The sequence below is a fragment of the Coccinella septempunctata genome, chromosome 1 (assembly GCF_907165205.1).
Source record: "Coccinella septempunctata chromosome 1, icCocSept1.1, whole genome shotgun sequence".
Classification (NCBI taxonomy): domain Eukaryota; kingdom Metazoa; phylum Arthropoda; class Insecta; order Coleoptera; family Coccinellidae; genus Coccinella; species Coccinella septempunctata.
In genome coordinates this window covers 34220892-34323100 of record NC_058189.1, presented here as the reverse complement: position 1 = coordinate 34323100, position 102209 = coordinate 34220892, and the positions used below count along the sequence as shown (strand labels likewise).

The 102209-nt window shown below is 35.7% G+C and overlaps 4 protein-coding genes across 5 annotated transcripts in view; 2 read left to right on the top strand and 2 right to left on the bottom strand.

Moving 5' to 3' along the window:
- Positions 1-16236: 16236 nt before the first annotated feature.
- Positions 16237-73572, bottom strand: LOC123310367 (carnitine O-palmitoyltransferase 1, liver isoform). 2 transcript variants are annotated; one of them, XM_044893837.1, is made up of 12 exons: positions 73276-73572; positions 46249-46403; positions 44053-44189; positions 43351-43621; positions 35706-36226; positions 32865-33069; positions 28334-28441; positions 24123-24148; positions 23523-23588; positions 19937-20369; positions 17434-17745; positions 16237-16909 (listed from the first exon to the last, which is right to left on the bottom strand). In XM_044893837.1, the coding sequence occupies exons 2-12, from the start codon at positions 46387-46389 to the stop codon at positions 16814-16816; spliced, it is 2316 nt and encodes a 771-aa protein (XP_044749772.1). In that variant the 5' UTR covers positions 46390-46403; positions 73276-73572; the 3' UTR covers positions 16237-16813. The 2 variants fall into 2 exon arrangements, with proteins under 2 accessions (XP_044749772.1, XP_044749779.1); XM_044893844.1 differs by lacking the exon at positions 23523-23588 and adding an exon at positions 23009-23071 and having other exon boundaries at positions 73276-73571.
- Positions 73573-76780: 3208 nt separating this feature from the next.
- On the bottom strand, positions 76781-78491 carry LOC123310741 (proteasome subunit alpha type-1-like). Its single transcript, XM_044894383.1, has 2 exons — positions 77710-78491; positions 76781-77106 (listed from the first exon to the last, which is right to left on the bottom strand). The coding sequence occupies exons 1-2, from the start codon at positions 78419-78421 to the stop codon at positions 76994-76996; spliced, it is 825 nt and encodes a 274-aa protein (XP_044750318.1). The 5' UTR covers positions 78422-78491; the 3' UTR covers positions 76781-76993.
- Positions 78492-78775: 284 nt separating this feature from the next.
- On the top strand, positions 78776-84570 carry LOC123319193 (protein lines). The gene is made up of 2 exons (XM_044906059.1): positions 78776-79221; positions 79305-84570. Exon 2 carries the CDS (start codon positions 79351-79353, stop codon positions 81568-81570), a length of 2220 nt encoding a protein of 739 aa, XP_044761994.1. The 5' UTR covers positions 78776-79221; positions 79305-79350; the 3' UTR covers positions 81571-84570.
- An 11873-nt stretch (positions 84571-96443) lies between these two features.
- The window catches only part of LOC123321852 (queuine tRNA-ribosyltransferase accessory subunit 2), an 11637-nt gene continuing 5871 nt past the window's right edge, over positions 96444-102209 (top strand). Inside the window, exons 1-5 of the mRNA XM_044909633.1 lie at positions 96444-96738; positions 96793-96934; positions 96987-97465; positions 97521-97720; positions 98750-98875. Coding sequence (XP_044765568.1) covers positions 96622-96738; positions 96793-96934; positions 96987-97465; positions 97521-97720; positions 98750-98875 — 1064 coding nt within the window. The 5' untranslated portion in view covers positions 96444-96621. The remainder of the gene's footprint in view (positions 96739-96792; positions 96935-96986; positions 97466-97520; positions 97721-98749; positions 98876-102209) is intronic.

Here is a 102209-nt window from a genome sequence, read left to right as displayed (position 1 = left end):
CTATAAGGGATGTGTTCCACTCTTATAAACATGTATTGTATAATATATATCATATATGTATATATCACAGTCGGTGGACTGGCAAAGCTCTAGTATACACCAAACATGTGGAGTTTAACAGGGTGACCCCTTGTCGCCTCTATTGTTCAACATCATCATCGACTGTATGCTTAGCCAGCTGAATTCGGGCATTGGGGTCGATATTAATGGCGCACACTTGAACGTTCTTGCCTTTGCAGATGCCGATCTCATCTTGTTGGCATCCACGAAGGAGGGGCTCCAGAGTCTGATATATAGGGTAACAGACTTTCTTGAGGACTGTGGTCTTGAGGCAAAAACCGAGAAATGCGCAACCTTGGCTATGAAGACCATCCCCAAACAAAATGGGACGGTATATAGACCCATCTTGTATCTTCAAAATCAAAAGATATCATGCCGACACTGGGCGCCACATCCACCTGAGTATACCTCGGGGTCTCCTTTGATGCTAAATGGGTCAAATGCTGCAATATAACATATAGAGAGCTTATCAAAGATTCCACTCAAGCCTCAGCAAAGGCTGTGGACAATGAGAACAGTAATTATACCAGGCATGACTTACCAACTCTCGTTAATGCCAGAGTGAAGCTGGGATTACTGGGAACTTTGGATAGAAAGATAAGGTTAGTTGTACGATGATGCTACACCTACCTAAGGACTGTCCGAATGCCTATTTCCATTCGAGCATTCAGGATGGCGGTAAACGACCAACTCGATCTTGATCTGGCCAACTTGAACAAGATCAAATACTAAAGAGATAACGCCTCTCTAGCTGATTGTATCAGGGCGGCCCATATTAGCCAGAACATCGTAATATTAGCAGTAACAATTTCTTGGCGTGGAATTTGGTCAAAGACATCAGCCGATGATCTCATGAGGCTGGGCGTCATACTGAAGAAGGACTCTCCAATCATTTCCACTAGGGCCCTCATTGGGTCCGTCGCACCGTGCAACATCTTTAATAAATCCACGTTTTACAGACGTGGACAGAATAGTGTCGGAATCGGCTTAACATTGGCGACGGAATATTAGGTATAATGTCATTATGTTATGATGTTTAAATAAAATATGTATTCAATATCATTTTCCATAATTTTTAAATGTTTCTAATGACATGTTTTTCACTTTGTTCAGGTTAAAATCTGTTAAAAGTTTTAAGTGAGAATAAAGAATATTATAAATCGGTTTTGAAAGTTAGAAACCCAAGTGGAATAAGATTAGCAATATAACAATATTCTCAATAACTTATTATGAATGATTATTATGAAAAACAAAACTTAAAACTAGAACCATGGTAACGATACTGCCTACTAGGAATTAATAACTATAAAATAAAAGTATTGGATTACTTTTACATATATTTCAAGCGCTTGTAGAAAAAATATTGTTCCTAACTCTTGCGGAAAGTGTCTTGCCCGCATGAAATTGCTGTTGAGGGTAAGCAGTTGAGTACACAGAAATCATATTATATATTTATTACTTGATAGGAAAATGACTATTTTTCATTAAAGAACAAATATTCATTCATGTTAACTTTTCTAGGTGAAATTTTATCTCTTCTATGAATTTCCACATAAAAAGTTCTATAAAAGTCTCTCCATTGGATACATTTCGTATCGTGGTGAAATTGAAAAAAGACGTTCGTTAAGTGCTGCCTTCTTTTTGACGAAAGTGGAAACTATAGTAATATTCGTAACTTCTACTTATCGTTCAAGTGTTCTCTGGCAACACCTCACATTCTGGTAGTATTTCCCCCTTTACGGATATATAGCGAGAAAGTCCCGTGTATGGAGGGTACAGGGTACCCTCCATAGTCCCGTGGTATAAACTCCTCTTAATAGTCAGATCTCAAGTTGTGAGAATATGTCTTGAGTAGCGTCTTGGTACACCAGTCTAATAAATAAATGACTTGACTCTGTCAAGATGACGTCTCAATCTGCGATCTCACTTTAGTAGGCACTCAAAGATGTTTTTAGACATCTTAGCACTCGTTAATTAATGTGACTGATGTCCTCGAATTATCTCAAGATTTGCTTTGGAAACGTCAAATTTTGAGTATGGTAATTTCTCTTTTGTGCCTCCAAAAATCAGCATCATCGAAGTAAAATATGGAATCCACGGAAGACGTGGTCAACTACTACCATGGAGGTAGTAGTTGACCACTACTACGATGAAATCGATCACATAGGGCCTGTTCCGATATTGCTGGTTTTACTGGCCCGCAATCGAATAACAATAGAACTCGAACGACTGGGCCAATAGGCATCGTTTCTAAAATACTGACAGTATTGTTCAGGAATATCGGAACAGACGGTTCGACGAACAAGAATGTGATGTCCGTTCATTCATACTTCGTTACACTAAACTAATAGCATGGGCAAACTACGGCCCGCGGGCCAGGTCCGGCCCACGTAAAAGTCTAATCCGGCCCGCGTCAAGATTTTGAAACAATCACCAGTATTTTTGTTTTCTAAGTTTGACCGCCTGATAAGGAAAAGCAATGTCACCTAATACCGAGTTGTCTCAAAGCGTAAGTTGCGTACTGTTTATTATCATCTTAAAATGTTGAAGATTATACATCTAAGACGACAAATTAGCTGGAAACGTATTAGGTGGAAGAAGGACTGATAAATGGGGGCTACATAGCTCAAAACTAGGCTGCATGGACTTGGTTCACTTCAGCCCTGAATCCCTCAAATAAAAGTCCACCAATTTGTTATTCAAATTGTATAGAGTTGTGCTCGAGGCTCAGCCTTAGTACTGCGTGTGCATCTGGCAGCGGCTGGCATTATTTCTTGTAATCCCCAGAAAAAGCAAAAGTCGCCAAATCTCCTTCGATGTTCCAACGACTGCATCACAGAACACAAAAGTGATGCATGGAATCCAAAACTTGCAACGAACGGTTTGTTGCTGAGCTCCAAACATGAAGGCAGTATTCAAGTGTGATTAATACATGAAAATTTATTCAATTATTCGATTCTGCGTAGTTTGAATCGATTAAGTAACGGTTTCCCTCTAAATGAAAATTTTTGAGCTTTAAGAACGGTATATTGGATCTAACATTAATTTTAGTTTAGCAAAGTTTGCGCGCAACTTAGCATAGGTGTAGTGTTCTAGTTCTCTCAATTCTAAACTAAATTATTTTGGATTTGCTTGGGAGTCTTGGGACCTCGAGTTATAGCAGTCAACAGCACGGTTACTAAGATGATGATATTATGCTCGTGGTGGTTAGTAACGAATCAAGCATTAAAATTTTCGTTTGGTTCGTTGTCAACGTCTGTGTAATTCGAAGTATTTTTGACCTTTTGATTTTCATTGATGAGAGCAACAAAAATATCATATATTTTTCAAAAATTTCAAGAAACAAACAATCACGTCCTTCAAAGTACCTTTGACTAATATTTACAACATTACTACTGGAGGGAGGAGCACCAAATATGACGGGCGGAATCTGGTATCGTGGGCATATTTAATGAATAATCATAATATCTCGGGAACAACTGCATATTGTTATGTGAACAGGTGTTTTCCACTATGAAACTATGAATAGCAGCGTAAGCAACCGGCTATCTTGCTCTAGTATCTTGACACGCGCGTTTCGAAACGCGCGTAGTGAATCGCGCGTTTCTCGCTGCATCTGGACAGGCTCTAAATGTGCCTACAGATTACTCTAACGTGACGTGGGCCCATGTCATAATGCGCATGATTCAAAAATCTAACATCGGATTTTGCGCGGAAGCGTTCAATGTGGGAACGCGGGAATCTACGTGACAACGTCACGTCTGACTAATTTAACGATTCCGCAAAAAATCCTATATTAAATTTTCGAATAATGCGCATTATGACTTGGGCCCACGTCACGTCAGAGTAATCTGTTGGCACCTTTAGTGACCAGCTTTTAACATCATCACGGCCAATTTCTACCAGAGTATGAACAATTCCTAGAAGCTCAATCACAGTTTCATTTTTCACATACTCTTTCGTATCCTACCGAACAATACTTAATTTTTGTCATTTTTTTTACTTTTCTAGGATGTTAGTCATGTTTGATATAAAAATCGAAAAAAAGTTAATCACTTGTAAAAATGTGTATTTTTTTTGGCCCGCCTAGGTAATTTTTCATTTTATCTGGCCCTCCCCTCAAAAAGTTTGCCCATGCCTACACTAAACTGTAAGCCACACTGAGGAAAAAATATTGAGCAAAAATAACAATAATAATTTCTCTTTTCGTTTTGTAATCTCAAGTCTATCTAAAGACCATTACTCGAGACATTCAGGGTAATGTCACACCATTGAACTCTAAAAGAACTGGAATGGCACCTCGATGCAGGCAAACTGAGGAAGACTGAAAGGGAAGATGTAGAGCAAAGATTATAGATCTATAATCTTTGATGTAGAGCAATCTATCTCTCTCTGCGCTCTGTCAATTGGTTTATAACGATGTAAACAAAAACGACCCAGGGCGTTGAAGTCAGACGACTGCTGCGTCCGACCTCTGCTCTGATGCGGATATTCGATTGGTTGCCGAACCATTAGAAAGAGATGGGTTGCTCTACATCCTGCATCTCAGTTGGACACACTTTTCGTCGTATTTCGGTACCTAAGAGGCCCTTCCAGTTCATTTAGAATTCAATGTGTCACACGCAGCGGTTTTGACAGAGACGTTTCCCGGCAGCGTTCCTCTGGTCGATGTCACACGCGTCGGTTCATATCCAAAATATTAGGTGGTGTGAGGTCGTGAATAGAAAGATAAAACCGCCGCGTCTGACATGCCACTGATGACTCTACGAAAGGCTCATAAGAACCGAGGCAGGTAGTGGTCCCGACGACCCTTCGAGCGGTTTTAAAAACGACTGGCGATTCATACCGCTACGTCTGACATGGTCCATTTGAAACCCATTGACGACTCTCCGATACGGTTCTACTCTCGAGAAACGTCTCGGACAAAACCGTCGCGTCTGACATTACCCTAAGTTGAGTTTCAAGACTCGCTTCTTGAGATAGTATCAAACTGGATGCGTTTTATAGCCTCTCCTCTCAAATGCCAACTTCACCTACTCGCGGTGCACCCTGTTCTTACGAACGAGGCTCTGGCGACCGAACATGAGCGGTATAACTCTGTTTCCCATAATTACCTAGCCTGAACATCGGCTTGCACAGGAAATGGCTCTCTGCGTTGCATAAGTTACGTCTTAGACATTGTCGTCTCAGGATACCTGTGCCACAAGATAATCTAGGCGAAACCGCCACCAAAGTTGGACTGACAGCGTTACTAGTGCAGCTTTTAAACACCTTCTAACGCAGCTCCTACAAGAAGATGGATCAGTCGAACAGGACAAAATTTGTATCCGAAGGTAAAATACCCTCCCATTCGGATCTCCGGGGGAGGGTGCCAGAGCGAGTGAATCATCGTACAACCACCAATGAAAAGCAGATAGCTTTTGCAGCATGGAACGTCAGAACCTTGCTAGACAACCCCAGGGCCGACCGACCAGAGAGACGTATTGCCCTAATGGATAAGGAACTGCAATAGTTGCCTTAAGCAAGACACGCTTTTCGGACGAAGGTAGCTTGGTAGAACAAGCGTATACTTTTTTCTGGAAAGGCTTGCCCGAAGACGAAATCAGACGACATGGCGTAGGCTTTGCCATTAGAAACGACCTGGCCGCCAAACTAACCGAAAAACCAGTTGGCATCTCAGAACGTTTGATGACCCTACGCTTTCCTGAAGCGAATAACAAGTTTGTGAACATCATTGCAGTATATACGCACCCACTTTGAACTCCTCTGACAACTTAAAGGACACCTCGTTGCTACATTAAGTAAAATCCCAAAACGGGAACGAATTATTCTCCTTGGAGACTTCAACGCCAGAGTGGGCAGATGTCAAGACTCAGAACTGTGGCCGGGAATAATAGGGAAACACGGCACAGACAGCATCAATTCGAACAGAGAACGTCTGCTGGCTCTTTGTGCAGAACACAATCTGTGTATAACGAACACCTATTTTATTACAAGACCCAATTCAAGGGGAACCTGGCTCAGGGCATTAGCATACTCTCGACTATGTGATCGTGAGAAGAAAAGATCTGAAAGAAGAGTTGGTCACTAAACCCAGAGCAGATCTGGAGTGTTGGACTGATCATAGGCTGGTAATCTCGAGAATGAAAATCTCAATGCTCCCAAAATACCAACGCAAGCCAAAGTATCTAAGAGAGCGCCTTCAAATCTCCAAACTACAAAACCCTTCTACAAAAGAAAGATTCACATCTGCCGTCAAAGATAGCCTAACACCACCGCATTATAATGACGACATTGAGAGTCACTGGCTCCGCTTCAAGACATCTCTTACAAATATAGCAAAAGAAATACGGGGCACAGATAACGCTCCCGAAAATACCCACACTGGTTGGCCGACAGCGAAACTCATCTCACACCTCTTTTGGAGGCAAAACACAAACGATGAAAACGGCAATTAACAAGCCTGGCGATGTTGCAGCCCAAAAGAGTCTTACAAACATAAACGCGCTGGTGGAAGGAAAAAGCTAGGGAAATACAAGCTAACGCGGATAACCATGATTACAGGCGTTTTTTCGAAGCTATTAATACTGTTTATGGTCCAAGCAGAAAAGCTAACTTTCCTATAAGAGATGCTCATGGAGCTATACTAACTGATAATAGAAAAATTCTCAAAAAATGGAAGGAGCATTATTCGCAGGTCTTGAATCAAAATAACGACTCGGATTTATCCATTTTAGACCTGCTCCCCGCGTATAGTCCGATGACATCGCTTGATGACGAAATCTCAATGTCGGAAATCATAAGTGCGATTAAAATTATGAAAAATGATAAGTCACCAGGTCTAGTGGTCTAGACGACATTTCAGCGGAGGTATTCAAAGCCCTGGGTGAAGACATTGTCAGTAGTCTCCTAGCACTATTCCGCAAGATCTGGGAACAAGGAGATGTGCCAAAAGACTTCAGAGCCGCTTTAGTTATCAACCTCTATAAGAACAAAGGCGATACGTCAAATTGCAACAATTACAGGGGCATATCGTTGCTTAGCGTGGCCGGCAAAATTCTCTCGAAGATTATGGCTAATCGTCTGATTCCACTCTTAGAAAAGATTTTACCTGAATCCCAGTGCGGCTTTCGACCAAATTGAGGTACGGTGGACCTAATTTTCACACTGCGACAGCTGCGAGAGAAGGCCCGTGAACAACAATCAAGGATCTATAGAGCCTACATCGATTCAAGTAGGCCTTCAACTCGGTGAATAGGAGAGCGCTATGGAAAATCATGGCCCGCCTCAGAGTCTCCGAAAAATTCCTTGCAGTGTGTAAAAGCCTTCATACCAACAACACCGCTAGAAAATATAGCATAATGGCTCTACAACCGAGCATTTCTTAACCAACTCTGGAATAAAACAAGGCTGCGTGTTAGCGCCTTTACTGTTCAATATTTTCGCCAGAGCTGTCTCGATAATTGCTGACCTGAGTATGCCTGTAAGAGGTGTTGGAATAATATTCAGATTTGATGGAGGCCTATTTAACCTGAAGCGCCTCAGAGCAAAAACCCGTTCAAAGTTTAACACGGAACTTCAATATGCAGACGACTCCGCACTTATCGCTAGCAGCACAGAGGATCTACAGATAATGCTGAACACCTATAAACATATATACGAAGCTTTAGGCCTTAGACTCAATATCGAAAAAACCAAAATCCTGGTAAGTCCCCCAGAAAGCCTTCAAACACATATCAGCCTGGAGAATGAAACCCTAGAACAGGTAGAGAAATTGAAATACTTGGGAAGCTTCATAAATACTAGGGCTAACCTAGACACGGAAATACACAACCGTATCAATTCGGCATCACGGGCATTCTGGAAGCTGAAGGTCAGAGTGTTTCAAAATCACGACTTCAATCTGAAGACCAAGACAGCTGTTTACAAAGTAGTCGTCCTCCCAACGCTTCTTTACGGAAGCGAAAGCTGGACGCCCTACAGGCGACATATTAAACAGTTTGAACATACGCAACAACGTCATCTAAGACAGATAATGCACATCAGATGGTTCCACAAAGTTTCGAATGCAGAAGTTTTGCAACACGCGAGTTGTACAACAATTGAGACTCAAGTAACGAGGGCCCGACTCAGATGGAGCGTCCACATTCTGAGGATGAAAGACACAAGACTCCCCAAAATAGCTCTGTATGGCGAATTGGCAGAGGGAGCCCGGAAACCAGGAGGCCAGTATAAGCGGTTTAAGGATGCACTACATCAATCCCTAAAATCAATTAATGCCAATCATAACTGGGAACAACTAGCGTTAGACAGGTCACAGTGGAGATCTATGGTGCACAGTTATAATGGAGACTCGAGAAGAATTCAGCGGCGGCCAGATCTGGTTGGTGACTATCCATGCCCGGCCGGGTTGCACGTACGAGTGTACGAATGTGTATGCTCGTATAGTGTGAGGGGTGAAGCACCAGCCCGGCGCGTCTCCAGGTGGCGGATAGGAGGACGGCCTCTAACGATGATTTCATATGAGGAGGAGGCCAGCAGGGAAATAAAATCGGCTCGTTGTGCCTAAAACCTCAACTGGCAGCCTTTTAAATACCTTGCCGCGGACCAACTTCTCCTGTCCCGGCTGTAGTGTCGTGGCCAAGGGATTGCACCAGGAATACGATGCCAGATGGGATCTCGAGCTAACCTCGGGACCATCCTGTTACACCAACGCTTCTTGGCTGTCTGTGGTCATGTCTCGCGGGCCAATGGAGTGGGGAGGGTCTTGGCAACCTCATCAAAAATTCTGATTCCAAGACGGGGAACCAGGTCGAAGGATGCGTGGCTAGATAGAAGACTAGTCCCAACTGGTTTCAACCTTGGAGCACCGGGGGGAACTCCATTTTATTAACCCCTTACCTCAGCAAGCGGGGCTCTGCAGAGGTGGACCGTTCTGACCCTAGCTTCTCGTGGGACCTATTATGGATGAAAAAACGAAAAACAAATAAACCACTGGAAAAGAGGTGGAGAAACCCTCCACCTCCAGGGGAAGGTCAAAAGACCAAATAAAAATCGGCTGCCATTTGAGTAGCCCAAGTTGGGAGAACCGGATGGCAGAGATGACCCACTGAGGAGAGGACTCAGTGGTGCAGGGGTGCGAAGGTACCTGCGACACCTCCATCAGGGCCTTGCACCTGAGGAGGCTAGGAAGCAAGCTCTTTCGCACCCAACCCCGAGGGTTACACCTACGGGCAAACAGAACAAAAGAGGTCCGGAGCTTATAACACCTCCGACGCGGCCTCTACCAAAGAGGCAGAAGACAGCTGTAGCTAAGACCGGGCAAGTCCCTGGCTATGCAGCAGCTGTCAAAGCTGAGAAAACCTCCAGGGTTGGAATCATACACAAGGACTACCCTAAGGCCACCCTGGAGGCAGAGCAACTTTCCTCCCTGGAAGATATCCTGGTGGAGGAGATGTGCCAAAGCCAGGAAAGGGGGGTCCACTTTACTTGCGTTCATTTCAGGAATGGAATGATGCTGGTCGATTGTGGATCCCAGGGATCTGCGGAATGGATCATAAAATCAGTTCCGCAGTTGAAATCTTGGAAGGGACCCGAGTTGGTGGTGCTAAGGGGAGACATCCCCAAGCCCACCAACATTACGGTATTCTTTCCAAGAAGCCAAGAAATGGAGCCTGAGAAGATCCTCAGACTCGTGGAAGTTCAGAACTCCAACCTCAATATTGGGGCATGGAGAATTCTGAACTCCAGGAAGGAGGGCAAGGGAACAGTCCTCACGATTGGGATTGATCCCCAAACAGAGGAAACCCTGAAGGCAGGGGGATGTTGCCTAAACTTCCGGTTTGGGCGCATCCCAGTCTCAGGGTTAAAGAGTAAGAATGTCCCTGTGGAGGGTTCGGTGGATGTGGAGATGCCCTCCACATCCCGGGAACCCGAGGTGCAGGGAGAAGGGGCAGACTCAAGTCTGGGGCAAACTGTTGGCTCTGCCGGGGCGCCTATGGCGGCGGAGATTCCCTCTGCCGCCCTGGCGGCTGGGCGCAGCTGTCAGCTGTCCGTGAGTGCCTTCTCGGATTCCGAAAGGGAAGAACACCGTAAGGAATCGGAGGAGGAACAGGAGAAGATGGAGGATGGGACGTAAAGGGACGGGGTAACCAACGTCCCTCACCCCAAAACAACCACTGCATCTTCTCGAAAGTAGTGCAAGTGAACCTGCATCACGCGAAGGGTTCTTCAGCAGTGGTTGCAAGGTTATTTGCGAGGTTGCAATTAGGCATTGCTCTGATCCAGGAACCCTGGATCAACAAAGAAGGCCAAATCTCAGGATTGGCATGCAAAGACTCAAAACTGATTTATGACCAGAGGCAGGTATCTCCACGTGCCTGTGTGCTCATAAGAAGCAACATTAAGTATATTTGTGTTTCAGAATACATGTCTCGGGACCTGATTCCAATCATGGTACACCTCAACGTTGGGGGCATTGACCGGGACATTGTCATAGCATCTGCATACTTCGCTGGAGATGGGCCAATTACACCGCCAGAGGAAGTACAGCGGCTAGTACGATACTGCAACAGCAGGAAGTTGCCAATTATAATTGGATGTGATGCCAACGCACATAACACCACTTGGGGAAGCACGAACAACAACGCTAGAGGTGAGTGCTTGCTTGAATATCTCTTAGCTAACAATCTCGAGACATTAAATGTGGGGACTACACCAACTTTTGTCACGAGAGCGAGAGAAGAGGTCCTGGACGTGACAATTGTTAATGTCGCTGTCAGGAAAAATGTCACTTCCTGGAGAGTGATGAACGAACCTTCACTCTCTGATCATAGAATTATCGAGTTCAAGGTGGAGGGAGAAATAACCTCGCCCCCCTTGATTCGGAATCCCAGAAAAACAGATTGGTTTCTTTACAAAAGCAATCTGAAGAATAATTTAGAACAAATCGGAATAGGGCGGGAAAAACACCGTCAATACGATTTTGAGCAACATGTAGAGCAGGTAAGTGAGGCAATGATGGAGGCAATGATGGAGGCATTTCACTCTAGCTGCCCATTGACCAAGGCTCGATCAAGTAAAGAAGCTCCTTGGTGGAATGACAACCTGTCAAACCTTCGAAAGGAAGTCCGTCGGCTCTTCAACAGAGCCAAACGAGACAGTAACTGGCAAGGGTATACTGAGAAACTCACTCAGTACAACAAGGAGATCAGGAAGGCCAAAAGACTTAATTTTCAAGCCTTTTGTGAAAATATCACTTCCACTCCCACAGCAGCCAGACTTCAGAAGGTCATGGCAAAAGGGGGAACGAACCCCATTATGTCGCTTAAGAAGCCAGATGGTTCTTACACTGAAGGAGAGAAGGAACGAGCCAGTCTTCTTCTCAAAACACACTTCCCAGGTAGTGAACCAATAGATAATACTGAAACAGCAATGAAGTACACCAAGAACTCCCGCAACGAGGACTGGGACATTGCTAAGAAAATATTCACAAGGCAACGACTTGAATGGGCCATAAGCACCTTTCAGCCGTATAAATCCCCAGGAGTGGATGGGGTGTTTCCGATACTCCTGCAGAAAGGAGTGGAGGAGATCCTCCCTCATCAATTAAATATCACAAGGACCGGCTTGGCATTGGGTCAAATACCTAGAAGATGGAGAAGGGCAAGAGTTACCTTCATTCCAAAAGTAGGGAAAAAGGACGGGACTGACCCTCGATCCTTTAGACCCATTTGCTTAACATCGTTTCTTCTAAAAACGATGGAGAAAGTAGTGGATAACTACATAAGAACGGAGTATCTGGAGAAAATACCACTTCACAATTGTCAGCATGCTTACAGGGCGGGACGTTCAACGGAAACCGTCCTGTATCAGTTGACTGAAGTCATCCACAGAACTCTGAACAACAAATAAATCGCCATGTGTGCCTTCCTGGATGTATCTGGGGCCTTTGACAACACAACACACGTGTCTGTCGGAGATGCACTTAAGAGGCGAGGAGTGAATGATACCATTTTAAAGTGGATGTATGAGGTGTTAACGACGAGAGTAGCTGAGACATCGATGGGCGATGAAACCGTCTTTGTCAAAGCTACTCGTGGAACACCTCATGGAGGGGTAATATCTCCCCTCTTATGGAGTCTAGTAGTAGATGAACTTCTACACAGGCTAACGGAGCTAGGCTTCGAATGTGTAGGCTATGCTGATGACATAGTCCTGATAATTAGAGGAAAATTCGAAGGCATTCTCTGCGACCTAATGCAGAAGGGCCTTAGAATTATTGAGCAGTGGTGCTTGTCTGTGGGGCTGAACGTTAACCCAACCAAGACCACAGTAGTTCCGTTCACGCGGAAGAGGAACCTTCCAGCCATGAAGACGTTAACATTAAACGGTAATATCTTGGAGTGGGGGTCTGAAGTCAAATACCTAGGAATAACCCTGGATAGCAAACTTCTGTGGAATAAGCATGCTGATAATGCTACTGTCAAAGCTACAAGGGCTCTGATGGCGTGCAGACGTCTATGCGGCAGGAATTGGGGTTGTAACCCAAAAATACTGCGATGGATGTACGTCATGATTGTAAGACCTATAATCACATATGGGGCAGTAGCCTGGTTTGCTAAGGCAGGTCAGGTAAGTACGAGGAGAATGCTCGACAGAGTACAAAGGCTCGCCTGTGTGTGCATCAAAGGAGCCATGAGGACGTGTCCAACTAGGGCGCTTGAGATCATCACAGACCTCACACCTCTACATCTAGTGATTGATAGGGTAGCTCATGAGGCCATCCTCAGATTATCTAAGGAAGGAACAGGTAACGAGAGAATCAAGAGTCAGAGAGTTTGGTCCTCCCTGAACGACTACATCTCATCTGCAAACCTTCCTAGTGACTTAATGATCAAGAAAGTAAGCATTGAGAAAAATTTCAGTACAATGCTAAGTAAAAGAAGAGATTGGGAACGGGAGTACACCGCCTACAATCTTAAAGAAAATACATTAAAATGGTATACAGATGGTTCTAAAACCGCTACAGGAGCTGGCGTTGGGATTTATGGGGCAAGTACCAAGTGTGCACTATCGTTAGGCTCCTGTACAAGCGTCCTTCAAACGGAAATACTAGCAATCGAAAGATGCCTAGATGTAAATCTAGAAAGAAACTATCAGAAGTGTGATATAGCTATTCATACAGATAGTCAAGCTGCCGTAAAGGCACTGAGCTCCTATGTCATCGATTCAAAGCTGATTTGGGAGTGCCGGAATAAACTCAATGATGTAGGCAAGAAGAATAAGGTCTCTTTAATCTGGGTTCCCGGTCACTCGGGAATCGTAGGAAACGAGAAGGCCAATAAACTTGCCAGAGAGAGCGCACAAACGCCACTCACTGGCCCAGAACCCTTCTGTGGTATAGGAAAATGCACCTACAAGAAGGAGTTTATGGAGAAGGAGAAAGCCGAAAGGGAAAAACTCTGGCGGAATCTCCCAGGAATGGATCACTCCAAAAAGTTCCTTCGGAACTTTGAAACTGCTAGATCCAAAAAATATCTGGATCTCAGTAAGAACCAACTACACCTACTCACTGGCTTTCTCACAGGACATTGTCGCCTAAAGAAGCGACAAGTTGAGAATGAGTTTGTCGGACACTGACGAGTGTAGATTGTGTGGGGAGGAGGAGGAAACTCCTACTCACCTGGTTACGGAATGCTTTGCCATTGCAAGCCAAAGAAAAGAGTGCTTTGGACGAGAAACTTGTAGGAGTGGGGAATTATCCTCGTTGAAGCCGTCCCAGATATTGGATTTCATCAGATCTCTGGATCTGGAAGGCGAGCTGTAAAGGGCGCGATGAAAACAGCTCTGTTAGGGGGCACAATAGACCTTAAGGTCGCAGTGAACTGTAACCCCTTCTCACTATACTATACTATACTATCCATGCCCGGAGTGTGGAAGGATCTGTAGGTCACGGTTGGGTCTCTTCAGTCACAGGAGGGTACACAGTCGCAATTAGCCCCAAGAAATTATAAGTCTTTTCTTTTTGTAGATTACTCCCCGGTAACGGGATACAGCAATGAATGAATGAATGGGTATCAAACTGATAACGACTTAATATGAGTTTATTATTAATAAGCCGTCATCTTGAGATCAGCGCTTGATTGACGGATAAATGCCATTTCGTTTTTAATCGATAATTCAGTCATAAGCATTCAGAATATCATTCCCCCAGAGTAATCTGTGATACCTACCTAGTGCTAATCGGCCAGCGAATTGCGTTTTGAACACTCCTGGTTAAAAATATGGTGCTATTCGGTTTGTTTATGCTTTCTTCCTTTTAGCTAGCGACGAATAGATATCTTAGAATAGATTTCTTCACGGACATTTACTCGTATTAAATAATAACATTGTAAGACAAGTCTTAATACAATGGTTATGCACTGTGGTCTTTATATAATGATTCAGGCATATAGCGATATACCTTTCAATTCTTCAATTGAAGCCAAAGTAAAAAATTGGTAAGACACTCCCGAATATTTAGTACCATTTTTCATCGCCGAACTCCAAATATCCTACATATCTTTTTTAATAATCCAATTCAAAATTAAAGAACTCGGGAAACAGATGTTGAGGAGTTTAAAGACTTATAAATATGTTGAGGTATCATCTTTTATTCTTATCGAGAAATTTTGTCACCAAATCTACATTGAAGTTTTCAGGTTGAGTTTCAAATCGTATGTCGGAAATTAGATGATTTTCAAGGTTTCCAAATTTAAATCAAATGCGTTGACAGTTCGGTTGGCATCTGTAATTCTGTTAGCAACGCTGCCAAAAACATGCGGGTGAAAGCAAGTAAATGTCGTTTTCAAGGAAACAATTTAGGACAGAGTTGCGCATCTATAGGTAATTCATAAAGTAAATCAAGGGTGTTTTCTGTAAGGTAATCTCATAGACATATTAAACACATGGACACGGCGTAGAGAGAGAGGGGGTGCGGCCGAAATAAGATAGAGCTAGTATGGGCAAAACATTCGTTTGAACTTTGTATTTATCGAAATTTTCAGAATTTTCTCATCAATTTTAGATCAACTTTGAATGTCGTATCCTTTTTCTATTATGAAAGTAATAATGGTGTCCTCGTAGAGTGCAATTAATAGTACAAAATGAGTTGAAAAGACAGATAAAGTGAAATTTCACAGGTATAGTAACTTCGAATGTATTAATCGATTTATTATATCATAGTTGAATTATTCATTTCAAATCAATAAATGTATGTCAATTCTTTTCTCATCTAGCTAAAATAATACTCAAGAAGCACTTGAGATTAGAAGAGAAAATTAGTATGCTGATTGTAATGTCTATTTTTCAACCTTTTGATCAATATTGATCAATGAAATATTTTTTTCAGATATTGAACAAGAAATCAGAATATTGTGTTGGCTAAAAATGTGCTCGATTGTTTTTATTCAAATCAATTTATTTACAAACTTTTCATGAACTTATCTGTTGTATTTTCCAAGGAATAGTTGCCGAAAGCAAAAATTGTGCTCTTTAGTTCTAATTGGATCATTAAACCCAATCTAAATGATACTAATATTCGTTCAATTTTTTATATTCGATTATAGGTACTTGTTTTTATCTCTAACGGGCGCCAATATACAAATATAGCTCGGAAATTAATACCATCTTGCCCATACTAGCTCCATCTCATGTTGGCCGCACTCGTGGATATTGAAACTCACTGAAAGGGCGCGTCCATGTGTTTTATAGGTCTATGGGTAATCTATAGTCTCGTCGACGGAGGGGTTATGTTGCTCTGGCTCTGACCACAGAAGTCTTGATTTACTTTATGGCTCTGACTAGGTCAAATGAGACCAAAGCCATGGTCAGCATCTATTCTTTCACGACGAGATGATATTTCTGTTGATACTTTGAGTGATGGTAGTTTGTTAGTTCGAATTAGATCGCAACATTTGTTGATTAGATTATCGGCGAGTGTTATTGTGTCTGAATTAATTTAGTTTATTATTCACCTGCCTTACTCTTGAAGGCGTGATTATCGTTGCCACGTCACGCTTGGAAATCACTGTTAATGAAAAACAGAATATAGACCATCAAAATTCCATAAACCACTTGACAACGAATTATTTCGAACACTCGATGAATGGTATGAGGATTGCATAAGAAAAGAACTTTTAGTTATCGAGTTTTTAATGTTTTCATCAAAATCGAATAAACAATATTACTAAACAACTAATTGAGATGAGAAAACAATATTTCTTATTATATTTATTGCATTGATTTTGCATAGTAGGCCAATTTTTAGTATTAAAAAAATATTAGTATTGCATGTTCAATGGGAACAATGAACAATAAAGAGAAAGATCAGAATTGCTCATGCATTTCAGTCAGACCAGTAAAGAGAACAGTCAGGAATATTCATAACTGTTTTCTATGATGAGGAAGAATTTACATTTACATGAAAGAATATATGTACCATAATTGGTGTTGAACAATTAGAAATTGTTCTACTACATATTTACAAAAATATTCTTCTAAGAACATATGTACAGATTTTATTCCAGTACAACTGGAAAAATAATGATACCCCATTCTTAATTGTTCCCGAAAAATATTCTTGTTTTATAACATACCACAAATATAAAGACTGAAATGAAGTAATGAAAATATTTTCTTAATAATTCCAGTAAAATTACCATATACCAAAAATGATTATCAGCTCCTTCGAAATCTAACCTAGTTTATAAAATTAATTCTTCTTTCCGTTAGACAACATCCTCGTCAAACACAATGTTCTCATATCATCTAGCGCCTTATTAATTCTTCTAGCGAATCCATGGCAATCCTGAAACAAAGTTTACAAATGAGGAATGACCCCTTAGGCAGATATGTCGACCTGACACAATTGAAATTAAATTTATCAGTCAATAAAGAAAAATATTGTATTTTAACAAGGACCTAACCCAGTTTCTGAGTTATTGAATTCCATTCGTAGTATAAGTCAAGTATTATACACGCATTCATGATTAAGGATTGATTATCAGTTATGTTTTGTTTTTTATTTAATTTAACAAAGCCAATGGTCACTGAGAGGTAGTATGAAAAATAAATAACAAAACTTTTCTATATAACTTCGATTTTCAATAATGATCATCATTTACGTCTAACATTTTCGCATAATTGTTTATTTCAGTTTTAATTACCTATATGAATTAAGATGTCTATGACTTGGTCTACCAATATCCGTAAGTAATCCCATTCATACTGACTAATAACACGTAATCATCATAATAGGAAGTATTTGTATTCTTTTTCACTAAGATATTTAGTTCTTATGACTTGATACTTGCGGTGTCATTTGATACTCACTGTGTATTTACTACTTTTTTTATTGGATATATGGAAGAAGATCCTATCCTCTCCTGCTATGATATAGGAAACACCATATCCATCATCAGCCACGGGACCAAAACCTCCTCCAGCTGACATACATTCGGGATTCTTGTTCAAGTCTATCCTACCAGTTTGACCATGGGGAGTTTGAGAAGTTGAAAGTTTCCAGGGTTCACTGAGAACCTCTTTAAGGAAGGGAGAATCAACTTCCAAATATTTTGATAATACATATAAACAAAAGAGGTGCCTGTCGATACCTTTTCCACACATGGCTTCTTGATACCCAAGCTGAAAATCAAGCATTATCGAATCACTCGCCAATATTTCAATTTCAAAACATAATCCATTATAACCTTTTATCAGGTACAGACGAACAGTTTCCTATACCAGTGGCGAAACTAAGCGGGAGCCAAAATTGAAAAATATCCTTTTAATGGTTCATTTAGAAATGAAATAAATGTTTCGTTTCAAATTATGTACATTAAGACATTATGAAATAAGGTAGTACATAAATACTAAACTCACTCCGTTGTCCTCCTTATCCCTTTCAGGCCCAAATTAAAAAATTTCATTCAAAATAAACTCATATTTTGAGGTCGAGAATCATGAACTGAAATATATTTCATTGAATATCTATTTGCAATTTTTTTAAATGGTGGTTTCTACATGTAACGACCAGGACTCAACTAATAATACAAGTTATATTATTATTTCTTGTGGATGGCAAGAAAACAGTTTTTTTGTCACCTAAGCAAAGACCAACTTTACACGCTGTACAGCGCCATTTTGCAGAACTATTGCAACCCAATCCGAGAGGAAGCCTTTGACTTACCACTGTTGCAGCTCTTTTGAGATGTAACCATAGGGACGCATGGAATATATATTTTTAGAGGTGGTTTCATAGTGACTGAAAGGGTTAAACAGGATGTCTTCGACTCGTACAAATATTTTAAGAGTAGATTTTTGAGATCAAAGTAACACTTTTTTCCTATACAATTTTTTCCGGTTCGGACCTGATGAAAAGATACAGCCATTTTAAGTTTTCATAATGAGCTATGCTAGCCCTGGAGAAACAAAATTCCCTTCAGATATCTTGTGTTCGAAAAAGATTAATCAAATAAATGAAAAACTATATTCCGATATTCATTTCATTCAATGAAACTGTTTGTGAGATATAACTAAAATTTTTTTTATGGTTTTTGCCTGTATCTTTTAAACCGAGTTCATTCGGAAAAAAATAGTTTTTCATTTATTCGATGAATCTTTTTCGAACACAAGATATCACTCACGTCTTCCAGTTTTCTCATTATGACCATTACGTAATATAAAAATACCAAAAATTAAAAAAATCCAATTCTAAAAACTAAGTTGGATCTAATGAATATTTGAACGTTTTGTAAAATCAAAGTATGTTTCATATTTTGTCGTATAAAGCCCGTTTGTAACAACCGAGAATTCTCTACCAAATTTTGCTAAGAAAACGGCAGAGATTATTTTGTATGCAACAGAACAATGAATCCTACCGAAAGTGCGTATGCAACGGTAAATAATTCACACGGCGCATGAATTTTCGAGCAAACGGTCTTAATGCACGTTTTCGAGTAATTTGATGTCCAAAAATGAAAAATTTCTGTGGAATTTGAAATATTGGGTATTTTGGATAAATATAAATCTGTTTAAAAGATCCACAGATGTGTAGTGTCACAGATTCAGCTAGTTATTCTGAAGGTTCTGTTTTTCCAGGGGTGGCATAGCCCATTATGAAAACTCAAAATGGCTATATCTTTTTATCTGGACCGAATAGGAAAAAAATTTTTCTTTCGACTTCAAGAATCTGCTATAAAAATATTTGTAGGAGTCAAAGATTCACCCTGTATATTGAATTAAAACTCTTGGGTATGTAGACTACTTCATTTTTCAGTAGATCTTGCCGACGTTTCGAATTATCTATAATTATTCATCAGGACTACAATTCAACATGTTACTAGTTTACAAAATGCCAGACGAAGCCCCTGATGCCTTTTCTGGAAAGTAAAGCAGAGCACAATGAGTTGATTTGTAGGATGTGTGTGAACACTGTGAACAGTCCGACAATATTAAGGAACTGGGTAATAATGTTCTGACGAATTCATTCTCAATAAAACCCCAAAGGCAAAGATTTCGAACACTTAAAAGAGGATATGTTTCAGTAAATAAATCATCATAATACAAATGCCTGACCTAAGCGACTCTGACGGTAAGCGTCCACAGTTCCGCATCCTACGCAACGCACGGATCGCATCGAAAGTATTTTAGAATGCTTTGTATAAAAGCTCATATAAGTGCGTCCACTGATACGTATCGTACTGCCCGAATGCATCGCTTGATTATTTTAATGCGATCCGTGCGTTGCGTACGATGCGGAACTGTGGACTCTTACCTTGATAGTTCACCACTGACCTTTTACCTGAATAAGTTATATTGATAATTGATAACTCACCTGGTGCCTCTCACAAGCTTTCGTGAGCAGTTTGAGCCTTTCTTCATCCGTACTCTCCTTATTTTCCATGGCCTTCACCCAATCTGACGATTCAATTGTACAGGGTCTGACAGTTTCGGTTCTTCCTTCTCTGAATAACCTCGTCATGCTGGCTTCGTAAGTGAGACAAAATTTACCGGCTTCGCGGTAGTACGCTAGCTGTAGGGCCATTTGGATGAAAGCGTCAGGACTGAGCTTGGCCTTTTTCATGAAACCTTTTCCGAAATTGTTGTGCATGAAAATAGTCAAATCAATGTCTCGAATCAAGGCTTCTGCTACAGTCATTGCTTTTTCGATAGCCGCTCTGCATTCGTGTTTGATTTCCCAGTTGAGTCGGACCGGAACTGGGGGTGTCAATTCTGGAAGGCCGGCTGCATTACCATTCTCGTCATATCTATGGAATTTAATAAATTTCTAATGTTAGACATGTCCTATTCATGGTTTAATGAAATGTTCTGATGGGGGATGAATAGATTGCTAGATTCGATAAGATTTAGGAACTCTAGGCAACTGAACGTTCAATTTGAAATAAACTAATAGTGACAACTTTTTTGTTTTTTTTTTGCCTTTTTATAACTATTGAATTAGCATTTCAGTACTTCATACAGTGTGTAAACCACTTAAGAAATAAAATTCTTTGTGTTCTTATGTTAGGAAATCATTAGACACTCTGGGACACGTCAACTTTGGTGCGCTTTTAAAGCATTAATTTATATATAGGGTGTCCCAAAACTAGTGAATCAAACGTCACACCACGATAGAGTAGACCAAATACTATTGAATGACACCAATATTAGTTCAGCGAAAATGTACCGTTTCCAAAATAATCAGAATTTTATGAAAATACCTAAAGTTGCCGATTTTCGAACTATTTTTTTCAATCACAGGGCCAGTTTGTGACAAAGGATATCGATTTTAAATCATATCAATCCTAGATTATTGTTTTATCACACCTAATTAAAATTATTCCAAGTAGTTAATCGAAAACCCAAGTAAATGTAAATTAAAACAATTGTTTTTTCTATATACTTTTTATTACTCAGAATAAACCCTATCTATAGGGGTGATAATGTGGGCGAAAAACGCTATCCTTAATCACAAATTGGCCCTGTGATTAGAAAAATAGACCGAAAATCGGCAATTTCAAGTTAAGATTTTTTGGAAACGGTACATTTTCGCTCAACTAATGTTTGTGTCATTCGATAGTATTCGATCTACTCTATCGTGATGTGACGTGTGATTCACTAGTTTTTGGACACCCTCTATATTTATATGTATATTTAAATATGATTTGTAATTCGCTGCTATTATTATGCTATATAAATCGTTGTATATTCAAATTTATAATCAAGATGTGTACCATTGAATTTGAAAGCTGACATGTCTCGGTGTTTTTTATAATTTTCTTCGGCAACATGAGGAATTTTGATCCATAAGTGGTTTCCACAATGTATATTTTCTTGTTCGGCAGTTGCCAGCAGATATCATAGAATTTGGCGAAGCTGCACAAAGAAATTTATAGAAAATAGGCAACAAAGAAAATTCGGACGTTTGAATCTTCCATTATTGTTGAAATGTATAGTTTTCAATCAAATCTGAAAGATTTCACTCAGAGCATTCGAAAGTATTGTTCTTTTTTGTTTCATTTGCTTGTAGTTCACAAAAACTTTACGTCAATGTCAACATGTAATAAATAGTATAAAAATAAATTGGAAACAGATTATAGGATTTTCAGAAAATGAGTTTTTGAACCACCACGCGTGTTTCGCTATCACAATAGCATCTTCAGGTGGGTGTCGGTAAACTCCCTACCATCACCCACCTATAGATGCTCTTGTGATAGCGAAACAAGTGTCGTGGTTTAAAAACCCATTTTGTGAAAATAGTATAATCTGTTTTGAGTTCAATCATGGATTTTCGTTAAGTATCGGCCACATCAATTCAATAATAGTATAAAAATACTCTATAAATAATCCGGCTTCAATTATGAATACAACATAAATTTTCAGGTGGAGCAATTAGTTCAAGCAGCTATATACAAAAGCAATTGCATGAAGGCAATGAAAAAGAATTAATTACATATTAAATTTAATCTGTAGCTCAACTGAAGCAGGACAATATGAAACTTATTTCTTTATAAGAATGAGCAAAAACGATCGTTTCATATATTTTTTTCCTTCCATAACTCCCGAACTTGAATTCAGATTTTACTATAGTTCACTTAAGCGTGAATTTATTCGAGAATGTTTTCGTATGAAATCATAAAAATAAAGAAAAGAGAGAAAAAAATTTCTCGTGAACAATTCTTGAATAGATTCATTTCTTGCAGTCTTGTATAACCAACGCTAAACAAACTATAAGACATAGAAAATGATCAATTACAATTTTGTAAAGATCCAAAAGTTCTATATGAAAGTTCGAGCATAATTTACAGTAACTAGTTTTAAAATTGTAAATGTAATTCGGAATAATGTTTCATTTAAAGAGTTAGTTTGACTGGCATGAAATCGATTATGAAGCTGATTATAAGTTATAAGGGTTTTTCTTACGATATATTAGAGTAGTTACAAACATACTTTGGTCAGTCGAGCCAAACGGAAAACCGCAGTGTGTTTGCAACTACTATAATAATATATCATAAAAAACTATCCTTAGTGCATTCAGAGATATTTTTTGGCATTGGATTTCCGACTATAATGCATATTCGTTGAAGAAGTCCAATGTTTTGACTACAAACTTGATATGATATTGATGTGATAATAAAAAAAATCCGAATTTTTTGTAAATAAAATTCACATAACAATGAAGGTGCAAGAAATTATCGTCAATGAATTTATTCATCTCGAATCTCAAAATTTTTAGAATATGTATCAACAAGCTAGAGCTAGAGCATACCGTAAATGGGCAATAAAAATATTGAATTGAAAGGGCAGCTATGAAAGATTTGAAATTCAAAATATACATTGTATGAATTAGGAAGTTATCAATTTAGGGAAGAAAATGAGTGTTAGTAGAGTTAATGAACCAAATTACCGTTGCCCTATCGCATCCAGTATAACATGTTCCCATAAATGGCCCATAACCGGTGCGTCTGCCCTGATAATGAAAAAGAAAAAAAAATGAACAAAAGTATATGTACAATATTTAAGGTGTACCAAAAAGAAGCTGAAAAATAAATACATAAAACATATTACTTGATATTCAATTAAAACTTTGACCATATATCATTAGTCCTATTAACTGCACAAGGAGCATTTGACATTAAACAAGGTTATATTGCGGCTTCCTACAGTCTTATTGCAGCTGATTAAATGCGTCATGTATAAAGCATGAAATTTTGCTATCTCAATATTTGGAAAGCAATCTAAGGAACTCTTGTCAGATTAGACTGCAGAAAGTTATGACAATATTTCAATATATCCATAATGTAGATTTCATTGAATATATCAAGCAACATGTTGCATACAATAAATAAACCAACGCCACCTACAAAAATGGAGACAAAGATATTATTGATCTGAATTATCAGTCGTTTCCAACTTATTACCGATGGTCGAATTTTTGTAGTCCAACGATCCATTCCCATACATGAGACATTACAGCTGCATCGGCCCTATAAAATAAAACGTTATGAAAACAATTTAAATGTGCTGAAGTAAAGATTATGCCCTGCGGAAAAAATCTGAAATGTTAAGTTCAGTATTGAAACCCAATTTTATTCCATGGCTAATGAAGAATTTAATATTTAGAACCCTCTCGGTATCCTCTATTCGCCTCTTGTTTTCCAATGAAACACCATGTATAAAGATCAAAACAAAATTTTGAATATTTTTCACAACTAAATATTCTTATAGGTATTCATAATCAGATTCTTCATGTGGTAATTCTTTTCCTTCCAAAAATGTAATCAATCTAATGAAAAATATTTTCGATATCTACATTTTGATTTTGAGCCAGAATTATGAAACTGAGGAATGACCTTTAGAAATCCATAAAAATACTTCTCAAGGGCTTCATATCCTGTATTATATTTATTAACAAAAGGGATTATTATTTCATTATAATCATGCTGAAATAACTAGAATATCTTCCAGATATACAGATCAAAGTAAGTTAGATACTTTTGAAACATGAATTTTTTTCTTACCAAGAATGTTCTGCATTGAATCCAACCTAAAACAATTGAAACTATTAATAATGTGTGATCTATGGTAAAGCGATGAAAGTTTGAAAATACATTGAGAATAAACACAATACATTCGAATTTCGTTATTGAATCAAACAATGAATTATTGTGAAACAAACAATTGATTGTATAAATATTCGAAATTAGTGGCTTTTTAGATATTATACCACCCATTTCGCCCACACTAGATCTTCAGGGAAATATCGATTGTTCATCGACAGGTTTTCAATCCGATCCAATATGACCCGAAGGAGCTGTACGTCGGCTGTACGTATGAATATATCCACCCTGAAGTAGTGCCGAAGAGTGACAACAACATCAAAACTACGACGAACAAAAAATTTTTTAAAAGGGACCCGGAATTCCGGTAAATTAAAAAAGCTTATTTTTTGAAAAAATTAAATAACCGAAAAACCGACTTTTGCATTTTCATCAAAATCAATAGGCCTGCTAGCATCGTGGAACCGTATGATCCTGCTGACATTGAGCTCGATAGCTTTAATTGCAACTTGTGTAGCGGGTCAATCGTACGTTCGTTTATCGAACGAAATATGTTTATTGCCTGATCTAAAATTCAATTGTCAAAAGATTTAGGAACTCTAGGCAACGTTGGATTTGAAATGAAGAGTGGTGACTCATGGTCATGATCCTTTGAAACTCGTAGGCTAATATTTTGAGGAGCATTGGAAATTGGAATCATATATCTATCATATTCTATATAATCTATATCGATAATGGGGTAGAGAAAACTAAAGCCTTCCGTGGCAGCAATCGACTTCTGCGCATGTGCAGGAATATTAAGAATAAAAATGCCTGATTAGATGTGTGTCATTCTGACCGAGAACAATGTTGAGAGAAAACCTGGAGGAAAAACAAGAAGAGAAAAATTGACCGAGAATGACCTGAATTGAAACGGAAAAAATCACTGGAAAACAAAGTAGAAGATAGCATCAAGAGAACAGTCTGCAAATACACAGACACAGGATGCAGAATGTGCGTCATTCTGAGACATGGTTTTATGAACTGATAGGAATTAAATTATTTGTCTTCACAGTCATTTGAATATTTTCGACCTCAACCTAATAATATGGTGGTATTGGTTTCAAACAAGTTCAAACTCAGATTAACATTACTTAGTATTTTGTATTTTATCCTTGATTTCTAATGATTAGAAGTCAAAATTCATGAAGCTTTATCATATTGCAGCACAAAACGCTCAGATTCATAACAAAAGTGAAATATTATTTGTTTTCAACAGAAAACCCGCGGATATTAACAGAATTGATGTAGAGTCAACAAAATAGTAGGTCTGTAAAAATATTTTTCTAGGTGTTGTTTACTGTCATATATTGTGTACATTATATCCTGATAAGTCTGTTATTCTTTTGAAATTCTATTGTCAGTGGAGGCTATAATTCTGATTCAATTTATAATAGTTTTTTTTCAACACTGAAATTGTAAAACATTTCCTACTTCAGTTACCAATATACAGCAGTTGCTTATCTTTAAATATTTTTGTTATTTCAAATTGATTATTGTATATTAGACATTGCTAAATGAATATAAATTTTTCTATGCAAGCGTTCTCTTTTAATGAGCCACTGCACTTGTTACTTTTATATAAGAATTATTACATTAAATTCTTCTTGTTCGAACCCTCCAACAATCTTACCCGACGCAAAGATGAGGTGAAGTAGGGGAGCAATAATAGAACTTTGTCAACACGAGCACTTTCAAAAGTGTCCCAATTTTCTACACTGTTTTTACCTCAAATCGCACGAAGCAACAATTTTTTCAATCAGATATATTTTTAGCTTTAGTTGTGAACTCCTTCATTAGTGTGATCATCGTTTACAAGGAAGGAAAACACACTAAACTATAATCATTATAATCTATTGGCGATCGATCTCGGCTACATCATCAGGCAAGCTGAAATACCAACAAACATGCAAATAGACAAAAACATTTTTTTACAACGAAAAAATAAGTAGTTAACTTAGTTACATTTTTTGGTGCCAACATGGGTATATTTCTATAAAAAATTAATTCTTACCATCAAACTATGAAACACCATCAATTATATACATTTCTAGAAGTCAAAACAGATAAAAAATACTATGATTCCAAGTGATTAAAACTTAACAACCTTGTTGGCTTCCTCTTGTGTCTTTTATTTGTTCTGATTCTTTCCGCTGACTTATTCCTTATGTTTATGGCCTATCAGAAAAAATAAGAAGAATCGGTTCGAAATTCAACATACGAACTGTTTTTAAAACGCAAAATGATTTAAGATCTATATTAACAAAAACTAGACCTTTGAACGAAAAACAAAAATCAAAAAATTGTATTTACAACATACCCTGTATTTGTGGTAAAACTTATACAGGTGAAACCTCCAGACCTCTAGAAATAAGAAAACGCGAACATAAAAATAATATTAAAAATAGAGAAATTAATCGATTGCAGATCGCAGATCATATTTGTTCTAATATGGGAGACCACATGATGGATTGAAACAACACTAAAATTTTAATGACGGATCCAGACCATTATAAACGAAAGATTATATAAATATAATATATAAATAAAGAGTCTACGTGTATTCTATTAGATCAAGATAATAATTTGGCAAATTGTTCGGTAGGAATAGATCATATTTGGATCAATCTACTGAAGAAGGAACTGTCGTCCGGTAATTTCAAAATTAAATGAATCAACGTTTCTATGCAGTCTCTGTTTCTATGTATTGACAATTAATGTCAAACAAAAGCCACAGAAGATTTTCGAAAATAGATTTTTCGTCTGATGAAGGAGTCTGATATAGACTCCGAAACGTTACCACTTAAAATTATAATTTCAACGTTATTTATTTTCAGTTCATTGTCAGGCAACAATTTTTTCTAGTTAATTTGCTCCTGACAAATTAGTGCAAGAATTTACGCAGGAGCAAATCGTCGATTTCATTTTTAATTGATTTTGTTTTGTTCTTAATAAACTAAAAAGTTTATTAAGAAATGTTGAAATATTGTATCTCAAGTTTTAATCACTTGAAATCATAGTATTTTTTTATCTGTTTTGACTTCTAGAAATGTATATAATGGATGATGTTTCATAGTTTGCCGGTAAGAATTAATTTTTTATAGGAATATACCCATATTGGCAGCAAAAAATGTAACTAAGTAAACTATGTACTTGTTTTTTCATTGTAAAAAAATTGTTTTTGTCTATTTGTATGTTTGTTGGTATTTCAGCTGGCATTTCTTTCCATCTTATGGAAATTGTAGTCACACTACTTTTCATCCTAATGACGAATAAGAAAATAATAAAAAATATTAATGGTATTTTTTATTGAAACATGTTCAGTTAAGGGGTTACATGGGTTTCGTGGGTTCAAAAAATCAATTTTTTTTTTGGCTCATTACTTTCTACAACATCTCAAGAATATTGTCTTAAATTTTCAAGTCGATCCGAATAATAGTTTTGGAGATACAGCCTTTGGAAGGTGTGCGCTCCAAGTCCCTTTTATTCTTGCTCAAAACTTTGAACGCGTTTTTCTCGGAACCGTGTTTTCAAAGTCGGTTGTCAAATGTTCTCGAAAACTACACAACCGATCTTGATGAAATTTACACAGATATTCGAGATACAATTTACTCGTGCTTGGACGAAGGATTTATTTTTTTTTCAATTACAACTATTTAAAAAAAAAAACAAAATGTCAAGCGAATTTGACCGAAATTTTCATTTCTTTGGAAAAATGTCTGCCAAAATTCCAATTTTTACTTTTTTTTCTTTCCTTCGTTCAAGAACGAGTTTATGGTCTTAACTAAACCACTTATTTTCGTTTTTTAATTTTAGATGATTTTGTCAGGAGTTATGCTGACAACGCGGACGCACCTTTTTTCCGAGGGGTCATCGGAAATGACCTCACAATGGAGGAGTTTTAATTTTTTTATTTTGAAAATTTCAGGAATTATTCTTCAAATATGTATCTATAAGACAGAAAAAAGTTTGAATCAAATAAATGATTTTTTACGTAGAAAAAAAAATTGAAAATAGACCCTTTTTTACCCGATGAAACCCATGTAACCCCTTAATGGTGAAATACCCTGTAAAACTGATATGTGGATATATATTCCTTGAATGAATAAAAAATCGAAAAAATCAATTCTTACCTTGCCATTTGTCCCAAAGCACAATGTGAATGATTTATCGAACCATCTGTCATATCCTTTACCGTGTAGTAAGAGTTTTGCGAAATTGTCCAGTTTTGTTGGATCATTCTGAAAAAGAAAAATTTGACAATTTCTTTCGAGGTATATAATAAAAGTACAGGAGATGGTGGTGAAATTTTTAGAGTAGGGCCCGAATGCGTCCACAAATTGTTGTGGATGGATTTGGAGTTACGTGCAACCTCATACTCAATATTCAAAAAGATACTAATCCAAGTGAGTTGAAATTCATCACGATCGCCTATTAGACGTTTAAGGAGAAATAATCATAATTTTTTTCAGAAAATTTGCTTGTTGGGGTTCTCGTCAATGAACTTCCTAAAATATTTTCAGACCTTTGCAACTTCCGGCTATACCGGAAACAACTTACTACTTTCTTATTTTAATTTCACATGTATCTTGGTTGAAGACGGTTTATGAGAGTCTTATAACCCAGGCTCTTTCTATGGTGTAGTAAAATTCACCTATGAGAAAGATATTCATGAGAAGGTGTAAACCGAAAGAGAGGTACACTGGCGGAATCTTCCAGGATGGCTCTCCTCAAAAAGTTACATCGAAACTTTGAACTGGTTACAGAATGCTTTGGTCGAGAAAATTTTAGGTTTAAGGTTAAGTTTTCATAACGTATTATACCACACACCAATGTGTGGCCAACAAATTGAGTTGGATATTCCATACGCTCACAAAGAGAAATGCAAGCTATGAACTATTTCTAAATATTTTCGTAACTTCGACGAAAACGTATAAAGTGTGTTTAGCAAGTGACTGTACAAACATATATGACATGTATTATACAAATAAACAAGATGAATCTGAATTCGACTTACAAATGTTGTCTACTCATAAAAGTTCTTCAGCATTCATATCATGGTCCAACAATACAGACAACACACTTGGATAAACGCATGCAACAAAATTAACGAAACAAAGGGAAAAACATTTTATCAAGAGGTTAACAAACTCTCGAAATACAAACAATTGCATAAGATCCCTACGCTCAAAGATAACAACAAAGAATATAGGTCAGACAAAGAGAAGGTAGAACAGTTTGCTGCCTACTTCAGAGGTGCATTCCAATATGATGGAAATATCAAATATGACTACAGTCAAGAAACCAAAGTAAACACTTGGTATGAAGGTTTTTTCAGGAATGCTGACAGTACCCACCAAAATGAAAATGTCAATATTTTGGAAGAGGAATACTACGATGTCCTTTCCAAAAGTAAGAACAGTGCCCCAGGATCAGACAATGTTCCATGGAGTATTGTAAGGAAATTAGACAAGGAAATACATGCCAAAATTATTCAGATGTATGAATACTGTTTGAGGTCCGGAGTATTCCCAGAAATATGGAAAAAGGGCACCATAATCACCATTGCCAAACACGGTACAGACCATCATAAAATACAAAATTATAGACCCATAACACTGCTGCCTGTATTGGGAAAACTTCTTGAAAAAATAATTAAAAGAAGACTGGAAGAGAAAATTAAGAACGCTATCCCAAAGAGCCAATTTGGATTCCGCTCAAAAAAGTCAACAATTCATCCTCTTACTATATTTGTATCCAACACACAAAACGCCCAAAGAACCCGGAAACAGACAGCTGCTGTTAGTTTGGACATCAACAAGGCTTTCGACAGCGTGTGGCATAAGGGCCTACTTTTTAAGTTACACAAACTCAACACTCCGAACTATTTAATAAAAATGGTGAAAAGTTTTCTGGAAGAAAGGAAACTCTGTGTAAAAATCAATGAGACAACATCCACCTCATTCTCACCAGAACAGGGTACACCACAGGGTTCACCCCTTTCCCCTTTGCTCTTTAATATTTTCTGCTATGACATACCTGAGAACAATAGCAAAGATCAGTATCTCCTGCAATATGCCGATGACACCATTATAATCTCGCATGGAAAAACCGTAGCTAAGTGCATAAAGGCATTACAACTTTACATGGACAGATTGATAACCTGGTTTTACAAATGGAGGCTACATCCCAACCCTGAAAAATCTAAATTCATAATCTTCAACCACAAGATCAGACCAAGTTCTCCTCTAGTTCAGATAGACAGTAGAAATATAACTCCGTCTCCGTCAATAAAGTACCTTGGCATACAAATCGACGGTAAACTAAATATGAAGCTTCAATCAAACCTCTCCAAGAAAAAAACAATTGCAAGAGCGAAACACTTCAAATGTCTCACCTACAAGAACGAAGGATTAAGCATTGAAAATGCCACAAAAATATACAAAACAGTTTGCAGACCAATTCTGGAGTACGGGCATACATTATATGCAAATGCCACAAATTCGGTATTAAAAAATCTAGAGGTAGGGGAGAGAACATCTCTGAGAACAATAACACGAATGAGACACCCCCTCAATAAATTACACAATCCATCCAATGAACTACTCTACAGAAAGACCAAAATACAGCCAATAATAGAACGACTGAAAATTTTAAATGGCAGATTTTTCAACCGGGTCAAAGAACTGGAGGATATATATGGCATGTTCCACAGAGATACAGCGAGCAACCCACTCAGAAAATTTCCAGACCAAACAATCATGGACAGTCTCACGTCCATGGCTATGTAGATCAATAAAAAAAAAATTAACCCAATTTAGTATATAATAGTCTAACCTTTTTTTTTTTTTTTGCTACATCGATGTATCTAAATGTACAAGGCTGAAGGACTTTGGTCGATGGCCTTTGACTGTGGTCAATAAATGACAGTTATTATTATTATTATTATTAAAAGTTCTTCGAAGGTACACTTGTTAACTGTTCTCAGATAAATTGACTTTCTAAGTATCAGTTTGAAATTACAGGCCAGATAACTTACTTTTTTCGTTACGGCAAAAAAAAACCACTCTGTATGTATTCTTCAGTTACCGTTACCAGTTTATATGAGTCAGCGAGCGCGTTCAACCCTTTTCCCAAACTCAAGTCGCAAAGAGTCACTTTCCCGAACAGTGCGGGAAAAACCCCTGCTATTTATGCGTGCGGGAAATATTAAAGAGTAAATTCTGTCATGTCTCTATACGCCGAACGTCAAGGATGAGAAAACCATGGTAACGATATGCAGAATGAAGTACTAAAATCCAGGGGCGTGTTTACCATGGAAGCTATGGAAGTACAGCTTCCCTAACTAATTCGAATAAAATTAATGACATAATAGTATAACAATAACATAAATAAATGATGAAACGAAGACAAAAATCGAGAATAATAATCTCCCCATTTACATTTTTCATACGAAACAACGTAGTAGCGGGCAAACTACGATAGGAACCACGGACCTAGCCCTGAAACGCCTCGTAAGCTCTGATCTCCCAGCTTAACGCCCGTAGTGGATTTCTGTATAGAATTTCGCTCGGTACCCGCGTGTCTAGGATCGATCGCGTAAATTCTGAATGTCATTAATTCAACGTGAAATTTAGGCGTTTTGCTTCAAATTTCTAACTGTTGGCTATTTATATTCTCTCACTTGGGAATATCTCTTTCTTATTTGACCATTATAAGTATTTTCGTGGCTTGAAAAGTACGAGAAATTCTACCTTCCTCCTAACTCTGCTTTGCATCGTTCGGGCAACGGCAGTTTCGTGCGGGCAAGTACCACTTTCCGCACTATTTTGGATTAATTTTGGAATTTTTTTTTTTTTAGGCGGTTATAGAAATTTGGGAAGGGGAAATACCTTAAACTTATGCTGAATTATTCACGAAATATAAAAAATTGAACAGAAGAATATGGATGAACGAATAATATTCCTGAATATTATGAGTTTCGGTTCAAAATCTACTGGTCCCTTCTTCAAATACTCTTTAGTCTTTCATATATCTATATAATTTCTAGTAGTTATTTTAGTTAGAGTAATACAAGCTTTTTGAATTCTATCAATCAAATGTTCGCTGTTATTGATCTTCACTCAATAATCCATTTTTTTAAGACGTTCCCTTAAACAGTAATCCAGACAAGTTAGATTTGGAGATAAGGAGGGAGAAACTTTGAATATGTTATAAATTATTATCATCAATAAAGGTGTCATCAATTCTTCATATTGTCGTCTAGGTGTAAGTGTACTCTGACTATGTCAAATAAGACCGAAACTATGATCACTATCTATTCTTTCTTTATTTTGCCTTTCTGTTGATACTCCGGGTGATGGTGGTTGGATGTATATCGTAATATTTATTAATTTTCATGTCAATGGATGTTATGTATCTTAATTAATATTTTATTATACTAGTGTCACATACGTTTGTACAGTCACTTACCGGACAGCCCTGTATATTGTATTTCTATTCTGAATCTGATATAACCTTATCATTTCTTGTAATGATCAAATAGCTGATACATAATCCAAAAATTCCTTGCAAACAGATTATCCTGAACGATATTAGGTAAGGCAGAAAATAAATTCTAGACTACAAAGAAGATCCGAAATATGTTCAAATTCAAAAACTTACCTCATCAAACTCATAAGGAACATCATCTAGTACGACGACAAAAGCAGCCTTCTCTATTATGTCCAACGATATTTTGTTCACCCCCCTAGAAAAGAATAAACTTCTGGTATTAGCCCAGTGTTTCCTTTCCCCAGCAGTGAGTGCAGCTAATTTTTCTTCACCAGGTAGAGGTTCAGTCTTATCATCTAAAATGTGTTGAAGTTGGCTGAAAAAGAAGCCAAAAGTGTTTCAACTGTAACATCACAATTTGGTTGAAAAGACTAATAATGCTCCATCAAAATGATATTTTTGAAATACAAGCTGTTTCAAGCAAGGTCTCCATTAGACGTATACAGGGTGTCTCATTTAGAAGTCCACCCTCCATAACTCAACAATGAATCAGAATTTGTGAAAACACTCAGACAGGTCGATTTTTGATGAAAGCTTATTTCTACTAGCAACCCCCTGGAGATTTGCAACCCCAGCAGGAATTTGAATAGGCCAAGTGGGTAGTTTTGTAGCACTGATGTATGCATGGATTCAAATTTGTATGAACCTGCAGTTTGTGTTCTTATTAAATGAATATTCACAAAGTTGGTGTTTTTCATGGAATTATGGTATATACTGATAAAACTAATAAAACAGAGATGTTCTAATTTATCGTATAATTTCTATTGAAAGAAAAATATTTTCAATAAACAGTATTAGTAAAAATTTACCACAAATTCTCAAATTTTTCACCATTAGATTGCATGCAGCGATAAAACCGTGATTTTTGATTTGTCTTCGATCAAAAGATAATCAATCACGGTTTTATGTTTCTGCACTTTCCTGATAATAATCTGAGGGCCCATTCACAATTCTGACGCAATTTAAACGTAAGACGAAAAGACGTGTTAGTTTTACATGAAAGTGTTCACCAGACCAAACATAATTTTCACGTTTAAGTGCATCGTGATTCAAACGTTGTTGAATTAATCTCAGCTCAACAACAAATTTTAGTGATATTATCAGCGTATTCCAATCTGAACGGTTATCTTCTTTTCTAAGCATACTTATTGTACGACAAGTTTTGAATGAGTGAAAATTCTCTTAATCTAAAAACTAATTTTAGTTATGTTTTAGTGTGTTGAAAATAGAGTGAAGCCTCCTCCGGCCTCGCTCTTGTCTACGCTTCTGACTAGTTTCAAATGTCATCTTATTACGGTACGCAAATTCTATGGTACTTCGAAAACAAGTGATTGACCGACGCAGCAGCCGCACTCTAGAACTCTAGAGAACTAACGATTCTCTATGTTCACTTTGATGAATTAACTTCTCATTGCGTTAACCTCGAATATTGTAAATTCTCTATCAGTTCACCTCATTCAAAGTCTTCTCGTTCAATTTTGGTGATAACTAGGTCATGTATTCTCAGTCTTCTCAAAATTATCGATTACTCCATTATCATGTTCTTTTCATGGTTTCATTATGTATGAAATGTGTTCATGCGTGAATTATAAAGAATCTTAAAACAGATGTATAATCCTTTATGGTGCTGCTCAATTAATATGTTCACTCGAGTCAACTCATTTATGTGCCTCCTCAGGAATTTATATTTCATTATATTTTACTTCAACTTGATTTTCAGACCTCTCTCTGTTTCTCACATGGAAATTGGTATGTTGCACCAGAATATAACATTCTCATATTCTTCTCTTTTATAAATGCTGATTTACTGTCTTCTCATAATAATCTCTTCAATTTGAATCAGTTTATTTCATTTCTCAAGTCAAACATGTTGTTAATAACCTCTCACTTATATTTTACTAATTACTGTTATCGAGTTTCAGATTTCATGTTCTGCAGGGTGGATCAGTATTTAGTTGATTTCCTTCAGAACACGATGTGAATTTCTCTAATATGGTTCAACGCTCAGTGGTAAATCATAACACTGGTTCTACCCCGAAAGGTCTGCTCTAGTACTCTCTCACTTGGTATGATCTCATTATAATTCTTTTTCTCATAGAAATATTCTCAAGCCTTCTGCTCTTCTCGAAACCAACGATTAGTGGTTTCTCCCATTTAGTTCTCTCATTTTGTATCTCTCATAATGAACGTTCTAATCGTGCTTGTAAGCAGTCCATCTCTGTAAATGTTGTATTCATCGATGAATTTTGCTCTCTTCAAGACCACCGTTGTTTATATTAATTATAATATTACTGCTTTACTCTTATTTAATGTATTGATCTCATTGATGACCAAACTTAGACAACCTAACCTTCCGTTTTTCTGGCGGAAAAAAAGAGGCTCTCGAAATCAATTTTCATTGATGTATCTGTCAATGTAAACGTTGTGATAATATTGAATTTGTTGAACTCTCTCAGTGTCCAAGTCTGACTTCTAGTGACTTATCATTTGAACTTCTCTACATTACCTCTGTTTTAACTTGAATAATGTCTCTCTGAGATGTTGTTAGTATTTGTAGCTTCATGCGGGTGATTTATTCATTTTCATTTTCAATCATCTGGTAACAGTCCACTGCATTAATTTTACAAAATCTGAACATCCTTGATTTCGAACAAACCTAGTAAATTTATTTTTCGTAGACCCTAACAAAAATTGGGGTAAAAAAAAGGAAACCAAATCAGCTGATATTTTTACGAACCACGGTTGGTGAATAAATTTGAAATATTCGTCAGACAGTTACTTTGTAATGGATTGATGTTCATTCGTCGATTCAGTTATGAATTGATAAATCAAGAGGTAATTTATTTTCTTGTTTCCAATGTCATCATGTCAGTTTTTTTTTATTACTTTTTGTTCATGCAATAAATTGTTGAGCAAAATAATGAAGGGAAAAAACAAAATAGTTGTACTTACATCTGTATTTCGCAAGGTTTCAGTATCCTTCCTTTGTAAATAATTACTTTGAAATATTTTCCTTTGTGATAAACCACTATGTGATTGGAATCTTGAATATGTTGAATCTTGTCAGTTTCTATTCCTGGTATTCTTGTTGTATTGAAAATTCTCTCATATTGCCATGAACACAATGGTACCGTTCCTTGAATAAATATGGGTTCCAATTCCTGTCTTTCTACTAATCGTCTGAACACAAGTGCGGAATGGATAGTTGAAGCAGCACGTGCAATCTGCACATTGGTCATTTGAAGCTGAATGGCATCAATCGCATAGAAATTGGAATTCACCATTAACGGAGACCTACCCCTAAGGTAGACATACTCTTCCCACCAATCTGATACGTAGTTAGTACTCCACCAAGATTTAAGCATAAGGTACCTTTGTAACTTTTTACCAATACCATTTTCGAATTCTTTTGCTAGATTTTTGGTTCTTTCATATTGCTCATCATCCAACAGAGGTCTCACTGATCTGAGATACTGAAAAAGAAGGATGAATATTTAGGTAAGTAATATTGAAGTATATAATGTATAATCAATTAAAATCAATTTAAACCCATCAAAAATTATAAGGAAAGCTACAAAAGATTTTTCCCTGAATTAATTTCCAGTGTGTTATTCGGAATGACGAGAAAATCTAAAATATTTTGACATTTCCAGTATTACCAGAAGTACTCGTAACTATCAACTTCGTTTTTCAAATAGGTAACCAAAGTGTCCAATGTATGTCCAATAAATTAACACATTTTTAGATTCTCCAACAAATTTTGATGTTATTACGATCGTGACCTAACTGATATTTCGAGTTTTTATAAAAAACGCCCTCATTTCAAATGGGAACCAATATTATTTATCAAATTATGATTGTACTCCTAAACACCGATAAAATATTGCCCATCAACCGTACGCCTAAAATTGACCATATTCAATTCTGCAAATGATATGTTTTTAAAGTCATAAACGCAATCAGTTCTCAATATTCATCGAATAATTCAATACCTACTGGAAATTGTGAACATTTGGAATTCACATTTGCGAAATTCATTTTCGTTTTGACAAGACGCCTAATTTGACGAATGGAGATTACTTTAATCTCATTCTCATTCATGGCGAATGTAATCCAGTTGATGGAACCACACCATTTCCAGTTGTAATTCAGAAATAATCAATTGAAATTCAGAAAACATCAATTGTATTTTAGATTGGTCAAGTTCATTTCAGAAAACATCAAATGTAATTCAGATTAGTCAATTCAATTTCAAAAATGGTCATTTGAAATTCAGTTTAGTCACATTTATTTCAGAAACCGTCAATTGTATTTCAGATTAATCATTTGTATTTCAGGAACCGTCATGCGTCAATTGTATTTCAGAAAATATCAATTGTAATTCAGAAAGGAGTTCATGGAAGGTGGTGCTATGCTTCGCTGCTCTAGCACAATCAGTAATCATCCCCAAAGATTGTGTACTTAGCTTGGTCAATAACATTCTCCAGAAATGCAGATTCAGAATTTTCAAGAGAATAGAAAGATTAGGTACCTAGATAAAAAATAAGGAAGTAGGATCACGCTAATATTCTGCAACACCCTAAATTTACATGAAAAGGAGTTTTTTCAAAAATTCATTTTATACAACGTAGCAAAAAAGAGTCAAAGATAGAGGACGGGCATTTATAATCAATCGCCCTGTACCTACTAAGCTATCAAATAAATCCTGGATACAAGTAACACAGTGTGTATCTTGAATATATGTGATTAGTAGAGTACCTAAAACTGAATTAACTTAATGAATCATTTTATGTATGTATCATTCTGATATCATGAAAATGCGTATGTACTAGAAAATATGTGACAGATTTAGCTAACATAACCTCGAATAATATTCGACTCTTTCTTACTTTCTGAATTACAAATGATTGATTCTGATTTACAATTGATGGTTTCTGAAATCCAATTGACTAATCTGAATTACATTTGATGTTTTCGGAAATAAAAGTGACTACTCTGAATTTAAAATGACCATTTCTGAAATTAAATTGAGTAATCGGAAATACAATTGACGGGTTCTGAAATAAACTTGACAATTTCAATTGATCATTTCTGAATTACAACTGGAAATGGTGTAGTAGACTCTTCATTGAAAGAATTCCTTACCGACCTGGACCATCAAGAAACACCATCAATAGAAAAATGAATAACATGAGCAAACGGAGAATTGTTGTAGATGACGAAAATAACGAAATTACAGTATTGTCAAATTTTTATGCGATAATCTATCCATCGTTTCACTTACTGACGAATGGCAAACATTCTAAAATATATCTACAGATAGATCATAGAAACGAAATCAGATGGTTTTTCTATCTTCAGTAAGTGAAACAATGGATAGATAGGTTTATTGAAAAGGGCCGTTAATGACACTGAAAGTGAAATACACGAGGAGTGTAGGCATAGACCTATAAGGAGAGAAAATGGCAGTATGTGTCCTTTGCTCAAATTGTCAGATTGTAAAAATCGTATATTACGATAAGTGAAAGAGCGCAATCTGAGAATTTGAGCTTATGGATACATCACGCCATCTTCACTCTGAGAGTAAAGAAAGTAAATTGAATTGTTCCTCGATTCCTGCCAGATGTCGCTAGGGTGTTTTCCATAGAATAAAAAATACCAGGAAGGAGCATACCCATACCGGACTTTTCCTTTGAAAAACCTTGCGATCGGAAACGGCCATATTAAGGTCGATTCATATTATACGTTCCGCTCAGTTCAGGCCGGCGGAAGGATCATTAGCCGTTGACGCGTTGACGGAGGTTGCGTTCATATTATCAGTCACGATCGTCTCAGTCACCTTCCGCTTCGTGTGTCGTGAATCTTCGGTTGCATTCGAACCGACCAGCACTTGACACATGAAGCCTTTCATTTTGATGAAAACAGTACAAGAAGGCCCTAAAATTATTGTTAAATTATCAGTATTATTATTTTCGTTGTTTCTCTTACGCGCCCTATCTCATAGGACGTAAACCCTTTAACTTCTGCTAAAAATAAAGTTGCTGCAATTACGCCTGAATGAATGATGTGCTTTTGCATTATTGTTAGACGAAGATGAAGAGGAACAAAAAGTCGGTAAAAAGATTGGGTGTCTAACCAAAATTTGAAAAGAGGAAAGTTGAAAGTGAATATTGGACATTATAAAAAAAATTGGTCCACACATCATGGCTATTTTAGAATGAACAGGATATCATTTCGATTATACAGGGTAATTCATATTGGGACATGGGCTAGGGGCATATTGTTTGGACCAAAATATGGCGATAGGATCAAATATACCTCAATAAAATATTGCTGTGGAAAAAAATAGAGGTTGAATTTTTCATGAGGGGACAGAATAATATTTTCTTCAAAGTTCGAAAGTCCTTTATTGAAAGAATAAGAAAAGGCAAAGAAGTAGGGGAGGACAGGTAGAAAATTTTATTTAAGTTTATTCTTTTTATGTTACATTGTTTTAAATTATGCTGTATCGTCGAAATAAATGAATAAAATAAATAAGCCGTTACTTCAAATCCCCTTCCGATGCTCTGAACTGTTCAATTGTGTTTTTCTTGAAAACGGAAATAAAAATATACAATGAAATTATTAGCAAAAAACGAAAAAAAAATCAACTTTAACGCCCTCTATCTTTTTTGCACAGCAATATTTCATTAAGGTATATTTGGTCCTATCGCCATATTTTGGTCCAAACAATCTGCCCTTAGCATATGTCCCAATAGTTATGAATCATCCTGTATACTGTGAAAATTTTCGCAATTAATACAAAAAAAAAGTTCAAAGAAGCTTTCACAACAAAGGAAAACCCTCGATTGACTGAGCTGAACTGAGCGGTTGCTTATTCATATTATACGTTCAGTCTCATTCAGTCCAACCACGCACTTCAGCCCATCCGCAAAATATTCTCTGGAAGAATACCGTCGGACGGTCGTAAGCGTGCCGATAGGTGCTGAAGGGTCGGAGACGGATAGTATGAATTAGTCCATATAAAACACATTGAAAAATATTTCGGCTGAGCTGAACTGAACTGAGACGGACGGATAATATGAACTGACCTTTAGAGTATCTTGTGTGACTCATCACTCATGTGTTAAATAACATAATAATAAGTTATATCTATGGATATTCTTCATCACACACCTATTATGAATAACTTGTTCTAAGATGAATTTGATATCAGATCAGGTCTATGTTTTCTATCAACATTTGTTGTCAAATTTGTGAACAAACACATAATTCAAAATGGTTGTGCATGTTGTGGCTTAACTAAACACAAAAACAAACGGACGTTGCTAGAACATTTCACAGGCAAGTGTTTTACATGCTCAATTAATTTATAAATTTATAACATAATACGGAAACATATGCAGGCACCTTTCCGATTCTCAATTTCAGATCTTACGCTCCTGATATTCTTTACTCAAAGGTGTATTCCTACATTATATCCGCTACTGACAACAATCAATTCTTTCAATTTTCGTCGGGTCATGAGTTGTGTTGATCTGGCAAGGTCAAATGAGACCGAAACCATGGTTAGTATCTACTTTTTCTCGATGAAATGGTATTTCTGTTACTACTCTGAGTGATGGTGGTTTGATTGTCCAATTTAGATTTTAAAATTTGTTGATTCAATATCAGATGGGGGTTATGCATCTGAATTAATTTCTTTTGTTGATTTTAATGCTAGTTCATATCAAACTTTTCGTTGAATTGTAAAGGTACCACCTTGATTTTATAAGTATTATAATATACAGGGTGAGTCTTTGACTCGTACAAATATTTTAACAATAGATTCTTGACGTCAAAAGATACACTTTTTTCCGTTACCATTTTTTTCAACTCAGCTCGGTTTAAAAGATGGTTGGAAAACCATAAAATATTATTTTCAGTTCACAACGGTTTTATCGAATGAAATGAATTCCGGAATATAGTATTTCATTTATTTGATGAATCTTTTTCGAACACAAAATATCACCAACGTCTTCCAGTTTTCTCATTATGACCATTACGTACCATAAAAATACCAACAATAGGGAATACTCCTTCAGACGAAAATTATGTATTTTTTATGAGATATCTTTGAAACGTCACATTTTGAAATAACCATTTCAACCGTTTCCCTAAAAACATTATTTTAAGCACTTAAATATGAAAAATAAAAATCGGTATTTAAAATTTAAAGCGTTTCATTTCAATTGCACAAGTTGGCAACATCGACTGAAATTTGCCTTGATAATAAAGGACAACAAATACATTATCTTGATGAGATAGACAAAGATGGCTGATGTCTATAGACGCGTATACATCTGAGCAAAATAGCCGAATGAGCACGCCGCACCGAATGAGCGTTTATGCGGACTATTTTTCTTTAGGCGCGTATACATCTGAGCAAAATGGCCGAATGAGCACGCCGCACCGAATGAGCGTTTATGCGGACAATTTTTCTTTCCGACGCACGAACAGCATGAGCATGTGTTCGGAGCCGCTCCAACGGATGTGTCAGTTCAGTGCGTACGAACTGGAAACTTAGAAAAAAGAAATCATTCTATGTATTCTATGTTCTAAGTATGGAAAACTTGGATTGTGCTAGTGCTTCTTTCATAATTCTGTAAGAGTTGCTAAATAAGAAGAGACGACGGCGTACTAGATGGTCTTCACAATTATGTATATCTACAAAGAAGTCGAGACCGTAGACCTTTAATTTTGCATGACATTTAAGTGAGGGCGACAAAATTGGGCGGTTTTCATACTATTTTATTAAATTCAAAAACGTTTCTTGCAAGAAATCTATATTTAAATGTGTGCGTTCGGTTCGAGGAAAAGATGTCAACTAAACCCGTCCACACTGAGCACGAATTTTCTTTAATGGACCGACAAATTGCGGATCGGCTCCGCGCAACATGAGCGCGTTCGGCGCGGTGTGTTTTGCCCGTCCACATCTGAATGCTCATTCGGCGCGATGTGCTCATTCGGCTGTTTTGCTCAAATGTGTACGCGGCTTTTCCGGCGCACGAACAGCATGAGCATGTGTTCGGAGCCGCTCCAACGGATGTGTCAGTTCAGTGCTTACGAACGTAAACGATGGAAACTTAGAAAAAAGGGATCATTCTATGTATTCTATGTTCTAAGGATAGAAAACTTGTGTTGTGCTAGTGCCTCTTTCATAATTCTGTACGAGTTGCTAAAGAAGAAGAGGCGACGGCGTACTAGATGGTCTCCACAATTATATCTACAAAGAAGTCGAGACCGTAGCCTCAACGGCACTTTTTTTTGCACGACATTCAGAGTGAGGGCGACAAGATTGGGCGGTTTTGATACTATTTTATTAAATTCAAACACGTTTCTTGCGAGAAATCCATATTTAAATGTGTGCGTTCGGTTCGAGGCAACTAAACCCCGTCCCATAGACATAGAGACATGGACTGAGCAATGTCAGCATGAAAATGTCTTTTTTATAGAAAGAGAGAAATGATCGTCGGGAATTTACCTGTCTCTTTTTTGTTCACATAGAGGTGAGTGTGGACCAATCAAAATTCTAGAAAAAGACAACTGCATTCCCGACGTGCGTTTCTCTCTGTCACTTTTTTTTACCGTATTTCATGCATAGATATAAAGGGAAGGCACAGTCCATGTCTATATGTCTATGACCCGTCCACACTGAGCACGAATTTTCTTTGATGGACCGACAAATTGCGGATCGGCTCCGCGCAACATGAGCGCGTTCGGTGCGGTGTGTTTTGTCCGTCCACATCTGAATGCTCATTCATTCGGCGCGATGTGCTCATTCGGTTGTTTTGCTCAGATGTGTACGCGGCTTATGAAGTCTGCGACGAACGGGGAAGGTCGTAAAATTTTATGGGATTTTTATGGCCGGTAAATCAACAGCTGTTATTTTATAAACAAGTTGATCGGACATTGTTCTTTTTATTTTCTAGTAGGCGCTGTTGCCAAATCGTAAATTTGAAACCAAGCTATTTAAATTATGAAACCCCATAATTGAAGAATGATTTTCAATAGTTTCCGCGGTGCATTTGAAAAAATCATGAATGAAACTCATAATTATTCAGTTTAAACTTGCATATGCAGTGATAAACCAAATTGAGGAGAATTCTCCATTCAAAGAACCCAACTCTTGAAACCAAGTTGGACGCTATCTAATGAATATTCGAACCTTTTGTAAAATAAAAGTATTATTCATATTTTCTCGTATAATGCGCCGTTTTCGAGTAATTTGATGTTCAAATATAAATAAAAATTATTCTCTACAAAAGATTATTGAAAATGTATTCAGATGAATTGAGGTTTTTCCCCAAATCAAATAGATTTATACATCGCTTTCATAAAAATTAATTTGTATCCACTTTTCAAGTCCATCACAAAAATTTGAATTATCATTTGCATTATGCAATGAAAAAATATTAATAAATAATGACAAATAGGGATAAAAAAGTGTCATACTACGTACTATATGTTTTTGAAAACCACTTTAATCGTATTTATTAGATGCTCCTTAAAAAGGAGTGGGCACAATGTTTTCCATCTATTGCTACAGAATTCTTACCCTTTCCGTGGTTTCCTGAACAGAAGGAAGTGGCAGCCTTGGCAAGGAACCTTGATAACTGTATAACCTCGGAGTGTTCCAACCTCTTAGAATTTTAATGGCGACTAACCAAAGTTTAGTTGGCAAGGAAGGTGATTTGCCTCTCGCTTCGAACATCCAACCTTTGTACATTAAGAGAAGTTTAAATGTATACCTCAGCATGAACACTACCGCTAACCAGTATGTTAACGCCACTATGACGCACGCTAGAATCTGCATTTTTGTACAACATCTGAAAAAAACAGGTTAAAGAATTAATATTCGATGCTAAGAAGGAATATTGCTTGTAACAACAATATAATCGAATCCATAATCAAATCATTAATTTGTTTTGAAAAAAAATTAAACTGATTGAGCTTCAAGACTATGTTATTGTGTTGTTGTTATTGTTTTCATAACCTTAAAAGCTAATAGTTTTTCGGATGCTGAGTTTGGATACGTGTTTTTTGTTTTAATAGACTGAAAGACAATGTGAGAACTTCATTCTTAGTGAATTATCATTCGATCTAGGTACCCAAGAGCCCGATTTCTATAGTTACAGCCATGTTCCTGTTACTCTTGCTGCCACCAGAGGGCGTATCGCTTAATTTGCAACACGTATATTGTCGTTTATTAAAACACATTATGTACTCTGAATCTGGATGCAAACGAGTCTCCACTTACCCAGGCAATAATTTTAGCACTATCGAAGTAAGATCCAAAGGAATTTTGAATCCAGAAAAATGGACTGCTGTCACAAGTGTTATCAGAATCCATAGGCTCCACATATGACCAGGAAAAACACCATTGTGAATACTGTTCTGTAATGAGAGATATAATGTCGATTAAAATAATTCATAACAAAAATTTATTCAATTCAAAATAGTGTTCAAAATGAATAATTTTGAAATCGAAATTCAATTTAAGGAGGCATTTCAATTGAAATTTCATCCTAATTTTCAACCCTTTTTAACCTCAAAAATTGAATTGAGTGGATATGTTACGGCTAAAGATAAGTGTGAGCATAAACTTAAGATTAGCTGGCTAAACTTAGGTTTAAATTCGAGGACCAGCTAAAGTTCGATAAAGTATTCATGTGCGTCAGGGAATTTAATCTTTAGCCGGCTAATGTGCACATTACCCAAAACGGAACGGCTAAAAATGTATTCGATGGATACGCGTATGATGTCTCTTGAATTGTCGGACGGGAGAAGACGAAAGCACCCGGCCACGTTTTTGTTTAAATTTTTAGAATTGAAATATGCAAAATATCATCGAATGCTATTGTATTGAGGTTTTGTTACATAACGGCCATGGGTTTTCAATTTAACATTTAATGAGTAATTTTCATCTGTTTATAGAAGATTAATGCTCTTCAAATCGAGCATAAGTTTTTTAAAATCAATTTACATACAGAAGTTAGCTCGGAAGTTAGATACACCAGTTTTCCACAGGACAATAAGAAAGTGGATAGTCATTTGTCCTGTGAAAAACCAGAATATGACCCCACAAGCAAATGAAATATGACATAGAGAATTCTTTTCTGTGAACAAAAGTATATTTTCATATTTTCCCTAACATTCAATAATTGGGTTTAATTTTTACGAAATAGAAACGATAGTTTCTAATGTTGCAATTTCTTTCCAACCAATAGCAACTATGAACATGAACATATCCAACAACAAAAAACTATGAACATCAAAATAGTTGAAAACACTTTTTCTAGCTGATTTTGTTCCCAAAGTTCCCAAATTCCCAAGTCATTGAACATACGGATTCCAAAATACGACCTGTCGCCACCCTTGATGAATTATCCCAGAGGATTTAAGTGTAATCAGCGTAAAGCTTATCAGCGAAATAGTCCGGTTAGCTACAAACGAGATTGAGTACTGCTACTTATATTTCCTCAGAATTTGACCTTTGATGAAGGCTTCATTCTTGTCTTCATTCTCTCCTCTTGCTCATTCAATTCCCTTGCAAATTATGAATAATACAAGATGAAAGATAACCATTAACTCTACAGTTTTCCCTTACACTCAAAATAGAATGTTCGTCTAGTATTTTGTCATCAGGAGTTTAGATTTTTAGATTCGCTAAACAGAATGCTTTTCCGCTATTAAAAATATGTGAAATTCATACAAAAAATGCATTGCATTAATAGTTTGATTTTATTACTATTTCTTTACATTTTTTTAATTGCCGAAAATTTGCGCCCCTTAAACCTTGCCAATACTTTTCTTTCTTTTCTATTAGCTTCTACATTTTTAGTCGATGGGCTGTGGTTACTTTAGCCAGCTAAAGATAGAAGAAACTAACATTAGCAAACCCGAAGGTAAACCTTAGTTTAGCCGGCTAATCTCAAGTTTATGTTCACACCTATCTTTAGCCGTAACAGATATATGAAAATGCCACTCAATTGATTCAGTAAATGTGATGCATTAATAATTATAACAATTAAATTTGTCGGTAAAAGTGAGCACTGTTGACTCACCCTGTAAATATATTTGGTTTTGGTATCTACAGAATTTTGCAATATTTTTGGACATTCAGAACCCTAAGTTACTTTCTTTATAAACCCCCAAGCTGTGGTTGTGCAGAGAAAATGGCATCCATCGAAGATACCTGGTTTCACACCTCAACGAACGCACCATGGAATGGAGGAGGATTTAAGGGATGAATTCTTATATTCCTACCGCAACTCGTATATGAGGGCGTTTAGAAAATTGATAGATCGACGATTCGTTATCATAAAACCGAAAATTTAAAATTGTTGCCGCATCGATCGTCTTCAGGGAGTAGGAAGCTGTAAAGCACTATCAGAGGTGTGCAAAGCAAAGATTTTAAAAGCTAGTCTTTCCATTAAAAATAAACAGTACTCACCTGAAATCTTGCCAATCTTTTTTTCCAAGACCTAATCCCCGACTGCCACACTAAATGGAGGACTTCCCTATCGAAGTTGACATCCCATCCTTCGTGTGTTATGGCAAACGAGAATGCAACGGCTGAATGGGCTTCAGCCATGATGGCAAGTCAATCTGAAAGAGTAAACTGTCGTCAAATAATATGCAACGATGCTTACGGTAAATTAACGCAAATGATAGAAGGATTAGATAATAAAAAAATTTTTTTCAATTATAACACATATAATCTTGGGAAAGTAAAAAATTAATAAATCGATATCACATCTATCGAGAATTATTTATAATGGTGGAAAATGAGTCTTGATTATCGAATTGAGACGTAGTAATAACTGACCTTATCTATAGTGTTATGTATATACTCATTGCACGAAGGCCGAAAAATCTTGCTTTCGTTCGAAAAAAAAAACACGTCTGCTCTAATATCATTGTATGGGTTGACATAATTCGTACTTCGAAATCATTGGCAAAATCGCAAAAAAAAAATTATGAAATAAAATTTTATTGGAAGAATAAATTGGGCGATGATGCACCGTAAGGTGTGCAGTTATTTTCGATGTTGTGGTCAAAAAAAAATAATTATTTTTTCGTTATAATTTTGACACTCACAGGAGCATCGATAGCCGTATTTATCGATTTCATATTAACTACTAACTATATATAGTATTGTAGAAATTCCTCGATTAATAATAAAGAAATGCTGCCGTATACCTCATGGCCCACCTCAGATTTTCGTCAACGATTAGAATAATTGAAGTTCCTGGTTAGTTTATTAGGAAATATCTGAATAATAATTGGTCAATGTTGAATGAAAATAGAAATGAATAATTTCGAATATTAATAGGATGGATTCTTTCAGGTTCGGACAATGAAATAACAATTTTTCATGCATATTTTATTTTTAGATATCACACAAATGAATACACGATTAGGTTTAGTAATTTAAGCGAAAATATAATATTTCATGATACAAATTTCGAAAAATTATAACCTCATAGTCCTCTTCAAACACGAGATATATGAACGAATAAAAGGCAGGTAAAATTTTGTTTATTTCCATAAGTTACTTATATAAGGTAATTCTGAAATGAATCAATTCGTAGAATTCCATAACGAAGAATTATCGAAACAGATAAAAAGGAATAAAGTCTAGAAACTCAACAAAAACTCAATCTAGATAAATAAATAAACAAGGTTCCACATTTTTGTTGAGTTCCAAGACTTTATTCCTTTTTATCTGAAATGAATGTTGAAAATTCTAGTGGAGCAATTAAAAATATGACGAAAACCTCAATGAAATTTTTCTCCAAAATGACCCCCACGAAAGAATAGCCTCTCAACGATAGCTCTCAAAAAATGGGTTTATATTATTTTCAATATATTTGTGTTTTTCAACCGTTTTCATGACGCGACACCCATGGTTAGAGAAAATATTATGGCGACCCCCAACCCTTCGCTTTTTTATTTCATTTCGTACTGTGCGAATACTGTGAATGAATAGTGTAGCATTCGCTTCAAATCATTAAAGAAAACTCCTGGTACTTCTAAACGCCACCACGAGGTTGAAAAAAATTTTTTTTTGCCAAAATTGTTACATGGATAAAATTCAAATTTAAAAATATACCTCATTTTCCACGAATCCCATAATTTTTTTGAGGAGCTGCAGTCAGCCCTTAAAACATAGGTATCTTAAATTCGGAACAGGGGGTTCCTTAGTACCTGAGGACTTTTTTTCTCATTTTCACATATTTTCCTCTTTTTCAAAAATTCACCATGCTTACACCCCTAGGGCCTTTGGAGAACGAATTAATTCTCAATGTAGCCAAATCGGATCTACGATGGGAGAAATTGATAAAAAATATACCCAACCTTTGCGTTAAAAGGGTCGAAGTTGACAAAAAATAAGAGATATTTCAGTTCTAATGAGAGTTCTGAATAGCGCTCGCCAAGTTCTACAATTTTTTTTGTGTCCTTTATTGAACATTTACAATCTACTCATAAAATATAATAAGTGAATTTGATGTTGATGAAGAGCACGAAAGTCAAGTGTCCAGCGACATTGCTACTTATTGTACACTAAACTTGTGGTGCTGTGGAAGGCCTTCGGGCTCCTGTTGTCTTGTTCTTCAGTATATAGGTTCTGGGTGAGGTATCCCTGCAATCGTTCTTGGTATCTCGTGGAGGCAGATTTTATATATCTATTACGCATGGGATTCCGAGATCTGCATGAAGTCTTTCATTTGTGACATGCCATAGTGCACCGGCTATCAATCGAAGTGTTTTCAAATGGAACCGCTGTATTACATTTCGTGTTGTGGGTTTAGCACAACCCCATATAGTTGAACACCATGCGACCAAATAGGTTTCAGAATCGCTTTCTATAATGTAAGTTTGTTTTGGATGGACAATTACGAGTTCTACAAAATAACCCTAACTTTTTTGTACATTGGACATTTTACATAAAAAAAATCTGTTAAAATTTGTCAAAATTATAAAAAATAATTTTCTTCATTCCCTTTTAACGTTTGAAGACGAAATTTTTCAGCCCATACCAACAGGGGTAAGTTGACGTCCAGTAGTATGAAAGTCCATTAAAATTTAATACTCCATCAGAATATTAATCCACCATTTTTCCCTTCAAAAATGACAGTTTTGAATTTTGATGGAGCATCAAATCCCAATGGGCCTCAGTGAAATAATTTTTTTTTCTGATTGAAACGGTATTGAGTATTATCGCCTTAGATACCATATGTCATAACGCATCTATATTTCCCAAGGGAAATATGAAATGGCATTTCATATTTAAGACATTAATCGTCTGGTTCTAGCATTCAAGGAAATAGTGAAACGTTTAACGTAAATAATCGTCGAGTACTGCAATGGAAAGAACCGTGTGGTCTCTTTACTTTTACTTGTCAAACAGATGGTCGTCCAACTTTCTTCGTAGAGTTGATGCACGTTTTATTTGAGAATAGCTCACGGGCGAGAGGCACAGAACTGTACCGGTTCATGAAACACCAAAACGAAAGCGCTCATTGTGTACGTAGGGTAGACATTCTAAAAATATTATCTGTTGTAGTTAGAACCGTTAGAAAGCCCATTCAATTGAAAAACTTTGTCTACTGCAATTTTTCCATGAATCACAAGATTTTTGATAATGTTAACATGTGATAGATAAAGTAGAATTCTATGCGAATCTCGAAGAGCGTTCAAACATATTTTTAGAATTTTCTCAAAAATTTTGGGTTCCATGAAGAAATTGCAGAGAGAAGAAGTTTCTCAATTGAAATTGAATTGAAAACCCCATTCTATCTTTGAATGGGCTTTGTAACAGCATTGAGTATTAAACCCACCTAGAGGAACAACGCGGTTCAGAGAAATGAAGCCAAAATAAGTTGTAGTTCCTTCTCCGGTTCGTAGTGGCGCAGCTGTGCCTCGGAGAACTGAAATTTTTCACCCTAGCATCTGGCGGTGGGTGACTAAACTATTAGGCGATGTTTCATGAAAAGCCTAGACGTTGAGTTGATGATGGTCATTCAGGTTCGGCGTATATGGAAATGTCCGCTGTATGCTGTATTTTATCACAATGAAAGACTGCGATTGTGAATAATCATGAAAAATAATAAATGTTTCATTCTCAGTTCAATTTATTTTCCGTAGAATCGCCTTCTTTCTTCAAAAAATCGTTTGTATAAATGAATGAAAAACCTTTCTTGAAAAATACTCAATATTATCATCGAGTTTCAATATACCTACGGTACAGAGTGTTCGCTAACTGAAATATTTTAATTGAATTTGGTACAAGCATAAAAAACAATCTTTTCGAGGTTTAGCTTCAAGATACTAATTTGAAAATAGGTAGATGAATGAGAATAAATAGTCTGTAGTCCAAATACATATTGAAATATTGCATAAATTCATTGAGTATTATAAACCTCAACGATAAGTTGTCAGAAGCTATAAAACCAACCAGTAATAGAATAAAATAATAAAAAGACAGAATTAACTCTCAATTATGGGAAAACACAAAAATAATAAATATTGAATGATGAGACACCCCTTAAATTCCACATCGGCTGAAGCGTTCACAAAATGATTTGAATAGAAGCGATGTACAATATTCATATTCACTCAATTAAGGATTCATCAGTAAACCTATAAAGAAGCAGATTATGATCGTAACCTATGGGTTGGATAAGGTTCATCCTTCCTCCACATCAGATATTTATAGGTAGAACTTTGTTTGTGCAGACTCGATTCTTTTTTTGCGACATTTATATATTGATCTCCAAATTATATTATATTATAATTCTCCAATCTAATATTTATTAGGCTGTTGAAAGTTATATCAGCGTGCTTGAACTTCAAATATTCATCAACTGCACTGCAACTTCTAATGTTTCTTGGAGCGGCATTAAAGAAACGAACCAAATTGACTCAAAGAAGTCGTATCAACCCAAACGCCTTTAAGAAAATTAAGATTAAACTGGCTAACTATCAGGTCTTCAGCAAAACCTTGTATTCAACCATGATGACAGTAATTGCAACTAATGCTAGAAACAATGCTTATCAACAGCAGAATTAATTTTGAAAATGAATCATATTTCAACTGCCTAAATCGCCAAGGAAAAATTGATGGCATTTATCTCCGGAGTCTTGAAGACAAAGGAAAAAACTTACTTGTTCACGAGCCGGTTGATTCGGACAATAGGAGGAGATAGTGAAAGAAGAATTTATTGAAGCACAAAATACACAAGATACATTCTAAATAAATTGAAGAAAAACAGATATTTAATGGATACCTCAGATAAATTATATCTGAGAGCATACATATTGGAATTAATGTACTCAGAGAGTTAGTCTGAATAAAACTGCACACTTAATGTAGTTTTTCGGGCATCTTGATCCTTTCAGTATAAGGTTTCATAGTATTATTATCAGTCTAATTTCCCTTGCGAAGTTTTGCTAGCCGCAAATGCATCGGTTCATTTGAGAACAATCTTCAACGTCCCAGATGTTAAAATCCGGCACCTGCATCTTTTAATAGACGAAATTGTTTTACAACCTCTAACGATACAGGCTGGAAGACACTGAAATAATTTCCTCTTACTTTTTATGTTTAGGGTTCCTAAACTGGAATAATCACGATTACTATAAAAACCAAAAATGTAAAAATGTGTTGATTCATCAAAATTGATGACAGGTATATAATATTGCATCTCTAATAGCATGTTCGAAATTTGTTGAAGAAACTTTAAGATGCATTTTTTTCATCGCTATAATTTCTACTGGAAATATGGAAATATTCCATCATCCACCAAGTTTGCTACATCATCAGTGAGAAGTGGTTCTTCGCAATTTGCACAATTATATTTTATGCCTATCTTTCTCATTAAATACAGAGAAATATGCAATTGAGTTGGACTCTAGGGCATTTTTTCAACAAATTCTTCATTCGTTGTCTCCTCCTCAAAAACCTCGCTATTGTCCAAATCAATCGAATACGTAATCGGATCTACACCTACCACATCTATCGGACATAGTTTACCACAATCTGCTTCCCTTATTGTGGTAAGTTGGAAATCACTATCTTCCTGGCAGTTGGAATTTTTGTGTAAATTTTTCTAGACAACCAGTCATGACCAACTGCAACCCAAATCTGAAACATCGTGCTGAGGGATTTGAATCATAACCCCTGCGCTGTCTTATTTTCGAGAATAAATTCTCGATTGGGTCCTGGTTAAGACGACTCGTGATCAAGTAAGGTTGTGATTTTTTTGTCTCTTCCCATAACAAAAGGACGCCATTGATGGTTTGTGTTAAACCATTAAAACAATATGTAATGGTACATGTTTCTCTACAGTCCAGGGCTGAGATCAACTGATTCATTTGAAGTTTGGTCTGCTGTGGTATTTTTTTCCGACACAGGCGACACAAGTCTCCGAAGATAATTGCCCTAAAATTTTGCCTGAGAATTGTGGCAGTCAAATAGATCATTCATTTTCAGAACGATTTGATCTGTTGTCTTGTAGACTTCAGCTCACCAGTTAAAATTACTGTCATCATGCTGAAGATCTGGATAGCCAGTTTAACCTTCATTCTCTAAAAAGCGTTTGAGTTTATATGACTCTTCGTTTACCCTCAGAAGAGCACGAGAAAGAGTATTCCTAGAGTCAATTTGGTAGGTACGTTTCTTTTATGTCCCTCCAAGAAACATTCGCACCAGTGCGGCACCACCGACTACAATGTCCCTTTTTTAGACGGAATTTCTCACATTCTTGATGAGATGTCGAGGGTCGTAAAGGCCAACATTTTTTTTTCACATTGAAGAAAAAGTATGGCTTCTTATGCGGCACTTCGAACATACTGTAAAGCTACCTATTATTTGAACCTTTACAACAAAATAGTTTAATCGACTTATCGTAGTTGCTATACAGGTAGAATTGATGTATATACCAAATGTTCACCTTATATACCCCGAACTTTTTTCTTCTTCGTTTCCCAAACTTTTGGAAACCTTAGATATATATTATTACCTCTTGTTCATGAAATGATTTCTTAAGAAGGCCCACATCGGAGAATTTCTGAATAGGCATCATTGATTATATTAATACCTAATGATACGTTACGTATACAATGTTAGTTGAATTGTGTTCAAATTCAGAAAAATATAAAATGAAATATAGGTAGTATAATCAAAACCTATGGCAATAATTTGAATGAAAAAAATGAAAATACATATATTTTTTAGTAATTATGAAATCACTTCCCAATTCAAATTCATCAACTATTCCAGCAATTTAATAGTGTACTGTCCGTTTGCGCGCTTATCAGTGGTACGCAAATGAAATCAATAGTTTGAGATGAATATTTAATTTATCATAAGTGATAAGGTGAATGAAATAAACGATTGGAGGATTTTATTGAACTAATTAAATATTCATTGCATCCATTCCAGAAAAACCTGACTACAATTCACATGACAATTGCTTTCCATCTCAATTTATTCAAAGGGTTTCCGTTAACTTTGAAGCATTAAAACGATTATTGTATTTTCATTTCGGAAAATTATTATGAAAAAACATACACTTGTTGAAGTGATATATTTTCTGGAAACATCAGGTTTTTTTCAAAATTTCCTGAAGAAATCTATTTCTTTGATAATTTATTGCCGATTTTCGATTGTCCCACGACCATCATGAGATAAACCCTGTTTCTCAAGATTTGGACAAATCCGACCCTGCTGCGGAGTCCAAGTACCGGAGGGTAGTAAATATTCTTACAGATTGCTCTACATGAATTGCAACCAAATCGGAGCAGACTGGCATGGCAGTTTTTAGTTCCGTATTTAGCTGCTATGTATGTACCGCCACTTTACGGCGTATAATTTCGGCTTCATTTCGTTTTTCGTTGAACCGCATTGTTCCTCTAGGTGGGTTTAACACTCAGTGGTAACAGGTAAACAATTTTCAAAGGAATTCAAATTAAAATTAACAGCACAGCTGAATCGAATTAGTTTCGAATTGAACGAAAAATTGGTACAAATGTTGGTTCTCTGACTAATAAATTCAGGTTCAATATGTAGTTATCGGAAAAACGGCGGTACGTATTTCAAAAAGTGCTAGGAATCGTATAAGATTGATTCGAATATTTGGTTATCAGGTATATCAGGTATATGAATTCGAATAAATTATTTAACCATTCGAATAATTTTACTTTATTTCGAAGTTTATTTTCTCTTTGAAATGATATGTACTTTTTGTGAGGATTTTGTATATTTCAAAACTATTTTGTTCATTTTCAACTTACATTTTCACATGAATCTGATTTATTGATATATATTATTGACATTATCAACTTGATAAGGTACCGTTTTAATATCTCGGCCCACGTGCGAAATAAGAAAAAAAGCAAAAAAAGGTGAACTTGCCCGTAGGGGGACATTTTATACGGTTGGTTCCAATCAATCTGTATCAACCCTCTGAGCGTGATGACTACAACAATCTTAAATAGGAAGAGTGACACCTTGGTTTTAAAGTTTACCTGTTTTTGCGTTTTTTCTGATTTTGCATGGGGTCGACATACACACTCTCTAGCTTATCGTAAGAAATTCATATTGATAATTCATTCTATATCGAGATTTGCATTATTTTTCTGAGGTCGATAATTAAAAATTCACGGGTTTTTCAAGTTTTCAAAAATGAGGGTTTTTAAGGTCTCAAATTGGGAACTGTCCTTGGTCATAAACATAAAGTTTTTAAAGCGGATCTTTCTTTCTGACAGAAGGTGAAATAGTTCATTTTGATTCTACTTCCCGTAAGTAATAGAGACTCACCTTTGGCTACTCCCTGTATAACATAACAAAAAATTAGGACTACCTCATTTTGGGTAAGGTAAAATTTACCTATTCCCTAGACAATTTGTTACGAGATGAGTTTCGACAATTCTTCTCAAGTGCTTAACAACCGTAAGTTGAAATCCCTATTCATAACGATTTAGACGAACATCATTATAATAGTTGTGTACTTTAGACTTTGAACTGGGAGAACCGAACTCATTATTCAACGACCGCCATACTAACGGATACATTAATAAAATGGAATAGTCGAATGCTCAGATATTAGCTCAAAATGATTAGTTTTAATCGATGGGTAAATAATTCTTCTATTAAAATCTATACCTCCAAATAACTGTTAATCACCTGGAAACATGGATTGATATAATGATGATGTATCAATTTGTACATGTAATTATTATCAATGCTTTTATAACCCTGGACTTCGATTTCTCTAAAACGAACCATGGCATGAAAAACTAGAGTTGAATGTTTCCTTGGGGTTCACATGATGGAAGAACATCGTAGCCTTAAAGACTTTTGTGCTATCCAAATATCATGGTCTGTTATGTGAGGTGATCCATGATCTGAATGATATGATGGATATGTGTTGAGAAAGAGGACTACAAATTCGCCACTTTCAAAATCGGCGCAACTGAGGAGGCTCATGCTGAAAGTTTGAGGGTGAACCATTATGCAGAATGTGTAATAAGGAGGAAGAGACTTCAACTTTATGATCTTCAAGTGCAATGCTCTATCCAGTCTATATCGATGAAGGCAGAACACCCTTCTAGATCTAGGATCTGAGCTAGATCTAGAAGGGTCGCGCCGATTTTAGAAGTGGCGAATTTGTAGTCGTCTTTCTCACCACATATATCCATCATATCATACATTCAGACTACACAATGAATTAACATTTTTGCCAACTTTTATGGAAATCGGTTCAGAAATTTAGTTGCATAATATACGGGGTGGGCCATCCATAACTTTCCATGCACCCCGAATTTTGAGCTTTGGGATGGAAAACGCCCAGACAGGTCAAATTTTGTTGAAAGGGGGACAAATAAGGGTGTTCTAAGGAGTTTATTATACAGAGTGACTCAGTATTCCATCAATAACTTTCACACGCCGAATTTGGATCTTTGAGATGGAAAAAACGCTCGGACGGGTCAAAAAATGAATTCGATATCATTACCCCTCTAGCCGCTACCCTAACAGCAACGATTTACGACCTTTTATCTCTATTCAGAATAATTGTTCTAAGTAGTAGCCGCTAGAGGGGTAGTGATATCGAATTCATTTTTTGACCCGTCCGAGCGTTTTTTCCATCTCAAAGTTCCAAATTCGGCGTATGAAAGTTATTGATGGAACGAAATAATTATACAGCGTCCCAAAACTAGTAAATCAAAGCTCACACCACGATAGATAAGACCAAATACTATCGAATGACAGTTGACACCAACATTAGTTCAGCGAATATGTACCGTTTCCAGAATAATTAGAACAATGTGAATACACCTAAAATTGCCGATTTTCGAACTATTTTTTTCAATCACAGGGCCAGTTTGTGATTAAGTATAGCTATTTTAGCTCATATTAGTCCTAGATTATTGTATCACCCCCAATTAGAGTTATTCGAAGTATTCAATTGGAAACCTCAGTAGATGTAAATCAAAACAATTTCAGTTTTCTAGTTTGAAAAAATTATTAAATTTTTTCTATATTTTGACTAATTATGCGGAAAAAAATTTGTATTAAAATTTACTAAAGATTTCGATTAATTACTTAGAATAATTTCAATTAGGGGCGATGATACAATGATCTAGGATTAATATGGGCGAAAAACGCTATCCTTAATCACAAATTGGCCCTGTGATTGAAAGGAATAGTTCGAAAACCGGCAATTTTTGGTATTTTCATAAAATTCTAATTATTTTCGAAACTGAACGTTTTCGCTAAGCTAATGTTGATAGCAAAGATTATATCTATAAATAATAATCTTTGGTTGATAGTATTTGGTCTACTCTATCGTGATGTGACGTTTGATTCACTACTTTTGGGACACCCTGTATAGAAGAGTCATTATCATTTTCGATAAATATTCATATTTTTCTCGTTCTTTTTTTAATTCCGAATAGTGTTAATCCGAGTGTGTTTAGTGGTGTTGATATTCGTGTAAACGATTCAACAGTAGTTCCAGACATCAAACAAATTTATTCAAGATTTGAACACGAACGAACTTATTTCTTGTTTACAGTTACCTACAGTGAATCAATGGTTCATTCCTTTCCTCTCTTCCCCTTCTTTTTTTCATATTATATTCTCCATATTTTATTTCTCTCTAGCATCTAGGTCTACAGACATTCCTGGTGGATGTTGCGATGATACATTTCCTATTAAAAATCTTTTCTAGTCTAAGACTTACTTAATGATATTGAAAATAAAGAATTCATTAGGGAATTTCATATAAACTTAGGGGTGTGAAACCAGCCACGGTTTCTTTCATCCACGGTTACCATCTGGCAACGCCGCGCTCTAAGGAGAATTGTATTGTTCAGTATACAGTGCTTACAGTTCTGAGAAAGAATGCGCGTTTTAGGATTTGAGTTTTTATTGGAAGAAGAATGAGATATGGTGCAGTCAGTTATTATTTATACAAATAAAAATTATTGGTAGGCCTGGAGGAATTAACACATGAAATGTTCAAATCTTCGTAAAATTTTTCTCGGGAATTATGCGTTCTTGGAAATGATTCAAATCGGTTTGATATAACATTTTCTACCATGAACAGTCATTGTCAGCCCGTATGGGAGATTCAAGTTGAAAATTTCGAACTTTCGTAAAAATTCTCTCGAGACAATTGCGGATGAAAGAAAACTTACTAGTTTGGGAAAAGTCTTCATTGTGAAATGGAGAGAACAAACGGTTCATGTTCTTAGACATAAATCCAAGCTTGTCGTCTGTCCATAGTCCATATGATTTTACCAAACCTGATCTCGTTCACAACAACGCTTTTCGTTCATTTTCTTTAGGAAAATTATGAAAGCTGATAACCTTACAAGTAACTCGTCTTGTTGAAGATTTACTGTGGGAGACGCTACAGAAGTAATTAGTATTGAAGCCTCTTATTATTACTAAATACAATACAAAAGAATGTCACAAAATTCAATCAACCTTTTCATGGGATTGCGATCCAAAACACCAAAAACCTTTTCCCGATCTTAACAAACAAGAGTCTACTAACTTTTTACTTACAAAAACTGACACCAGTTGGCATATCTCTTGTTTGGAGACCCCAATTTCATAGAAAAATGCTCAAATATGAAAGAAAATTTTTAATTTGAATTAGGCAACTTTTCATGAATAATTTAAGAATTTCTCATGCATCCTTTACGAAGGATAAAACGTAGGAGTCTTTTTAAAAGGCCACCATAATTTCTTATGCCAAAAATAGATAGTTGTTTAGGGTGATTTGGTCATTGCTGAGGTTTTTATCAACCATCTTCGACGAAAAACTCGACATTTCTTTAGTAGATTTCTCGAGATTTCTTCATTGCTGAAAACGATCGAATACGTACTATACAGTGACTATATACCCCCATATATAGGTATATGTTTTCTGATATAATCACAGTCTTAATATCTCTTTATTCAACGCCTAGCTTTCAGAATTTTTTCATTCCTCCTGTAAGCTAGGCGTTGAATAAACAGTTTAAATAGAAACCATTATCAGTCTATTCCCTGAATAACAATAGATTTATAGGTATATGTATATAATCATATATATGTATATAGTCACTGTAGTATACTACCTTACGGCGTGCCACCTGGTGTCAATTTTTGTAACTAGAGTTGGTAAATATTGTTAAGTTGTTTGTTTATATCGAGAACCGGAGACCCTTATTATTATTATTAGTGATTTAAAATGAGTTATCATGAATCCCAGTGTATTTACGGCCGTTTTCAATAAACCTATCTCTCCATCGTTTCAATTACGGCCGTTTTCAATAAACCTATCTATCCATTTTTTCAGTTACTGAAGATAGAAAATGCATGTGATTTCGTTTCTATGATCTATGTATGATATATTTTAGAATTGTTACCAATGGTTACTAATCGTCAGTAAGTGAACCAATGGATAGATAGGTTTATTGAAAACGGCCGTCACTGACGATTGGTAACCATTCTAAAATATATCTACCTACAGATAGATCATAGAAACGAAATCCGATGGTTTTCTATCTTCAGTAAGTGAAACAATGGATAGATAGGTTTATTGAACAAGGAGATATAGGAATATCTCCTTGTTTATTGAAAACGGCCGTTAATCTATCTTCTGATCCACTCCGAAGGTAGATCAGGCCCGGATCTACGATTTTTTCTGACCGGGGCAAATATTCATGATGGCGCCCTCCCCCCTTCTAAGGTTCGTAGGAAAAATCTAATTGCATATTCGTCATCACTTTCAACCCGAGTTTTTTTCACTAGTTCGAGGTCGTATAGATTACGAATATGCAATTAGATTTTTCCTAAGATGAGTACTTTGGGAAAAAAATCACTCATATTTCTTTCCCATTGTTCCATCAAAAGATATTTTTTCTCATTGTTCCATTAAAAGTTATTCTTTTCCCAAAATGCTCCCAAAAATTGCATAAAGAAAAAAAAATTAAAAAGTTTGTTTTTACAAGAATGTCGTTTGCAACCCGCCATCGTCTATCGTTTTTACCCGCGCTTCATGAACGAAATTATTCCGAACAAAAATTTATTTTTGTAACTACATATATCGACCCGGATCATTTTACATATTAATTCAAGGTAGATCACGAATATGCCATTAGATTTTTGGAGGATCAGTATTTTGAGGAATAAATCACTTTTAGTGCAAAATTTCGGAAATATTGGTCAACTTTGAGCAGATGTAGCAGCTAGAAAAAAAGCACTAGTCATATGCTGTTTAATTTTTTGGTGATGAATTGGTTCTTTGCAAATATAAAAATCCACATTTCATTCATCTATCTCGAACGGATCAGATTTTATGAATTTTTCCGCGAAGGTCCAAAATTTCCGATTTTCCATCGACCATAACTTGAAAAGTAATTTTTTTTAAAAATATCTAATTGCATATTCGTGTTCTACGCCCTCGAATTAGTGTACAGAATGAATTCGGTTTTGATCGGAGACCAAAAATATTCTTCAGAAAACCGCCCACTTTGTATATATTTAATTTTGTGAAAACATTTAAAAAAAACTCAATTTCGTGAAACTTTTGTATAATAGTTATTTTCCTATCAAGTGCGGAAAGTGATACTTGCCCGCACGAAACTGCCGTTGCCCGAACGATGCGAAGCAGAGTTCGGGTAAGCAGTTGAGTGCGGGCTAGACACTTTACGCAAGAGTTAGGAACAATATTTTTTCTACAAGCGCTTGAAATATATAAATATATCCATTTCACGAAACAGATCATATCTCATTTGATTAATTCATATATAATGACAGACGTAATTCTGCATGTCATTACTATGGGTTTCTCATCGTTGACGTTCTATGCATAGAAACATGATAGAATTTAATTTACTCTATAATATTTGCGTGCGGGAAAAACCCCTGCTAATCCATTCCCGCACGCAAATGCGTGCGGGAAAGAAATAGCAGGCGTTTTTCCCGCACGTTTTGGAAAAGTGACTCTTTGCAACTTGGAATGCGTGCGGGAAAAAGGTTGAACGCGCACGCTTGTAGAAAAAACATTTTTTTGTACCTCTCTTAGTAACAAAGTTAAAGGGGGGCTTAAATTATGGTACATCTATGGAAAATTTGAAAAAATTTCGATCTTACCGATTTCCACCAAAATTGGTGTTTTTACTAAGGCATAGATTACGAATATGCAAACAGAATTATGCTGAAAGGATTAGTTCTTATCAAAGATTATAGAGTTCTCTATAATCTTTGGTTCTTATGTTATGGTCTATAAAAAATCGGAAATTTAAATTTTGGCCCTTAGTTCCAGATGAGAAGGCGATGAGTCGGCAATTCCCCAGGCAAAGAAATTACTGCTTGCGACTCAGTGTAAACATATCAGATCTTTCAACCTATTTCACCCAAGTGTGGCGGTCATTCGTAGATGACTGAATAATATGCAGTTAATTGATCCCTCATTGATTTTAAATATTTTAGGCATAGTGATGGTTTATCATGTTTCCATTCTACAGTTTCCATTTTAGCACTAGGAAATTAATTTTTTCCGAGAAAATCAAAAGTGAAAAAATTTCAACCTCTGGTTGATTTTGGCGCCCCCTTAGGCTGGCGCCCGGGGCAAGCGCCCCGCTTGCCCCCCCCCTAGATCCGGGCCTGAGGTAGATTTACTTTTTTTTGTTTGGCTAGGTTATCTGTCCTCTCGTTTTCCCGGAATAAAAGAGTTACTCTCGAGTGGATGATCAAGGGTGGAAATTGTTGTACACTTGCTTGGAAGTGTGTGGAAATAACAAATTAAGAAAATCAGTTTATCTTATAGATGAATATATTTATAAAATTTATAACAAAGGTACTGGGTACCTGAAAACTGATAGATGAAATGGTATTTCGAAATGAGACTTCCAGGAAGTAAAAAATTTGTGTAATTATGTACCTACTTAAAAGATGTTTCACCCCACGTCAAAATTTTCAGTTGTGTAGGTAGATAACGATAAGATTTGAAAGATTTGGGTACCAACGTACAACAACAGAACATAAATACAGATTGTGAAATTTCGATAAGATCAAAATATCTTAAAACACAATATCTTTCATTATTCCGTAAAACATATGCTTTCATTAGTTAAAGTTTGAAAATTGTCATATGACCTATTTATGAGTCAATTTGTGTTGGATTGAGTTTTTCTTGCCTTATTGGAGGTAGTATTAGAGAACTTTGAAAATAAAAATTTGAACATTCATTATAGTTATATTATACAGGGTGTTTCATCATAAACTTGACAAACATATATGGTCGGTTGATGACACCAGGAGAATCATTTTCGCCTTATCACATATACCCCGTTTTCGGCGCATATAAGCGAGATACAGGTGTTAAACGTCATCTTTGAGCAATATTCTAATCAGTATTATCAGTTATGATGAAGCAGATTGACGCCATAAGGCTGTAATTATCAGTTATGTATCAACCTCAAAGTAACGGTTTTTGGTCACATCTGAGTATTTTTGAGTGCTCAATTCGAAAAGGTGAAGAACTCTTAAAACTTTTCACAAAATAACACAATGTTCATGATTTTGTTTGACGGTTTCCAATTTGAATATTATTTTCTGAATAAACACTTTTTCGAAGAATTTCTGTGAAAAATTTTTTTTTACACGTGTAGAGCGAAAAAAAAATTAAACTCCAATAATTTTCCAGACATAAATGGCACTGCATTATTGCAGAAATTTTTACGAATAATTTCATATTTCACAAACGCGAGAAAAAAAAATAGGTCAGTTGAAAAATTGTTGCATAAGACATTCTCAAAAATATTCCCATTTCTCTGAATACGCTCTTGTTGCCACACTATCAACCGATAAACCAATCATTTATGGATTTCGGCGAACTTCCTCGGCAGCCGTTGAATAATTTCTTCTTTGAAATTCATCTTGCTTGTCAAAGACTTCATACGATCCTGGAAATAGAAATCCAGATGCTGCCGTTTCTCTTGCGTTGAAGAATAACTTTTTTACGTAATTTACGTACTGTTACCATGAATGTTTTGAAGTGGGGTAAGGTTTTTTCGATTAATCTCCCTGAAAAATTCGCTTCATAATAAGCCTGAACCAAGTCTTTTTTTCCGATATTGAATATTCCATTTTCGTTTGCAAACAAATTCTCATAAGAGATGTTCGAAATGGAGTTCTTCCTTCTCGCATTTCCTAGTGCTTAAAATCAGATTGAATAATCTGATTTTATATTGCCCTTTTTATCATATCGTGATTTTCTTTAACTTCTGCACAGGCTTCTTCTATCCTCTGCCGCAAATGCTCTCGTGAAGTCAGAAGTGTCTGTCACTTTTTCACGCACACTCTCACACTCAGTAGGAACTGAGGGTTTAAAATGAAAAAGAGTTGAACAGAATTTGAAAAATTTTTAATTCTCGACCGAAGACAATGAATAATAGCACCAAAGGAATAATAACAGGACCGCATTTCGAATAAATGACATAAAACATGAATTCGTTCGGTTCCTTCATTGTTGTTTTATGAAAGGAAATAAAAAGTTTTTTGGGAAGAATAAATATCAATACTTATGTGTGTTATGAAGCAAACACACTTACGGATTGCATTTTCCAATAGGGTTTAAATCATTTGTATCTAAATTCCATATGTAATTTCAAAAGAATTCACAGCTCGAGAGTTTGCACACTTTTTTACGAACACTCAGTATATCCTGAGAGTTTAAAATGAAAAATAATTCAACAGAATTTAAAATAATTCAGAATTTCCACAAAGGTCAATGAATATTATCACCGAAGGAATTATAACAGGACCGCATTTCGAAAAAATGACATAAAATATGAATTCGTCCGGCTCCTATTCCCTTGTGAAAAGTGTGCCATGCAAAGTGAAAATTGGATTTCTTAGAATAAATTATGTAGTTTTTCAGGGCAATAACGAAATTTCTGTAAGGTATGTAAAAAATATAGATTTTGGGGCTTGAATGAAAAATCACGATATTCTGAGTACTGCCCTGAATATATTGATATTTCATGCGCCGTTTGAAAGAGCATTCTGAAGTGAACAAACCCATAAAATTTGATCAAATTCGGACCTTGCCGTCCAGAGTTATATGGATGTCGCAAATTTAGGCCAATATTCATGAATAACCCCGTATCTCCGAAACTAATAGCCTTAGGATACAAAAAAAGCAAGATTTCTGAAAGACCTGGATGACCTGCATTCACCATGAGGCTATGGCCAACGACTCATGAAACACCCTGTATAACAGAGATTGAGATTTAAATCTTTACCATATTTTACGCGCCATATATGACGTTTGTTTCGCGTTCGGGTGTTCATGAAATGAGAACCATCCTCGAACACTTCTAGGATTCGAAACTAGGGCGGAACAGTTCTGCGCAATTCTATAAAACAATTCTATAGAACAATTCCTGGACTGTCCGAAATTCGAACCCGAATACAGCTACTAAATTTCCTAAATTCAGAAATATTATATTATGGTTCCCTGGGAGATGCTGAATGTGTTCAAGAACTGTCAGGTCAGGACCGTTGTCAGGTATCAAATTTCATCGAATTAACGACAGTACCAAAGACTCCAAAGGGTATCAAAAAGTTATACAAAAAAGCCTAAACGATGGATGTTTTTGATTCAAAGCACTAAATCCTTCGACTAAAACCTTATCTGTCACGATTCCATAACTCGATCAAGTAATGGCAAATATTGATGAAATCTCGAAATTCCATTGAATCCCGATAATATATCTCGCAGTATTTTAGGGGACTGGGATCCTCAATGAAATAGCCTTGCTGTTTTTCGTGGACTAGATAATTCAAGAAAAAAGAAATTTCCACTACGTCCCTTTCGTTGAATACAATGCTCAGCTGAGCATTGTCTAAGCAACATTTGAATGAAATATTTTACATATTATTATTTCTATGAATACTCGACTCGAATATGCTTCGGTTTTGAAATTAAAATCTCCAATGAGACGAGAATTTTTGAATAATTCCAGCTTAGATCGTTGGCTTGGAAAGCTGTGAAATTATCATATGGCCACATTTTATTTTATGTAATATTTTTTCCTGATCAAAAAAAGGATGTATAAAGTACCTTCTGAAACCTAAAGGAAAATATGCTTGTGTAGTGTCAGTGGTGGCCGAGGGGGTAACCACTTCCGAATTCGATGTACTTTTTAAGCCCGAAACGAAATCCCGAAATCATCATCCGAAATCCTGCAATCATCACCGGACCTTTATAATAACTGTAATAGTATGGATACATTCCACTAAGGAGAGAATAAATAATTAATTTAAGTGATACATACTTCAAAAAAATCAAAAAGACTAATGTCTAATTAGGATGCTGAAGTATACCTAAAGTAAAGTATGCTTTATACAGGGTGAGTCACTGTACTGTACTGTACATATTCCTACTCAGGTGCACAATTTAAAAAGGCCTTCTTTTCATAAGTTTTATAAAGGCTGATTTTCGGTTTTCACAAAAAGCTTCGATCCGTCTAACTCTTGAACGGTTATCTCGATTCAATTGAAATTTTTTGGGAAATTTGTTTTGTAATACCTTTAGGAACCAACATATTCAGAATTCTGATAATCCAGGTTGTTTTATCTTTCCCAAAAATTTCCCCTGTGAATGGTGTTTTGAATATTTGAGGATATTCCGAGGGGTCTTCCACTGCGGAATTTTAGTGTACAAAATGATGGAATTGAAGCGGAATTGCACGGAATTTTATGGAATTACACAGAATTAAATTGGAATTGATTGGAATGGAATTGAAGGAAATTTTATAGAAATTCAATGGAATTGAAGGGCATTGTGAAGGAATTGAATGGAATTGTAAAGGAATTGAATGGAAATGAACATGCGCAGAAAGATGCTTTTGAATAATCGTGTCACCTAACACTTATATAACCTATAAAATAACTTATTTTGGTGTGAAGTCGATGATGCTCGAGCCAAGTTGATATATCTCTATCATCATTTCAGTAATATTTAACACTAGCTGACCCGGCAAACCTAGTTTTGCCTTTTAAATTATTTCTAGGGTAGATAATGATAACTAACTCATCGTGATTGCTCGATTGGTCGTAAGAAGAAGGAATGCCTTTTTTTCTGTTCTGTACAATTTTTTTTGGGAATATTTTGTTATATAAACCTTGCCCTAACAATAATAAACACAACAAAAAAGAATTGTCCAATTTGGTGCGATCGTTTGAACAATAAAGCATTTGGAAGTAAACCATAGATCCTCTTTTATTAATATAGATATTATACAAGGCGGCCATGTCAAACAATCCATAGTGAAACATTTCCATATATTTGAGTGTTTCTAGAAAACTTGATTATGATTTTATTTATGAATGAATATGGCGTACATTTCGATGTAGAAAACTAGTAGGAAGTGATGGGTGACATGCATTAAGTGGTCGAGTTTCTGAATTTGTCAGAAATACCCAAATGGAAATTGACCCTCCTAGCCGTTTTCCCAAAAAAACTTTTTTATTTACGGAAATATTCGGCTGGAATATTTTACGCGGGCCACAATGTAGGTGGTTAAATATAGTTTTGAAATGAAAAATAATAGTGATTTTTTCTAAGTCATACTTGGCTCGAAAACAAATGAAGATAGAGGTACTCAGTTGACGTCATTATGAGTTTCTCAAAAAAGTATGCCACTCATTTTCCTAAATATGTTGGGTCTTAGGGTAAAATAGTTTTAGTTCATAGGTTCATTTACCTGTTTCGCCACCCTAATTTTTTCAGCACTTTTGATTATATTTGATATATTGATGATATATTTATTTGATAATACTGTTCTAGTGATATTTCGATTTTTGGTCTGATCTCAGGTTAGATACATTAGTAGATTCAGTCTAGGATAAATTATACTTCAGATGAAGCAAGACGAAGCTTCGAGCGAATCTTGCTTCGAAATCACAGCAGGGGAACATGAAACACGTAGCAAAATTCGTACTTATTTGACGACAACTTGATATGATACAGGTTGGTTTCGACAAAACTGAGTAGAGAATCATTTATTTTTTTGTTTTTTTGTCTTAGGTTTTAATGTTCAGTTATGCAGTGTTCTTTTCAAAACGGCCGTGTGCACCGACTTATTTAAGGCTAGATTAACGTTAATACTTGATTATTTCTCTGATTTCTACAGCAGTTACCATAACTATCACCGAATTAACGTTAATCCTGTCTTAAATAAGTCGGTACAATCGGGATTGAGTGATGTTTATTTGTCCTAATTACTAATAGTGGACAGCACACTCATGTAGAGTTTTCACTAAAAATAACTGCGATAAATTGAACGGAATTGTGGAATTGGGCGGAATTATAATAAATTTAGCGGAATTATGATGAATTTAGCGGAATTGAATGGAATTTAGATGAATTGAACGGAATTTTCCTCAATTTAGTGGCATTAATCAAGAAATTGGAATTTTAGTGTACAAAAAACGTCCAGTGAAAGACCCCTCGGGATATTCAAACCTCAGTAATTTAATTGAGGAGAAAAACTGGCAAAAAAAATTTTGCCAACGTATTGTAGGATTCATGTCCCTTTTGTGTATTTATGACCTCTGTAAACACAAAAAAGTAAAAGAGCTAATAATCGAATATTTCAGGTGATAGCTTGTACATAATGGGGAATTCTCCTCAATTTGGGTTATCACTGCATATGCAAGTTTAAACTGAATAATTATGAGTTTCATTCATGATTTTTTCAAATTCACCGCGGAAACTATTCAAAATCATCCTTCAAATATGGGGTTTTGAAATTCAAATCGCTTTGTGCGGTGTTTACGATTTGGCAACAGCGCATACAAGACATGAAAAGAACAGTGTCCAATCAGCTTGTTTATAAAATGACAGCTGTTGATCTACAGGCGCGTACTTACTAGCGAGCTTCAACTGCAACTGGCCATAAAAATCCCATAAAATTTTACGACCTCCTTCATCGCAGACTTCATAGACAGCCATCTTTGTCTATCTCATCAAGATAATGTATTTGTTGTCCTTTATTATCAAGGCATATTTCAGTCGATGTTGCCAACTTGTGCAATCCACATGAAACGCTTCAAATTTTAAATACCCATTTTTATTTTTCATTTTTAAGTGCTTAAAATATTTTTTTTGGGAAACGGTTGAAATGGTTATTTCAAAATGTGACGTTTCAAAGATATTTAATAAAAAATACATCATTTTCGTCAGAAGGAGTATTCCCTATTCTATGTTATAATTAAGGCTGTGACTAGAGTCCCGACTCGGGATCGATGTCCAGTCCCGACTGACGAATTCAAATGACTCAATTACCAAACAAGTCTCTTGGACTTACTCGGGATCCTTCTTCAGTCCCGACAATTGTAAAAGGGTGTTGAGGTTATGTTCGTGATTCGTATAATATTATTTATGAATAGTTGGGACAAAATTCAAGGAGTGATTCCTTATCAAAAAATAGTGTGGGCTCTTTCTGGTAAAGTAGGTAATTCTAACTGGTGAGAAAGTTGAGAATTGCTTAGTGTAAATTGATCCAGAGGAATTGCCTAGTGTAAATTGATCCAGAGGAATTGCCAGACGTAATTTTTGATTCAGAAGTGAACCTCTTCCTTACGGCCATTCTTGACTTAAAAAATGTGATCGAGAAAGGAAACTGCCAAATATATTTGTGAAATGTATGATATTTTATACGAAATAATGATACAATGCTGCGGCACCTCAATAAAATGTATTTTTATTTTAAGTGTATGAAAATTTTGCCAAAAAGGTAAAGGTAGTGGTTCTGTTTAAAATGTTCACCTTAGATGTTTCATTTCAAGATTACTCTTTTTTCTCTTCATGAATGTGATGATTTGAAAATAAAATATACTTTAACAACATATTTATCTTTAACTACATGCACGATTGAAATATGAATCATTGTTTCTATTTGACTGGGTATAAGCTTATGATTTGTACTGAAAATTGAGTGTTTTGCTACTCCTTTCACTGCTTAATAATATCAAAGGACCAGTGCAGTGTATCGTTGAATTAGGGACCGAATATCAGTCACGAATTTAATGACGTCACTCGGGACTGGACACGAGTCCCGAGTCGGGACTCTAGTCACAGCCTATAATTAAATAACGATTTCAAGGTCCCGAATTTTCTTCTAAGTTTTCAAAAGGCTAAGAGAAATTTTTGTTCACTTTCTCTAAAACAATTCATTGAAAGTTCAGTAAATTTTGTGGATTTTTCACCTCAGAAGTCATTCTTTCTCAATAATAAACCGCCAAACAGGGTGTTCCAATCTTGAGAACAAATTCAATGGGGGAATTTTCATTAGCCGGTCTTGCAACACGACACGACACGAAATTATGAAATGCTGTACGATTTCTAGAGGTGACACTATCTTCACCTCCTTGTACTCAATTTACGCCAAACGAGCTGAAATTCATTACTTAATTGAAAATCCTACAAAAAGGTTAGTAGAAATAGGTATTTCTGGCAGTTTTCCCCCGTAATTACCAATATTTGAATATTCCTCATCAAACATTGAAAAAACCATACACAGGTTGAAATTTTCGAGAAAGACAAAAACAAAAATAACCAAAACTTTCAAAGCCGGTCCTGGATTTTCAAAATTCTGAATATGTTAATTCTTAAAGGTAGCACAAGAAAATATTCTCCAAAAATTTCAATTGATTCGAAATATGATAATCGTTCGTTATGAAGGATCGAAGTTTTTGGTGAAAACTGAAAAATACCCTGTATAAAGCTTATGAAGAGTAAAAGGCACTTGGTAGATAAGAATGTTTCTCGTGACTTACTCTCTCTTTTTACAGAGAAGATCTATTTTAGTTTTTAATAAATTTTCAAATTCTAATACTTTTTCTCGTACTTTTTATTACCTCTTCAATATTTTCGTTTTCGAATGAATTGAGTTGTATGTCATGGGTTCACTCATTTTGATAATAATATCATATTTTCTCTCCCTTGAATGATTCAAGGAAAAAAAAAATTTCAAAACAATCCGGAAGGATTCTTTCTATCGTATCTGACACAAATTTAAAAATTGTGTTACGTTTCTCTAATTAATATCTAATAATTAGAATTAATTGAACTTTAAACCTGACTCTCGTAATATAAGAGATATTATAAAATTTGTAAATTTCAGTTACGATACATTGCAAATATACACCTACAAAATTAAAAAGATTGAAGGACTTGAAGGATAGGAAAATATAATGAACTTTTTTCACAAAAAATCTATATGTTCCAATTTCAAAACGTTTTTCAGTATTTCAATATTTTCGAAGAAACAATACTTTTCAAATAAATTGAGCTGTATGTCGATGTTTTCCCTTTTAGTGATATGATATTTTTCCTCATCCCCAAAAGCGTTCAAAGTGAAAACAAATCTCGGAACGAATCGTTTGGACTGATCCCAAATTTCTCGCCGAAATCATTCGCAGTCCTCCGAAATCATTCGAAATCATCCGAAATCATTCGCAATCATTCGAAATCATCCGAAATCTTTCGAAATCATCCGAAATCGATATACATTTTTCACAGAGTGGATACTCCCTCGTATCGGTGGTGGCCCAAGCATCTTAGCTGTATTCGGGTTCGGCTTTCGGACAGTCCGAGAATGGTTCTAGAACTGCGCAGAGGATTTTATACTAGGGCGCAACAGTTTTGCGCAGTTTTAGAACAATTCTCGGACCGTCCAAAAGCCGAACCCGAATACAGCCAATATTTAGGTGGTGTAGATCTTCATGAGGCTCCTCTTCAAATCAATAAATAACCATCGACAGGACCGTCGAATAAACAAACAATATTTTGAGGCGCTCATAATTCTGTTAGCCCCTTTTAGCCTTTGACCTATATAGGGCATATAATGTGGTGGCTTGATAAACCACCCCATTATACGAAACAATGAAATTTTATTGTTCATTCGTTCAATTTTTCCTTACTTACTTAAATACTTCAGAAAAAATTAATCGAATGAGATCCCTTCCTTATTTGCCAAGCCTCCAGAGGGGTGTAAGATTATTCCAAATACTACAACCCTCGCTACAACCTTTCAAGTTTTCATAATGAGCTATGCCACCCCCGGAACCTTCACACTGAAGTTTCTCGAAGCAAATAGGTATACCATCTTAACCTTGCAAATAATCTAAAATATACAAAGAACAAGCCTCGGAACAAGCATAAACTAATTACAAAAAAATTTAAACTAGAACCCGAATTGCATGATTTTTCATATGTTATTTAACTGCAACACGTGTTGTATTACTGTCACAATCTTCAAGTGATTGAAGATATAATACCTTCAAACCTTGCTTCAAACCTTCCACACCTGCAATGCATCTTACGGCAATGGGTGATTGCCAACCTAATTAATTTTCGACATTGAAATTTCACTATTATTGAAATGACAATTAAAGAACGACTCAATCAAATATTCATTTGGTGGTATTTAAGCATTTGAGTTTACATTTGCGGATGCTTCACTCCATTATTTCAACTTCAATTTGAAATTAAGATTTTAATGAATATAGGAATAAACCGAGGAATAAACGCTTTCAAAATTTATCATTACAAAATCGAATGAAAGTAGAATCCTAGGTTCATACGTATTTCTGAGTACATACTTTTATCTCGTATTATCTTGATCGGTATAGTTGATAGACCTGCTTCAGCAGAACTGGATCGATATACAGGGTGTTTTCAAAGATGAGGCTTTTTTTGACAGAAGGTGGAAGTCGAGAGTTAGACTTCAACATATTTTCGGTTTTCCAGAGCCGCCCAAGATGTCGATAATTTTCAAAACGGGTAGAAGTATATTATTATCGAGTTTTGAAAGACAAATATGTATCCGGTAAAAAGATTATAACAACATGTATTTACACAGAATGAGTAAAAGCGAGAGTAAAAGTAACGCGCAAAATTCATACACTCGGTATTTAACTCCTAAATGTTTTCCATGGACCCTCTACGGGGAATAAAGGGGAGTTGTTTTTTTAAATGGGAACCCGAGTAGGACTTTTTGTGCCAGAAATGGTAACCCTTATTGTTGCTGGAGATCGAGCTGGAGATGATTTGGACATGGATTGGGGTTTTTTATCATCCTTTTTTTACACTTCAAAAATGCCAATCATCCCTAAAGTATATGTCATTGACCTCAAAAAACATAAGGGAATTGATGAAAAAATCGTCAATGACCAAACCATCCTTAGCAAAAAAGTCTTTCCATTTCTAGGACCACAAAAATTTAGGGTTGCCATAAAAAAACTACTGTCCATCCCTCTTAGGGGTGCATGAAAAACTCCCCATTTATACTTAAAAACCAGCGTAATTAATAATTAATAATAAATATATTTGAGCATTGAAGTAAGATTTAATTCAAAATAATAGAAGGGTGCGGAAGATATGAATTTTTTACTTGATCTGGTTGTCTGGATTTACATTCAAGAACATGGTAGAACATTACCTATATACTTTGTTTTGAGGCATTGCCTTCTAGAAAATCGAATCGGATTCAAGGTTCTTAACGTACGTGCACCTTTTTCTTAAACGCTTCGTCAAGCGTTTCATTTAGGTACTTGTTTTCATCGATTTAATTATGACCGAAAAACTCGTACACAGAAACAGTTTGGAAGAATTCCTCAATCATTACAATACTGAATGTTACAAAATTAGTACGACTTTCCCGAAAAACACCCTTTTTTCTGGGTAGATTTGAAAGAGCTCTAGAGTTCCTAATACAAATTTTGAATAATTCCGGCCAAGGATGTATTCTCGGTGAATTTCTATTAAAAAAAAAAATAAATTAGGGGCGCCAACTTACACGTCGTCTTTTCGGAAAAATGCAACTTACCTAGCGCAACTCAGAACTCTCATCTGAACTTTTCTGCCAATATACAAAATACGAAATATGTATTGGTTTTTCGAATTTTTGACATTATAGTTGAAAAATTGAGAATTTTTTCGATTAAACTCTCTTGACATTTTTTTAGAACATACAATTTTTGGCTTTTCGAATTTTTTACATTATAGCTAATAAATAGCTGTTTTAATTCTTCTTTTAAACATATTCTGTAGAACTGGACAAATGCTAATCGGAACTCTCATCAGATCAATTTTTGAATAACTTATTTTAGTAGTCGACTGCGATTTCAAACGACTCCTTCGATTTTTTCTAGTAAAGGAAAGAAAAATAATAAAAATATTGGCTTCAACAACACCAACAACAAAAAATTTACCCCAGGGTAAAAATATTCTTGATTTGGAAATTGGCGAGTGATTGGATTCAAAACCGAGTTCAAAACTTATTTACTCAAGTTTCTAAGGATGGACAGAAATATTTCTAAGTATTGTTTTATCTCGAAATTATTGTAGATAGAATATAGTGATTATTATTTATAGTAATAGTGATTATATTTTATCGAGTATTTTATAATAAGATGATTATATTACAATAATGGGACTAACTGAAGATTTTTGTTTGGATTTCGGATGATTCACGAGGGAAAAGATATTCGATATCTATACTACTACTACATCATACTAAATACCACATGCAATTGATGAGAAGCTGAACTCCTACTTGAATCGATAACGAACCCAATAAATGTAAATTTGGATAAATATCAACAAACAGTGCTTTATTCTTTCTTATACAATGATTTCCATGGTGAGAAGTTTCATGCCGATTTTCCATGTACTCATCAAAATAAATATGTTGATGAGGTTGGAATTTTGAAGATAGGTAGCATTGCTGGAAAAATTGGGTCACAAGACACGACTAAACAACTTCACGAGTTTTAGATGACACCATTTCTTAATGAGAGAAAGTTAGCTACTCGAGTTTATCCAAATAGTATCCCAAGAATTGAACAAATAATTTGCAATATATGATCTATGAGAATACAATCCTTCACATCACTCACCAAAAGAACAACACTTTGAAGAACTCACTCAGCAGAATGTAAACAGTTTGTGAAAAAACACTAACTTATATAACACAAGAGGCTCAACAATCAACTGAAATTCCTTTGACTATCCAAAACACATAACCAACAAATCTCAAGTCGAATTGCAAGAACTGAATTGAAAACAGCAACTAGAAAATATTTTTGAGAAAATTTCAATTCAGCGCGTGAAAACTAAAAATAAAACTAAAACGACAACACAACTTCCACCCCGTAGCCCGTATTCAACGTGTTCTGTCAAATCACAGAACATAAACATCAAATAGAGAAACTTTGATTTTCGTTCTGTTCTGTCGTTCTCGGTTCGCCACACAGACAGATAACAGATAACAGAGTAGCGATGTGAAGTTGGCTGGCAGAATGCCGAAGATGCCCGAAGTGGTGATGGCCGCCAGTGGCCTACACCAAAGATCATAATCTTTGGCCTACACCTATTCTTATTTTCGCCGAAATAACACTTCGGAATGAGATTAGAAGTTAAATATAATAATAAATATAAATTTGATAATTTCAACTTCTTTTAAAAAATAAAATTGCTCGATATAATTTCTCGACGAATTGAATTGGAAATCACCTCACAGGCGCGAAGTTTTTTCGATATAACTGCGAAGTTTTATAGACTGTATGGAGAGTAGAGAGAAGGAGAACGATCGCCGTACTAAAAATGTGTCTCCAAAAACGGGGAAAATAGGTGTCGCTGCGATTACAGCGGGTATCGATAAGGAGTGGGGATTCAAGCGTCAATTTGAAATGAACAGCCTTCATTTTATTTAAGGTTATGTGTCATCGTGGTTTTTCTGATGATTTTTCAAATACCTTTCTTCAAATCTATATTGAATATGAGTTCTCTGAATTATATGCAATAAAATGCAAGTCGAAATCAATGAAATTCAAAAGAAATCACTGATCAAAAAAATTGTACCTACTTTTGTTTATCATTGTTTATTGAAAGCAGCTATGTTAGTTGGTTTACTAATCTTCAAAATTATATAAATCCGTAGTGAGGAGCAGTACACATCAAGACAACAAAAGGTAGCAGTCTCAGATTTATCACTTATTAGGTATTAGAGTAGATTCTTTTGCCAATACTCAGCTGAGAACCGATATAAACCATATATTATGTTATGCCAACAAAATTCTTCAAGAATATTTACTTCTGAACCATGTAGTTTTATTGGTTAAATATTCTTATTCAGAAGAGTCAACTTCTCACGAGGGATGACAATTTCGATTTCGTTTATAATGAATCCATCATCTTTTTGATATCTTCATCGCAAAAGTGCTCTTGACACACAAATTGATTGGGAGTTGATTCTTGAGATAAGGTTTTTTCCAATTTTCTCTCAAAAATGCTCTCGGAAATTTTATCTCTTCTCCTTTTCTTTCCGATGCCAAAACACTCTTATACTAGCGCACGCTTCAACATTTCACCATGGTCATATGTTGTTCTCTTATCAAAAATCGACAATAATAATATTCCTATCATCTGTCACCAGGGAAACAGTTCACTCAGCCAACGAGCCAACTACAATTTGATTTGTGTAAACAAAATTTCGCACTCTCGTGATGGCCAGCGCGACTGTTGGCAAAAACATGAACTACTACTATTGGTACATATTTTAGGGGACAAAAAATCTGTGGTCTCAAAGCAGCGATCGTTCTCCTTCTCTCTACTCTCCATAATAGACTGTCAAAACGAAATTTTCACAAAAATGAAATGTCAACTATTCAAGATTTATATGAATCTTATTATTACCGGATATATATCCCCATAGAGAAAGGGTATGTATATCCCGTAATAAATTTTTCTTGCACTGCTTGTAGACTACCCCTTTTCGACCGTTTTCCGTATATGGGTTCGAGCAGCTGATCTGAGGCTCGGTATTCTACAAGCAGTGCAAGATAATGTTTTTACGGAATCTGAATCTTGAATAGTATAGAATCATTTGTGAGAAAATCTCCTTCTGGCAGTCATTAAAACTTAGAAGTTGGAAAAAAACTTCGTGCCTCAGACCGGCAAGTCGAATTGATAGAGAAATTAATCGAACAATTTTATTTTTCAAAACGAAATGTAAAAATTATAAAATTTATATGTATCCATACTATCGATCATCAAATATTCATATTTACTTAAATTCTAATCTCAGTTCGAATTGCTGTGTTATTTCGGCGAAAATAAGAAGAGGTGTACGCCACTGGCGCTATCTCCACTTCGGGATTCTGTCAGCCAACTTCACACCGCTAAATAATGTTCGATTTGAAGCATAGAAATCATATTTTCTGATTGGCATGGAATAAATTAATAAAAAATGAATATGACCCTTATCTGCGGCGTTTATTCCCGATGAAAAATGATTTTAAGTTTTTACAGCATAATTTTCAAATGGATTTTCGCGAGATGACAGGTTGAAGAAATACGAATTTGGGCAGGAAATAAAACTCACCCGGGCAGTGACGACTATTTCGAGGCAAGATTAAAAGGTTTACGAATGATTATTTTTATTTGAATTAGGATCGTGATAGCGTCATAGACTAGCGATTCCCAAAGTGAGCGAAGGGGCGGCAATTGCCACAGTTGAAAACATTAGGCGTTTTCGGAAACTTACTCAGGGTTACTAACTCGATCCATTGAGGTCACGTGACGGATCTTCTCGGATCACTGACCCGGTTCTAAGTTCACGAACTTATCAGGTTAGGATTTGGAAGTGTCAGTCGTGAGAATAACATAACCAAAACGTCATTCAAATTAATTATAAACTTTACACATTTTATTGATGCATAAACAGAGTTTATAAGAAAAAGTCGTAAGAATCTTCTTGCAATCTTGCTTAGAAATTAATAAATATTGAGAATAAGAGTAGAAAGTAGAAAGCTTATTCCCGCGTTTTTCAGATACAAAACTAAACTGCAGTGCGCATGCGGTGACTCTAGCGATTCGAACGACCCTGCTTTTGTGTAGGGTTACGGAAAATCAACCCGAGTCAGTGATCGAGGTTGCAGCACCCTACTTTCCGAACACGGGTTAGATGTTCGGGTTAGGTAAACGAACGCAAAGGTTAGGGATCGAATGAACCCGAGTAAGTTTCCGAAAACGTCTATTAATACTTCCCGTTTAGAAGGTATTGAATTTAAGCCGAGTAAATTTTCTTCTGGAAAGGGTGTTCTTGACTGAATTAGATTGGGAACAAACCACTATTGTAGACCGTAGGTGAATGGAGCAGAATAGGGAATTATAGTTTTTTTTTCATAATTGGAGTTAGTTTTTAGTTTTCTTCATCGTACGGTTTTTTGTTACATGCTTATTAATTTTTTTTATGTTGATAATTGATACTTTCCGATTTAATTGTTGCTTCCATTTTTAGTAGTAAGGTTTGTTGAATTATTCTATATTCCCTAGCGTATTATATTGAAATAATAAGCGAGCGAAGACGCCGGTGTGAACCAGTGAAAATAAAACAATACAAACATGCAAAATGTAATTAATTTCTGAAAAGCATATACAAAGAGGGGATATCCGTGCATTATAGAATTTCTGCTGTGACTGCCTAAGAATTGAAGTGTAACACCTTAAATCAAAGCAGTCACAGCAGTTAACCAATATGCATCGAAAGAAAAAAAAGGTGATCGATTTTTATCATACATGATGTATGAAAAATTAAATTCTCAACATTTTCATTCATTCTGTGTCCATTGCCACAGCTGGAGATGGATCTTTGGGAGCTTCGTCCCCCGCTGGATCGCCACTTGGAGGTGCACCCGTTGCGGCACCACCACCTCTGCGTTCTTCTCCTGTAATAAAACAAAATTGAATAAGAGAAAATTTATGCACAGAAAATCTTCGATTAGTACATACAGGGTGTTTTCTAATTGAATGTCAATATTTATGGGGGCGATTTTTAGGCCCATTTTAAGAAAAAATCCTCATACCCAAAAATCACCCCCATAAATATTGACATTCAATTAGGAAACACCCTATATAGTAGAGTGAAAGTGAGTTATTAAGCTGCATTCGAAATCAATTCGCTGGCCGAATGGTACTTTGTGTTCTGTGCTTTGGCACTCAAGTTCATATTATTACTGATTGTTGATACATATCAACAACAATCAATTCGCACAGCAACATCACCTAATTATATGAATCCTTTAGTCTGAATTAAAGAAATAGAAGAAATTCATTGATTTGATAATTGTAAAATCTTACTGATTTGTGTGAATGAAGATAACTTCAAATGCAAATTGCTCCTTTTGAGTTGTAAATTTATATTTCTTAGTCAATAGTGACCAACTTAAGAATTTAATGCAAAACTTTATAAATTACATGACAACCAGCCAGCTAAATCTGTCTTTTATCAAAATTCAAGTAGGATCATATACAATCTAATAGTTTCTTACCAGATATCAGAGCCAAGAAGGAAGAAATCTCATTTTCATTCAGAATCTTGAAATTTTGCCCCTTTCCAACAAAACCAACTGAAACATTCTTATTGTTCAGATCACTTTCAGGAGGCAATGTGTCTCTCAGTGCTCTTAGCCCATGTTTAATTAAATCTTCAACAGATGCTGTTGAGAATTCATCTAAATGTTTTTCAAGGTATGTTCTAGCAGACTGGGATCTTGCTCCAATTGACATAGCTTTGCAATCATAGAAATTTGCTGATGGACACGTCTGGAAAATATGCGTTCCTTGGTCATCATAGCTAGCTACCAGTAAACCCACACCATAAGGTCTTCTATCATATCGTTGTGTGCATATTTGCATTTTATTACCTAGCTGATTAATAAGTCTACTTGAAGGTAAATATGCATCATGAGAATATTTGTAATTTAAACATTCAGTCCTCATAAAACGGCTGAGAATTCTAGCATCAGCGGTAAGGCCTGAAATTGTGATTCCAATATGATCATCAATAGTAATAATTTTTTTCTGGTAAGCAGATAATTCAGAGGAAGCTCTCTTCAATGCAATGAGTACAGCATGATTTTCACTTTTCAAACCAACAGTTGCCGACCCCTGATTCACGGCTTCCATAGCATATTCTACTTGATGAATCCTTCCTTGAGGGCTCCATACTGTCACATCACTATCATACTGATTTCTGAACATTTTAATCAAGTTCTTTCAGTTATTCAAAAATATTACCCAGAGAATCCAGAGATACACCGCTTAAACAATCGCTGTGTCACTCACCAGCAGAAACCACAGATTTAATTAATTAATCTATCTCGATGTTCACGAGATCAGATCTCTTCTTCTTATATCTTACTTCTAATTAACATCTAACTAACAGCCTTCCCGGCTTGGGATCGGGTGGTTTCATTGAATACTTATTCTTGATTATTCACTGATTACTTTGAAATGAAACATCAAAGTAAGTTTGACGACTTGACGACGAATATTGTTTTCACTTTCATGGAACTTTTACGTCGTTTACTACTCTGTGGTTTTGTTATCTGTGGTTTTCCATCTAGGCAACATTGCACATTCCATTCATGATTTTAGTCAATTCAAATACTTCATTCAAAAAATCAGGGTACCAATTAAATGTTTTCGGAGCTTTAGCATAAAAACTGATCTCATTAAAGATGAATATTTGTCGATTAATGAGTTTTAAACAATTTTGGTATTTTTAAATTCGTTCTTTATAGTAGGATATCTTGTGCATGTAAACTTGACTTGCGCGTCATACTGTACGCAATGGAGTTGTGTTATGTGTAAATACTCTTCGTATTTAAATACATCATAATCAGGAATATTTAAATTCAACAAACTGAAGTAAACGAATATTTGAGTGAGAGAGAAAGTTATGGAATATTGGAAAATTATAAAATATTTCGAACTTCATGTATGGGTAACGAAATTTTTGGTGACTACTGGAAGATGTTACACATGATATTTATTCTAAAGTGAGAGTCTTGGTTTAATTCCCATCAGCATCACTGTTTTGTTAACTTTATAGCCAATTTCTAAAGTTCTCTTGTTTTTTAAGGAAATTAATGGGACGTTTGATGAAGAGGCAGTCTTGAAAGTTTCTAATGGTTCTCCAAAATCGAAGAAATAATATGGCATCTGAACAGCCCTTGAAGAAGAAACCGAAGATTGAAGGAGTGGAATCGTCTGATGAAACCGACTTCATTGTTAATTTTCCATCTGACAGTGGACTATCTAGCCTAACTACCCTTCATCTATCTCTTCCTGTAAATATAAATGAAGAGGATATCAGTTTGAATAATATCAACCAGCAATTCAACGATAGATTGCCTTGTAGAGCAAGTGATTGTAGTGTGAGCAATAATGAAAGTGAAGATCACACTATTAGTGTAACTAATGACATATTCAGTTTCTCTTATCAATCCAATGACTCTAATATTTCAATTGAACCCGCTCCAAACATCAACTTGTCTAACGAAGTTGTCAATAGTTGGACCACCAATAGTTGTGATCAGATTATTCCAGTTCAACAAATTCCGGAATATGTTACACAGGACTACAGTGAGAATGTGGAAAGTGGTTTGGATATGTTTCAGAACATGCTAGTGAAGCAGTGTCTATGTGGGATATCAGACGAGTTATTTCAAAATCCATTTGAAGGATACCAGCTCATCAATCCTATAGGAATTCGATGTGGTATGTTAACAGAATGGCCTACCTCAAAAATTTTACATTTTCTATCTAATCTACAATTACTTTTCGACATTTATATAAAACAGAATAATAGGGGATTAATTTGTTCTAAAATTTTAGATTTATGTAACAGTATTATGGTCAATGAGTATAATTTGATGGAACAAATATTATCATTATGTGATACTAGGAATAGATATATCAATTTTATGTCTGCAAAAGTAGTGAGTAGTTTCTTTATCATTGCGAAAACAGAGTTGAATAACGAATGGTTGGAAACTTTGTATAGCTTCCTAACTTTAGATAATGTTGATTACATTAAAATGAATTTTACTCTAGAAATAATAAAAAGAGTTGTTGAATGGAAAGATGCTGATACTCACGTATTGGAAGAAAACAATTCGAGTTCATTTGAAAATAAAAGCAACATTGATTGTTCAACTGTACCCTATAATGACTCAGAGAGTTTTGATACCAGCAATGTGAAAGGACTGATTATTAGAAATCTTACTATCAGATGGCAGATTTTAATATCGAAAATTCGTTTTCTGATTGATAATAACAATAATGTACAAGCTCAAACATGTATCATAACATTCTTGGAATTATGGGAAAATACAATATCGGTAAGAAATAATCTGAGTGTAATAGATACTAAACCATTTTATGCACATTTGGAGACTTTCTTATCGTTATTGAATAATTCTCTTCCCTCTATTATATGGAAACAACTGTTATCTTTATTCAACGAAGTACTCTGTTATGGGAGCACCTTAGCACTTCAAAGCTTAATTCCAGATGATACCTGTAGGCTAGCACATTTTGTTATACGTTTTGTTAAAGATCATGCTTTACTAGATAGTTTACCTTACAGACGCAGTGAAGGTTATACGGTCAATAGCTTTGTCGGCACAATACCTAGCACACATCCTTTACAAAGTAATATGGATAAAACTCTGTTACAGAAGATGGTGTTGTTGGTACTTAAATCTGTGGCACTCTCCATAAAAGAGACGAAATCAGACAGTTCAGATTCTAGCATAGGTTCAGATGATTCCGATTACAACCAAGACATGTTGGTTATAGGTAGATCAATGAAAGACGTCTTGAAAAAATTGGATATATTCTTGAAAAATAATCTTGAATTTCATCCTGAAACTCCATTTTCCAATATACTCGTTCATTTATTTAGTGATCAAGACGATTATTTAATTGAATCGATGGTTTGTACACTCGATATAATTGTCGGAATACCAGACAGATGTGCTGTTTATCCAGAATTGTTCAATATGTTGAACCCCTCCTATACTTTTGTGGAATTTTTGAAGGTGGTCGGTCATGGCTCAGATGTTCTTTTAGATTATTTAGTCAGTAATGAGACTTGCTTCTTGTTGTACCTTTTGAGATTCCTTAAGTATGTTCGAAAAAACTGGTCGATTTTTATGCGATGTTGTAGAGAAGCGAGTTTATCTAACACTAATGAATTTGACAGCGCAATGCGAGTTTTAGTTAATTTATACGATCAAATATCTAGGTTAGTGTTAAGGCAACTATTCCCATATAATATTGATCCCATCTTGAGGCTACTCAAAGGGTGTATGAATTTATATGAAGGCGGGGAATACAGTTGATTTTGATAAGTTCATTTAATTTCTAAGAAAAGAATTAAATCATGTAAATTGTAAACAGTTGACTGGTATCAAATGTAATAAAACAATATAATCAATGCTTATTCAGGACAAATAATATCGTTATTATTATTATTATTATGTATAGTTTCCGCATTCTGGAATAGATGCCAGAAAATTTCAAATATTTCAAGACTACAGAATCAGACCAATTTTAAAGCTGGTCAAAGAAACTGGACTTGCCCTAACTATGCTGAAAGATTTTTGTTCTGTTTCTGACCTTCACTTTTATCAAGGGTTTTTCACAACATCAGAAGTATATAGAGAACAGTTTTTTGAAAACTTGTAGATCATAATGAATGGACGGGATCTATTCAACTAAAATATCGTCACAGTGATTCTTCCGATTATATCGGTTATATGAAATGGGACACAACAAATTTTATTACATTTTTGTAGACTCCACATTATTTTACATATGTTTTTTTGACTTCCTCTTACCCAAACCTCAAGTTTCTGGAGATAATAATTCATTTCACTCAAATTACATGTGAAGTTAGTCTTCAATTGTTGTAAATTCCTACTGAAGAAAGTTGACCTCCTGTTTTCACCATTTTTTCATGAGAATCCCAATAACTCATAAGCTGTTTTTGACCAAGGAATGGCATCATGCTGAAGCTATCCAACGATGCAAATATATACTGGTTTACCATTTAAAATAAGAAAGTGGCGGCTGCTTCCGGTATAACCGGAAGCTGCAGAAGTGACATTTTGTTTTAGGGAAAACTCCCATGCAAATTTTCAGCACAAAATTCTGATTAGTCCTCTGTAAACATCTAATAGGCCATCTATCATGGGACACCCTGTATATTTCACTAAAATTAATCTCTTGAAATCATTCTCAAAAACTGCTAGACGAGTATAGTTTATACTAAGTCACTTGAATAACTTAGTTATTTCCTTTTTTTTTATGACTGGCTTACAATAAAACATTGTAATTTTTTTAGTTACAGAGTACATGATCTAAAGTCTCAACCAACATTTTGTTCTAGCATTCCCAATCTTTATAGTTAAACTTTATTGGCGCACCGTCTGTCTTTTTGTGAAAGACTCAAATAAAATCCAGTTTTGTTTGCTAACTTTAAAAAAGTTCATATAAAATGATGTATGAATAATTAGTGATTCACATGTGCCTTGTCATTAGATATGCATTTGATCAGCTTTTCCCTATTTCTCTTAATAAATCTTCATCATAAATTTTGAACTAAAATTATTGGGTATTTATAGGTACATGAACAATCAATTTGAAATTCTGTCATTGTCAAAATATCTGCTTGTATTCAAAAGATGCCGCATACATGATTTTTAGCATCTTCCTTTTTCTTTTTTAAAAATGTTGATTTGTGTTCAAGTCCTACATTCCTACCTTAATTTGTTGAATGAAAATAGATTAATCTGCATTCCTTGTTATAGTATGTTTATCCCTCTCGTATGAAGTTGACGCCGACTTTTTTGAAAAACACTGAGATAAATTTTTGACATAATAGAAAATATTGGTTTGTCGAATTTCTAACCTTATTAAAGCTAATAAATTGAAAATTTTGGTTTTTTCGATGAAACTTTCTTGACATATTTTGTAGAACTTACCGAGCGCTACTCAGAACTCTCCTCGGAACTCTCATCAAAACTCTTCTGAGATCAAGTTTTCAAATTTCTGATCTTATTATTGCTGATGATGATGTTTTGTTTTTCGATAAAAGTCATTTGACATATTTTGTTCCACTCGCCGAGCGCTATTCAGAACTGAAATATCTCTTTTTTTTTCTCTCAAAATGATTTTTTCAAGGGCCCAAAAACCTATGTTCTACATTATTGTATTTTTGCAGAATTTTTAAAAACGATCAAGAACTCTAGAACTCTTTCTTCTTCAACGAAAAATAGCACCAGAACTCTAATTTTTTCGAAAAAGGCGGCGCCGAGTGAAGTTAGCGCCACTAATTTGTGTTTCTCATTAGAATCCACTATTTGCCACAACTATACAAAATTTGTATCGGTAATTCCAGAACTCTTTTAAATGTACCCAGAATTTAAAATAAAATTGTGTTTTTAAAAAAAGTTGGCACCAACTTCACATGAGTGTTATGATGGAGTAAATAATTTATTAATGGTGAGAATATCTATTAGACTTTTGTTAGGTCATTGTTCATAAATCATGGAAAAATTGGATTTGGATAGTAAAAGAAACAATGTCAATCTTGTGTTCAACAAAAAATTCAGAAAATTGCTAATCTGAAAAATTAATGTTATTCATTCATCAAACCGTCTGTTCAATTCAATATTGTAGTAGTTGTATGTTATTGTTATGATATTTGGAATTATTACTCACTTTTTACAATTTACTTACTGAGAAACCTTATTTGTATATATTTCCACACTGGATTCAATATACTGCATTTAAGAGTCTTGCAAGTTAGTATTTTTTCAATTTAGGTGATATTTTTTTTTATGCAAATTCAAGTGACTTACTCATAAATCATTCGAAAAATCCAGGTCCTTATTAGAAAAAAACGGAACCTATTGTTTGTTTCATGAGCAATATATCTTAATAATGGACTAGTGAGACCTAAATATAGTGTATTCAGAATAGCCAATGTCTTTCCCCTTCTCCTTTCTAATGGCATACCTGTATATGTAATTCAAACCTGTACTTATAATATTGGTAAATTTAAATTTCATTTGTGTACATTCAATTATTTAAGTTTTTCCTATTTATTGAACATATTTATTCACCTCTGTGTAACAAAATATGTAAATTATAGTTACCTTCATAAAGTTGTAAATATATACGATTGTAAAAATACAATGCAATATCAGAAAATGAAATTCATTATTTTTGTAAGGCTAAATACAGATTAGGTTTAATTGAAAATCTCCAGATTTTGTCAAATAGAGTTAACCTTATTTAATGCTCATTTTGTATAATAAATAGATAATTTTTCAGTATAAATTATTTTTATTGAAAAAAATTAGAAAAGTACTCCTGTAACCTCAGGAGCCTTTGCGTGATCATCCAAGATGATAACCAAAGCGGTCACCCATCCAGAAACTAAGCACAAACAACACTGCCTGGCTCCCAGAAAATATCAATATTTTTTTCAAAAATACATATCCAATCAAGTTGATAAACGCTTAGTATTTGGCTTTGAATAAATGTTTTGACGGTTCCGTTAAATTTTTCATTGGAAAATTTCCACAGTGGGTTTGAACTTGGTGAATAATGAGGAAAAGCATTACATATTTAAATAGCGACTTAAAAATCTTCTATCAGTATTCTTATTTTTCGTGCATTGATGTATCAATTAGAGAAACGGAAACCACCTCTTTGGGTACCTATTTAAATCATCCTTTTCTCAGATCTGAAAATATCAATAGTTTTATTAAAAATGTCACCCATTTTGTTTTTCGATCTTCCATATAATGGACCAATTTATGATAGGATTGGTAGGAGTTTCAATGATCAAGCATAATAAGATTTTTAAAATTGTTTACTGGTCCGACGTCTCAAACGACAAAACATTCGTGTTTTATTAGTAAATTCAGGGGATATGTAGATCAGTCAGTTTATAAGTTTAGAATGACTAATTTTTCAGGAAAAAAAAACTGGATAACTTACGGTAAATATAATAGTTATAATACAGGGATATAATGAAGAGACTATTCAATTCTGGAGAAAATAAAATTCAAGATACAGAACTATGCTAAATGAAACATATAAAAATTAAATTTTATCAGCAAAAGTTATATTAAGCAAAAAGTCGGAAACGAAAGAAATATCTACCAGAAAAAACAAAAAGTGAAAAGAAAACATTTGATATAAATGATGAAGGGAATAATATTACAGGTGATAGGCCGTAGCAGATTGTTTCAACAATTTTTCATTAATAAAGGCAAGAAAAACATTCCAAGGATGAAAAATCATGGTTCTCGTTCTAGGAAAGGTATTTTCGGTTCACAGGTTTAAGGGCAACTGGCTCTTATTGATGATTTTCCTGAATTTCTCAATAATATAATAATTAGTTATGTTTTTCGGGAGATTGAACAGTGCGCTGGATGAAGTGTGCTGTATCTCGCCTTTTCAATTTCTTTTTGCCTCATTTTGTAAAATGAGAAAATGTAGGAACCCACGGAACAAGCATCGAAAAAACTTTTTTTCTACAAGCGTGCGCGTTCAACCTTTTTCCCGCACGCATTTCAAGTTCCAAAGAGTCACTTTTCCCGCACGCAAATCTTATAGAATAAATTAAATTCTATCATGTCTCTATGCACCGAACGTCAACGATGAGTAACCCATGGTAACGACATGCAGAATTACGTCTGTCATTTTATATGAATTAATCAAATGAGATATGATCTGTATCGTGCAATTGATATATTTATATATTTCAAGCGCTTGTAGAAAAAATATTGTTCCTAACTCTTGCGGAAAGTGTCTTGCCCGCACTCAACTGCTTACCCGAACTCTGCTTCGCATCGTTCGGGCAACGGCAGTTTGTGCGGGCAAGTATCACTTTCCGCACTTGATAGGAAAATAACTATTTATCATATTCTTTTCCGTATGAGAAAGTTTACCCATCAAAAATCGTTGCTTTAACGAGCTGAATCTATGACACATAATATGCCAAAATACCCAATTTTTCGAATATCACAGATATTTTTCATTTCTTAATATCAAATTACTCGAAAACAGCGCATTCTACGAAAAGCTATGCAGAATACTAATACAATATTTGTGAGCGTTTTAGGCTTGGGTTCTTAGAATTTCTGGTATTTTTATGGCAATGAAGAAACTGGAAAACGTGGATGAAATTTTGTGTTCGGAGAGATTCATCACATCAATGAAAGACTATATTCCGTTAATAACTCCGAAAATTGTTTTGGTTTTTTGACGATAACTCGATCAATCGGTATTTGGACTATTTTATAGCTATGAACATTCACTCGATCCCTCCACTTTCAAATTCATTATCTTCAAATGGGATGGGAAAAGCGAACTTTTTCTGTAATGCAAACTTCAAAGGTTCATATCTCAGTAATTTCTGATGTTACAAAACGGAATTAAACCGTTTCATAGTAAATTGAAAATACTCAATTTTTGAAGTCCTCATCTGTTCTCGTATATGCTTCAGTTTTTGAGTAATTTGAAAAAATTTTTTTTTATGAAATTCTAAACATTTCTTCTTCCTTGATTTAATTTTTTTTCCAAACTAGACACCAAACTCCGGTATAACTTTGACAGTAGTCAAATGCTGGGAAGTGTAAAATGATTACGTCTATTTTTGATTCGGGCGGGGGTATCGTTAAAAAAATTTACGCTAAAAAATAACAGTAGGGGAGATTAGGGAGCATTGATACATGGGGAGGCTTGATACAGGCTTATATCCGCGGTATGTAGCCGGTTTTCAAAAGTAATATACTAGTGAACACTATTCTCTTGGAGAGGGGCAGTGCGTGACGTTAATCTGTAAGGCTAAGAGTAGTTTGTTAGTGAAATATTCAACGAAGAGTGTTTAGAGGTGAGAAATTGTAAGTATTTATTCATGTTACCTAAAGGTTTTATGATCAAGCATTAATTTTTCGGCATAAACAAACATTTCACTGGGTAATATGCATACAACTACTTAATTTACAGTTTTGTTCGGTTGTCGAAATGTATGGGTATAGAATGAAACCATAAATCACTTTGAAATTTGCTTTCAGGGAGGTTTGAGACATTTCGCATGGGGAGGCCTGATACATATTTCATCTTTAAAAAATATTCCGGAGCTAGTTAGATAAAGGCGTTTTCACCATCCAAAATATCAAGGAGATTTTTAACAACGGGAATTTATCCGTACAATCCCCATGTATTCAACGAGGCCGACTTTTCTTGTGCGGAAGTGACTAACTGACTATTTCCTGATTTTTCTGCACCTACGGGACCAAAGCAAGCCAGTATCATTGCTGACCTACCTACTAGGCTAAATAATCCTAGTACATCCAGATGCATACCAAGCCGAGGCAGAACAAGATCCAAGAAAATAAAACAAAAGAAGTATACGGAAGAAAGAATATGTAGACCGAGGTATTTCGGAGAATGAGGATGTCACTGTTGAAAAATATGACGGAGAGGGCGAAGATGTAGCCTGTATATATTGCAATGGTTCATATTCATCCTCTAGATCAAACGAATTCTGTATCAGTCATAGGCGTAGCCAGGGTTGTGGGGGTTGGGGGGGTTTTTAAATGAAATTTTTCTGATTTTGACATATAAATTGAAACTTTTCGAAACTAATATTATGTAACTATATTATTTCGGGGGGGGGTTTGAACCCCCAAAACCCCCCCCCTGGCTACGCCCGTGGTATCAGTTGTAAGGTGTGCTCGCAATGGTGCCACGAAGAATGTGCCGGTGTTAGAAAAGGCACAAAAATGTTTATATGTGACATTTGCAAGTGATGCCAATGGGGCTTATATTTTCAGTTTGTGTCTCATGCCTCCCAGTACACCGTATCAATCCTCCCATATGTGGGGAGGCTTGAGACAGTTTGAATTTTTTTGTGTTCAACGTTTTGTATGGAATAAGATGTTTTTATGTTTGGAGAATTCTGTATTTATTTTGTTGAACGATTAATTAAAGAATCATGAAATGTTATGAGAGTCCTGTTTCTTCATATAATTCAGTTTCCAAAATAGAAATTCCAAAAAACGTATCAACCCTCCCCAGTCTCCCCTATATTAAAATGTTGAATGTCATAACCCCGTCAATATTTGCACAATTGATTTATAATAAAGCTAATTTTGGAAGCTCTTCTCAAGTGCTTCAAAGAATAAGGTCCTTAAGATTTTTCCCTAATTTGTCTTTGTTTTTATGCTATTTGAAGTTGAACGTTTAAAATTCAGTAGTTTGCGAATACCTACCCAGCTATACAAACTAAGTAGTTTGTCTTGTTTTTTAATAAGCTACAATTTTGTTTATAACAACACTTTTCCGATAAAGCCTAAAATTTTTGAGTTATTCCTAAAAACCCGTTCTAAAATTTGGTTTTTTTTAGGTGGAAAATCTAAGGTTTCAATCGCAAATATAACTCGAAATCTATTGATTTCACAAAAAAAATATTCAATTCATTTTTGCTCAAATTCAATCCTTCTAAATACTTCATGTTGAGCACATGTGCGTAAATTGATAAGATAATTTCAACGTTTCTGGTGAATTAAAATATTATTTTTCGTCAAATAAGACAAGTCAGAATTGCTGAAAATATTACGGTTAGCGCCGCGGACTTTGAAGATTTCTACGAATCAGAAATGTCTCAAACCTGCGGCACTTCTACTTACAACTCTTCAGGAGAAGAAGAGGGAGGAAAAGTTCCAACTCCTCAGGAAGCTGCTAAGAAAAAAAAGCGGAAGAAAAAACCAACAAGTAGCGCTAAAAACACTAAGAAGAAAAACGATAATAAATCCCCTGAGATTATTTTCAAACAACCTCAATTACAGATAAATAACCCAAAAATGAATATACACAGAAAGAAAATAAACAGTCAACATATGTCCAACAGACAAAGATAAATCCAACACCGAATAATTCGATTCCCACACAAATGGAAATTGATAAGGAAGATTATACACAATCAACTTCAACAAAAAATACACAACAACAGACACTGAAAACCAAAACAAATCCGCCTACGAAAACAACAAACAGGAACTTCTCTGCTAGGATGAACGAGATAAAGAAGATGGAATATGCGAATTTATATTATATTAACACAGAAAACGCTGAAATGGATAGAATTCAAGTGTCAACTATTTGGAATGCGAAATTTCCGTCATCCCGTGAATAGGGAGTGGTGAAATAGATAATCCAAATACCTGATAATAATTTTATTAATTAAAAGAAATCTATCAAAAATTGATCTGACTCCTGACCTTGGAGCTAACCATCTTGCAATGGTGATTGACTTTGAGATGAACCTGGAAAATGTGGAAATAAGGGAGGAAATTATATATAACTGCAAAATGAGCAGATTAGACAGAGAATCAATGAAGAAATTAACGAATTTCTTGAACAGAACGAGAATACACCAATTGATGAACAATATATCGAAGTATTCAACAATCGTCTATCAGAAACCATAAATAAGACACACTCCAATTAGTAATAAACATCCCTTCCTTCATGAACTCCCCCCATACATAATAAAGCTGATTAAATATAAAAGAAAATTATACAGGGAATACTGCTTGAATAAAGATGTAAACTTCAAGAGAGACATAAACAGATATAATAAGAACATCCACCAAATGATACGCCAATATAGAGAAAGTAAATGGATCGATGCATGCAAAGATATGTAATATCTTTGGATGCATGTAATAAAATAAATGAATCAAAAGGAAAAAATTTTACCAAGAAGTAAATAAATTATCTAAGTATAAATGTCGTCAGAAAATACCAACTATAGTAGTAAATAATATAGAATATAAAACGGATGAAGAGAAAGTCGTGGTATTTGCAAATTATTACAAAAACATGTTCAGGTTTAAAGAAGATAACAGCTTTGATCAAGAGAATCTACAAAATATAAACTGCTGGTATGCTCGTTTCTTCCATAATTACAATGACCCAAGAGGTAATTACACAATAGACGAAACCCACTATTATGAACTACTTCACAGGAGCAAAAACAGCTCTCCTGGAAATGATAATGTTTCATGGCTGGTGGTAAAAAGAAGCTAAGTGAAGCAACACATAAACACCTCATCAAAATCTTTGAGTACTGCATGAATAATTGTCTATTTCCAGAAATATGGAAAACAGGTCTCATAATAAATGTTCCAAAGTCAAAAGCAGGAAACAATAAAATTGAAAACCATAGGCCTATCACGCTGCTGCCAGTATTGGGAAAATTGTATGAGAAAATAATAAGAAAAGCTCTATCAAGTCATATAGAAAGCTGTATGCCAACATTTCAATTCGGGTTCCAGAACAAGAGATCGACTATACACCCCTTAACAATCTTGGTATCTAACACGCAGAACGCCTCCTTGAGGAATTACAAAACTACAGCACTGAGTTTTGATATACAGAAAGCTTTTGATAGCATGTGGCATAAAGGATTACTATGTAAAATGTACAAAAAAAACGTCCCTCCACAACTTATCAGAATATGCCAACAATTCTGAATGGAAGAAGACTAGCAGTTAAAATCGGGCCTTGTATCTCTGGGTATTTCCAACCTGAACAGGGTACACCTCAGGGAAGTCCCCTTTCAACTCTTCTCTTCAATTTTTTCTGCCACGATATGATGCCTGCAACTCTCCCAAATGCGTATGTATTACAATATGCAGATGATACTATACTAGTAGCTCACGAGAAATCCGTCAACAACTGCATCAAGAGTAGTCAACTTCTATCTGACAAGATTTGTCCATGGTTCCAATTGTGGAGAATGAAGCTAAATGCAGACAAATCCCGTTTCATGATTTTTCATCATACACATTAGCCCCAACATCACCATCTATATGTATTAACGGAGTTAACATTGGACCAACACCCTCAATGAAATATCTGGGAGTGAAAATTGATAATAAGCTCAACTTCAACCTATACAGACAAAGACAGTAAAAAAGAAAGCGATCTATAGAGCCAAGTATTTTGCCAAACTCATACAAAGGAAACAAGGAATTAATTTGAAAAGTGTCGCCAAAATTTATAAAACTATCTGTCGACCTCTACTAGAATATGCGCACCCAATATATATAAATTGCAGAACTCCAGCATTGAAAAATCTCCTTGTGGCAGAAACAACCTCACTAAGAATCATCTCCAGAATCAGGCATCCCAGTAATGCTCTTCACAACCCACCTAATTCAATGTTATATTCTAGAACTCAGATTGAACCAATCAACAACATATTCAATAAACTAAATAAAAAATTTTACACCAGACTGAAGGAAAACACGGTTATAGCTGATCTATACCACAAAGATGAACACACAACAAATAGAAAATACCCCACACAAATCCTATTGGAGGCACAAGAGAAAATTTAGTTTTTTTTTTTATTGATAAATATCATATGTACGTATCCATTCAATAAGTTAGAACATAGCATTTACTCAAATTTGTAATCACTGTAAATTATGGGCTGAAGAACCTCAGGTCGATGGCCATTAAACTTTCTCTCTCTCTCTCTCTCTCTCTCTCTAACTACTTCTGAAGGTAATTTTGACTTTTGACTTAACATATCCTGTCATTTAGATTGTTTATAAATAAATAAATAATAAGAAGCAACAATTATTTTTGGGTAAACTTTGTCAAAAAAAAGTACAAAAAATAATTTGCCGCAGAAATTAATTTTTTTCACATCAGATGTTCCCTGGATTCCGATGTATAAACCTAACGGCCCTCCACTACTTTTAGTCATCCAGAGTCTGAGTTTGGGGGTGGGGGTTGTAATGGTTCTAGGCAAAGATTATAGAATTAATAACTCTATAATCTATAGCTATCTCTATAATCTTTATCATTTTTGCCTAAAGAATCTGAACGAAAGCGTCCCACCTCTCCTCTCACGTATGCTGACTGTAGTTCAGAGTTCAGCTTACCAAAGAGGATCTTTGAGCGTACTGAATTATGAAAAAATAATATCAATCATAATATCAAAGAGGTTATAATCTTTGATAATGTGGGACATATGCAGAAAAGATAAAGGTGGGTTTCGTTTTCGGAATTGGGCTACATGACTCAAATATGATCTAATCTTAGTTAATGATATTAGTGTTCTATGTTAATGATAATCCCAGCATTTAAAGGAGGCTGAGCTCCGTTGGCTATTTACGAGTTCATTTCAATTTAACGAATTCGTGGTAAACTCGAATTCTGGAATCTTTGTGATTTTGCTGTTAAGGGTAATACTGGATCGGAAATATAATGGATGGAATAGAGGAAATTAAACATTGCGACACACTATTGTACATTAGATTTTGGGAAATAATTTCAGTCAGCTGGAATATCCTGGCAAAAAATAACTCTCATCTCCACGCTGGACGATTCGTTCTCAGTGAACATAAAATTTATTCTGGAAACCATTATTTCCAAAAAAAAATCAATTTCAAAAAAAATATCACTCTTAATTACATTGAAAAGATCTAATTGATTGACTGCTTATACTTGAATCCATTGCTCATCAGAATTTTAGACTCCTCGGTTCAAATGATCACGAGCCGCCTTTGTTTGACAGTTCCGTTCAATTCTGTCAGGTTAATCAATAGTTGGGGAGCCGACGATGCTAAATAATCGGGATTTACTCGTGCGTCGTGGAAACCTAGTGCATTTTGAAGATTAGATGGTAGAAAAGGGTTCTAAGAAGTATGCACTTTCAGCGGTGGGGAAAGCGTATGCAGGTTCTCAAAGATGTAAAAAAAAATCGTCAGGTGTACATACTCGAGCGTGTCAGATTAAGATAATAGGTAGAGAGTATTGAAAATGCATTTGCGCTTGCTCTGTACAGTTCACAACCGTTGTGAACCACTCTACGAACCAAAGAGTATCAGTATCAGTTGTTACTCTTTGCTACGAACAAACCTATTGTATATGCCCTACGTGTCTCTGATAATGAATTCACGCTTATCTAACAGTTTGCGTGGTGGGGTTGGCCGTACGGAAGAGTTGAAAATGGTAAAAAACGAACGTGTCAGATTTTTGGAGGATATGTTAATTGGAACCAAAGGAAGCTACTTTTCAAGGGACTGGCTATTTGGAAATGACGCAAGGTCACAGCGGTCCTTTGAAAATGTAAAAAAAATCGTTACTTGTACATACTTGACCATGTCAGATTTTCATGCAGATGGTTAATCTTGGTGTTGTAGACGTGTTGACCCATTAATTTGGCACTAATCAGGGGGGGGGGTTTCTTAATCTGACACTTTGAAGATGATGAGAATGCCTTTTTTTCGAATATCTCCTTGCCTGTACCTCTACCTCTTTGTATTCATTATGAAAATTGTAGATAATAAAATTCTATACAACTTCCGTCTGAAGCAATTTGGCCTCCTCTGAACATTTTTTTTGAGTTAGAGGGCGATAAGGGCGAGGAGCTTAGCCACACATACGAAAGTTCAAGGTCAATGTAGAAACCCAAACCCAGTCTAATGTGCATTAATCGCCATATATCTCAAAAACTTTTGAATGTAAAAACAAAGCTTGAGACAAAATTTGTAGGAAATTTTGTGCTCTACAACTTTTATAATGAATGCGGAAAAGATTTGAAGCCCAGGGGAGGAGATAATTAAAAAAAAACTGATTTTGGTGACTTTTATGGCCAATTTTTATTGTTTCGGATTGCTGAAACTGTCGCAGATTATATTTTTTCCGTTATTCTTGAATCATTTGCTTCAAAATAAAAAAAACGCCAACGCACTCGATAATGTACACGTGACGTTTTTTTTTTTGCAACTTTGGCGTCCTCCCACACATTTTCGTCACGCTCAAATTGTCAGATTAAGAGAATAATATATACTTTTCAACATTCAATTAACCACATATAAAGGGTGTTTCAAATTACGCGGTTTTTTAAAAAAATAAATAAAACATATAATTTGCAGTCGTTTTCAAAAACTTTTTATTGGTAATTGAAGTATCAGTTATGACATTTATGTACGAAAAATAATATCTGCCAAATGACCTCTTCTTGCAGCTCCACAGACGTGTAAATTTTCAATGAAATTTTGACATAATTAAGGCTCTAACTCACTGATGACACGAATAATTTCATTCTTTAGTTCGAGAAGCGATTATGGATTATTCTTATAGACCTGGCTTCTCACATAATCCCCAAAGAAAATAGTCCAACGATGTCAAATCACATGATCTTGGTGGCCAATTGACATCAGCGTTTATGGAGATTATTCGTCCCGGTAATTATTGTTTCAATAAATCAATTGTGTCATTTGCAAAGTGAGGTGTAGCGCCATCCTGTTGAAACCAAATGTCCTCTTTATCAATATTTATTAATTCAGGCCACAAAAATTCGATTATCACCGAACCAGTCTTTTGAAATTTGTTAATAATTCGACCAACAGTGCTTTCAGATGGACGATTATGTAAACCATAAAATTCATGTAATTTTCTGAAAACACTTTTCACAGAACGCTGATTTATATGAAATAATTCAACAATCTGAACGCGTTGTTGTATCGGGTACGAAGCCATTTTTATAAATGTCATCATACTTTTTAAATGTAAAAAAATCCAGACAAATTCGGTGCGCCATCTATATTTTATTTATTCTTAAAAAAAACCGCTCAATTTGAAACACCCTTTATCTTAATCTGACACGCTCGAGTATGTACAATAATCGTTTTTTTTTTTACTATTCTGACAGGCTGTCCTAGACAACTCCTCTCTACAGGGTCCAAGGTATCTCTCCTTGTATTCACAGCCGTCTATAGCCTTAAAGACGGCTGTGTTGTATTAATCTGACACGCTCGAGCAGAGACAACTTGTCTCTGCGCTCGAGTAAATACCGAATTTCCCTCTTCGGCTCTCCAACTACTGGATCAACTTAAATCTCGGTTTAATACTGAACTGAGCAACTGGACCTTAATATCTGCTCTATAAAGAGGGAAAAATGAAAAGGAATTTGAAATCATCAAGCAGAAGTTATCTAATGAGAATCGGGGATTCAAATTAGTCTGGATGATTTTCCCGAATATGGATCGAAATTAAATGATTAAATGATTTTATACAGTATGTGTTTCGACAATAATAGGGGTACACGTTTACCCCTCATTTTTAAGTTCCGATAGAATAGAAAATGTTCTCTGTATATCAAGCATTCGATATGTTGAGAATGTTGCATAAGTATTGCATTTTGTGTATACAGGGTACAGGGTGAGTTAGAAAAAGAAAGTTTCTCAGAAAAAGGTTTTATTTCAAAGAACTATATCCTGTATTCTGGAGGAACGTCGGTTGATTTTCTTAAGTTTTTATATTATGTGCGTTTTAAGGACTCCGGAATATAGCCATCAACTTCAGCATAGGTTTCAGGACTCGTTTGTGGGTTACAGGTTTGAAAGATCGCATTTTTATTATGACTAGTAATACATAACTTGAGGGGACTTAGGATGAAGAGGTTTTTACGGAGTTAGAAGAGGATGTGTAGATCACGAGATATAGGAGTCAGTTTTAGGCTGAATTATTGAAATAGTATTCGAAGAGATTGCGTTTTCTTTTTAGTTTAGAAGCGGTTAAAAGTCGATTTTAAGTGTTTTATGAATAAATGATTTTGGAATAATAAGCGATCTTTAGGTATGATAGAAGCGAAATCGAATAAGAGCAAATCGTTTGCTACGGAAATGTCTGGAATTTGTAAAAAGTTATCCGCCAATCATATCATATCATCATCATCAGGCTCGAGAGACGATTGCAGAAAAAGACCTCTCCTTCAAGAATAGGACCGAATCTACATTTTTCTCTTTCAGAAGGCTTTGAATTTTTCTGTTTTAACATCTTAAAAATAATCCCCCTTGTGGCCCTTGTCGCTCTTCCATTGACTAGTGGTGAAGCCCATAGATAATAGATAGTTGAAGCTACAGAACACTAATATAATAGAGAGTTGAAGTGTGCACAATGATTACAACACGTAAACGTTATATTTGACGTTATTTGTCACGTTAACGTTTACGTTCAGGCTAACGTTCTGTGCGCACTTCAACTCTCTAATATATGAAGCCGTAGATACAGTCTATCTCAGAGATAGAGGTTAGAAGAGATATATCTCTGGTCTATCTACGGTTGAAGCCGAGAATATAGAAGAAGATTTGTACATCTATGATTTTCGTTTACCTTTCATAACCTGATCAATTCAAATTTTAATTTTGATTTTTTATTTCAATATTAATCAAAGAGTAACAACAAGTCGTTACTCTTTGGTTTATCAATCAAGCACCCTTTCTTTTTGTCATATCCTTCTTATTCATCTCATTTTCATCAAGATCCATGCGAAATTTTGTATTATGAAATTTTTTGTCCATAGTCTCACAAAATGTGCACCAAGAATCGGATACTTAGCAGAATTAAACGGAAAACCAAATGTGAGTGTACAAACCCCACTGGTTATGCTACATACCCAAGTAAGTAGGACCATACCCCGTTTAAAATTGCTTTTTATGAATACAAATTTGTAGGGAGGACAAGTACCCCACATAACTCACGAAGTCCTTAAATTGGTCAACAGTAATCCACACATCTTACAGATTCCTTTGGTTAGTGTTTATAACTTCAAAGAAGCGATGGAGTATTTTGATGGAGCTATAAACGATTTCATAGGTTTGTGTGAATTCCATTATTTTCAGTTTATTAAATAATTATGTTCCTCCAGGAAGTGCAGAAAGTATTTGTTGTCTAACTCTGCAAGATCCCAGCAATCTCACGCAACAAGGACATAATGCTAAAGGAAAAATGCCAATTTGGACTAAAAATGGAAAAGTCTATTATGATAGTAAAACCTATATGGATACTGTCATGTCTTTTATGCCGGATATGTATCATTTGTTATCGGATGGAGATACAAATCAAAGCAGCCCGCATAAGCGTTTAAGTAAAGCAGTTGATAATACAATTTTATTTCATAAAGAATGTTTAGAAATACATAGAAATTGTGAAAAACTGAAGGATTCACTTATTATTGCACCTATTGCTGGAGGATATAGTATTCCACATAGAAAGAAATGCTTGGATAGTATGTTGAATGATGATATTGAAGTTGGAGGATATTTGATTGATGGTTTACATAACAATGGTCCAGAAGTGGAGTTTTTGTCTTTCACAGATGTTCAGCCTATTGTAGAGTTCTCAATTGTGGGTAGTTTTCAATTGCATTAATTCTTGAATTTAATTGATTTTATTTATTCAGAATAACTTACCTTGCCAAAAATTACGAGCTGTTCAAGGCTGCTGGAATCCAGTTGTTGTAATAAAATTAGTGAAACTAGGTGTGGACATATTCGATACTTCATACTGTAGAATGTTGACAGAGAGATCAGCTGCAATGACATTTCCAATAGAGAGTTCTGAAGAAAGTCCATCTTATGAGATAAATCTTCGCCAATTGAGGTAATTACCCATATAGAGTTGTTATAGGATGAACTAATCTATAATCAGAAAAAGATGAAGAAACATTGGACAATTACCAATTCATGTTCAATCTTGAAGAATGCCCTATCGGTGGGGTAAAGTATTTGAAGAAATCACAAATAATTATGAAAGTTTGATATGCTTTATAATTACTATTGAATAATACAAGGTTTCAGCATTAACTGTATTAACATATACAGTTGTGTAGATGAGTTTGGGAGATCCCTGACAAGGTTAAATGAGACCTGAAACCATTTTCTTTCTGTTGAGTGGCGATGGTTGGCTAGTTTGATTCAGATCATTTCATTTGATGATTTTTATTTCAATGGATATTATGTGTCTGAACATATTTTGTCAGTCAGGACATTCCGGCAGCCTTGTATCACAACTGTGGCCTCCATAGCACCTCCAAAGGTTTGGAAAAAAAAAATTATTAGTCCAAGAGGATCTTAGAAGCCTTCACTAGAAAACCAATTTTAATTTTTAAGTCATCTTTAGGATGAAAACTGAAAAGTAATTTGGCCAAGAAAAATTTTAACTATGTATATAAATACTGTTTGTAATTTTTTTGCTGTAGAAGTGTAAAAAAAAGGTGTTTGATTTTTACAGAAATGTTCTCACGGAAATACTAGAAAATAGAGTATATTTAAAGAATGAAATTCGATTTGGCAACCGCGAGAAAAAATCGAGAACTTTGCAGGACTTCCGCCATATTGGAATTTTTTATCCATTCCACACCATATCTGGGTTTAGCACCAGGTACACTGAAACAAATATTGCTGAAAAATTACCTTATACTCCCTGTATCTCGCATATGTTTTGAAAACAGGATACACGAATATGATGAGGCAATAATGTTTCTCCTGATCTCATCCACAAGACTATTATATGTTTATCCAGTTTATGGTGAAACACCCTATATGTATCTGAAACCAGATGTGAGACAAGATAAAATATAATGTTTGGGAGAAGTAAAAGTAGGCACTTTGATGAGTTCTTTCTTCATAGGTATATAGATGACTTTCAACCAATTTTGCAAGGATGCCAGTGCCTAGCTTGTTTGAAATATTCTCGAGGGTATATCCATCATCTGCTATCTGTACAAGAATTACTAGGACCTGTTTTGATTATGATGTGAGTATATTCTAAGGCTTATTTTTTACTGAGAGGGCCAAAAACGGTGAGTGTCGCCCATGAGCAAAAATATGACGTGAATGAGAGCAGAGAGATGCAGACGAATAGTCTGCATCAAAAAAAAACTCAGTCCCAAATGTAAATGTAGTAATTTGCATTTACTAACATCGTCGTAGATAGGTAGGGGCCAGGGTGAGCACGCTTACTCCCCTGGGTGGGGAATTCTCTTCAATTTGGGTTATTATTGCAAATGTATAAGTTTAAACTTAACGACTGCCAGTTTCATTTATGAATAAATTCGCTGCAGAAACTTCTCAAATAAGGTTTTTAAACTTTAAAATAACTTCGTTTTTCGCGCTCAAAATGGCAACAGCGCCCCTTAAACTGAGTTCTCTTCATAGATAAGAAGTGGTCCTAAGAAGGAGAGGCTCGACTTCTGAATGAGATGCAGTGACATAGGGTACTTGCAACTGATAAAAAATGACGTTATGTCTTGTTTACCAAATAACAGCTGGTAATTTTCATCGAGAAGAAATAGTAAAGGAGGTGCAATAGGATATCGGAAATAATCGGATCCTTCCGATAATAATAATAATAATTAGGGATTAGGATAATGAGAACTGGTCTTAATAGTAAGAATCTGATAAAAGCGATTAACACCTACGCTTGCTCGGCGCTGAGCTATTCATTTGGTATCATCTCTTGGACGACCACCGATTTAGCAGCTTTACAAAGAAAAATAAGGACGATGCTGACTAAACACAATAAATAACACCCCAAAAGCTCAATAGAACGGACAGAGCTGCCACGACATCTTGGGGGTAGAGGAATTGTTGATTTGTCCAACCGTATGTCCCAGGAAATTGAAGGACTTCGAAAATATTTCCTGAGCAAGGCTGCTTCGTCAGAACTCCATCGAGTAGTTTGTGTTGCTGATAGTTCTACACCGTTGAAGCTACAACAGAATCACTTGGAAGCCGTCGAACACTCTGCAGAAAGTAAAATGCAGAAACTGATTGGCAAACCTTTGCATGGAAGGCACCAGAACGAGGTCAACCATGATTACGTCGACATATCTGCGTCGAACTACTGGTTGACTTCCGGAAGGTTGTTTCCTGAGACAAAGGGCTTCATGCTCCCCATACAGGATCAGGTGATTCCAACAAGAAATTACATGAAATATATCGCCAAGGATGCCTCAGTGGCGGACGATAGCTGTCGTTATGGCTGTGCGACACATGAAACTATCCAGCACATCACCGGAGGATGTCAGAAGTTCGCGAGCACGGAGTACAAAAATAGACATGATGCCGTTGCCAAGATTCTTCACCAAGAATTGGCACTAAAACACCAACTTCTAAGTTCGAAAAAGGTTCCTTATTACAATTAACATCCGGATGCTGTATTGGAAAAGGAACATCACAAGCTCTTCTTCTTCTTCTTCTTCTTCTTCTACGTGCGGTGCCCCACCGGGCTGAACTGAGGCCTCGTGACACATTGTTCGTCCTCATCATCACAAGCTCTACTGGGATCGCACGGTTCTCACAATAGACCAGACCTCATATTGCTCAATAAGGATGAGGACAGAGCACTATTCATCGATGTGGCGATTCCAAATAATAACAATCTTCTAGATAGGCACACTGAAAAAATTTCAAAGTTCAGAGATCTCGAGGAACAAACCAGGAGATAGTGGAAGTTGAAAGATATCAAGACCATCCCTATTGTGATATCATCTACAGGCCTGATACCGAAGAAACTACTAGAGAAATTGAGGAAACTTCAGTTGGACGAAAATATCTATAGAGTCATGCAGAAGGCGGTACTGCTGGGAACGGCGAGAACTGTACGCAAGTACATGGGAAATTCAGAGGAACACCGTCTGCTCCGACAGGAAGTGCGGGTGGAACAGGAATCCAACCGACGGCAGGGAGCCGAGGAGCGACCCGGAACCGACCACCACCACGACAGAGCTTAATCCTTTTGATATCTGAGATATATGGGATGAGTGAATTTTCCTCTGGAGAGGAGTGTGAAAGCTGCAAGGCTAAAGTCATCGGTATCATCTCTTGGACCACCACGGATTTAGCAGTCCTACAGAGAAAAATAAGGACGATGCTGGCAAAACATAATAAACAACAACCCAAAAGCTCAATAGAACGGACAGAGCCGCCACGACACCTCAGGGGTAAAGGAATTGTTGACTTGTCCAACCGCATGTCCCAGGACATTGAAGGACTTCGAAAATATTTCCTAAACAAGGCTGCTTCGTCAAAACTCTATCGAGTAGTTTATGATAGTTCTACTCCGTTGAAGCTACAACAGGACCACCTGTAAACTGTCGAACACTCTGCAGAAAGCAAAATGCAGAAACTGATTGGCAAACCTTTGCATGGAAGGCACCAGAACGAGTTCAATCATTATTACGTCGACATATCTGCGTCGAACTACTGATTGACAAGGATTCCGACAAGGAACCACATGGAATATATCGCCAAGGATGCCTCAGTGAAGGACGATAGCTGTCGTTATGGGTACCACTCACGAGGCGTTTTCTCGGGACTATCAGGTAGAGCATCGATGCCGAAGAGGATCCCATCTGGCGATCTGATGCTAGGCTATGTTAGGTCCGCCACACACGAGGCTTCTACTCGGGACTAGGAAACTTATTCGAGTGTAGCATCAATGAATATCACTCGGTCGCCCGAGTACGAGAAATATCCAGATGTTGGGGATGCCGATAGTAGGGGCTGGTCGGCCACACACGGGGACTTATGATGGGTATTCCTCGATAGTCCCTATCGTATAGTCCAGAGAAAACGCCTCGTGAGTGGTACCCATTGTGGCTGTGCGATACATGAAACTATCCAGCACATCACCGGGGGATTTCAGAAGTTCGCGGGCACGGAGTACAAGAGTAGACATGATGCTTTAGCCAAGATTCTTCACCAAGAATTGGCATTGAAACACCAACTTCTAATATTGATGTCATTACTCCTCATATGGAAGTAACGATGAGACAAACTCCTTCACTTGCTCTGAATGCCAGTTTTTAGTGGCTCTTTTTTGCCGGTAAGTGTAGAAATGAAGCCTTTTAAATTTTAAATACCCATATTCTTTCATTTTTTGAGTACTTAAAAAAAGTGTTTCAGGGAAAAGGTTGAAATTATTCTTTTCAAATGCGAAGTTTTGAGACCTTCCATAAAAATACTTCACATTATCGTGTTAGCGATAATTTTCCTTTCTCGGTATTCCCCCACCATAGATACTGAATTTTTAAGCAATAATAAAACTACTTTGATCTTCCCAGAACCTCAGCCTTAAAATAAAAAAA

Coding starts and splice junctions, on each gene's coding strand:
- LOC123310367 (XM_044893837.1), bottom strand. CDS start 46,389: ATGGCTGAAGCCCATTCAGCCGTTGCATTCTCGTTTGCCATAACACAC. Junction 28,442..32,864: donor TTCCTTATGAGTTTGATGAG/GTAAGTTTTTGA, acceptor TTTCTTTTTCAG/AATGATCCAACAAAACTGGA. Junction 17,746..19,936: donor AAGCTTGTGAGAGGCACCAG/GTGAGTTATCAA, acceptor CTTGATTTTCAG/CTTGGGTATCAAGAAGCCAT.
- LOC123310741 (XM_044894383.1), bottom strand. CDS start 78,421: ATGTTCAGAAATCAGTATGATAGTGATGTGACAGTATGGAGCCCTCAA. Junction 77,107..77,709: donor CTTCTTGGCTCTGATATCTG/GTAAGAAACTAT, acceptor GTTTTATTACAG/GAGAAGAACGCAGAGGTGGT.
- LOC123319193 (XM_044906059.1), top strand. CDS start 79,351: ATGGTTCTCCAAAATCGAAGAAATAATATGGCATCTGAACAGCCCTTG.